Genomic DNA, 138,695 nt, shown 5'->3' on the forward strand with positions numbered 1-138,695 from the left:
CTCCAACAGCTTTTGCAGCAGGCTTCCTCTCAAGGGACCGCCCTGTTTCTATAGCTCTGTGACCCGTGTGGGTGGTATTATCCTTCCTTCATTGCTCAAGTGTCTCCAAATTGAGGAAAGGGATGGGGTGAACTTGAGAGGCTTTGTATGGGGAATAACTGGTTTGTCCCAACCAAGCAACCATAGTTACTTGGGAACTTCTAGCCATCACGAGAGTCAATTCAAGATCACACACCAACTAGTGAGATAGCACAAACCTGTAATTCCAGTAATCTGAAGCCAGAGGCAGGGGGTTCACTGTAAATTTGAGGCCATTCTGGTCTATAGAAGTGAATTCCAGGCAACCAGGAATACATGACGAGAAACTGTATCAAAAAACAAGAAAGCAAACAAAATTGCTGCCACCACAGCAAAAAAGAATAACATATCCACCCCACCCAAGACCAGGGGTCTAACGGCCCCATAGGTTGAATAATCCTAGCATCATAGTCTTAGGCCCCTATCAATGGTCCTAGCTAACACAGACATCATAGATGAAGCTACAGCAATTCGACTGTTAGACCCACAGTCCCTTCTAAGGAAAGTTTGTTCATTGTCCCTGCTGGGGCAGCTGACAACAGTCTTATTTCTAACATGTGACCCTAGATCTCTTTGGGCACAAAGACTAGGAAGGTGGAAATGGAAACCTAAATCCAAATGTCACAGGCCTTGTAGAAGCAGAGAAAGAGCTGGGATGGTTTTCACTTGAGAACTCAAAGAGAAACACCAAGCAGATGAAGTCTTTCATAGCAAAGTATGTAGAAGGAAGGAGAGAAGCCATGAAGAACTATAGGCAAATGATAAGGAGACAGAAGCTACAGGAGCGGGAAACAGAGCTAGTGTTGACAACACAGAGCAGATGTATGGAGGGGCAGACTAAACAACCGAGTCACGCCAGCAGCTGTGTGTGGAGGGCCACAGAACTCCTGCAGAGGGGGCTCCTGAGTTTCTCTGGAGCCAGCACAGACTTCCAGAACACATAGCCCAGTCCTTATTAGAGTAGGAGAAAAGTCTGTCTGTCTGTCCATGCTAGGTGCTGTCTCCACTCATTACTGGGGTAAAAGGACTAATTCTCTCTCTCTCTCTCTCTCTCTCTCTAAATTTAAGATTTGTTTTATTTTTAACTCATGTGTGTGTGTGTGTGTGTGTGTGTGTGTGTGCATATGCACATGAATGTGAGTGCCAGTGGAGACCAGAGGAGTTAGAACCCTCTGGAGTTGGGGTTGCAGGTGGTTGTGAACTGCCTAGTGTGGGTACTAGGAACCAAACTCTGGTCCTCTGCAGAAGCAGTAAGTACTCTTCATTGCTGAGCCCTCTCTCCAGCTCTGATATTCTCTTAACAACTAATACAGTCAAATACTGCCCTATCTCAGATGCTTAAGAAATATGACTTTGTAGTGACGAAAGAATTGAAAGGGAAGGAAAAATGTGTTTCTTTTTTCAGGATGATGATGACAATGATGATGACGATGATGACAATGACGATGATAATGTTTGGTGTGTTTCAATAGCAGCTTGAGTCTGAACAGAACACACTAGGCCCAAGCAGTTCCACGTGTAAGAGGTTTATTGGGGGGGGGGGGGAGGGAGAGGTAGTGGCAGAAGAAGAAGGGGATTAATGGTTATCAAGCATCAATAATCCCTCTGAGTCTATAGGTTAGACGTTGTAAAGCTTCTACACTGAGCATGCACTGCCTTTCCCCCCCTTTTTGTCATCTTTCCCCCAAACAATACAGCATGATCGGCATACACACAGCATTTCCCTTGTGTTGGCTGCAGGAAGTACCCTAGAAACAACATAGCAGACAGGAGGATATATGTAGGTCCTACACAAATACTCAACCATTTTGTAAAGATGCTTTAAGTATCCCTAGATTTTGGGGTATCCTAGAGTCAATCCCCTGAGAGTTTTAAAGAGCTCATATTTCTATTTGTCCTGACATTTTACAAGATAAATTTGCATTCATCTTAGTTTGGGTTCCTATTGGCTTATTAGGGCCTCATGAGATAAGTTAGAGGGGTGTGCAGCTCAGTGACAGAGCTTTTGCCTGCCCTGTGGGGGCAGGGAGGGGACTGGATCCAGACCCTGGCATCAAACTCCAAAAGAATGAGGAAGTAATGTCAAGTAACATCTTCAGAGAAGACCACCATGTGTCCTGTGTGACATCATCGGGCTATGTCACCCAACATCACAGCCACTGGCTACACAGGGTCACTTAGGTTTGCATGTAACATACTTTCAATTAAATAAAGTTAAGGTTTCAGTTTCTAAGTGACTAGCCACATTTCCAGTGCCCTGTAAGCTACATGTGGCCAGTGACCATCATGATAGCATAGATACAAAGCATTGTTATTATTTCAAAAACTCCACTGGATGTTGCTGGAGAAAAGGTTTCAAACTTACTCTGTAAAGACTTTGGGTCTCAGGGTTGGAGAGATGACTCAGCAGTTTAGAATATTGGCTGTTCTTCTAGAGGGTCTGGGTTCAATTCTGAGTACCCATGTGGCAGCCCATACCTGTCTGTAGCTCCGGTTCCAGGGCTCTGACACAGTTACACATGCAGGCAAAACACCAATGAACACAAAGTAAAAATAAACTATGTACATTAAAAAAAAAAAAAAACCTGGGTGTGGTAGTACACACCTTAAAAGAACAACAACAAAATTTAAATCAAAACAAATGAAAGTAATTTTGGTTCTCTTTCACACGCTTCAAGTTTTCTTCTCTTGAGTATGAAGCAAGCACAGGTAAGACATTAACACACAAGCACATGTTTCAATAAAACTTTACAACACCAATAATAACAAAAAGGCAGTGGGGCAGATTTCACCCTCTCTCCTGTTTTGTATCTGGCTCATGCCTATATAGTTCCTGTCACATCTTTACCTTCCTTCCCTCTGTAGAGTCTGAGCTCTGTGAGAGCAGAGCCCTGGCCTACTGTTCCTCACAGAGACCCACACTGACAGGTAGGTAGTGTGAGATCTGTTCTGGATCTTCCTTCTCTGCCTCTTTCTCTTCTTCTTTCTCCCCCTCATTTACCTCCTTCTCCTCCTCTTCCTCCTCCTCCCCCTCTTCTTTCTCTTCTTCCTTCTATCCCTCCCACTCCCCTCCTCTTCCTCCTCCTCTTCCTCTTCTTCTTCCTCCTCGTCCTCAGCATGCTATATGGCTCAAGTTGGCCTTCTAAACTCCTGCCTCAGCCTCCCAGATGCTGGGATTATAGGCAGGTGCCAGAGGTGCTGCTCAGGAGTTGGTTCTGTGTGCCTGCTCTTTGAACCTGCTCTCCAGGAGGCTGAGGCTGGAGGCCTGACCATGGGAGAGTTCCCTGGATCACCAGCCAAGTGCCCGAGCTAAGGGAAAATTTACCCAAGTCTCTGCAATGTCAGCTTGGGTTCTGAGGACTATGATCTCTTTCCTGTGGAGTTTGGGCTTAGCTGAATTTAAAAGACCAAATCTGTGATCCAAGAAATTGTTTATTTCAAAATTCACCAAATTCCAGTCACTTATGTGTCCCTTTCATGTTTTATGGTTTGTTTTTGGTTTTTGTTTTGTTTTGTTTTTTTACTGCATTTCTGTATCACCTGCAATTGTTTGTGGATCACTCTAACCCTTTCCAAGTCTTTACATGGGTAACTAGGGTGTGGCTTGGACCTAAGGTCTGCCTAGCATATACACAAGTTGTAGGTTCTATCCCTAGCACTACATGATGCAGTCAGCGAGTGTCCCTCAAAACCTTTAAATATTTAGATCAGTTTGAGTCCCTCCTTGCTTACTCCTATGACTCTTCATCTCCAGGTGAGTCCCAGTGCCCTCCCCCCAACCCCCACTACTTCTCTGACCTCATTTCTGTCACCCATTTAGTCTACTCCAGCCACACTGACCTCTGCGTATTCTTGGAACATTCCTAGCAAGTTGCTACTTCAGAGCCCTGGCTCAGCTGCTGGAATGCTTCCCTCCTCCCATGCCAGTCCTCAGAAAGGGCCTTCCTCAGCAGCCTGTGCACAAGAGCAGCCTCTTTGCTCTTCCAAAAAAGTGTCATAGCATCCAGAAAATGTCCACGCCCACCGCCAGAATATTGTTTAACATTGCGTTATAGTTCTAGAAAAACATGGGAAAATAGATAATATATAACATGATATAAAAATATAGCATATATATTTTCAATCAAGCATAGTGACACATGCCTGTAACCCTAACATTAGAGAGGATGAGGCAGGAGGACTGCTGTGAGTTCAAAGCCAGCCTGGGTAGGCTACACAGTACCTGGGCTACTCAACAAGACCCTTTCTCAAAATAAAATCATATTATTTCTTACCTTTCTCCTTTCTCTCATTTCTTCTGTCTATCTTACTATGTAGCCTGGTATAGCCTCCTTCACTCCCCATGTCTATTTTGCTATGTAGCATGGGATAGCCTCCTCTGGCTTGTCATCTTCTTCTGGTGCTGGGATGAACGGCACCACCCTTGGCTGACCCTTTTATAACATTGTCTTCTTTCAGTTCGTGCTGCATCGCTTTCTTTGTTTAAGTTTCTATTTTATGTTGTTTATTAAAGCGTTACTATTTTCTTCATAAAGATAAAGCATGTATCTTTTATTGAATTTCTTTCTAGATATATGAAATTGTGTTGTTTTTGTGAAGGATCTCTTCTTAAAATTACATTACAGTAGAAAATGTTTATGAGCCCGTTTTTATCTCTAATATTATTTATTACCACTCTCCTACCCCCAGAGTCTTACAGGCATCAGGGAGTGGACAAAGGCCGGCGGTACTGAATGGTGATGTTATTTTTGAAATAATGAAAAGTACTGAAGAGGGATCATAAGGGAGCAGTAAAGCATTCTTTAGTGTTGGTGTTGCAGTAGAAACCTTAAATCCACTTTACAATCGTCCTAGACTCCGTGGCTTCCACTCTAGGGAACACTGGTCTGTTCAATTTCACCACCACATTGACATGCCTTTTGGATTATCAGTTGTTTTGGCTAACCCTTGGGCCTGTCTTTAGTTTGGGAGGTGAAGGACAAATGATAAACTAGGAATGGATAAGGAAGAGGTGGAGGATCCCAGCGCCTGGGTTTGCTGAGCCTCCCCCCAACCCACGCACTCAGAGCTGCCCTTCCTGCTCCTGTGAGTATCTGAGGCACACCTGTAGGAGTCCCCAGGGCCAAGCCCTGTCCTGGAGAGGGCACCGCACTGAGAGGGGGGTGGGGTGGGGTGGGGTAAAAGCCTCCTGCTTTCCTCCACAGAGGACCAGGCTGTGGGTGTGAAGCAGGAAATGGGGGCTTCTGAGAACTGCTGAGCGTTCCTGGAAGCCTGTAAGAGCTGAGACATCTGGCCTCTGAAGCTCATTCTCTGGTGGCATTTGGGGCCTGGAGGACAGAGGCCCCTCTGGGAGCACATGCTCACTAGCTGCAAACTCTCAGGCCTCACAGGATGTTGATGGTGAATGGGAGAAGGAGACTTTTAGCCCTTCCAGTCTCCCTCCACTGTGGCCTGGTCCTTGCAGGCAGTCTTTGTAGCCTTTGCCTGTCAAACCGAGGTATGTCTTCTGGGAAGGTCGAAACATTTTCAAGGCTCCTCCTTGTCTGAGAAACCCTTGAACTGAAAAGGACAGGAAGCCACAGGCTACTGGATGTGCGGAGCCTACCTAGGGTTACCCCACCTCAGAGGGGAATGCAGCAGGTCTGAGTCATCCGAGATGCCTAACAAATAACACATTCTTCCATGCTCGCCCATCAAAGAGAGGTGGAGGGCAGCTTAATACCCAGAAGAGGGGTGTGTGCCTCTGCCATGTTTCTAAGATAGCCTCTCAGACTGTGAAACCCACACTACTGTGTCACATAATCCCTCCCTTTTTTCTTGAGTGCGTACATGATGAGTATAATATATAATCCAGTATGGACTTAAATATTTTATTATTCTGTGTGTGCATTATGGGTGTGTACAGCGTGCATGTGTGCGAATGAGCACACATGCCATGGCTTATGTTTGAAGGACAGAGAACTTGGTAGAGAGACTCAACTCTCTCCTTCCATCTTTATACAAATTCTGGGGGTCAGACTCAGGTCACCAGGTTTGTGTGTCAGTCAACAAGGGCCTTTGCCTGCTGAGCCATTTAGCCAGCCCCATAATAATTATAATATTTTCTTCTTGTTGTGATCTTTTGTTTGTTTGTGTTTCAGACAGGGTTTCTCTACAGCCCTATCTGTCCTAGAACTCAGTTTATAGACCAGACTGACTGAATTCACAGAGATCCCTCTGCCTCTGCCTTCCAAGTACTGAGATTAAAGTCAGGCACCATCCTGTCCAGCATAATATATATTTTATATGCTGAATTGAGTGTGGCATTGCCCATTACAGTAACAAATTCCCAAACAGATAGACTCAACTGGATTCTCTCTGTCACATTCAGCTGAGTTGCTTGACAGTTGGCTCTTTCTTTCCTCAGTGATTCATAGATCCCGAGTCCTTTCATCCTGTGGTTCTATTGTCCCCTAGGGCTTCAGCAGGCAGAAGGAGAAAGACACTGTAGAGCAGTCATGCTCAGTTCCTGAAAGCTCTGACCCAGAAACGATACACATTTCTGCTTACACTCCACAGGCAGAACTATATACACCATCACACCTGGATGTAAGAGAGCTGATAATGTCAATCATGCTGAGTAGCTACTTCCTGGAAGTAGCCTGTATCACAGCAGGAGTGGGCGCGGGTTGTCAAGCCATATATGCAGTGTAAGGTCTGTCTATGGTGCTTGTGTTCTGAGCACGGGTGGAGAAAAATCACAAGCAATTTTCACTTGAAACTCATAATACTGTGTAGATTCCAATTTGCTTTGTAAGTCGGAGAGGGCCAATAGGGATGGTTCATGATAAAAAATAGGACAAGAACATTGTTGTCATTTGTTGTTTGTCTCTTTATAGACCCCGCTGTCCTGGAACTCACTCTGTAGACCAGGCTGGCCTCAAACTCACAGAAATCCACCTTCCTCTGCCTCCTGAGAGCTGGGATTAGAGGTGTGTGCCACCAGGCCCCACTGTCCTCATTTTCATCATTAGTGATTTATTACTATTGTGACATCAGGTATTAAGTGCAGGGCCTTTAGCTAAGCATGAGCATTATCCCAGAGCATCACTCTAGCCCTTTATCAATCATAGGCTCAGAAAACCTGCAGATCCTTCACTAAAGGCAGAGAGGTTTTAGGGCAGGGATGATATGGGAAGAAGCAGAGAGGGTTTTTTTTTTCCCCTTTAAGAAAACTATATACTATGCCTACCAAGGAAGACTTACAGGTAGGTACAACTTCTTAAAGCCTTGAATGGTGAGCTTAGAAATGCCCACAGCAAACACTCCATATGCATTTCTCAGAGACACAAGCACCAATGAAGATCTCAAGAAAATGAGATGCCACGGGGGAAGTACCAAATACGTAGGTTTTATCTTTGTTTTGAGACACAATTTTTCTGGTTCTGGTCAGAATCATGTTCACTTAACAAACTATTGATTGTGTCTTTACTGTGTGAGCCAGGACTCTTTTAGGTCCTTGTATCAATTAACCTTTCTGTTGCTGTGATAAAAGATCATGACCAAAGGCAGCTAAAGAAGAAATAATTTATTTGGGCTTATGGTTTCAGAGAGGGAATCCATAATGACAGGGGAGGCTTGGCAGTAGACAGTTGCATCAGGAAACAAAGAGATCACATACATCTTCAATGTAAACAAGAAGCAGAAATTGTGAACTAGAAGTTGGGTGAGCTCTCCTCTAGTGATGTTCCTCCTCCACTGGCACCTTCTCAAACAACACCGCTATAGAGGGGACAGTGTTAAACATTTGAGCCTATGGGGCTACCTCTCAGTAAACTACTGTAGTCTTAGACGTGCAGCGCTGAATGTCTTCCAAAAGATTCCAAAACTTCTGTCCTCGTGGACTTTATGTTGTCTGGGAAGGAGACATGATCAACAAGGCAGATGAATCTCTGAGTTCAAGGCCAGCCTGGTGTACAGAGAGAGTTTCAGGACAGCCAAGGCTACATAGAGAAACCCTTTCTCAAAAACAAACCAACAACAAACCAAGCTAAAAGTAGATGTCATGTTAGGTATTGGATGAACTGAGCACAGAGCAAGAGAGCAAAAAAGTACAAAGGAGAAGGTGGGAAGAGATGGGGGAGCTTGTGTGTTATTTCCTGTAACTGGTCACATGGCCAAGAAATACCTCTCTGGTTAGAAACTATTCGAGCCAAGGTCATGAGAAGCACACACACACACACACACACACACACACACACACACACACACAAGGCTCCTGGTTGTCTCCCCACAGTCCACTTAACACTTTCTTCTGAGTAACAGAATCCTTCCCCCTGGCCAGGATGTAATGAATGATTAGGTGAAAGCGGACCCTATCTCTTACCCTAGAGTGGTTTCCAATTGGATCCCAATCCCTGTATCACAATCCTGGAAACCCATTCTCACTTGCCAGAGACAAGTTCAAAAAGTCGGGCCAATGCCAGGCAACATAGGAGCCCTCTGGCCATGGTCTCTGGTCCAGGAGCAGGTACACAACCTAAGCTAGCCTAAGAAGATTAAAAGAAGAGATTTATTCTTCTGTTTGGGAGGAGGAGAAGTTTTTCTCTGAAATGTACAAGGAAGCATGCTGTTACGGGAGCCGCTCAGAACATGGTGGCACGGCCATCTCTGGACAATGCAGGAGGCCAGTCTGCAGACAGAGCCAGTACAAAGACTAGGATGGAGTGGGGAGAACTCCAGAGCAATGGAGTCAGAGCCCTGATTATTCCATGCCTGAAGCTGCTGCACTTCAGGCCTCCCCATTATGTGCCACGAACAAGCTCTTCACTGTTTGTGCCGCTCCAGTTAGGTCTTCTGTTTCGTGATATTGGAAGACCTTAACTGAGACAATAAAGTTTTAGCAGCTAGCAGTTCTCAAGAACGAGCTCATGCCAGACACACTTTTTATATCTGCAATTTTATTTACTGCTTTTGATGACCTTAGGAGACAAATACAGCTATTGTCCTTATTTGTAAGTGGGTTTTACTCGAAGTCTTCTGGGTAGTAAATGGCAGAACCAAATCGCTGGTGCTCAGAGCCCCTGTTCTTTACGATACTGTTGGATTCATTTCTTTGTGAAGCAGAGGGAGAACACAAGGAGAAGCCAGGAAGCCAGAGGAGAAAGAGGAGACATCATATTCTTATTGATTTTGTTTGCTTGTGTTGGCTTGCAGTTGTTGGGAATCCAGGGCCTTGGACATGCTAGTCAAGTTCCCTATCATTGAGCTCTACCCACAGCTCCCTGCTTTTTGCATTTTTCATTTTGAGATAGCGTCTCACTAAGACGTCCAGGCAGGCCTTGAACTCATGGATCTTCCTGCCGTAGCCTTCTGAGTAGCTGCAAGTATAGGTCTACACCACCAGCTCTGACTGGTTTTGAGGTCGAGCTTCAGGAAACTGGTCTTGAACTTGGCCTTTCTACATAGAAGGAGGTTTCTGTTCCTCCTGCCTCCACCTTCCCACGTAGCGAGCACAAGACCAGCCTTAACTGTGTAGTGAGACCTTTTCCCCCCAGAAAAGTCCCAGTAAGTCAGTCACGATGACACACTCACATAGTGCAAACACTCAGGAGTCAGAGGTAGGAGGATCTGGATTTCAAGGTTAGGCCTGGCCACATACAAAGTTTGAGGCCAACAAATTATTACATGTAGTCCAGGCTGGACTTAAACTTAGGGTCCCCCTGCTTCTGTCTCCTAAATGCTGCGACTACAGTGAGTCCCAGTAAATCCACTCTGCTTCTGTTTTAACTTGTGTCTCCTGAAAGAATAAAAATGATGACCAACAAAAAAAAGAAAACGTTGAAGAAAAGTTTGAGGCCAGCCTGGGCTAAATGAGACTCTGTCTCCTCACTACCACCAACCCTCAACCCCCTCAAAAACAAACAAACAAACAAACAAAAAACAAAACAAACAAACAAACAAACAAAACCCTGTCCTGTGAATATTCTAATTAGATGAGATCAAAGTTGAGATTTATTAAGATAGGACAGTAGTGTAGTATACAGGAGTGTGCCACCTCACCCACCTACTTGTTAATCTTACAGTCCTTCTGTCTGAAACACCTATCCCTGGGGCATCTATTCCTCACCTGTGTTTCTCTGCCCAGGGATCCTCTTCATTCTTTAAGAACCTGAGTCATACGCCACACTTCTGTGAGTCCTTCCTATGTCTCATTGTCTCAAACCTTCAACTCTGGGCACTTATCAAAGTTTGTTCAGATTTCTACTATAGCTCAAATACTATTACAATGATCTTGTTTTCAACCCACTACCTCACAAAGCTGGGGGTGGAGGGCTCTGGGGACAAGACCACTCTTGGATATCCCTCCCCCATGTTGCCACTGCTTGGTTTAGCTAAGTATCAGCAAGACACTAGAACAAGTGAGACTGGACAAAGCATACCCTTATCTGTCAGTCACCACATCTCCTTTCGAGTTTTCTGCCTTACCCGGTGCTAGACTGAAGCCCCATAGAGGCATAAAGTTAAAAAGAGTAGGCCCCCTTATCTGGCATCAATGGGAGGGGAGGCCCTCCATCCTGTGAAGGCTTGATGTCCCAGTGTAGAGGAATGCTAGGGCAGTGAGGCAGGAGTGGGTAGGTGGCTGGGGGAGGACCCTCATAGAAGCAGGGTAAGGGGGGATGGGATAGGGAGTTTGCAGAGGGGAAATTGGGAAAGGGGCAAACATTTGCAATGTAAATTAAATAAATAAATAAATAAATAAATAAATAAATAAATAAGAGAAAAAGAAATGCAAGTTAGTAGTCAATCAAACTTGTTGTCATCATGAATACTAGTTTATTTAATTACAGAAATAATTTTTTAGTCTCCTATAGATATTTTCAAAGTTACACAGATAGTAAATAGCTAGAAACAAGCAATGTTTGCCTATTCAGATATACCCTAGATAGTTGGTATTTAAACACTTTAGAAATCTGTAGAATGTGGCATTTATGATGTTTTATTAATAAAAGGCTTTTTGTGACAATGAAAAAAAAAGAGTAGGCCCTTTCTCTTGATGTTCATGAATAAATTGAGGGTGCATTCATATCTCCTTATTACACATCACAGAAACACAATATAAAGTAGTTTAAGAGAAGCAAACATGGCTAGGACATACCATTTATGTATCCCAGGCAGAATCTACCTCACTATAGAAGTAGCTGCAGCTGAGATCTGAGGGCTTCCAGCAATTCTATTCACAAGATTAGTTCTCCTCCTGTAACTTACTCTTGGTAACTGGTCCTTGGGAATCCTTTGTCCCTATGAACACTCCTAACAACAGCAAACTCTGTGTTTACATCTAATCACAACCAAAATAGAGTTTCTAATTCCAATGTTTCCAGTCGGGAGGGGTTGTGCACATCTGTAATCCCAGCACTTGAGAGACTAAGGCAAGAAGATTGTGACTTCAAGACTGGCTTGGGCTACATAGGAAGTTAGAGACCAGCCTAACCTATGTAGTAAGACCCTATTTAAAAAATAAAAGGTCTCAGACATACTCTCATTAAGATATTTTATTATGTTTATTTATCTGTGTGTGTATGTGTGTGAAGGTCAGAGGACAACTTGGCAGAGCTGTGTTTATCCTTTGACTATGTGGTCTGAGGGGCTGAATGCACTCTATCCTCTGAGCCATCTCACCAGCCCCTCAATTGTGAAAGTTATTGATTTATTAATTTAATTTATTTATCTTTGTTTTCTGAGTAGGAATATTTTGCTTTGCATGTAGGTATTTACACCATCTGTGTGCAGTACCTTCAGAGGATCCCCTGGTATTGGAGTTATACCCAATTGTGAGCCACTGTGTATGCTGAGAGCAAACCCAGTTCCTTGGGAAGAACAGCTTAGTTCTCTTAACCTCTGAGCCATCTCTAGAGTCCCCTCAGAGGGTTTTGTTGTTTGTTTGTTTGCTTGTTTAAGTGAAGCAAAGTTGAGATTTAGTTAGAAAAGCATAGTAGTATACACCCAAGGGTGGGTGCTGCATTTTGAAGACAATCTCCTCTCAATGGTTTTGATTAAGTGACTCGATCGACTGAGCTAATCACAATGATTTCATTGAAAAGGCAGGCCTCAACCATATGGCTACCTCTAGACTTCTGAGTTAGAGTCAGCCCCATCCAATTCTTACTGACTAAAAGGAAAGGAAAATCACTAGAGCAAAATGAAGATGTTTTTAACAAATGGGAGAGAGGAAAACTAATACATCATCTGCAGAAGAGATGCTCTATTTATGAGTCATATGCAGGACTGGAGCCATACCGTCTTAGAAGCTAACAAACAAATCCAGGTAGGAGAAATGGACCACTTCAAGGCCGGTGATCCATGAACACAGAAAGGCATGGCCAAAGGCAGGTGACAGAGAGCCTTTGGAAATTTTCCATTTTGGGGAATCAAGGCCAGGACTTTGTTTGGGAAAATGACTTAAAGACCAATGATGTCCTGGGTTGGGGGAGGGGGAAGGCTATTGATTTGACAGTTACCAAGAATAGAATTATTTTCCGTGTAGGTTACTGATAAAGCAAGTACAAGTACAAGGCCAAGTACAAGCACTCTTCCTGAGGTACCCTCCCTTAACCCCACTTCCAACAAGATAGAAACACATGAGCCCAATGTTCTGCCTTGATGCCCAGGACTGGGCCTGCCTTCCCTCACCCAAGGAACTCTGGGCTTAGAGATCACCAGGATGGCACCTGTGACTTAATACAGGACCACTCTGTAGAGAGGGCAACTGTGGAAACAACCATCTTCGTGGAGAGAAGCAGAAGCTACCATGATGGTTGATCCTGAAGACTCAGAGAAAGTAAGACTGCTCATGTCTGCAAGCCCAGCATTCATGAGGCTGAAGCAGAGCTACTACAAGCTTAGGCCAACTATACAACATAATATGCATGTAACTTGACTCTTTCTGAACTCCTACCATGGAGGAGTGGAGATACTGGTGTTAGATGGGCCTGCTTTGAGTCTCATGTTGATGAATTCTGACATTACCTTGGACATTTTATAACTACCCTGAGCCTTGGTTTCTTCAAAGTAATAAAATCATATTCCCACTTAGCAGATAGGTGATGAGGTCGAAAAAGATAGAAGGCATTAAGAACCTAGCCTGTTTCTATTTCACAGAATTGGTCAATAAGCATGACTTCTCAGGCACAAAGTCTTCCAGAGCCCACATTCTGGCTCCAGAACAATTACTATTTCATTAATTTTGAAGTACACTCTCCTGACTGCCTACCTCCATACTTCAAATATCTTTGCCATTGGGACTCACTCTGTGTTGCAATGTAGTTTAGCTTCTGGTGTCTCCTAACAATCCATGAGGTGACAGAATATCTTTACAATCAGTGTGTCGCACTGGGCTCAGTCCTTCATATTCTGGTAACTCAATTTCTTCAGTTGTAAAATGGGAAATATTAATAAAGTTGTAAAAAAATAAAAGGTTGTATTTGTTTTTGCAGGTTTCTGACATATTATGAAGGCTTAGCAAATCCCATTCTTATTTTTGTTGTTATGTCAGACCAGATGAGGAGTGATAAGAGCGTTATGATGTGAGCATCTGCTGGCAGCAGAAACCTGGGGAGCTGTATAGAGGTGACAGCAGGTCAGTAGGGCAATGGTAGTTCCCATGATCTAAGGGGGCATGTCGACTGAGCGTGATGCTGCATGTTAGCACTTAGGAGTTGAGGTGAGAAGACTGCTAGTTCAAAGCTAGGTGAGATACAAAGACTTCCATCTAGAAAAACAAAATACCAGGGCTGAGGATGGAGGGATGGCTGAACCATTAAGAACAGTCATTGCTCTTCCAGAGGACCTGAGTTCAAGCTCCTAACACCCAGGTCATGTGACTGACAACTATCAGTAACTACAGCTCTATGTTAGTTTGTCTTCTTCCTTGTCAGTAACTCCGAGATATCACTTGCCAGGTTCTGTCTGGGCCACTCTTACTCCAACAGGCCAGCCCTCATGCCCGTGAGTTCATGATTCACCTATCTCCACCTCTGTCTCCTTCCCATCCTTTGTGGTCTCTGCCTCAGATCCCAAGACCTCAATTCATGCCCTGCCATCATGTCTACCTCTTTTCTGCCAGCTGCAGGCTGTAGGCATTTTTTTTTTTTTTTTTTTTTTTGAGACAGGGTTTCTCTGTGTAGCCCTGGCTGTCCTGGAACTCACTCTGTAGACTAGGCTGGCCTTGAACTCAGAAATCCGCCTGCCTCTGCCTCCCAAGTGCTGGGATTAAAGGTGTGCACCACTACTGCCTGGCTGTAGGCATCTTTATTAACCAATAGTTTAAAACTAAGGAACAAGGTTTGCATTGGCTTAAGTGAGAATTCACACGTCTTGAGGCAACTAGATCTTGGGATACAGAATTTAGCATTATAATACATAGCAACAGGCCAAACCTCAATATACACTGGCACTTACACTCATGGATACATACCCACACACAGACACCTACACATAATTTAAAAATAATAAAAATAAATCCTAAGGCAGGTGTGGTGGCGCACGCCTTTAATCCCAGCACTTGGGAGGCAGAGGCAGGCGGATTTCTGAGTTTGAGGTCAGCCTGGTTTATAGAGTGAGTTCCAGGACAGCCAGGTGATACAGAGAAACCCTGTCTCGGAAAAAAAAATCCTAAAATTAGGAAAAAAAAACCTCTTAAGGAGGAGCAGAAGGAAGGAGCAGTAGTTTGAAAGCTGACAAGCAGTTGGTGGAATACAAAAAGGCAGAGGGAACAGGTTTATAAATGAAGATCAGTCTTGAGAGGATGCCAAGGCTGCTGCCCTGTGAGATGGGATGTTGGGTTAGAAGGGCTTATCAGGCTGTGCTAGTATGTATCCTTATTGGACTTGGATATCCCCTACTTATAATAGCTACTAGTGTAGTCATTGTTATATGCCTCTGTGGTAATTTATAATTATTATATTACAATAATTAAAAGAAATCAAACCTGTGAGTCAGATCATAGTATTAGGTCATTTTTGTAGAAGATATCAAGGTTCAAAGAGATAAGCTGTCATGCTCGAAGTCATGTGGCTTTTAAGTGGCAGAGCTGGAATTTGAATCAGGGTTCTGCCACACTGCTTTTTGAGTTCAGCCCACTAGCATCTCTCAGTCTATCTAGAAGTGATTTCTTCCCTCTATACAGACCCCTTCTCTGTCTTCTTCAGGGTCTCTGACTCCTGAGCACACAAATGCCAAGCTCACGAGTCATCTGTTTTGCCAAAATTCTGTTCCGATTTGATAAACTCTAGCCAGGCCAGCTCACTCAGCATGATTCAGCCAGAGAGAATAGCAAGGCCACATGCCCGGCATGCCGACCAGCTGAGCTCAGGCAGGATGGGTGGTGTTCAGGAACCTCAGCCTGACAGATGGCTCCACTCGGCTGTCTTCATGGGCCTGGTGCCAGGTGCTGCAATCACTCTCTGCAGGAGGGAGTTGTGGGAGCCTAGTTCTGTGAGTATCACATGTATGGGTTTATGGGTATGCGTGTGTACTTAGGAGCGAGGGTGTTTGTGATTCACATGCTCACTTGGGTGTTTGTGTATGTTTATCTATGTGTGCATGCCTGGTTGTGTGTCTCTTGTGTGTACATTCAGAGGTCTGTGTATGTTCAAGTTTCAAATCTGCATTCATTCTGGTTGTGTGTGCTCACACAATGAAAGAGGAAGACAGAGATGTGGGGGAAGAGAGAAGAAGGGGTGGCTTTTGAGTATCCCCACTTGCAGGGAAAGCTGCTACATGCCCCTTCACTCATATCTGTCCTCATTAGCCAGCAGCAGCAGCAGCAGCAACAACAACAACAGGAACAGAAACAGTAGCAATAGCAACAACATAAACAGCAGCAGCAACAAGAGCATGCAGCAATAACAGGAGCAACAGCAACAACAATAGCAGCAGCAACCACAACATGCAGTAATAAGAGCAACAGCATGCAGCAATAACAGGAGCAGCAGCAAAAACAGAAAGCATGCAGCAACAGCATCAGCAACAACAGCATGCTGTAACAGCAGCAGCAGCAGCAACGTACAGCAATAACAGGAGCAGCAACAACAACTCCATGCAGCAACAGCAGCAAAAACAGCAGCAGCAGCAGCAGCCGCCGCTGCCGTAGCAGTAATCATCCCATCCCATTGTGAAATGTAGGCTGAAATGGATGAATTTCAGATTTCTAAACATAGCTTCTTGACAATGTTTACCCATAAGGTAGAGATCTTAACTGTCTATGAATTTAGGGTTCCTTTAAACCTCTGGTTCCTTTAATAACCTCAGACATATCATTTCACATACATTTTCATGGAACTCACAAGGTACTCTCCAAACCCTAGCTATGAGTTTTTGGTTAAGAAAACTAAACATTTGCACGGCATGTAGGGAGAGCCACCTAGAGACCTGCTTAGGGAGTCCACAGGAGAATTGGATGTAGATACATTGTAATAAATAGAGTGCTGCAGTGAGTTCAGGGACAGATTGATGGAGAAACTGCTAGAGGGGGTCCAGGAATGATCCACCAATCCACAGAAGAGGCAGACACTCAGGCAAGGCATAGAAATGTGAGAGGCAATTGCGAAATCACGAAGATGGGGAAGGACATAAAAAGCAGAAAGGATGCTCTGTGTGGTCTGAAAGAGAGTCTTGGAGCAGCCCTGGAGGGCCTGATGAATAACTAGACAAAAGGTTCTGGTGTTGTATGAGCAAGGAATAGTCCGACTTAATGAGTGATTTGCAGAAATCAAAATACACCTAGCATTTGCCCAGAGAGCAAATAGAAATCTGTTGCAATAGTCCCTTTGAGAAGCCGGGCATGGTGGTGCACGCCTTTAATCCCAGCACTCGGGAGGCAGAGACAGGCGGATTTCTGAGTTGGAGGCCAGCCTGATCTACAAAGTGAGTTCCAGGACAGCCAGGGATACACAGAGAAACCCTGTCTCGACATCCCCCCCCTCAAAAAAAAAAAAAAAAAAAGTCCCTTTGAGAGAAAATGAAGATGTGAGCAACACTATGTGGGGAAACTAGAGGAGAGCTTGCACTAAAGATATTTAGCAGATATATCAGTCAGGAATCAGGATCTGCGCCTGGGAAGCAGAAAGGAAGAGGGTTGGTTTTTGAATTTTAGCTTGACAGAAAGATATACGTTTGTGCCGTTTGCTGAGCCAGACCCACAGCACTATGGTGATAGCCTCTGGGAAGGACAGGGATTAGGGATACAATATGAGCCATCCAAGGAGAGATTTACACTAAGCAATTTGCTATGTAGATGTGGAATGCTGGGAAGAGAGATTCGGAAACAGATCTGTGAGTCACGAGAGATGGACGATAAATGAAGCCATGGGTGGTGGCTGAGATCAGTAAGGGAGAGAGAAGATGTCACAGAGCAGGGCAAGGAAAGAAGTCAGGATGTAAGGGTGAAGGAGCCAGTGAGAGGATCCTTGCGATTTGGAAGGACTAGAATAGATTCAGAAGAGAACTGATTCCTGGAAGCTAAAAGTGCACAGAATGTTAAGAATGAGGAAATGGTCATTAGTGTCAAAGGCTAAAGTAAGATCAAGTAGGCTGAGGAATGGTGCAAAGCAGAATGGGAGGGGCTTTTTTAATGCTCTTTATTGACACCGTGACCCCAGCATCCCTGAACCACTCCAGGGAGTCGGCACCAAATTTGAACAATGGGAGGGCATACCATAGGTGACCATAAGAGGCTGCTAGAATAAAGGCCTTCAACTTCTGGACAAGATGGGATAAGAAGCATTAAATTTAACATCCTGCTGAAAACAGTGATAAACAAAGCAAAATGCACGAAACAACAGCTTCGGAGCAGAGAACAGAAGCGCAGGATGCTAAGTGTTGAAGCAGGGGCCAAAAATAAGACGAGTCCTCACAGCTCATCTGTTTGCAATGTGGAGAGTTTGCAGGCTGCAGGGCACAGAGAGGCATCCAAAGTGGAGTCGGCACAGTCTCTGAGAGGAGCAGTCAGAACTGGTGGTTCAGGGACACTAAGATGGTTAGTGCTCACGAGGTACAGAGAGCTCTCCAGAGTTCCAGAGAGAAGGGCCTGTCAAGTCCCCACCATAGTGGGTTGTGACCACTTCGGGGGTTACATATCAGATATGCTGTACCCCAGCTGTTTACATTACAACTCACAATAGTAGCAACATTACAGTTATGAAGTTGCAGTGGAAATAATTTTATGGTTGGGATCACTGCAACATGGGGAATTGTATTAAAGGGTCAAAGCATTAAGAAGGTTGAGAACCTCTGCTCTCCCTGGATATAGTGACTAGCCACATAGAAGGAGGCAGCTGAAGGCCAAGGAAAGGATGCTGGGAGCAAACAGGTGCGGTGCCGCACAAGGTTGGAAGTAGTTCATATGCCCAACAACCAGAGTGGAGAAACCTTATATGAAGCCTGGGGAGAATGCAGGAAGGATGTTGCCTGATACTCAAGCCAACTTAGTCCTAGAATAGGCTTCACTCCCAAAGCTACAAAGTAATCTCAAAGGTACCAAAGTGTGTCCAAGTAACTTAACTACACCCTAGAACAAAGCTCCAAACAAGGAAATGAAGAAGCCCAGCGCAGATCATGTAAAGTTCATAAACATGAAAATAGGAAATTATGACTCACAATAAAGAGAGATATCAATTAATAGAAACAGACCTACATTGACAGAATGAGAGAATGAGAAGAACTATACATCAGATATTATAAAATATACTTCACTTCCTATAGTTAAAAGGACAAAACAAAGCATGAGTGTGTTGGGGAGTGGGATGGATGATGTAAAAAAGGCCAAACCAAACTTAAAGCAGCAAAAAGTGCAGTACTCAGATGAAAATATAGTAGACGATAGCAACAGATTACACCGCAGAAGAAACTATCAGCAAACTGGAAGTCATAGCAACAGAAGTGTTCAAGGATGAAGGATATTTTTTTAATGTCGTAAAAGAATTAGCTGGCACTAATTCTTTAGCTGGGCGTAGTGGCTCATGCTGGCAATCCTAGCACTCAGAAGGTTGGGGCAGAAGAATCACTGTCAGTTTGAGGCCTTCTTGGGCTGCATAGTGTGTTTGAGCACAGCCTAGGCTACAGTGAGACTCTGTTAAAGAAAAACAAACCAAACAACAAAAAGAAAATGAAATATCTGCAAGCTATGAGTTCCCAATATATGTCTAACTGGAAATCCCAGAATAGGGGCAAAGAAGTGTAGAACAAAGTAGTAACCCCAATTTTTCTCTTTTTCACAGACATCTGTCTGACTATGACTCCCAAAGGTTAGAACTAAATGTGTGCATCATCATACCTGACCCAAAATTTCCAAATGTAAGGAAAACTATAGAACCAAGACCTCTGGGAAGAGAGTGAACTCACAACTCACCCTATCACAAAACAGCCACCAGCTTGGTTTAAAAGCTCATACCAGAGTCTCCATTCAGAAGCCCCCAGCTCCAGCTGTGGGCCACACCCTACAGCATCGGGTGTTTACAGGAGAAAAAGTCAAGTAGATTCACCTCTTTACAAAAAACAAACAAACAAAAACAACAACAAAACCTAACAAATCATTATTCACCCAAGGAAAGTAAATAAACTGCTAATGAGAAGATGCTTTTGTCAATAATAAGATAAAAGCTAGAGTAAATATCACTATATACTCACCAGAAATTCAGAAATAAAACCATACAGAGTATTAATTGCTTATGAGCATAAAAAGCTAAGTATGACTGCTTTGGACAACAGTTTTCTGCTTCTTAGAAGGTTAAGCATGTTGGGTATGGTGGCACACACATCTAATTATCATGTCATTTAACACAGTAATGACACCCCAGATCGGGTACCAAAATGCACTGATGTTGCATTAAGAGATGAAGACAGAAAGTTCCTCTTGGATTAATTTAACCAGGGTGAGCCCAAATTTGAGTTATTCACTTTTTTTTTTTTTAAAGATTTATTTATTATATGTAAGTACACTGTAGCTGTCTTCAGACACACCAGAAGAGGGAGTCAGATCTTGTTACGGATGGTTGTGAGCCACCATGTGGTTGCTGGGATTTGAACTCTGGACCTTCAGAAGAGCAGTTGAGTGCTCTTACCCACTGAGCCATCTCACCAGCCCCCAAGTTCTTCACTTTTTAATCCCATCTTTCATCTCTCTGCAATTTGTGGTTACTGGGTTGTCTGTCATCTGTCTGTTGTGTGTGTCTGATCTGTCCCTGTTGCCTGTGCCTAAAGAAGGGATTTGCTACGTATTCATTGAACAACACAGAAAAGATAGTGGAATTCTTTTCTGAAAACTTTTGCAGTCTCATAAGGGAAGAAGGTATTTACTGGCCCCAAGTGACCCAGACTAGCACTTAAACCTCACACAGTTGTTATCTACCTACCTACCCACACACGTTGCTTCCAATTTTGTGGTGGATATTGGTTCCAAGGTTGCTTTCAATTTGTTGGCTGCTTTCAGTAAATGATTACTACAACATATATGCATTATTTTATATCGGTGATGTGAAAGACTTCATAATTTAAGATTAAAGCTCTGTATTTGGTTTAGGTTTTAAAAACAGATTGCTTAGGAAATTCAAGACGCATTTTGGTTACACTGTTCTTTTAAAGGCAGATTAAACCAAAACTGGCTTCTGTGTTAGTTACTTTTCTATTGCTGTGAAAGGCACCAGAACAAAGACAACTTATAAAAGGAAGTGTTTACACTGGGGGCTTACAGTTTCAGAGGGTTAGAGTCCAGGAGAGCAAAGACATGATGGTATGAATAGCTGCAAGCTTACATTTTGTCTGCAAGTTGGAATCAGAGAGAGAGGAAGACATGGAGAATGGTGTGAGTCTTTCTGAAACCTCCAAGTCCACCCCCAGGTGACACACCTCCTCCAACAAGGCCACACCTCCTAATCCTTTCCAAATAGTTCCACCAGTTGGAAACTAGGTTCAAACAGATGAGTCTATGGGGCCATCCTCAGCCAAACCACTACAAGAGCTCGATTGTATTGCTTTCTTGAATGCAAGTTAAACCTAAACAAGATGAGTACACAGTAGGACAGCAGGTTAGGTACTTGTTCTTAAATTATGAAGAATATAACTTCAAGGTGAGGGAAAATTAAGTTTCTTTGAAGGCAAGAGCTATTTCAGAAAGATATTCCACCCCAAACTCCAGCACTCGGGAGGCAGAGGCAGGTGGATCTCCCTGTTTTGAGGCCATTCTGGTCTACAGAGGGAGTTACAAGACAGCCAGGGCTGCAAAATGAGGCCCAGTTTCCAAAAAAAAAAAAGTTAAGCACACTTGGGAGATCACTGAGACAGGATGACTTTGAGTTTAAAGGCAGCCTAAGTGGCTTGGCAAGGTCCTACTGGAAAAAAAAAAAAAAAAAAGAAAGTAAAGAAAATATAAAAACGAAAAGAAAGGAGAAAGCTGGGGATGGATGTTGGCCCACAGTTGATCCCTCTGTAGCAAACAATTTTAAAAGTTAGGCACAAACTTACAAGAGTTTACTTGGTTTTGTTTGTCTGTTTATTTTTGTATTGTTAGGGATCAAACCCAAGGCTTTGTTCAGGGTAGGGAAAGACATTACCACTGAACTATATCTCTAGGTCCTGCTTTAACTACAACTTGTAATTTAACTTCCTGTCTCAGTTTGCTTATTATTGCTCTGATAAAACACCATGACCCAAAGCACCATGGGAAGAAAAGGGTTTATATAGCCTACATATTATCCAGATCAGAGTCCATCATAGGGGAGCCAAGGCAGAAACTCAAGCAGGAACTGAAACGGAGACCATGGAGCAATGCTAAGTATCAGTTTGTTTTCTCATGCCACTAGGACCATGGACCCAGGGGTGGCACCAACCATTGTGAGCTTCCCACATCAATCATTAATCAAGAAAATACCCCACAGACATCCTGACAGACGAATCTGATGGAGACATTTTTCACAAATTGAGGTTCTCTCTTCTCAAGTGACCTTAACATGTGTCAAACTGGCATAATGTCACACAGTATTGGGTGATTTGAGAACATATCATCCTCTACAGCAGAAGAGGGTACAGATTGGGCAGGATTGCCTACCACATTCAGCTTTTAGCCATATACTATGAATGTCAAAGTTAATTTCCAGGTATTTGCTTTGGATGGTCTAACCTTGACCAGTTACAGCTATGAAATGCTGATGCTCCAGACAATACCCATCCAAGGCCTAGGAAGGTAGTGGCAGCAGGAATAGGGTAGGAGCTGGAGAAGAGAATGTCACAAGAAAAAAACAGAGTGCACACACGCCACACTGGTAGACACTCAGGTGTGTCGCATAGTGGCTAACTCAGAGTCAAATTAGAGCTTCCTGTCCCTTGCAGGTGGCATAAAGACAGGAGCATGCTGAAAATGGAGAGGAGAAACCTTAGGGTGGCATCTACTGTCTGTAGTCAATAGTCTCTGCCGGAAGTCACTCAACCACTTTGTCAGGGAATTCCCAAGAAGGCACTAAGAAGGATCAGAACCTTTGTTCTGTTATTACAAAGTCAGTAACACTTGATTATTGGGGAAAAAAATAGCTTGCCAGGTAGTGGCACCTTTAATCTCAGCACTTGGGAGGCAGATCTCTAAGTTCAAGGCCATCCTGGTGGTCTACAGAGACCAAAAACAAAAGAGAAAAAAAGTAAATAAAAAAAGAAAGAAGAATACTGAAGCCATTCTGTTTCCTGACTGTGTGAGCGGTAAACTTCACTGTCCTGACAAGTACCAGAGACAAACAATGTAAAAGAAGGAAGAACTTATTTTTAGTTCATGTGCTGAGGTTGCAGACCATGGTTGGTTGGCTCTATTGTTTCTGAGCTATGGTGAGGCAGTGCATCATGGTGTACAGGAGCAAAGCAGCCTATGTCCTGGACACTGGGAAGCACATAGAGCCAGTGTTTATTGCACTAGAGAGAAGATATTGCCCCAAAGAACATGTCCCTGCTTTTTCCACCAAGGCCCCATCACCCTACCAACAATACCAGCTAATTGTGGATCTACTAATGGATTAGGCCATTGATCAGGTCAGAGACCTCATGTTCTATTTCTCAATGATTGGATCTAAGAGCTAAGACCAAACCCTAAACACATGAGCCTTTGGGACATAATTCATATCCAAATGATAACGATGGGTGTTTTGTGACACAGTTTCACTATGAAGTCCTGGACTCATTATATATCCCAGGCTGGTCTCAGACCTGTGGCAACCCCCCTTAGAAGTGCTGGGATCTCGGAAATGTGCTATTTAGCCCCAAACAAGTTTGCAAACTCTTGTGTATTTTTTTGCGGGAAGGGTAGGGTTAGAATCTTCTCTTTGTTCCTGATGCTTGAAAATTTCACAGTGGATGCTCTGAATTTCACCATCTGCTGAGATGTGGGTTAATTTTCATTTAGTGTACTCCGAGTTCTGTGGGTCCTTTCAGTGTGAAAACAAGACAAAAATCAGAGCAAGTCACTCTGGTGATGGGAAAGTTTTCATTCATCTGATTCCTTTTTTTTATTTTTATTTTTCCTGAATTTCCCTCCATTTGAATGCCAGCCCTGAAGGTAGCATCTTTTGTAAGGGTCCAAGGATCACTGAAAGTAAAGCCCAGACTCAAATAGTAAGCAAAGACAAAGAGCGTTTATTCTGCAGAAACAGCCAGCATGCCCAGGTCAACCATCCAAGCAACATGGCCACCACAGGGGATGCTCACAGGCCCCTTTTAAAACCAGTTAGGGGTTTACCAGTTGTGGTTAGGTCACCTTCATCAGGATTGGTTGAGCATATGGTATGGGATATTTGTACACTTCTGATTGGTTCATACCTTGAGGAAGAGCAGGTTACCTGATACAGACTTTTTTATATCTGTTGCAAGTCGCTGGCCAAATGTTGGGGCATTTGCTGATTGATAGTCCCTTTTCTGAGGTTTTTTTTTTTTTGAGAAGCCCGGGCTGTCTTGGGAAATTGTTCTAATACTGACAGATTTTTTTATATATTTTTTTTTTCAGAGGGAGCAAAATCGGATGTACACATTCAGCCTGCTGGCTTCATTTAGGGACATCTTTAGAACTTCCTGTATATTGAATCATGGCTGTGATGGGTATGGCTCTGAGGATTAGAATTGTCATTCCCATTCTCTTTGTTTTGTTTTGTTTTTTTGGGTTTTTTTGTTGTTTTGTTTTTTCAAGACGGGGTTTCTCTGTGTAGTCCTGGCTGTCCTGGAACTCACTCTGTAGACCAGGCTGGCTTTGAACTCAGAAATCCGCCTGCCTCTGCCTCCCAAGTGCTGGGATTAAAGGCGTGCGCCACCACGCCCAGCTTGTTGTTCCCATTCTTAAAGAGGAAAAATAATTTGCCCAAGACCATGGAACCAACACAAACTTGCCTCTGCCAAGACACTTTCTGTTTCTATACAAACATGCACATCAGAAGTTACAATCTGAAAACCACAGCAGATGCAGTCCACAGAGATTTTTATTTGGCCCCTTGAAGGTGTTTTAGACCCAAGAAACTTCCTATAAAAATAAGTAAAGAGTTTGGACTGCCAAGAAATCCAAAGACTTAGCTTCCGGTGCTTGCCTAGCAGACGCCAGGCTCAGGATTTGATATACAAAGAGAAAAAGGAACGGAAACCAAAAGTTCCAGTAGTATTAGGACTGCATTACTATAGGCACCATCACTGGAAGGGAGTTGTGTCTCTACCTTTAAATATGGAACCTTGGGGTCTGCTACCCTATAGGTGGAACGACAATATGAACTAACCAGTACCCCCAGAGCTCGTGTCTCTAGCTGCATATGTGGCAGAAGATGGCCTAGCCGGCCATCACTGAGAAGAGAGGCCTCTTGGTATTGCAAACTTTATATGCCTCAGTACAGCGGAACGCCAGGGCCAAGAAGCGGGAGTGGGTGGGTAGGGGAGCAGGGCGGAGGGAGGGTATAGGGAACTTTCCGGATACCATTTGAAATGTATATAAAGAAAATATCTAATAATAATAAATAAATAAATAAATAAATAAATAAATAAATAAATAAATAAATAAATAAATAAGGAGCCTTCCTCTGGTCTGCCACAGTGCCCAGGATGACCTGTCACCATCTGCCTGCTAGTAGGCATTCATTTCTTGCCCCCTATCTTGTCTCTGATTTCCTTTGCACATTAAATGAATTTTAATTGAATTTGAAATTTCATTGAACACTGAGTCTTACTCTACAGCCTGTTCCGGCCCTTACTTTTGCTTACACGTGATAAATCACCTTTGCTTTGCTAGCTGCTCCCTTTGCGTCTGTGCCAATGGATGGATCGGGCGAGGACCTCCTGAATTCTTTCCCATCTCATCAAGAGAAGAGAATGAATCCAGGAGTGGGAATGTGAAACATAGAACCAAGACTCTGAGGTAGAAGGAACCTGAGCTGAAACCCTTTAAAATGCTATTGCATTTTAAAGAGAGGTCCCATCAGCTCCTGCCACCCAAGTCCTACAGCTGTCCTGATGCCTCCTTCCCTTTAGTTACCACGTAATTTGGCGGATTCTATCAACTTTTCCAGTGTCTTTTCAGTAAATTTCTTACACATATACATTTTCTTTCCCTTCAGCTAAATTTGTATGTCATTTTTAAAAAAAAATTTTTTTTTCCTGTTTTCCAAGACAGGGTTTCTTCATGTCACCCTGGCTGTCCTGGGACTCTCTCTGTAGACCAGACTGGCTTCAAACTCACAGAGATCTACCTGCTTCTGCCTCTCAAGTGCTGGGATTAAAGATATGTGCCACCACTGCCCTGCTTCATTTGTTTTAATTTTTAAGAATAAAATTATTTATATGTGTGTGTGTGTGGCGGGGGACCGATATTCTTTTATGGGTATTTGTGCATACATGCAGGTACTTGTGGTGGCCAAAAGAGGACATTGGATCCCCTGGCACTGGAGTTACAGGTGGCTATGAGCTACCCGAGGAGTCACTGGGACCCACGCACAGGTCCTCTGCTAGAGCCATATGTGCTGTTAACACTGGATCCTCTCTCTGTAGCCAGCCCTGGTTTGCATGTTTTGATAAAGCCCACCCCCCACCTTTTTTTTTTTTTTTTTTTTTTTTTGGTTTTTCGAGACAGGGTTTCTCTGTGTAGTCCTGGCTGTCCTGGAACTCACTTTGTAGACCAGGCTGGCCTCGAACTCAGAAATCCACCTGCCTCTGCTCCCCAAGTGCTGGGATTAAAGGTGTGCACCACCATGCCCAGTGATAAAGCCCATATTATATGTTCCTTGTCACTAATATACTAGTATATTCCTCCAAATGGGTGTTTCATTTTTAAAAAAGATGATGTGGGGGCTGGAGAGTTGGCTCAGAAGTTAAGAACATAAGAACATGGCTGTTCTTCCAGAGAACCCAGGTTTGGTTCTCAGTACCCATGTGGTAGCTCACAACTTCCTGTAAATCCCGTCCCAGAGACTCAGACACTGTAGGGGCTTGGTCTGGTGCTGCTGTGTATTCACATGCTAAATACTCTATCCCAAGAATCGTTGCCCCAGCGATCTATCCTTACACCAGCTTCTGTTGTGTAAACCTTGCCACCCCCTAACACCTCCCACCCCCAGTTATTCCTGTTTGGTTAATAAAGATGCCTAAGACCTGGGCTGGGCAGAAGAGAGAGGGCAGAGTAGAGGTTTCCAGGCTTGGGGTCTGAGGTGGGAACAAGGAGAGAGAGAAAGAGAGGAAGAAGAGGTCACTGTGGAGGGCATAACCTGGGACCGTAGCAACCTCCAGAATAATAATTAATACAACACGACACTTTCTTCTGTCCTCTGTGGTCACCAGGCACACCTGTGGTGCAGCTACAAACATGCAGGCAAAACACCCCAAACATCCCCGCACATGAAAAGTTAAAAATTTTAAACAATTCCAAAGGAAGCTGATGTATATAGACCTTACCGCTTCATTGCCTTAATGGAGTGAATAATTCTAACACTGCACATTACACTATGTTTCATAGAAAACAGTGCATGAATTTACCACCAGTCACATAAGTGGACACCTGGAGACGCACTAAAGGCATTCACTACACGCTGCTATCATAAGCAATAGGTACAGTCTTGTTGTGTAGCCCAGATTGACTGAAACTCAGTGTTAAGCCCAAAGACCTGGAAGTCCTGCTTGACTGCTGGGATTGAAGGTGGTGTCATCACATCTGGTTACAAGCCAGGATGACAAAAGCAATTTTGCCTGTGTCTAAAGGATAAAGTGATTAAAAGCCAAATGGTGGCGACATCTTTACTCCCAACTCCCAGGAAACTGAGGCAGGTGTGGATCACTGTGGGTTCAAGATCAGCCTGGTCTACATGGCGAGTTCCAGGATAGCCAGGAACAAACAGCCTCTATAGAGAGACCTGTCTCAAACAACATCAAAAGAAACCAAATGGACAGACGCAAGAAGCAGAATGAGGAAGGCCTTTCCTTCTAGAACAGCCTTTTAAAATTAGCATACAGAGTAATGGGTTCATTATTACATCATCATGAATGCTTTGCATTTGTTGATTTTTCTACCCCTCCCCTTCCTCTCCTCCCAAATACTATAAAATACTATACATTCTGTGACTCTCCCCCTCTCCCTCCCGTTCTGCCTTCTAGTTCCCCTTTCAAGGTTCTCTTTCTAGTTTCATGACCCACATTCCCTTCAAACATATAAAGATTCAAAAGTAGGACCATATATGAGAGATGTGTTATTTATCATTCTGGGTCTTTCTGGTTTACTTAGAGTGTTATAATTTCCCATTCTATGCATTCCTAGGCAAATGGCATGATTTCATTTTTCTTTATGGCTATATAAACCTTTACAGTTTATGTGTATATTTTCTTTATCTATTGATGAACTTCTAGTTCTATTCCTAGTTCTGTGACAAAACACTAACATGGCTATATGAGTGTCCCTATGATAAGGGTCCTTTGGTGGGGGCTGGACAGATGGCTCAATGGTTAGGGGCACTTGTTGCTCTTACAGAGGACTCTGGTTTGATTCCCAGGTCTCACATTTACAACCAGCTATTACTCCGGTTTCTAGGGAACCCCATGCCCTCTTCTAACCTTTATGGCACTAAGCATACGAGTGGTGCCTGCCTCTGTGCGTGCATGCGAGGGGGGTGGGGGGTGTGCCCATGAGTGGTACAGCTGAGGCTATTTTTAGTATTTTGAGGAACCTCCATACTGATTTCTATAGTTGCTGCCCTGGTTTAAACTCCTACTAGCAATGAGTAAGAAGAATTCCTTTTTCCCCACAACTGAGCCAGCATTTGCAGTCATTTGCTTTCTTGAAAATCATTCCGATTGGTATGAGATGAAATCTCAAAGTAGTTTTAATCTCCATTCTAACCAGTATGGATGTCGAACACTTAAGAAAACATTGGGCCATTTGTGTTTCTTTTAAGAATTGTCTTTTCAGCCGGGCATGGTGGTGCATGCCTTTAATCCCAGCACTCGGGAGGCAGAGGCAGGCATATTTCTGAGTTTGAGGCCAGCCTGGTCTACAGAGTGAGTTCCAGGGCAGCCAGGGCTATACAGAGAAACCCTGTCTCGAAAAAAACAAAACAAAACAAAACAAAAAAGAATTGTCTTTTCAACAAAAACCCCCAGCATAGAGAAGGGGAAGTGGGCACAAAGTCCCACCCCTAACCAAAAAGCTGTTTGCCATTAATATCTGCAGGGAGAGGGAAAGTCAGTTTTCTCCAGTTGTGTGTCACTGGCTTTATCGGTCACATGCTAGAGCAGATCCCACACTCTAGAGGATTGACCAGCACAAAACACATCCCAGTGTGTGTGTGAGTGTGTGTGTGTGTGTGTGTGAGTGTGTGTGTGTGTGAGTGTGTGTGTGTGTGAGTGTGTGTGTGTGTGTGAGTGTGTGTGTGTGTGTGTGTGTGTGTGTGTGTGTGTGTGTGTGTGAATTTCCTGACAGAAAGAACATGATGAAGCTGGATGGGTAGAGAGGTAAGGAGGACTTGGGAGGAGTTGGGGGAGGGGAAAGAATGTGATAGAAATACATTATATAAAAAAGCCAATAAAGTAAATAATAATAAAAAGATTTGTGTGTTCAGTCTACTAACCCATTTATTGATCATTTATTTACTTGTTTTGGTGTTTCATGTTTGTGGCTCCTTATGTAGTCTAGATATTAACTTGAAGTCTGAAGTGGAACTACCAAAGATTTTCTTCCATCCTCATCTTTGCCGTCTTTTCATTACATTGATAGTTCCCTTGTGGGAAGGAAGCTTTTTAAGTTGATGCAGTGCCCTTGCTGGGTTATTTCTGTGCTGTTGGAGTCTTTTTCAGAAAGTTCTCTTACACCTACTTATGCTTTCTTCTAGAAGTTTCAGTGTTTAAGATTTTAAATCCAGGTTTTTAATTCATTTTGAATTAATGCTTTTGAAAAGGCAGGGTGAGAGATACGGATCTAATTTCATTCTGTTGAACGTTCAGGTTTCCCACCACCGCTCATGAAGAGCAGCCTGGGAACAATCCAAGGGAAGAAATCCTTCATCAAGCCTGTGCTAGGCACGAGGTGAGCCATGCAGAGAACGTGGTAAAATAGAAGGATGGAAAGATAGGTTCTGGAGGAAGGAGAAGAGCCAAGGTTGTCAGTTAGAAATGCTTAGATTGAGAAAGCCAAAGGAGTCTTTAAAAACAGAGCGCAAGGGCTGGAGAGATGGCTCAGCAATTAAAAACATGCACTGCTCTTGCAAAGGGCCTGAGTTCAATTCCCAGCATCCGTGTCAGGAAGTTCATAACTGCTTATATCTCCAGCTCCAGGGTATCTGACATCTCTGGCCTCCAAGAATACCTGTACTCATGTACAGACACCATACACACACACACACAGAGTAAAAAGAAATCTTTAAATAACAAGGCACAAATTGAAAGAGTCGTGATTCCTCACTAATAAAAAAACCAATCCTGTTTACCCACAAATCCCATGTTCCAGAAAAACAAAAAAGAAAACCAAGACATGACAATGTCACATCAGGCAGAGGAGGAGGAAGCTTTAGCAGATAGTGGTCTTGGTCAAATCTTTGAATCATTGACTTATAAGTAAAAGAATTGGGGGCTGGAGAGATGGCTTATTGGTTAAGAACACTGTTTCTCCATAGGTCATAAGTTCAATTCCCAGCAACCGCATGGTGGCTCACAATCATCTATAATGTGATCTAATACCTTCTTCTGGCATGCAGATAAAGCACTCATATACATAAAAACTAAATAACTAAATAGAATTGTGGTAGCATTTATATGAGTAATGACAACAGAGAGGAAGAAGGTTAAAAATTATGTCTGGGAGGTAGAGAGATAAATGGCTCAGCAGTTAAGAGCATTGACTGCTCTTCCAGAGATCCTGAGTTCAAATCCCAGCAACCACATGGCGGCTCACAACCATCTGTAATGGGATCTGATGCCCTCTTCTGGTGCATCTGAAGACAGCAACAGTGTATTCACATACATGAAATAAATAAATACATCTTTAAAAAAATCATGTCTGGAGTGATATTATTCTTTTAAATTTTAAAGTGCTAGGCTAGGGAGGCAGAGGCAGGTAGACCTTTGTGAGTTTGAGCCTAGCCTGTTCTACAAAATGAGTTGCAGGATAGCCAAGGCTATTACACAGAGAAATTCTGCCTTGATAAACCGAAAAACCAAAAAAACCACCCCTTCCAAAACAGAAAGAAAGAAAGAAAAAGAAAACCCAAAACCTAACTAAATAAAGTATAAAGCTATGTTAGAATAAAAAGAACCTTGAAATTTCAGTGATAATGGCACAAAACTGCTTTTATTTGCTTCTTTTCTTAATTTTGAAACAAGATTTCATGGATCCCAGGCTAGCTTCTAACTCACTCTATAACCAGAGAAGCCCTAAAATGCCTGATCCTTCTACTTCAACCTCCTGAGAGCCAGGATTACAGCCAAGAACGACCATACACAGTTTATAAAGCTTTTTTTTTTCTTATATCTATAGTCAGTGGGTAGGATGGGACCAGACAGTTCTACAGTCACTGATGAGCTCAGGGTGGTAGAAATTCCTTTTTTCCCCCTTTTCTTTTACTTTGCCAAGACAGAACCCAAAGGGTCTCGTACATGTAAGGAGAGTGCTCTACCATGTAGCCATGCCCCAAGCCTAGTTCCAATATCTTAAGTTGGAATTCCAACTTCTTCTACAAGTGATTCATAAAACTGTAAAGCAAAGGGATCGTGGGGTGGAGGGGAGGGTAGAGAGTGGGTGGGGGACTGGGAGGGCTGTAGAGAGGTGAGGGTAGAGGAGGGTGGGTGGGGGTGGGTGGGGGAGTGGGGAATGGAGGGTAGAGAATGGGTAGGGTCATGTGGGGGGCTGGGTGAAGGGTGGGGGTAGGGTAGAGGGTGAGTGGGTGGGGTTGGGGAAGTGGGGTGAGGTAGAGGATGAGTGGGTGGGGTTGGGGAAGTGGGGTGGGGTAGAGGATGGGGGGGCTCTCAGGCCAGCCACTCTGTGCTTTGGTCTAGAGTGCTATACAAGCCACCTAATTAGCCCCAAAGCTGCAGAAATACAGAGAGTAGATGCAATACTTGGTGGACACCTCTATTTTCATTATTGGAAGCATAGACTATAAAATTTGTTATAAAGGAAAGAGGAGAGGTAAAAGAGTAGTTAGGCTGAGGGATACAAGGAAATTTGTATAACTGTAAGGCCTGTCTATGCTCATCCTAGCTTTGAATAATGGCAAGGAGATTTATATTTATTTAAAGTAGCTTTAGGCCTTTGGTTCTCTAGTTCCCAATTAACTAGCACCTACTACTTGTATTAATCCATTTATATTATTCTATGTCTGGCCTGTGGCTTGTTGCGTCTCAGTCTCTAGTACCAGGGCTTGCTGCTGGCGAATTCTCTTACCACTGAGCCTCTCCCAGAGTTCTCTCTCTGCCTGGAAGTCCCAGCCTTCCTTTCCTGCCTTTGCTATAGGCCATCAGCTTTTTATTATAATAAATCAGAAGGTGAGAGAGGGGGTGTTTACAGAATATGATGCAGCCATATGGATAACAATACCAAAGTCGGGCCTGTAATCAGATCTCTTGTATACACATCAGCCTTTGAATATAATAGAGAGACAATGTTTATAAATTTGTGTTTAATTGTTGTAAACAGAAAAGAGCTGTGTTTTGAGGAGTGGCAGAGCAGCATGGTATTTGGTCTTGGAGAAGGTGGATGGGACAATGACAGGCCTCAGAAAAGAGACTTGACTCTCTTTGATTTTGTCAGGAAGGAAATGAGGGAAATTCAGTAGCTAAATATGTGGGTGTGGAGGCAGGAAATTGAGGAAGTTCACACCTGAAACTTTAAATTTCCTATGAAGTAGGAAGCAGTCAATTGCCAAGAGTAGTTTTATGGGGGGAAGGGGACAAGGAATGTGCTATAATAGATTCTAAGGCCTCTAAAGTAGAGCACAATTTCAACTAAGGAAGGTCCATGGTCTAACCCTTGAAATAAATGGCTGAAGTGGCTCTGAATGGGTGGTTACTGTGGCCAACAGTTCAGAACAAGAGATGGAGACTGGAGAGAAGGCCCAACAGTTAAGAGCACTGGCTATTCTTCAAATTGACCCGAGTTCTGTTCCCAGTATCTACATGGCTCACAACCACCAGTGACTTCAGTCCCAGGGGATCCGACACCCTCTTCTGCCTTCTTTCAGCACTGCCTTCCTGTGGTATACATACATACATGCATGTAGGCAAAACATACAGATATATACAAATTAAAAAAATAGTTTGAGCCTCAAGCACAAGACTTCCTATCAGTCCACTTCTTCTTGGACCAGCCATACAAACCAAAGCCCCAGGCGAAGGCTCTGACTGGCTGAGCTTGACAGCGTGAACCTTTAAGAATCAGCAAAATCAAGCTTGTGGAGGTTAGTGCCAATGGGGACTGAAGGACAACACTGCCAGCTCAGGTGCCCATGGTGTATGGAACAGGCAGCTAACCAGAGACGGGGAGAGTGGACAGGAAGATGTGACCTTGACAGTTAGCCAAGCAGGAGACGTCCATGAAACTAAATTTGTAGATATTTTGACAATTTGTTTTTCTTTTTCCATTTTTTTTTTTTTTTTTGGCTTTTCAGGACAGAATTTCTCTCTGTATCCCTGGCTATCCTAGAATTCACTGTGTAGACCAGGCTGGCCTCAAACTTGAGTCCACCTACCTCAACCTTCAAAGAGCTGGGACTAAAGGCCTGCACTGCTAGCAGCTAGCTTAATTTGTTTGTTTTTCAATAGTTTCAAGGATTGAGTCAGCAGTAAAAGTGACATATAGTCAAAAGGGGAGAGGCTCTGGTCAAAGTTCAGCATCTGTCATTTATTTGCTAAGCAATCTAGCCCATGACGTCAATCTTTGAGCTCAGTTTTCCTACTGTGAAATAATGAACACTATCAGGATTATCATGTGGATCCAATAGGTGATCGGGAGCTGAAAACTGCGGTGATCTACATACACATATAGGTTGCTGTTACTATTATTGCATAATGACTTCATGGCAGCATTTGCAGCCAAGTTCTTGATTCCTTACTCTAAATTTAGAATAGGCTTGGGAAGAAGGCTGGGTAAATACTAAAACATTTACTGAGTGCTACTCTTTGTCAGTAACTGAGATAGGCAGGGTGACTGTGAGATGAAACAGCCCAGATCCATACTTTTGAAGTTCCCAGCCTGAGAGACAAACACAGTTTCCTACTCCATTATGCCATATGGTATAGTTGATGTGTTTATAAAAAGATAAGGGGAAAGGGGATGTTTTGGTGGATGTGTAGTCAGGTATGGGGGAAGGAGGTGCCTTGGTGGGCTCATACTGAAGGGGTAGTAGAGGAGAGAGAGAGAGAGAGAGAGAGAGAGAGAGAGAGGAGAGGAGAGGAGAGGAGAGGAGAGGAGAGGAGAGGAGAGGAGAGGAGAGGAGAGGAGAGGAGAGGAGAGGAGAGGAGAGGAGAGACATAGAGGCCAGCCATGAATAAGTGGAGAGAGTGGGGAAGGGAATAGGAAGAAAGGGAGGAAGGGGCAAGGGGACAGAGTGGGAGCAAGAAGGCAAGAACAAGAGAAATCAGAGGGGGCAAGCAGCCCCTTTTATAGTGAGTCAGGCATACCTGGCTGTTGCCAGGTAACTGTGGGGTGGAGCTTAGACAAAATGCTAACAATAGTGGTGCAGCCCTGCATGAGCCCTGCATGAGCCTGGAAGAGGGACACCTGAGCCGAAATGTGCTGCATTTATTGAAGAAGCATCAGTTGAGCTGACCCTTTATCATGCCAGAGAAGAGCTATTATGCTCTCTGACATTAAGGGTGGAGTCCCAACTGGAATCCAGGGTATGGACCTACAGTTACAAGTTTGCCTTCACATCATTCTTTGGCCAAAAAGAAAAAGATAATTCCTGATCCCATGTGGGAGCATACTCCATGAGTTTGCTAAAGGCCTGGCTGCCATGGGAACACCACATTCATATTCTTGCTTAATCTCTTTGCAATTTACTGTCAACCACAGGCTGTCATAGTGTGAAAGCGCAGCTCTCATTTCCTAGCTAGGAGGTGTCATGCCCCCAACTGCATGATGAAGCCTGCTGCTGGCTGACTGTCACACTTCATCCAGAAAAGGAAAGGCCAGTGGGTCACCATGTGGATGGACAGCTCTCCCAGGAAAGTTGTACCTTTTAAGGATCATTTGACACATGAGTACACATGCACGCACACACACACACACACACACACACACACACACAGAGTGATTGTTCTATGAGCTGTAATTCTTCGGTTCCACAGGTGGAGACAGCTATTCCTTCTGGAGTAGATGGATAGCTAGACTAGCCATGTCAGCCAGCTCTGGGGTTAACTGAGAGATCCTGTCTTGAAGAATAAAGTAGAGAACAAACAAGCAAGACTCCTGATAGCAAGTTCATGTGTTCATATGGATGTGGCATATATATTTATATGAATCCATACACATATGCACCCTGCACACACATCCATTCATATGTGAACATGCATACATGTATGCTCACTATACTCACATACATATGAAAAATAAATCTTAGCCGTTCTGTAAACTGAAAGGAATAAAAATATTCTAAAGAGATATTTTTAGAATTGATTTTCTTTTTTTTTTTTTAAAGATTTATTTATTATATGTAAGTACACTGTAGCTGTCTTCAGACACTCCAGAAGAGGGGAGTCAGATCTCGTTATGGATGGTTGTGAGCCACCATGTGGTTGCTGGGATTTGAACTCGGGACCTTTGGAAGAGCAGTCGGGTGCTCTTACCCACTGAGCCATCTCACCAGCCCAAATTGATTTTCTCTTTGGCATGTTTAAAAGGTAATTGAAAAATTTCCAAAGAGATATTTAGACTCTTCCCTTTGGCTACCAGATGACTGAAACAAGGGACCTCAAGGAATTAACATTTCCCCAGGGATCTTAGTCTGAGAGAAGAGAACACTAAAGCTGTAGGAGGAGCTTGTCTCCCCCAGAGAGAGTCCACACAGCGCTAGCAATTTCTCAGACTCCCTTGTAACCACCTTGTAGGATAGATTTAAATACAGACAGTGGTGGTCAGTGATGGGTGGGGCCATGCCTTGACCCCTGACTGGGACTACATAGACTTTATACCTGAGTCAAGACCCTGGAAGATGGACTTGGAGGTGGTACTTGGTCTCTTTGTCTCCCTTCCCAGTGTGGCCACATTGACTAAATGCCCTTTTCTGGTCTCCATCAGTGGCTCCTAACTGGCTGGCTGAGGGGGGTCCTCAAGGCTAAGTTGTCAGGATTGCCAGGGTAAGGCTCTGACAGTACCCAACTCATCTCCACCTCAGGTTCCTCTTAGTGCCTGTCTTCGTTAGGGTTTTACTGCTGTGAACAGACACCACGACCAAGGCCACTCCTATAAAGGACAACATTTAATTGGGGCTGGCTTACAGGTTCAGAAGTTCAGTCCATTATTTTCACAGCAGAAGCATGGCAGCATCCAGGCACACATGGGGCTGGAAGAGCTGAGAGTTCCACCTCTTGTTCCAAAGGCAGCTAGAAGATTGGCTTCCAGGCAGCTAGGACAAGGGTCTTAAAGCCCATGTCCACAGTGACACACCTACTCTAACATGGACACACCCACTCCAACAAGGTCACACTTCCTAGTAGTCCCTGGGCCAAGCATATACAAACCATTACAGTGCCCCACTACCCTGGCTCCCTCCCTCTTATCTACCAGCCACTCTCTATTCCATGACTCTATTTCTTTCTTTCCAGCCCTCTCGTATTCACTCTGAAAATTCCTTACTTGGTGACTGTCTCAGAATAAAGGGTTGCATATTGTTCTTGATCTACAAGCTCTGACAGGAATAGTGCCTGCACAAAAGGGGTGTGTGTGCAATGGAGACAGAACCTGAATCAATGTGTAATGCGAATGAATGCCTTATTACCCAACAAAAATGCTAAGCAAGGAAGGGGCTTAGGGTGGGAACCTGCCTAGCATGCACAAGGTCCTAGGTTTGATCTACATCACTTAAAAGGAAGCTGGACCCTGTGAGTGTAAAGGGCTAGTAACTGTGACTTCACGTTGGGGGTTGGACTGAGGCAGAAGTAGATGATAAAAACAATTCTACTTTTTTTCTCCTTCCAAAAAAAAGCAGTTATCTGATTTTAAAGAGGAGGGGCAGTAATTCTTACATTAAGGGGGGGCGGGGGGAGCTGTTGACATTTCCAGGGAGGGAGCACAGTATGTTCCAGGGAGCATGACACACTCTATATGAGCTGACTGGAACTTCAGGCTTATTCTGAGTAACTACCCAAATGATGTGAGAGCGATAAGGCTGTAGCATTCTGGAAAAACTTGACACAGATGCTATGCTAAGCCAACTCCGTGGAATATTTTGATAGTGCTAATGGTCACTCAGTCTAAAAGACTATGGCTTGAAGTCAAGACAGCTGGACGCGTCCTGTGCATACTAAGCACCTGTCATAACTGGGCTTTTCTTGGACACAAGCAGACAATTCTGAGTTCTTTGCCAAGTAGGGACAGTGAAGGTGAGAGGAGACTTGGAACAGCTGAGACAAAGCTGTTTTATCTTTGGGGTTTTGGTTTTTAGCCAGCTTTTCACTGTGTAACCCAGAAAGTCCCAGAACTCACTATGTAATTCAACTGGCCTTTCACTAGCAGCAATCCTCCTGTCTCAGCCTCCCAAGTACCAGGGCTACAGGCATAAGCCACCATGCTTGATGCTGAGTCCAAGTATGATCAGATAAGTTTTATGCACAACATACTAACAAGCCATGCATAGTCTCACTTATGGGTATGGTGTTTGTTGTGAGACAGGGTCTTGCTGTGTAGCTTAGGCTGGCTTTAAATCCACAACCCCTCTGCTCCTGAGGGCTGGGATGTATCTATAACCAAGCCTGGTGGCAGTCACTGTTTATTTCCATTTTCTAGGGTGTGTGTTGGGGGAGGGGAGCAGAGAAAGGCCGAAACAAATATTCTTGCTCAAGATCATAGTTAATAAATTACAAGGGAAAACTTAACGCCAGGTTTACTCGGCCCCAAAGCCTGCATACTTTCTTTCTGCCACATTTGCCTCCCTAACATTCCTGGAAATCCTCACTGATGAAATGCATCGGTCATCTTTAAAAAAAAAATTTTTTTTAAGGTAATGATATGATCTAAACGAAAGGAAGCAGGAAGCAATAAAAACAAGCAATCCATATGAAATTGCTTTTGACTCTTTAACCCATGATCAGGAACCCTTCAAGGCAGGAAGGGCAGGACACAGACAGCCCCATGTTACAGAAGGGAAGGTGGGGCTGAGCTTCCCCCTCCTTCATTAAAGTAGCACTGCCGAAAACCCCTGCAGCCTGGCCCCACTTCCCATCCCATCACAGCCCACTCCACACCACGCTCTGTTGAACTTACTCAACAAGAACTTGCTCTTTACCTGCCTAGAATCCTGAGCTCTGTGTTCCTGGTGAGATGAAGTTAGTATGTTTCACCCTATCTTGCTTCGCTTCTCCCTCCCTCGTTCCCTCCCTTCCTCCCTCCCCTGTCCCTCTCTCCCTCCCTCCTCTTTTCCATTCCCCTTTCTTTGTTTTCCTGCACTCCCCCCCCTTCCCCTTTCTTTTCCCTTTCTTACAGGGTCTTGCAATGTAGTCCAGGCTTACCTCCAACTCAAGATTCTCTTGCCTCAGCTTCCTGTGTGTTATGATTACAGGTATGTGTGGCCATGCCTAGCTTGAGTCGCCTTTCTTATTTTTTCCAGCCCAGTGCTGGTTGGGCACTCCAATCTTCAGTAAGGATCTGCCGGGTGGGTACAGATGGGACCTGAACACCTTTCAGACCAGTGTGCCACCTCCGTCAGCCTGCCATTGTTGACCAGTCCCTTGCCTCTCAGATCTAGTCTCTTATCTGCCACTGCCTCTCTCTCACAAAACCCTAAGTTGAGCAGAATGCACCTCTCTGTGCTACATACCTCTATGACTTTATACAAAGTGTTCTTGGCTAGAACAACTTTGTCTCCCTCTTTTCCTATTCCTTATCCGACGCTCAGTGTGCTGGCTAGTTTTATGTCAACTTGACACAACCTAGAGTCATCTGAGAGGAGGGAACCTCAGTTAAGAAAATGTCTCCACAAGATCAGGCTACAGGCAAACCTGGAAGACATTTTCTTTTTTTTTCTTTTTTTTTTTTTTTTAATATGCTTCCTTTTTTTAAAGATTTATTTATTTATTAATTATATATAAGTACACTGTAGCTGTCTTCAGATATTCCAGAAGAAGGCATCAGATCTCATTATGGATGGTTGTGAGCCACCATGTGGTTGCTGGGATTTGAACTCAGGACCTTCAGAAGAGCAGTCGGTGCTCTTAACCACTGAGCCATCTCGCCAGCCCGGAAGACATTTTCTTAGTGATTGATGGGGGAGGGCTCAGTCTATTGTGGGTGGTTGCCATCTCTGGGCTGATGGTCCTGGGTTCTATAAAAAACGCAGGCTGAGCAAGCCATGAGGAACAAGCCAGTAAGCAGTAATCCATGGCCTCTGCTTCAGCTCCTGCCCCCAGGTTCTGCCCTGTTTGCGTTCCTGTCCTGATTTCTTATAGAGATGAATAGTGATATGGAACTGCAAACCAAATATATCTTTTCTTCTGTTGCTTCTGGTCATGGTGTTTCATTGCAGCAATAATAATCCTACTAAGACACTCAAGCATATTTATGCTTTGATGGTTTAGTTCAAAATCATTTCTTTATGAAGCCACACCTGACTCCCTGTGACAGCCATCTGCGTTCCCACAGCAGTATGTACACTTCCCTATGATTCAAGTAGTTAGACAGTGCTGTGGCTCACCGTTCGGACCCTGAAGTGCTCACTAGACTCTATGTCACCACCTAACTTCAAGACACAGCTCTAGATGTGCAGGAGATTATCAGCCAGAACCTGGGGTCCTGATGTGTCTCCAGACTGTTCCTTTCTACTGACAAGAGAGGAGGGAATCTTACAGCACTGCAAAGCCAGGGCACTCTCTCTTGGGGCTTTTCCAGAGTTGTTAAAGTTAAAGGTATAAACTGAGACTTGTGCTTGTATGTCATTACCTAATCTTATTTTATAACAGTACCCATGGGCATGCATTCTGTACAAAGTGCTTGAGTGCCTGGATCTTACAGGTTGTATTTGGGGCTGGTGAGATGGCTCAGCAGTTAAGAGCACTGGCTGTCAGCCGGGCAGTGGTGGTGCACACCTTTAATTCCAGCACTGGGGAGGCAGAGGCAGGTTTCTGAGTTCAAGGCCAGCCTGGTCTACAGAGTGAGTTCCAGGACAGCCTGGGCTACACAGAGAAACCCTGTCTCAGAGTACTGGCTGTCCTTCTTCCAGAGGTCCTGAGTTCAATTCCCAGCAACCACATGGTGGCTCGCAACCATCTATAAAGAGATTGATGCTCTCTCTGGCATGCATGTGTACATGCAGACAGAGCACTCATATGTCAAAAAAAAAAAACATAAGTTATATTTCATAGATGCCTGGGCCAGGGGTGGGGCACCCAGAAGCTAAACTGTCATTTGTTGCCACCACAAAAATGTTGATGCATTTAATTCAATTTGATGACCAGGGAATGACAGTACATGATACAAAAGCACCAGGAGCATACACAGCCACAGGACAAGCCACCAGACTGCAGTCTGCCAGCTGACTGTCTCCATGACACTGCTTTAGTTCTTTAAAAATTCAATAGTAGGTATTAAAGTGCTAGGAATAACTGTGAGAAAAAGCACAAAATCTACAAAATTCTATCAGTTTGTGTTATCTTGGGAGAAGGACCATCATTATCTGCTTCCAGCTTCGAGAACACACGAGCCTGGCCTGTGGAATTCTAGTATTCTGGCATAGGTAGTCGGGAACCCACGCTCTTAGCAGAGAAAACAGTCAGACCTTGACTCATGGTGAGGGGCCACTGGGGGCATGGTGGTGGTGGATGAATGACTTTGTTGATTCATTCAATTCACCACCGTGTGCGTGCGTGCGTGCGTGTGTGTGTGTGTGTGTGTGTGTGTGTGTGTGTGTATGTATGTAAGTATGTGTTGTCCCTCAGGGGAATATATATATATATTGTTGGGTTTTAAGAAATAAGTTGGGGCTGAAGAGATGGCTCAGCGGTTAAGAGCACTGATTGCTCTTCCGAAGGTACTGAGTTCAAATCCCAGCAACCATATGGTGGCTCAAAACCATTTGTAATGGGATCTGATGCCCTCTTCTGCGTCTGAAGACAGCTACAGTGTATTTAGATATAATAATAATTAAACCTTTAAAAAAAAAAAAGAAAGAAGTTTGCATAGCTTAGTACTTCAGTGACTTTCCCAGACTCATCTAGTCAGATGGCATTTTCTTGACAGCCTGGCTGTGGAATCCTCAGGGTCCCCACCCTCCTGGGAGAATGCAGGGCTTTCTCAGGGAGGAATGCCAGCTCTCTGGGTGGGCCCAAGTAGGCTGAGGCTTCAGCTATTTTGAAGCCCAAGAGATCAAGATCACAGATCTAAAAAATCACAAGAGCTGGAATGGTGGTGGTGGTGGTGGGTTTGGTAGGATATCAAACATTTACTTTTTCATTTTTTAAAGTCATTAGTTATCATTCTTTATTGGCAAGATTTGATACTCTGGCCTTTTTTCTGTCATATACAGGGTGAGCTTACTTGGTCCTACTGGTACTTGCTGGTTGCTGTTGAGTCTTCTAACATCTATTTTCAAGCTGTACTAGGTATATAATTAATATATTTCCATTTGACTCTCCTGGATAGATTGGCAGTGTAACTGGCATGCTTATCTTAATATTAAGCACATAGATTCTTATTCAATCATCTTTTTCTGTTATTTTACATCCACCGTGTAATTCACAGACTTAAAAATAAACTGTTGTATGTGTGTGTTGGGGGCTGCACATGCCATGGCATACACCTTACACGGGTTCTGTGAGGCTAGAACTTAGGTCATCAGGGTTACACTGTGCTGTGTGTAAGTAAACGTCTACTCACCCCAGGCAGGGTGACCTGGTGGCAGACCAAAGTAAGGAGACCACCAAAGTCCAGCTTGGTAAACCAATGAGTTTTATGAGGCTTACCTACAAGTTTATGGGTGAGGGGTTTTTACCGGAGTAGAAATGACTCAAAGACAACTGCAAAGTCATAACATACCCCAACATGTGACAGCTCACGCAAGCTCTGAAGAGCACTGCACAGCCTGCCGGTAGGAGATTCTTTCCCGGTTGCTCTGTTGCTCTGAGCCTCATCTAAGCAGCTCACCTGGTGGTTTTCGTCTCTTTCAGGTGGCTTAGCTCTTCTGAGAGTGACTCTAAGCAAGCCATATATATGTATATATGGAAGGGCCTAGTGAGTCTGGTCCTGAGGCTATTAAGTTCTTTACTACTTGAGCCTAAGTTTGGTCAACTTCCCTGTAGGATGCAATGTTTCCTTTCCCCTAAGAACATCCAGGTGTTTCACCTCCTCTTTAGCATACTATGTCTTAAGGGGCTTCCCTCTAAAATGAAAGGTTTAAGCTTAAAGGAAATTGTGATATTGCACATCATCGGCCTTCAAACACCTTTACCCATGTTTACCATCTTACTGGCCCCATTTTGGTAAGTCATGATTCTATAAAATTTATGTTTAAAAGATGATTAAAATCTTTGGACTCCTCTTTTTTTACAGTGTCTCTCAAAATAGTATTATCAAGGAAGAGTTTGAGAAGTCAGGGAACTGTATAGCTACTTTTTTTTTTTCATAGGTATATAAACGATTTATTAACAGCAAGGCCGGGAGACTCATTTCTTCTTGGATATACCCACAGTATGGCCCCTGCAGCCAGTGATCTTGGTGTGCTGACCGCAGACACGAAGGTCCCAAAAGTGGCGCAGCCCTCTATGGGCTCGAATTTTCTTCAGCCGCTCCAGGTCCTCACGCAGCTTGTTGTCTAGACCGTTGGCCAGAACCTGGCTGTACTTCCCATTCTTCACATCCTTCTATCTGTCCAGGAACCAATCCGGAATCTTGTACTGTCGTGGGTTCTGCATGATGGTGATCACTCGCTCCATCTCATACTCCATGTGAGTTCTCCAGCCCTCTTGGTGAGGTCAGTATCTGCTTTCCTCAACACCACATGAGCATAGCTCCGCCCCATGCCCTTAATGGCAGTGATGGTGAAGGCTATTTCCCCCGCCCATCGATGTTGGTGTTGAGCCTCGAAAATGTGCTGGGACTTCTCAGGGATCACTAGAGACACGGCGGTGGCACAGACAGCGGCGGCATGTAGGCCTCCTGTGCTACTTTTTATTTTTTTATTTTTTTTAATACAGGAGGGCTTCTCTAGATTGTCATGGATGTCCTCACAATGTACAGCAGGCTGGTCTCAAATTTAGAGATCCACCTGCCTCTGCCTCCTGAGTGCTAGGATTAAAAGCATGGCCACCATGCCTGGCTCACTCCTCTTTTTTTAAAAAGCATAATTTTAAAAGTTATACATAAAATTTATGTTTAGGCTACTGTAGTGTGTGTTAAAGAAGACAAGAAACTACGTTAGGGTAATGACACTGTCTTTGGGATAAAAACAAAAAACAAAACAAAAACCCTCAAAACAAACAACAAAACAAACTACAAGAATACTGAAGAAGGAAACATAGAATTTAGAATTTGATGAATGGGAAAGCAGAATTAAGGTTTCTAGCAAAGTGACACAGAACACAGCAGAAGATTTAGGGTGTGACATATATTTCTTCAGTGCTGGGACTGAGCCCATACCTGTCACATGTTAGGCAAGAGGTCTCCCACTGAGCTGCACCCCTCCCCCCCATTTCATGTTAAGGAGATAATGGTAAAATACAAGGCTTTTGGTGGGGGGTATGGATTTTTTTTTTAAGCTAGACACTCCAGAAGTGAATTAGCTAAACTGTTTCATTTTATAGATAACAAGACAGGTCCAGGCATTATTTTCAGAAAGCTACTTAGAGAGTTGGGATTAGCCTTGTTCACGACTGTCAGTCCACCAAGCTGCTATCTACTGTACATCCTACTGGCCTTACTTTTATTTCAGATACAAGCACTGGAGTGTTCTTAGAACCCTACATAGCATGTAGAACCTCAGGTAAAACACATGAATCCTGCCTGCACTCTTGTCACTCACTGCATGGCACAAGTCCCAATCAAAGATGCGCTGCTACTGCTAGATGGAGAACACAGGGAGGATGTGGTCAGATGATCAGAAATCCCTAGACAGCACTCTGCTACTGTAACTGATACATGTTTTTAAAGGACCAGTCATGTGACTGTCATTCTCCAAGTAATCAAGCCTACCTATTAGAGACCATCCTTAGGAATATGGGTAGATAGCCACAACTGAGACAACTTGATAAGTGAAGGGTCAAGAACTTTATGAAAACAACACAAGACAGTTGAGGCGCAGTGATATCTCAAAAACGTCTCAAGAAAAGAAAACTTCTTCTAAGTAAAAAACACCAAAAAGCACACAAGTAGAATATAAAACAAGGAACTAAATTCTGAGGGAGGCAAAATAATTGGATTGGTTTTCCTCTTTTTGTAAGAAGGGTGAATGGGGACGAAAGGAATGCACATTTACTGGTGAATGTTTACTATAATACCAAGTGTGGTACTATAAATGTATTATATCACGGCATCAACTCTGGAAAGTAGATACAAGAACCCTCACATACAAGGCGAGGGATAAGGCACAAGAACAGGTAGAAGTGATAATGAGATTAACTACAAGATACCCTGGTTTTATATCTGGGCTCATCTCTTTTAAGCCTTAAGTAACTTAACCTCTTCTAAGACTGTAGCCATAATCTGCAAATGATGACAGCAGTTTCCCCTCACAGGGTCATTATGAGGACTATAGATGTCATGGGAAAAAGCACTCAGCGTTGCACCTGGCACAGATAAAATACTTAGTAGCTGGAGTTTATTTTACTTACTTTGTGCTGGAGATCAAAGGTCCCGGCATGGCATGCTAGGCAGGTGCTCTACCACTTAGCTATATGCCAAGCCACAAGGTTAGTACTTCAGGATTGTTTAAGATCATACAGCAAGTGCGTGGCAGACAAGGTTTTTTATGTAGCAGCAAACTCACTGAACCACACTGCTGTACCACATTGTTCTTTTTAGCTCCTGAGATCTGGAGGAAGACAGAGCTTTGAGAGAACGCAAACACTAGTGATGTACTGCCATTCTAGAGAGGGCCAGAAGGTGATCAGTTAGTTTGACCAGCCATACTATAACTTTAGTGCAACCCTTTACTTGGTGGGTGGTACTAGGAATTAAACCCAGGACCTTCACATATACTACTATCATTGAGTTACATCTCTAGCCCTTTTAACCAATTTCCCTTTAACCCTTTTTATCCTTTGTATCACCTGTTTATAAAGTACATTTCTATTATAACCTCCTCTTCTAATTACCATCTTATCTCTATTTCTCCTCAGTGGGTACATGACTAAGACAATAATTGTCTCTTCTCTAGAATCCATCAATAGCCAAAAACTCAGAAAGGAGGGGTAGTGTCCTATTAACACCTCTCTGACTCATTGTTTGCTGATACGTCCAGTCTTGTGTGGGTTCACTACAGGTGGCTATAGCTGCTGTGATGTCATGACTTGTGGGGAATTGCAGGCTGGTCTCCAGTCGAGCTGAGGTCTGAACCCCGATGGTCATAATTCACCTTCATGACACGGTAGGCGTTCCCTCATGCTCCTGGAACTCTGGCCCCTGCCTAAGTTACCAGCTCCCACAGCCCCCACAAGAGAAGCATGGTCAGTAGTCACATAGACAATGGCCCAAGCTTCTGACCTTCAGGCTAAACTCCTCTCCAGTTACCTAGCAACAGTGAAGACCATAAAAAGGGGTGTTCAGCCCCCACCTCGCTCTCTTACTCTTATGCTCTCTCTCGCTCCTTTGTCCCCTTACCTCCCACTTCTCTCCTCTTCCCTTTCTCTGTCTTCTTCTTTCCTCTCCTTTCTTCCTCTTTCTCTGTAGCCTTCTCTATTTCCACCTCTTTCTCCCTGCATTTCTATAATAAAGCTCTTAAACCATAGAGTCTCTGCTCCATCTAGATTCACTATACCACTCTTGCCAGTGTTGGGAACCTCTTCACTATTCCCTCTCTCCTATAGCCCTGGGGCGACAGGGTGTCGCCTCGGGGGCTGCCCCTTTTCCAATCCCCCTGCCAGATGGGTCAGAGGCTTGCGTGCCCACCTGGGGCCAAGTGGAAAGCATCCCGGCAGCCCCTCAATGTTTGTCTCTGCCTGCCCAGAGCACAGGAACGTTTGGTCCCTTTTCCCTTCCCCTTCTTCCCCAGGGCCTCCCCTGCCCCAACTTTTTTTGTTCCCAACAATGACTGGCTATGTTGTGTTCAGATATAGCATTTCACAGCCCTTCTCCTGATTTCCAGGCTCTTAGTCTTTCTATCATTCTCCAAGATGTTCCCTTAGCCTTAGAGGAAGTGGTAAGATTTTTCTGTTTAGGATCGGAATTAACCATCACTAAATTAAATCTTGTGTGTGTGTGTCTGTGTGTCTGTGTGTGTCTGTACTCATTCGTAGATATGCATGTAGAAACTAGAGGCCAATGATGAGATTCCTCCTCTAGCCTTTTCTTTATTCTTTATTGAGACTGTCTCTGTATGTAAGACATGAATATGTCTATGTTGGTTATGTAGACCAGGCTGGCCTCGAACTTAAAGAGATCCTCCTGCCTCTGCCTCCTGAATACTAGGATCAAAGGCATGTGCCTCCAAGGCCAGTTCTACCTTATTTTTTGGGACATGGGGCTCTCACTGAACTTAGAGCTTGCCAGTTCAGCTGGATTGGCTAGCCAGAGAGTCCATTGGCTCTGCCCATCTTCATTGACCACACTGGGGGCACAGATGTTTGCTGCTGAGCAACTCCCTTCTTGACATGGGTTTCTGAGATCTGGTCTCAGATCTTTATGGTTGCATAAGAAGCAGTTTACTCACTAAGCTATATTTCTAGCCTTCAATCTTGATTTAAGAGAAAAGTTATACATACTGATTAGAATACTTATTAATGTGGAAAAACCAAGTAACCAATAAAACTTACTTTACCACAATTTATATCTAATACTGAGGGTTTTTAAAAAAAAGATTATACACACACACATATATAGGAATATATGATGAGCACATTGTAGCTATCTTCAGACATACTAGAAAAGGGCATTGGATCCCATTAGAGATGGTGATGAGCCACCATATGGTTGTTGGGAATTGAACTAAGGACCTATGGAAGAACAGTCAGTGCTCTTAACTGCTGAGCCATCTTTGTATGTATGTGGGACTAGCTTGTGGGAATAGGCCTTCAACCTTCTACAATATGGGTCCCAGGGGTCAAAATCAGGTTGTCAGGCTTGGCAACAGGCATCTGCACCCTTAAGCCATCTCATTATCTCTTATTTGAATTTTTAAACATATTTTTTACTTGTGGACTTTTCACATGTTCTGTATGAGTTTTTGTCTCTCACATTATTTCTAAATCATATGGAAATGTTTGACAGGTAGCAAAACATTTCTATTAATTTTAGCATCTAAGCTTCTTGGCTTATATTTTCAGATTGTCTTATTATATAGCTCAAAGTAATCTCAAACCCACAATCCTTCTGCCTTCCAAGTGCAGGTATAACACTGGGGTAGTATTTTTAGTAGTAAGGTGCAGTAGTTATTTTAATAACAAGGTAATTTTTCTATTACCAATGTGAACAATCTGCTTATTTTGACAGCTATAGTAACTTTCTTTGTTCTTTTTATGAAGTAACTAGATAATAAAGTCACCTTGCCTTTTCCTCTTTTAGATAACTTTTAACTTTTTAGATCTTATCTAATCCCCAAATGAAAATAACTGCACAGAGCTCCCTCTAGTGTCAAGACATTATGAAACAGAACACGGTCCTATTTATAGGTCTATATAGTAGGATCTTAAGCCTTTGCTGTAGGTAGTGTTTATGTTCTTATGAGATACTGTAATTGTAATTATACTTTATTATCTACTGTGACCTTTGAATGAAAACTACATTTCAACCTGAATGGTGAAACCGTAAACAGCTTCATCAAACAAGTACTGCTCTGCAATTTGGTCCCTAATCATTACCTGTACAAAGATGGTGAACAGTTAATGAGGTTACCTGCACCCCAGTTGTCACTAGCTTCTGGTGACTCGACTGCATACTTTCCTTCTTTCTCTCCTTAAAGGGTTATACAGAAGACAATGTGAGCTGGGACTGCTGGCATGGCCTGTAGTACTACCTCTCAGGATGCTAGTACTAGATTTCTGATTCCAGCAAAGCTGGCCTGAAACCTGTGAAATGAACTGGGTATAAAGTTAAATTCTACTTGTGGCTTGCTCCCTCTACATTAGTAAGCATTCTAGGACACCCTAATGCACGCTTCTTCAGATTTCAAGCTGGCTGTAAATTTGAGACTATGGCTGTGCAGGCTATGTCAACAGATGTCCCATGGTGAAGGAGTCCCTGCCAAAGGAAGATTAAGATATTCCACTTTCTCCACTGAAGGATCTCTCAGAATCTTTAGTATGCTAATGTGTACTATATGACTCTCTAGTAAGGACTATATGCAGCATTCCCTGAATTACTAGCTGTGTCATCGTCTTCTTTCAGAATATCCAATGTCACTTAATGAAATCCATGTTCAAAAGAACAGTGTGGGAACTGATCTAATGCAATCATTCCTCAACTCTCATCAAGTTATCTCCACTCTTTTGACTCATCAAAATGACTCCTTTCCCACAGTCCTTGTATCTCTCCCAGTTGGCAGCTATGACTGAGTTTATTAAAGATCTCAGTGCTTTAGGATTGCAAATGTCCTGTAATTCTCTGGTTTGCTGACTAACACAGCAAGTGGCTTCAAAATTTATGACATCATACAAAGTATTAATCTTCTTACAGGCCCAATAAGTCATTCTGTTCTCACTGACAACAGAAGATGTTATTTCCACTCTGCCCCAGTTCTTATCTATGGACTCTTGGGGAACGAAGGATGAAATCCTGAAGGAAAGACAAAGAAATAGCTTAAGTTGAAATTTAGCAAAACTCAGGCTATCTCAATCATTCCTAGTATAGAGCCCAAAGTACGGCATAGGCTGGGAAATTATTCACAAACACAAGTGGAATCATAACGAGGTGTGTGTGTTGCCTAGCCCGATGAAAAGTTATAAACAGGAGAGAAGGAATAAAAAACAGAGGCCATTTGGAAATGGAACAGCTTGTTGAATCCCCCAAGCTAATCCTAGTGCAGTCAGTAACTGGCTAGAACCACTGTAACTACTAACAAGTACACCCAATGCTAAGTGTGCATGATTTTTAAACTGATTTTAGATGACCTAATTTCCGTAATAATTTGGGATCATCAAGAACAGTATGCTGATGTCAGTCAGTTTGTAATAGCTCCTTTAAGCCAAAGATGGACCTTTTCTCAAGTAATTTGGATACTTTCTCCCTGAAGCAATGTTTGAGAAAAGACCCTAGGAGTTTTAGAGACACTGATGTCATTACAGAAAATGAGGAAACAATAATGCACTGAATTAGTACCTGTTCCATTTTACATCACTCAATTTGTAAGCTTTCTTCATAAATGAAGATACAGTTCACTCAATTTGTAAGCTTTCTTCATAAATGTAGGCAGCAAGGTAAAAAAAAAAATCCCACAGATACAAATCTAAAATTAAGTAATTTATTTATAAAATAACAAAAATGTATGAACAGATCTGTTTATTGTGAAAATGGTCTTGGTACATATGAGAAACATTATATACTTTGAGGACAGCATTCAGAACTGTTAAGATAAAAGACAGACTATAATTTTAAACTCATTCTTGATTTAGGGGAAAGGCTATAAATTACTGGCTGGAATGCATTCAGCATGAACTCAAATTCTACATAACATAAAGCATGAAAAGAGTACAAAAGATGTTGGAGTCCAATCAGCCCACACCTAAATTTTAAGCATAAACTTTCAAAGACCTTTTGTTCATCCTTATAGACTAGTCTTCTTTTGAGACAGGTTGATTTTATCTCCAAGGCTCAAGGCCATTCCCTGTAAAGAAGAATGAAGATGTTCATATTTTGATCTATTTTTTGTGATGTTGAGGATTAACTCATGGTCTACCATGCTAGAAGAGCATTCCCAAGACTGAGTTATATCCCCACACTCAACAAAGAAGTAATTACTGAAACAATGCCCAAATAGCTTATACCAGCCTCCATTGGATGACATCACATTCAACAACAAAGCAAAGGATATATAAAACAGACTCTAAAAACTTATACTGGGTTGATTTTAGTTATGTTGGTTAGTGCTTGACTTATGCCATATCTTCAAAAAACTCTACAAAATCTGTTTCACAAATATCACACAGGAATCAATGTTTTAGGCAGTATTGTAGAATAAGCCATTTTAAATGAATTAAAGTTCAGAAAATACCATGCATATGTATGTATGTATGTCTTATGCACAAAACATAATTATGACAGAAGAAATTATACCACAGAAATAAGACAGACATGAATTCTTCTTCCCTTTATTTGGTGCAGAGATGCTCTCAAAAAAGGATGTTATTACCTGACTTTTTGCACGAATTCTTATATGGCCAGTAACGGCAGCATCTGGTCCCTGGTGAACTGGCTTCTCAATGCTGACATTTGCAAGTGCATCCTCTCCAAATATAGAACGTGCATAAAGATTGGCTGCCATAAAGCCACAGTATCCAGAAAGGGCCTGGGGGGAAAAATGTGTGATAAATTAAATACTTTGCTAAAGAATTATACCTTGGCAAACTCAAATATACATGCAAACTATTATTTAAAGCTTTACTTATGTGGTACTGGGTATAGGAGCTAATGAGTTTTCCAAAACTCAAAATAAATGTATGTGTAAAAATTTAAGAATTCCCTGTGCATATTATACTTAATAAACATAACTTTGAAGAGAGTATCTCTTCAAATTTATATTTATATATTCTTGTTCTTATTTCTCTCCTGTACCAGGCTTTTAACTTCCATAAAGAAAGACTTCTTTTGTTGGACTTAGAAATTGTTGAAGAAACTAATATACAAAATCTACTTGTTTGGCAGTAAACACATCTGCCCTCCACGCCCCCTGCTCCCTGTGTGTGTGTGTGTGTGTGTGTGTGTGTGTGTGTGTGTGTGTGTGTGTGTGTGTGTGTGTTGGATACTAAGCAAACATTTTATCTCTGAGCTACACACCCAGATGACAGTTGACATTCTCTTATTAGGGAGATGCACATTATGGCACTAACAGAAATTTTCTAAAGAAAGATACTTAGAGATTCAATTTCATTTTGTCTTTGTTCTAGTCTTTTTGCATGTAGATAGCAGAAAGCCACTGCATTAGAGATTTATTCTGATGTACAATTAGCCCACGAAGGAGGGCATTTGCTAATCTAGTATCACAAATAAATAATGGTTATAGAATAAAGTCTCTTATCTGAAAGATGGAGAAGACAAAAAACTAAAAGCAAGAAACCCAAGTAACTTGACTGTCCCAGTTAAGGCATAGCCATGAACGAGTGGGAAGACACAGTTCAGAAGAGAGGTGAGCAGCTCAAATATCTGTGGGTAGTTATTACTCTCATATTCCAGAGCAACTCAGTTTTCCCATGCTGAATTATTATAAAAAAATGGCAGAGGAAACCGGAAAAGACAACCAACTACTGTCCTAGTCTTTTTAGGGACTTTAGCCTTTTCTAGTCTCCTCCTACCTTCTCTGGAGTCAGGCACTTCATGTTGGTCGACTTGAGGATGTGCTGTAAGTAGTCATTCAGGTCAGTCATGTTGGTGTTAACTGTCACCTGCAGAGGAGAAGACTCCGTGAGCCTTACAGTGAAACTGCATTGTCTTTTCATCCTACACTTTCCTTCAACTATGGAGGGGAAGAGTGGAGTGTGGGCAATAAAAAAGTAAACGACTGCTACGAAACCAACTGGTATCGGCAGCGGCTTCAGACACAGACATCTCACTAGACCATCAAGGAAATACAGAGTTCAAGTAAAACTCAAGGGACAAAGCTTCCCACTGGGCCACAGACTTTGCACAGCCTCAAAGGTACAAGAGCCAATGGTAGATTATCACCTGGTCACAGAAGAAGAGGAATCTTGTCTATACTGTCTCAACCAAAGTAGTTACAGAGTTATGACTAGGTAGGCATGGTGATGAACACTCATAGTGCCAGTGCCAAGATGACATGGGTGGAGGGTCAGGCACTGGAGACTTGACTAGGCTAGAGAGCAAGATACTATCACAAGATCCCAGAAATAACTGCCATTCTACTTAATTCACCAATGGAATTATTAAAGGGCTTGCATGGTTTCTAGTTAAGGTAATACACAGAAATAGATAATGAAAAGCTGTTTGCTTTTTAGAGGGAATTACTTAAAAAAAAAAAAGCCCTAAGATCAAAAATTCAGGTGACAGCAGATGCTGGCGAAGATGTGGAGAAAGAGGAATACTCCTCCATTGTTGGTGGGATTGCAAGCTTGTACAACCACTCTGGAAATCAGTCTGGCAGTTCCTCAGAAAATTGGACATAGTACTACCGGAGGATCCCGCAATACCTCTCCTGGGCATATATCCAGAAGATGTCCCAACCGGTAAGAAGGACACATGCTCCACTATGTTCATAGCAGCCTTATTTATAATAGCCAGAAGCTGGAAAGAACCCAGATGCCCCTAAACAGAGGAATGGATACAAAAAATGTGGTACATTTACACAATGGAGTACTACTCAGCTATTAAAACGAATGAATTTATGAAATTCCTAGGCAAATGGTTGGACCTGGAGGGCATCATCCTGAGTGAGGTAACACAATCACAAAAGAACTCAAATGATATGTACTCACTGATAAGTGGATATTAGCCCAGAAACTTAGTATACCTGAGATATACAATTTGCAAAACACATGAAACTGAAGAAGAACGAAGACCAAAGTGTGGACACTTTGCCCCTTCTTAGAATTGGGAACAATCACCCATGGAAGTAGTTACAGAGACAAAGTTTGGAGCTGACACAAAAGGATGAACTATCTAGAGACTGCCATATCCAGGGATCCATCCCATAATCAGCCTCCAAACGATGACACCATTGCATACACTAGCAAGAGTTTGCTGAAAGGACCCTGATATAGCTGTCTCTTGTGAGACTAGGCCGGGGCCTAGCAAACACATAAGTGGATGCTCACAGTCAGCTATTGGATGGATCACAGGGTCCCCAATGGAGGAGCTAGAGAAAGTATCCAAGGAGCTAAAGAGATCTGCAACCCTGTAGGTGCAACAACATTATGAACTAACCAGTACCCCGGAGCTCTTGTCTTTAGCTGCATATGTATCAAAAGATGACCTAGTCGGCCATCACTGGAAAGAGGCCCACTGGACTTGCAAACTTTATATGCCCCAGTACAGGGGAACGCCAGGGCCAAAAAGTGGGAATGGGTGGGTAGGGGAGTGGGGGGGGGAGGGTATGGGGGACTTTTGGGATAGCATTGGAAATGTAATTGAGGAAAATATGTAATAAAAAAATATTTAAACAAACAAACAAACAAACAAACAAAAAAAGCCCTCAGCACTAGTCATCAGGAAGATATGCATAGGAAACCTCTCAATGACTAACTTTATTTTCCCATTCAAATTCGGCCCACATCTGACGGAACTCAGCATCAGTGCAAGTTGCAGGCTGGATATAGTCCATGATGTCAATGTGGATGTCACTGAGGACCACACAGTTTCTGTCACTTGCTGCTCCAGAAACATCATAAACTGTAATAAACATACAGAAAGATCCCCAAAGGGTGGAAGTTAGTTCAAAATAGCAAATATTTATGATATTAGCAAATATTTATATATACTAGATTCTCAGTGCTTTATAAATATTACCAACTGAATAGTGCCATCAATTGTACCTTACGATTTTCCATCTCGCAGACTAGGAAAGCAGGGAAGTCAAGTAAGTTACCTCAGGTTACAGAACTGATAGGCAATAGGACTTAAGACTCAGGACTTGGGCTCAGGTACACTTTGTCTGTTGTTGTTACGCTTAAGTTGGTGAATATTTATATAGCCGCTATAATGGGCCAGGTACTACGCCAGATACACAAATAGTTCAGTATTCTCATAGTTGAGATCTAGTTATAAATCTAAACTTTTCCTCCTAATATTTGGTTATATGTTGATGCAATTTTGTAATATAAGATTATCTGTCTCCAAGACTGTTTCTTCCCTAGAAAGACATAATCTGGGATGGCTGTGATGGATGGTACATGCCTATAATCTCAGAAGTTGGAGCTAAAGTAGAAGCATTACTTTATTTGAGTCTAGTCTGGGTTACCCAGTGGGACCCTGTCTCAGGAAAAACAAACAAACAAACAAACCAACTAACCAAAGTTAGGTGGTGGTGTACACCTTTAATCCCAACACTTGGGAGGCAGAGGCAAACCAGTCTCTAAATTCGAGGCCAGCCTGGCCTGGTCTTCAAAATGAGTTTCAGGATAGCCAGGATACACAGAGAAACCATGTCTCAAGAAAACAACCAACTAACAACAAGCACCGTCCATCACCATTCCCTTGTCTCCCCTAAAACTAAAACCTAAATTTAAAGTTCTACTCTGATAGGGGTCTAAGTTCTCTTTTTACTTTTAGGGAAACGGAGGGTTATCAAAACTGTCTTCGTCAGTTTACAGTCCTGTATCTAAAGACACACCCCTAAAGAGCTCTACTTCCCCCTCCTTTCTATCTAAGCACTGCTCTGTCAGGTTAGGCAGTGCTCTCCCCTTTCACTTGGTGTCTTCAATAACCTACTCAGGCAATCTTCCGTGTCCTCTACAGAGTTCTCATCTGTACTGCTGTCACAGAAATATTTAACCATACATCTCATTGTCATCCTCCAGTGTCTTCCTGTTCCATGCTTAAGTACTCAATTCTTTTGCAGGGCAAGCAGGGTCAGCCTTCCTGACTTCCTAATTTGCTTTTCACTCTAACTGCTCAGCCCATCGTTCCATGTGCATTTGCTCTGCCTGCAGTCAATCCTCTGTGGATTACTTCCTGATTAAAATCCAACTCAACGAGAGCTGTGAAGCCCTTCCTAACTTTTCAATCCTTACAACACTTTGAGAACTGATCAAATCCCTTCATGGACTCACTCACTGCTCATATACGTATCTTTCATTACATTTAGCTTTATGTATGGAACTTATTTTGTATATCCTGTTTTCCCTTACTTGACCTTAACCATCTTAAGACCTATCTGTTGTTCCTTACTATGGTAGTTTATGCCTATAACAGAAATTGCTAGTAAATACTGACTGAATTCTTCTGTACAAGCCTATCTCAACGTTTGAAATATTCCTGTGTGCTTGGCCACAAGGACCTCTATGAATTTTTATGATTAGTACATGTTGTTCCTTAATAACAAATCTTCCTTTACACAGCTTCCCACACTACACTGCTTTCTATCTGACCCCGAAGTATGCCGTGTATCAAACTCATTCTAATCACACTGTTGTTACATCTGTCCTTTCATCCTGCCTAGTGGCTTCCTGAGGACTATGACGCCTCCACCCAGCTCAATCTGGTATTACCTAGAACATAATACAATGCTTGGTTACCATATAAAGTACCCTATAAATCAGCAGATTCATGTTCTGCCCTCAAGCACGACCATAAGTACATAATACCACATTCTTTAAAGAAACAAAACACTCAACTATCACATGCCATAAAACAGAACCATACCTATATTGCCAAAAATTATTCCGTTTTCTGTTGATGCTACCTTGACATTAGCTTTAATATTTGCAAAGTCATGAGGAGCAAGAGTCAAAGGAGATGGTTTTTCCACAAGTTTCAGATCCCCTAAGAGAAAATAAACAAGAATTTGGATATAGCTAAAAGCACATTTATTAATCATGAAACAGTATTAAAATGTATACAAGTTAATAGTTTCTAGAAAAATAAGAAAAATGAGAAGTATATGTTTCAAACATTATAATGAAATCATCTAATATTCTTGGCAATCATATTAATCCACACAAATGTTTTAAAAAGGTAATAGGCATAATTCTATATTCTACACAGAACAACTATACTCACGAGTGGAAGGAGTAATCATTTTTATTTCAATGAATGATTGTGAGCCTTTCAGAAGGCTTACCCTGTATACACCATTATCCTGTATACACCATTGCCCTGTATACACCATTGCCCTGTGTACACCATTGCCCTGTGTACACCATTGCCCTGTATACACCATTGCCCTGTATACACCATTGCCCTGTATACACCATTACCCTGTATACACCATTACCCTGTATACACCATTACAAAGGGGTAAGATACCCTTCAACATACCTCTACACTCATTGACTCATTGAAAATATGGTAAAGCATAATTTCTCTAAAATCCTAATGTCTCTTAACTATTGCATAAACCATACCTGGAGGTACTATACTGTTCTACACATATATTTTCAAAACTAGATGTACACATGGTTACAGAATCTAATCTATGTCTTTATCAAGAAAAAAAAAACATGTTGAAAAATGTTAATAATGATGCATTGCTTTGACCTCATGTGGCAGGGAACAGAAAATACTTAATTCTCTACCAAGGCAATTTAAATTTTAACTAAGTGAACTACTTAGTAAATGTGTTTTTAATTATTTGAGACAGGGTATCGTATAGACTAGAATGGTTTGGAACTGGTTGTGTGGCTGAGAATAGCTGTCAACTCCTGAAATCCCTGTCTCTTTGAAGTGATAGAAGCACAAACAGAGGCCACCACGCTGGGTGAATGAGGTACTGGAGATTGAACCTGAAGTCTTAAGCATACTAGGTAAGCACTCTACAAATTCAAACAACTACTGTGTCAAACTCAGAACTGAACCCATGTGAGTCACACAAAAAGCCTAAGTCAGTCAGTATGATAATGGTTCAGAAAACTGGTAGTTTAGAGAGACAAACATTTAAACTGTAAACTAAACCTTGATTATAAGCAATGTTAAAAAGTTCTCAAAAGGCAGGCGTGGTGGCGCACACCTTTAATCCCAGCACTTGGGAGGCAGAGGCAGGTGGATTTCTGAGTTCGAGGTCAGCCTGGTCTACAGAGTGAGTTCCAAGACAGCCAGAGCTATACAGAGGAAACCCTGTCTCGAAAAACAAAAAAAACAAAACAAAACAAAACAAAACAAAAAGTTCTCAAAAGGATCTTTATACTGAAAGCTATGACCTTTTCTTAGTAATTCATCCTGAAGATTTACTACATAAAAACTTTTCTTTAGGATAAGTTTTCTTACCTAGAGTGGCTAACTCTAATGTGCAGTTCTGCAAAGTATCACTGGTTTGGTTTACAACCAGAACATCCAGGACGATGTCGTACTGATTGACATGAACATAGGCTTCTGCATACACTGGATCCGAGAAGCCTGTCAACTGAGTGACCTGCCAAAACAAAAGCAGACACAGTCAAAGCACGGAACAACTTAGCCTGATGAGTTCAGTACCAGGATCCACCAGGCCGGAGAACCCAACCCTGTGAAGCTGTGTCTGACCTCAAACACATGTGAGTTCACGTACTTGCTGCCAAGATGGACAATCTGAGCCCCACCCATAGCGTACACTCCCCAACCCACCAAACAAACACATCAATGTTAAGAATAATTTTTTTTTTTTACTATTTTGAAGGAAATGTATCTTTATTGTATATTAAATTGTATCCATTATTTATTTAATACTAATGATTAATAAAATTAACATCAAAATACCAAAGGTAGCAAATAATCCCTGTCTTTTAAGGTAAAGTGAATCGCACTAGTTTATGTCTTTTTTTTTTTCCATTTTTTATTAGGTATTTAGCTCATTTACATTTCCAATGCTATACCAAAAGTCCCCCATACCCACCCACCCCCACTCCCCTACCCACCCACTCCCCCTTTTTGGCCCTGGCGTTCCCCTGTACTGGGGCATATAAAGTTTGCGTGTCCAATGGGCCTTTCTTTCCAGTGATGGCCGACTAGGCCATCTTTTGATACATATGCAGCTAGAGTCAAGAGCTCCGGGGTACTGGTTAGTTCATAATGTTGTTCCACCTATAGGGTTGCAGATCCCTTTAGCTCCTTGGCTACTTTCTCTAGCTCCTCCATTGGGAGCCCTGTGATCCATCCATTAGCTGACTGTGAGCATCCACTTCTGTGTTTGCTAGGCCCCGGCATAGTCTCACAAGAGACAGCTACATCTGGGTCCTTTCGATAAAATCTTGCTAGAATCGATCCATACTTATCTCCTTGTACTAAGGTCAAATCTAAGTGGATCAAGGAACTTCACATAAAACCAGAGACACTGAAACTTATAGAGGAGAAAGTGGGGAAAAGCCTTGAAGATATGGGCACAGGGGAAAAATTCCTGAACAGAACAGCAATGGCTTGTACTGTAAGATCGAGAATTGACAAATGGGACCTAATGAAACTCCAAAGTTTCTGCAAGGCAAAAGACACCGTCAATAAGACAAAAAGACCACCAACAGATTGGGAAAGGATCTTTACCTATCCTAAATCAGATAGGGGACTAATATCCAACATATATAAAGAACTCAAGAAGGTGGACTTCAGAAAATCAAATAACCCCATTAAAAAATGGGGCTCAGAACTGAACAAAGAATTCTCACCTGAGGAATACCGAATGGCAGAGAAGCACCTGAAAAAATGTTCAACATCCTTAATCATCAGGGAAATGCAAATCAAAACAACCCTGAGATTCCACCTCACACCAGTCAGAATGGCTAAGATCAAAAATTCAGGTGACAGCAGATGCTGGCGTGGATGTGGAGAAAGAGGAACACTCCTCCATTGTTGGTGGGATTGCAGGCTTGTACGACCACTCTGGAAATCAGTCTGGCGGTTCCTCAGAAAATTGGACATAGTACTACCGGAGGATCCAGCAATACCTCTCCTGGGCATATATCCAGAAGATGTTCCAACTGGTAAGAAGAGCACATGCTCCACTATGTTCATAGCAGCCTTATTTATAATAGCCAGAAGCTGGAAAGAACCCAGATGCCCCTCAACAGAGGAATGGATACAGAAAATGTGGTACATCTACACAATGGAGTACTACTCAGCTATTAAAAAGAATGAATTTATGAAATTCCTAGGCAAATGGATGGCCCTGGAGGGCATCATCCTGAGTGAGGTAACCCAAACACAAAGGAACTCACACAATATGTACTCACTGATAAGTGGATATTAGCCCCAAACCTAGGATATCCAAGATATAAGATACAATTTGCTAAACACATGAAACTCAAGAAGAATGAAGACTGAAGTGTGGACACTATGCCCCTCCTTAGAATTGGGAACAAAACACCCATGGAAGGAGTTACAAAGACAAAGTTTGGAGCTGAGATGAAAGGATGGACCATGTAGAGACTGCCATATCCAGGGATCCACCCCATAATCAGCATCCAAACGCTGACACCATTGCATATACTAGCAAGAATAATTTTTTTAAGTAAATTGTTTACACACTGTAAACATGCTGAATAATGAAAACATTATTTTATAAGCAGTGAAAAATTCCAGTCAAAAAGAACAAAAACACAGTGATTGTACTTATATGAGCAGTAGAAGTAGTCAAAATCAGGAAGGGAAAATGGTCTGGTAGTTGCCAGAAGCAGCAGGAAATGGGAATGGCCTTTACTGTTTAATGGGTATAAAATTCAGTTTCATGAGACAGAGAAGTTCTGGCGATGGCTGCAGTTATGAGACACAAGTGAGACAAGGGAGCTGACACAGGGAGCTCAGCAGCAGAGTACAGTTCCTAGCGAGTCCTGGGTTCAACCCTCAGCAGTGGAATGAAGCAAAACAAGACCAGATTAAAACAGTACATTTTATGTTCTGTAATTTTTACCACAATTAAAAGGGAAAGCTAAAAAATTTTAAGTGTAAGGTCATTGCTAACAGGTTTTAATTTGTTGGTTTTTGAAGCAAGGTTATAGAGCCTCAGCAGGCCTCAAACTTGTGGTCTTGCTGTCTTGGCTTCCCAAATGCCAAGTCTCAGTTTTGGAAAAAAAAAAAAAAAGCTATAGTAGTTCTGATTCTGTTACTGACTTTTATCTGTAATGGTCAGGTCAACTTGAGACTGTTCACTCATCTCACAGGTGATGGGTAACCAGCTGATAAGTCTTCCTTTTAACTAGGTAGCCCAGACTGCCCCTAGCTTTGTAATCTTTCTGTAAGTGCCGAGATTATAGATGTGTCTACCATGTGTGATTCAAATGAAGTTTCACAGACCTAAATATCACAAGGACTTGGTAGAAACAGATGCTAGGACTGGAGGTATAGTTCCGTGGTATAGTGTTTGCCTGCTATCATCAATAGCATAGACATACATACATGCACACATAAGCTCCCATGTACTCAATTCTATGTAACTAGTTATTTAATTAAAATAACAAAAAAAAATCACACATGCATAGCAGGACCAGTTACTTATTAGTAAGTAGCCAATTTAAATAAATTTTCAACTGGTCATGGTGGCACAAGCCTTTAATCTCAGCTCTTGGGAGAGAGGTCAGCAGATCTCTCTGAGTTTGAGGCAAGCTTGGTCTTAGCAGTTAGTTCCAGGTCAGCAAGGGCTACACAGTGAGACCCCACCTAAAAGGAACAACCAACCAACAAGTCATCTATCTGCTACTGTTACCTTGTTAAGTTTGGATGCTAGGGGATCAGCTGCCTCTTTCCTCTGAGTATTACCCATTGCTGCCAACAAACTCAGCTGGAACTGATCTTCCTTGCAGTTCATTTCATTCTTCGCAGTTAGTTGCATGAAGGAAATGGGGTCATCAGGCTGTACTGTCACATTTCTCTTTTCAGATTCTTTCTGTGTTGAAAAAGCAATGCACATGTCTTTTGTATGGGAAGAACAATAGCTTCTCATAAGTCTTTCACAGGGACAGACTTAAACAGAGACTGAAAAACCAAGATTGAAAAGGAAAAAAACCCCAACTTATGAAGCACTCTATAGACTTTTCGTATATACCTTACCTTCTGGGATAGTTTCTCTTCTTCGAGTTTGGCAGATAACATTTGGGAAAGAGACTGTCTGCACTCCTTATTAAAGATGTCATTCATTAAAGGTGAGCATTCAGATAAGACCTTGAGGCACAGGGAAATTCGATCTACATCATCATCAGTAATTGGCTTCTTAGGAAGAGAGGATTTTCCCAAATGAAGGATAGTTGCCATAAGCAACATAGCCTCAGCAACAAAAGACTGCGAAGGTAGAGAAATTGGTTATTGCTATGATTCTCCTATGTCACTCAAATATAACTAACAGACAATTCCAGAATGCACCTGAACTAAACAAACTGTTCAGCTTTTATTTCCCTAGATATTCCCACACCCTTCCACCTGTTTTGTTTTGTCAGTCATGCCAAGGCTTCACTGACCCTGGTTGAGAAGTAGCAAGGACTTTTAATGGTTTTCTCTTTAAACCCACCAAAAAAGCTGAAAGAACAATGCTCTTCAGCAACTGGAGACCTCTTAGCCATATCTGCTTTCTGTGTGTTCACTTTCCTGTGGGAGCATGCATGTGGAGGCAGGGGTCAACCTTGCTTTTTGAGACAGGACCTTACTCTGGGACTTGAGGCTCAATGAGATTGGGCAACAAGCCCCAGTAATACTTCTGTCTTTGCCTCTACTCAGACTTCAAGCTTGTCACTGTACTTGACTTTCTGTATGGGTGCTGGGGACAGGATTCAGGTTCTCAAAATTATAAGATTTCAGTCTCAAGACTGTACACTTTACTGACTAAACTAGCTCCCCAGACCTTCCTATTTGCTTTCTTATGAACTCATATACTTTGGCTGGTCATATAAAAACAAGAATTCTCTCTCATAAATATATTAGCAACTATTTACTAAGAATGAGTACAATTTCCTATAAAACCAAAAGTATTGATTTCTTATTTGAGATACTGAACAATCCCTAAATATATGTGCTATACCCTGAATTCAAATAAAGCTTCCTAAATCACCTCAAAATGTTTATTTTACTTTAAAACCCAGGATCAGCTTCACACATTTTATCAGCTACTGTTCTCTTCAGTGTCTTTTAAACTAGACCAGTTTCCTGTTTTTGCCTGTTTTGTTTCTTTGGTTTTTCAAAACAGTTTCACTGTGTAACCCTCTGGCTGTCCCTGAACTCCCCCTATAGATCAGGCAGCCTAGAACTTAAAGAGATCCATCTGCCTCTGGCTCCTGAGGGCTGGGATAAAGGATGTGACCCACCACCTCCTGGCTTTGCTGTCTGTTTTTAATCACACAAGATTTTATTTTTTTTAAGAGACAAGATAAAGAAATGGCTCAGTGGTTAAGAGCACTTGCTGTTCTCACACAGAACCCTGGTTAGATTCACAGGTTCATGACCACTTGAAACTCTTGTTTCAGGGCATCTGATGCCTCTTCTGGCCCCTGTAAGCATTATTTGCATGTAGTACAAATAAGATAAGCAGGCATTCACACACACACACACACACACACACACACACACACACACACACACACACACACACACACACACACACACTGGCCCCTGTAAGCATTATTTGCATGTAGTACAAATAAGATAAGCAGGCATTCACACACACACACACACACACACACACACACACACACAATTTGGAGCAGGTGCTGTTTAATGTTCCTAACTGTACTGCATTAGGAGGCTATGCTACATAATGTGAGGCTATGCTGTTCATGGCCAGGGTGAGTACAGCCACCTATTAGGCTAGTTTCATTTTTACACTGCAACCTTAGACTTCAGACTTTTCCTCAGACTTCATAATGAAATCTCTATTATCAGGCCTACAATTAAAAAACACAATCGAATTCCATTTATATTTTGAATCTCATGTATATTATTGTGACATTATACATAGATGCTCTATGCCCTTGACCATCTTTAGCTGAGGACTGACTTAGGTCCGCATATGAAAAACTACTGGAAGCGGGGGGGGGGGGAACGACGACACACACTTGCAGAGAAGTAGGTGTAAGTCCCCAAGGTTGTACCCTGCCTGCAGAAGAAGAGGAAAGAGAGATAGGAGTGTAAAAAACAATGTCTGAAAAAACTATGACCAGAAATTTCCTAGATCTATAAGAACTGCAAATCTTCGACCCCCAAAGCTCAATGAAGCACAGAAGAAACATGAGGAAACCCACATTGAGCCACGGACAAATCAAACTGCTAAAACCCACGATAAGAATAATCTAAAACCAGCCATGGACTGGCAGGAGTAACGGAGGATTTCTCACGAGGAAGGCAGAAGACAATGGGAGCTACACCTTTATAGCGCTGGGAGAAAGCAATGCCAACTGGGAACTCAGTTTTTACAAAAACATCTTTCAAAATTGTAAGTGGAAGAGGGAGATGGTACAACTGGTAGAACTCTTGCAACACAAGTGTGAGGACCTGTGTTCAGACCTACATCACAATTCAAGTAAATGCACATTCTTTAGGCCGTGATACAAGGACACTCCTAACCACACAGGGAATGAAGAGAGGGAAATGGCACAAATAGAGGCATGCTGATGAGAAAAAAACAAGCATCCACTTTTGTATGAAGCACAGCTAAGTGTATTAACTAGACTCCACAAGAAATCTGGTTCTTTAAACTGATAGCAACCAACATTCTCCTATCATTTAAAAGTGATACAACCAATCCTGAGGAAATCAATTTGGAGTCTTAAGATAAAAACAGTTGGATGCTTAAATTACAAAGCAATTAAATATTATGAATACAACTAGGAAGAGTTTATAAAAACATGGAGAAGTGTTTGTTACACGCTGAGTGAAAATGTACTTTATAAAGTACAAAATTATTGTTTTCAATCAGTAAAAGTGTTAAGACAGATACTAGCGAATTCAAACTCTAGAGGGTTTCCACAACCCCATCTTTCAATTTTCTATCGTCCCTACAACATTAACAAAATTCGTAGTTAAGTGTTGCAATCCTAAGTGACTCTATTCAAGTTTATTTATTTACTTTTAGTGGTGCTGAGGATTAAAACCAGGACATTATATAATGTTAAATAGTTTTTCTACCACCAAGCTGCATTCTCTTATAACATTCCTTGCTTATCTTTATCATATCAGGAAGATAATTTTTTCCAAGTAAAAGAAAAATAGTTTAAGTAAGTACTGGGTGCTCTTTTTTTTTTTCTTACACACACACACACACACACACACACACACACACACACACTTTTTTTTCCCAGACAAGGTCTTGCTGTGTGACTGACTCATCAATCTAGCTTCCTTCAATCTTGCACTCCTGTCTCCTAAGTGCTTGGGTTACAGGCACATTGGTTCTTATTTGCTTACCAAGTGATATATATGTATAATCAAATTACTTAGACAAAAAGAAAATATCAGGTTATAAATGCATAGAAAAATTAAAAATAACCAACTTTTTGGTTGGAGACAGGGCCTCTTGTAGCTCAGGCTGATCTCAAACTCCCTCTCTATCTGAAAATGATCTGGAATTCCTGATTCTCTTGACTCTATCTCCTCTCAGGTAGCTGGGATTAAAGGCAGCTGCCACCATGCTCAACTCAGATAATTAACTGTTATTTACGACAAAATGTAAAGAAAGTGTTATACACACACACACACACACACACACACACACAAAATGTACTTTTACTCAGCCTTAAAAAAGGAATTCTGGTATCATATGTATGAAGCTATTATGGCACATGAAACACTCTGAAGAATAGGGCCTGCATGATTCCATTTAAACACAGCACCTAGAATAAGACAGCTGAGATGGTTTTGTAGCAACCTCAGTGTGGATCTTCAGACCCCACGTGAAAAGCCTGACACAATGGTATATGTCTAATCCTAGCACTCCTTCAGGGAGATGCCAGATAGAGATAGAAGAACTTCTTTGAAGGCTGTGGGCTGCTAACCTGCAATGCAATTGTAAACAACAAGAAAGGTCCTATCTCATTCTTCAGGTTGTCCTTTGACCTCCACATTTATGCCAGGGTACACACAGGTGCATCCTTTCAAACACCACATACAAGCACACACATAAACACTCTATTTTAAAAAATAAAGTATAATTAAATGTTAGGAGGAACTGAGGACAGGAAGGCAGGCAGAGAAGCTACTATTACTGTGTACAAATTTCCTTTTAGGATGATAATAAAAGCACTGGGAGGAATGGCAGCCATGTTGCTTAACATGTGAATATTTTTAGTACCACTTAACTGAACAATTAAAAATTGTTAAAATAGTAAATTTCAGACTATGTATTCTTTTTACCACAATTTTTAAATTCAGGAAAAAGTATTCTGGAAGGTGCTTCAACTTTGTCTTGTTTCTAACTCTCAATATCTGGTCAATTTTTGTCTTGATCCAGACACCAGAAAGAATATTGAAAAAGGGATACTTATATTTTCTTTTCTCCTGAGACAGTCTCATTATGTAATTCAGGCAGGCTGCAAACACAGATTTTCCTGACAAAGCCCTATAAGTGCTAGGATTTACAGGTATGGGCTGATGAGGCTTGAAAGAATGGAAGCACACTATTGTAGAAGCACACTATTGTAAATAAGAGTATAATCTGAACTGCCAGAAGTTGTAAATAGGTTCCAACTATAGACAGAAACTATTTCAGAGATGTTTTTCTTTTTTAAAGAGAGGTCAGAAAGACGGGTGTGTGCCCCAAGGTGCCTTTCTGGCCTTCCATGGATTCGTTTTTTTTTTGTTTTTTTTTTTTTAAAGATTTATTTATTATATGTAAGTACATTGTAGCTGTCCTCAGACACTCCAGAAGAGGGCATCAGATTTCTTTATGGATGGTTGTGAGCCACCATGTGGTTGCTGGGATTTGAACTCGGGACCTTTGGAAGAGCAGTCGGCGTTCTTAACCACTGAGCCATCTCGCCAGCCCCCATCAGAGACATTTTAAGATAAAATAGACAACAACAAAAATGCTAATGAGAAAAGGCCATGGCTTTCAGTGGCTGATGACTAATCCTAGCCTACAGAAGTGACTTCATAACCCCTCCTCATTCTTCAGACTAATCATATCATTTCTGTATTTCTCTGTCAATTTTTTAGTCATGCTATACTACTGTGTCTGTTTCCCTTACTAAGCTCTTTTATGACATGACCTTTAGCATTAACTTTGAAGTTTCTCATTGTTCAACAGAGTAGACATTTAGTAATCAATGACTGGGCAAATAGAGAATAAGTAAACATACATTTTGCTTTTTCTTCTCCTGAACCAACGCTACATAGCGCAATGCAATCTTGGTTAGAGTTGTGGCGAGGGAAGCAGCAACAAAGAAATCTCCATCCAGGAGGAACCCTCTCAAGGGTGGTCTGCAAAGGAATTAACAAACATAAAACTCCACGAATCCTGACGCAGCTTTTGTATAAATGGTTCAGGTTCGTTACTTATTTCCTGTTTGGTGATAAGGACCTCAAGTTAAATTCCTCATTAGTTCTCAAAATGAAAAAGAATATATAACTAATATTTTTCTTAAATAACTTAGCAGTCCAAGGAACAGAAAGAAAAGGCTGTTTAATTAAGGGTAGATGTACTGGAGCTAACATGCTACTCCCAAGTGCCAGCTTATGTACTCTCACAGAGTTGCTTACAGGGTTCTCTAAGTCTGAAACTCCTTTTCTTGAAAATGGAGACAGTACACACTCGCTCAAAGGGCTGCTGTCAAGACCGTGAGGCCAGCTATTTAGTGTGGCCTCTAGTACATAAGAAGTGCTCAGTGACACTGTACCATCATTTTCTCATCTTCTTATAGACACAGAAAGCAAAATAAATTGAAATGTTACTTTATCAATTAGAACTGGACAATTTGTACTGAGACTATAGTTCCAGTGGCAGAGCACTAACCCAGCATGGAGTAGCCCCGAGTTCTAGTCCAAGAGAGAAATGTATAAATAAAGGAAAGAAAGAAAAAAGAAAAGACAAAGGGAAAACATCAAAATATCTTTCTGACACTAACAAGCAATCAGACTTAAATATAAACACAGCATTTCCTATGTGAGTAAAGTAGGTTTTATAAGAATATTTACTTCAACGGGAACAGTAGGAACAAAAGACATAAATTACAGAGCCCATTCAGAGGGAAACCTTACACACAACCTTATTTCAAGACCTTAAATGGCAAATACTTTCACTTAAGCATCAAAAACTATTACGAGAAAGAAACCACAGAGGAACAGTACAGCAGTTCAGCCAGCAGGGCGCAGAGGCTGTTACCTGTCTTCTTCTTTCTTGGTAGGTCTGGAACTGCTGAGCGCACTCTGAGTAGCATAGGTGCCCATCTCCGTAACCAATTTCTGAACGGGCCCAACAGTTATTTCTTCTTCTGGTTTTAACTCGCCAGCTTCTTTCTTTATTTCTGATTCTACAATTGGTATCTAAAAGCCAAATGGAAACAATGATTTAATAATATCAACAATAAAGTTACATTGGAATAATCAATCAACTTTATACAAAAGGCATTTTGACTGTAGACTCTGTGGGAAGAACAGAAGGTTTATAGTCAATGATTCTGATGTGAATTCCCACACCACCACTTACTACAAGTATGATGTTGAATCATACAATAATTTTGAGCCTCATTTCTGAATCTATTAAGGGGGAATTTTAATTCTTTTTGAACAATTCCTTAACAGAAAAATGGGCAGGGCGGTGTTTAGCAAAGTAGATGCTTTCTGGGCCTCATTCTTTATCTCTTCCTCTGAAAATATGAACTAAAACAGCACTCATCCCTGTAAAATGAAATGTATAAATAACTTCCCCAACCACACTATTAGTTGATCGCAGGGCTGCTACAGCTTGTTTGTCAACACGTTGCCTTAAATTTCTCATGTATGAAGAACTCTAAGAGTCTTTAATTAAACCTATGTTATGTCCTTTATTTTAGAGATGAAAAAAAGTTTAGGTAGTTAAGGAACTTACAAGTGAAGGTCTCAGAGCTAATGCCTAATTAGAAAAGAACCCAGGTCTCCTGACAAAGCAGTCCATTGTTCTCTGCATTCTACCACGAAGTTGTCTTGATGAAAGACTATTCCAATATTAGTACATTAACAGTCTCAAGTTGGCCTTGCTCTCAGATTGGCTGTCAAGGCAGATCAGCAATAGCATAGTTTGCAGCTATTGGCAGGCACCGTGGTTCACATCCTTAACGTCAACACGCAGAGCTACAGGCAGGTGATGCCCCAGTGTAGGGAAATCTGAGGGCTGGGAGGTAGGAGTGGGTGGTTTGGTGGGGGAACGCCCTCATAGAAGCAACCGGATGGGGGACAGGATAGAGGGCTTAGGGGGAGGGGATAACATTTGAAATGTAAATAAAGAAAATTAAAAAAAAAAAAAAGAGCTAGAGGCAAGTACATCAGTAGATTCTTGAGTTCAAAGCCAGTCAAGTCTATATATCGAGTTTCAGGCCAATCAGGGCTACATAGTGAGATCTTATCTTAAAAAAGAAAAAAAAAATGCCAACAGTAGTGGTGCACACCTCTCTTTAATCCCACCCAGCACTTGGGAGGGGGAGGGAGGCAGATTTCTGAGTGTGAGGCCAGTCTATAAATTGAGTTCCAGAATAGCCAAGGCTACACAGAGAAACCTGGTCTTGAAAAACAAAAACAAAACAAAAAAATTTTACTAGCTGCACAGACATTCTGCTCAAACAAAATCTTACCCAAAGATAAACAAATAATTATTTGAACAGGTGTTAATAGTTCTCATGGAAGCAGGGGGAGGGGGAACACTTTTAATTTTCTATAACCCCTGAGGTTTATTTATCTGGGTAATTAAAATATAATTTTCAGTGTTCTTTAGCTCAAACACTACATAACAAAAACACCAAAGTGAATGATTACATAAGTTCAATTGCTGTTTTTCTTTGTATTAGGACTGACTAGGGCTGCATGCACGCCACCCATGGATTCTACCACTGAGCTGCTCTGCCAGCACAGAAGAGCAGCATACAAACGTACCTCCCCAAGGGACCTGCGGACCTCAGTCATCACACTCTGAATGTCTTCCTTTGTACTGCAGTACTCTCCCAGGATCCACAATGCTCCTCGGTAAATCCTAGGACAAGAATGTAAGCTCTGAAATACAAACCTGGGAACAAACTTTGAAGCACAAACACTTCTCTGTGAATTTAAGGTAAAACAAGAAAGCAGGATTTTGTATTCTGGAAGAGGAACATTTCAGAAAGACTGTAACAAATGGAAAGCTAAGAAAATAGCTATTTGCATTCACTGTTCTTAGGCACATTCTAAAACAAGTGAGTGGAGCAATAAAAGTTAAAATAGCAAAATGTTTCCCACAGGCATTCATTTAGGGGATAGTTAAAAAAAATTTGGTTTTATTACTTTCTACTATGAGAAATATATTACTTGAATATAATTTTTAAATTCATTTCACTTTCTATCTGCAATCACTGCAAGATGCAAAGTGTTGAGTAGGATGACATATATAGAAGAACATCTGTTGGGGCTGGGTACATTTCACTGGCTGGGTACAGTGTTTACCTAGGGACCACACAAAGTGCTGGGTTTGAAACCCAGCACAGAAAACATTAAAGTAAGCAAAGACAGTCAGCTGTAGTAGGAACATATCTATAATAAAGGCACGCAGGCTAGGTTACACAGTAGTGTCCTGTCACAAGAACAAAGCAATTCCCAACCTAAAACGTTACTGGGAAAATTTGAATAGGATGTCCCCACAGACACATGTGTTTGAATGCTTAGCCATCTGGAGTGGCACTATTATGAGGGGCCTGGATGGAGTACGTGTGACCTTGTTGGAGTCAGTATGGCCTTGCTGTTAGGAAGTATGTCACTACGGAGGCAGGCTTTGAGGTCATATATGTTCAAGCTATGCCCAATAGTCACTTCCTGCTGCCTGTGGATCCAGATGTAGAACTCTCAGCTACCTCTCCAGCACCATGTTGGCCTGCATGCCATCATGCTTCCCACCATGACAATAATGGACTAAACCTCTGAACTTAAGACATTTTTCTGTTATAAGAGTTGCTGTGGTCATGGTCTCTATATAGCAATAGAAACCCTGAGACAGTTGACAAAGATAGCAGCAATTTTCTGTTTTAAAATGTTAAAATGGATAAAATTTTTAGCTATCCCTTTTCATAGATTTTAACTGAATTTATTTAGAAAAATAAAATCAACCATAGAAATTAAATCCCTAGAAGATTTCAGCTATCAAAAGGAAAGCTTTCATAGGATTTTTTTCCTCATAACAGGCATACACACATTATACAAAATATGTGCATGATATATGCTATGTATGTATGTATGTATGTATGTATGTATGTATGTATGTATACCTCTCAGTCACCTTCACATTACTGAACCAACCTTGTTCTGGTCTCATCCTATTTAAGTAGACATATTATAAATCTCTTGTAGTTTATCCAGTAAATGCAATAAGTAAAGCAAAATTTGTACTCAACAACCCTTTCTGATAAACAAAGGCTAGTGGAATCGAACATATTGTCGTATTCAGGTTGTTTTTTCAAACCTTTCCAATAAATGCTAAGGGTGACATAAATAATAGGTATTCAAATGATGATTTTAAGTACAATGCTTAAAAAAAATGTTTCTTGGTCATCCTGTGATTCACAATGTTTTAGAAGTAATTAGAATACAGAGACCTAACTAAAACAATTCTATGCACTACAAACTGAGAATGATGGTGGATGATTTTGTGTATTGTATATCTTATTTCTTCTCTATTTTATTTTCTACTAGTTGACTCTTTTAAAATAGAAACTGACAAAAATGCTCAACTTTACATTAAGTGTAGTTTAAACTTACTTGACAGACTTAATAGCATGGAAGACTTCCAGCATCTTCTCAACAATCAGCATTCTCAGGTTGTCAAAGCGCTGAATGGCTTCACGAACAAACTCTAAGACATCAGCAGCTGCTGCTTCATTACTGTCACTGAGAAATTCCATTAACTAACAGAAAGAGAGAAATGGGGCAAACAGTTATATAGTTTCCAGAAAGAAAATTATATAAAGTCAGAAATAAATTAATGAACAAAGAATGGAAGTTAGTGATTTTCAAAATACAGAACAAAACATAAGCTGAGACAGACACTAGTACATAAACAGAAGTGTCAATAGTCTTGTGTGCAGCAAAATTTTTGATGAGGATTAAGAGAAAGAAATCTGAGTTCTTACTCTAGTCAGCATAGGAATACACATAAAGATCAAAAATGTACAGGAAGACTTTTATTATTTCAGATGGTTGCAATTTCAGTAGAAGAAAAACAAAAACATCTAGAATGTTACAAGTAAAATAGTAAGAGTTACACACCACAGGAATAACATTTGCAGCCATATCTGGAAATCGGACAGAGCAGGAATGCAGTGTTCGCACGAGAAGCTGTCGGTATTTGTCAGTGTCTTCATGCTCAGACACATTATTTGTTTTAATTACTTCCTTCTTTAAGACAATAACCAACTAGGGGGGAAAAAAAGTAAAAACAAGTGAGAATTACATTCTATCTGGACAACTTACAAATAATGTCATCAATGTTCTGTTTTTACCTCTTCAACATTCCTAGATGAGACAAGATCCAGTGCTAACTGCAGCGTTTTCTTACGCACTTCTAAGTCTGGCGTACTCAGTACTCTTAGGATGTCCATGACCAGATCCTGAAAAAAACCCAAAACTACAGAGTGATGCCAGTGTTTCTCTTCATAAGAAAAATATCCTAATTGCACCACAGTGCTTTTTGCCTTCCATCACCTCAGTCCTCTGATTAGTAATGGAATTAGTAGTGTAGGAAGAAGCAGATACTCGGGGTCGCTAGTATAATGAGACATGAAGTGATGACATCACATATGACACAGCTGAGCTGACAATGTTTACAAGTTTTAGATCCAACTTATTTCATGGAAAATACAAAAGTCAGAGGAACAAGCTAAGTGACATTACAGCAAAGTAACCAGCCATATCCAGGAGGAAGGACACTGTAGAGGAAACGCAGTTCAGTTAACCTTCAACAAGTCAACGTCATGTAGAAAGACCTAAAAGGAGATGGTGATTTAAGAGTTATTCCCCAGGTGGGGGGTGGGGGTGGGGGTGAGGGTGGGGGGCAGGACTGGAGAGATGGCTCAGAGGTACTGACTGCTCTTCTGAAGGTTCTGAGTTCAAATTCCAGCAACGACATGGTGGCTCACTACCATTGGTAATGAGATCTGATGCCCTCTTCTGGTGTGTCTGAAGACTGCTACAGTGTACTCATATATATAAAGTGTTACCCTCAGTTGCCCAAAATTTACAGTGTCAGGCTTCAGGTTCCAGGTTACATTATCTACAGTGGCAAGGCTTGGGGATGATCTACGCATAAAGGACACCAGAGCTTACCTGCAGGACTCGTTCATGAGCAGGATGCTCTTTTAATTCCACCAAGCGGTCCAGGACGATGAGCTTTACATTGTTATCACTCTCCTTAATAATTAAATCAATGTAACACTGAGCAGCAGCCTATTAAAAAAAAAAGAAAGAAAGAAATGCATTCTGGAAAAACAACTAGTGTGAAAATAACAACTGGTCCTCCCTGCCAGGCCACGAGGAAGCTAAAACAAACTCATTCGCCTCTGCCCTAGCATTTATGCACTTCATTTAGAGAGACGTGATGTCTGGCCCCTAACTGTAAGCAGCCTCAGTGCTACTCTAGACTACGAGGCATGGCAAGGATCACCAAGTCAACGATGGAAAGGAGCTGCCACAGATGCAAATACTTATGGACTCAAACTAAGGAAACAGAGCAGAAGAGGGCAGAGAATCTGAGTATGGCTATTAAACACATTTCACATCAGGGATAAAGTTTAATTCATCTTTATATATTTATTACAGTGCTAAGCCAGAATGTAAAGATAATCTGTTATGAAATATTTTAGCATCTATTTAAACTTTTTAGAAGGTAGTACTGGTGACTGAAACCCTTGCACTTCCCAATTAAGTACTTTAGCAAACGATCTACATCCCTAGTGCCCTGTTATTGTTTTTACATAAGATTTTTAAAAGTATAATGGTTTGTAGAATGCTCAAGTTTAAAAATCAAAAGAAAAAGTAGCCTATCTAGAAAAGTTCTCAGTAGTCAAAGCTGGAACAACCTGAACAAAATAATTTTAACAGTGGGTTATGATACATAGACTATATTCATACTAATATAAATGAAAAAGAGTAGGAAAGTGAAAATCAGTGCTTTCTTATGTCGGAATGCCACAGTAACTGTCAATGAGGTACTATAAAGTTACCCTTAGAATATCTAGTAATAACTATTGCTAAGAAAAATCCATTTATCAGTGCCAAAATTAGTGGAAACAAATCTGAGGAGTGACAAGAAATCTACAGTCTCAAAGTACCTCGAATATATTCTGAATATATAATGAGGAAAATCAGAACAGTAAACAAATCAGGGAGACAGTCTTGACCTAACTGGTCATGAAGAGGGTGTACAGTCACCCTGTTCTGAGGACGTGTGACAACAGGTTTTGTGCTCTTGCCCAAATGCCTAATCTCAGTGGTTATGAGAAAACATGAGACAAACTCATGTTCCAGAATCTCCTAGAAACAAACGCAGATTCTTTATGAAGGCATGAAAATAACATTTAAAAGATAGAGGAGACTAAGACAGCAATGTAAACTGTGGATCCTAGAGTGGATCACAGAACAGAAAAGGGCATTAACCGAAAACCGAAGGGAAATCTGAACAAAATTAGTTTATTTGACAATACAATTTCAACGTTAATTTAGTTTTGACAATTATATGATTACACAAGGTATGAACATTACAGGACGCTAGAGGAGGAATGTAACGGAACTCTGTCCTATTTCTGTGACTTCCCTTTAAGTTTAAAATTATTTCTAAATAAAGTGTTTTAGTATTAGCAGGTAAAACAGTAAATTCAACAATTTATGCCAGCTGGCTTTCTAAAATAATTGTTCTCTGAACATATTAGTTTATTTGACAAAGTCTTGATAGACTAAACAAAAGAAAAGAAATGCAATAATCTATTATTGAAGATCCCCAAAATATTTTGTTTTGTTTTGTTTTGTTTTTTCAAGACAGGGTTTCTCTGTACAGCCCTGGCTGTTGTGGAACTCACTCTGTAGACCAGGCTGGCCTCAAACTCATAAATCCTCCTGCCTCTGCCTCCCAAGTGCTAGGATTAAAGGCATGCACCACCACGCGCAGCTATAAAGAGAGATCTTAAAACATCAGTAAAAAGTTTTAAGTTTGTGAAAGCAGAAAGAAAAGGCTTAATTATTTAAGAAGGTAAATCATCTTATAGAATCTGTAGTCCTCTCTACCACGTGCCTAGCCTGTAGCTTGGTAGCTAAGGGTAGATATGAACGCTGCCAGCACAAAATTGTACTTACTTAAAGCTCTGTGTGGGTGTGGGTGTGGGTGGGTGGGGGCACACATCCCCATACCCACACCCAAGTTGAGGGGTATTGATATTCCCCCCTTCTAACTCAGTTGTGTGGTTCTCAAGTGGGGACGTTATAGATGTCCTGTTAATGATGTCAAAGGTTGGACTGTGTTAAGTATAGCAAGTAACCATATAAATAACTTCAATGTCACTGGAGCATGAGGGTAAGACAGGATGTCCATCATAAGTCATCAAAGTACCTTTATTGCAGTTGGTGCACTTGACAGTGTTACCAGTGTCCCAGCAGCCTCATATTTTACAGCAGGACTAGATGACTGCAGTAAGTTATAGATACAGCGAATGAAGCGGGCCCTTTCTGATGGATTAGCATGACAGACCTGAAAAAGAGAACATTTAGGCTTCAGCTGATTTCAAGGACATTATACACACATAAAAGGGCACATTCCCAGCCTTTATAATTACTTTCAGATGTTGGTTTTTTTTTTTTTTTTTTGTCCTGGAACTCACTTTGTAGATCAGGCTGGCCTCAAACTCACAGAGATCCACCTGCCTCTGTCTCCTGACTGCTGGGATCAAAGGTCTGTGCTGTCACCACCAGATGAAATTTTTTAATGCATAATGACTCTCACCTTTAATCTCAGCCTTCAGGAAGAGGCAGACAGATCTCTGTCAAGTTCCAGACCAATTAGGGTTACATACATAATGAGACATTGCCTCAATAAATAAGTAAACTACAATATAAAAGCTAAGAATAATATTTCAAAGATTAAAAAAATACCAGCCAATACTGAGTGAAATGTAACAAACACTGATAGTTTTAGAAAGAAATGTGTTTCAAGTAATGGTCACAGGAGCTGGCTAGATGGCTCAAGAAGAGCGAGCTGGCAACCCTGTTTGTGCCCTGGAACCCATACAAAACTAAAGGTAAGCCATCTATTCCACAAAGTTCTCTAACCGCCATGGTCATGCCATGACACATGCATGCACACTGCAAAATTAAAAAGCAAGTTCAAGTAACTGTCATAGTACAGGGAAGAGATTGTGACTATGAGAACACACTGGATAATATTTACAGTTTGTTTTATCAGGACATTGTGACAGTGAGCTCTTTCAAAAGATACTGCAAACTAAAGTGTAGTCGATATAGGAGGAGAGCTGAGTCCAGGAGTTCCAGGCTCATCTGAGTTGCATAGCCAAGACCCTGCTCTCTAACCTCCACAAAACCCCACAGCAGAAGTGCTGACAATAAAGTGCTGCCCGTCCCTCCCCCAGCTTTAACAGCACCAAGGGCAAACCCAGGGCCTGTGTGTACCAAATAGTGTCCTACTAGTGAACTCAGGCCCCAGTGTCCTCTGACAATTACCTTAGGGTTTTAAGGTGCTCACTTATCTTTTGAGGGCAGTGTACCCCAATAACTTCCTACTAGGCTTTACCTCTTATGTTCCAACACCTGCACAGTGACACACACTGAGATCCAAGACCTTTGAGAACATACTCAAACTGTATCCAAACCACAGCACCAAGTTTAATGTTTAATTTTTTATAGTACTCGATTTATAGTGAAAGAGGCATGTCTCTTTTCTTCCACTTAACTCAGGAGCCACTCAGGGGTTATTAGCTAGCCAATATTGTTGTAAAACACTGACACTATCATTAGAAAAGTAGTCCTGACAAATCTGCTCACCATGAGGCTGCCACAAACCTTAAACTGCAACACTCATTGATGTTTCTGAAGCACAATGAGTTATTTTCCATCTTGCTTCATTTTAAATTATAGTGTATCTGTGTCTATGACATGGGGGGAGCAAAGGGTTGTATACAAATGTGCGGTGGTTGGATGGTATCTTAGCTTTCTTCTCCCACCTTTATGTGGGTTCTGGGGATGAAACTCAGGATACCAGGCTTATGCCCCAAGCACCTTTGCCCACTGATCCACCTTACTGGCCCCATCTAATCACTCTTCAAAAATTAAACATTAATAAAGTTTATTAATTTCTAGTTTTTCAAAACAGTTTGATATATAATAAAAAATTTGCATTTTATTCTAAAGCCTTATTCATAATCCACTTAATGACTGGGCAGTACACAATTATTTGTTTGAGATATACTGATAAAAAAGAAAACATAATAAAGGTATTAAAGAAAAAAAGGGTTTAAGAAGACCTAAATTGCTGGGCAGTGGTGGCGCATGCCTTTAATCCCAGCACTTGGGAGGCAGAGGCAGGCAGATCTCTGAGTTCGAGGCCAGCCTGGTCTACAAAGTGAGCTCCAGGACAACCAGGGCTACACAGAGAAACCCTGTCTCGAAAAAACAAAAAACAAAACAAACAACAACAACAAAAAAAGAAGGCCTAAATTAAGATATTTAGTAATATCTCTATTATTAAAACATTATTATTGGGGTTAGTGAGATGACTAAGTAGATTAAGACACTTGACACTAAACCTGATAATCTGAGTTCTATCTATCCCTGGGACCCACACAGTGGAAGGAGAGAAGTGACCCTCAAAAGTTCTGAAGCATGCCACCAGCTCACAATAAATATATAAAATATCAAGTTAAAATATTATCTTAGAAATTGGGGAATATTCCAGAATAAGACTATTTACTTTTGTCTTAAATTGCTGATTTTACATATCATAATTACCATTCATTTTAAGAAATGTTCGTTCTTCTCTCATGTTACATCCTGACTGTACTTTCCCTCCCTCCCTCCCCTCCCCATACTCTCTCTCCCCCAGATCCACCCTCCTCCACCTCCCCTTAGAAAACAGCATGCCTTCCACGGACATCAAACAAGCATGGTATAACAAGCTGCAGTAAGACCCAGCACATACATCAAATAAAGGCTGGACAACAAAACCCAGTAGGAGAGAAAGGGTCCCAGAAAGAGGCAACAGTCAGAAATAGGCCCCACTCCTACTATTCAGAGTCTCCCCACAACACCAAGCTACCCAGCCATAGCATATATACAAAGGACCTAGGTCAGACCCCTACAGGCTCCCTGATCTCTGCCAGTCCCCATGAGTCACAGTCAGTTGATTCTGTGTTCTTGTACTGTCCCTGACCCCTCTGATTCCACCTCCCAGAGCTCCCTCTAATAGTCTGGCTGTGGGACCCAGCATCTGCTCCCATCAGTTGCTAGATAAAGTCTCTCTGATGATGATTATGGTAGGGTTACAGAACACTCTGCAAGCAGGACACACTGTAGGTCAAAGGTTTTGTGGTTGGAGTGGAAGCCCAATCTATCCATTTGAGGCTTTTCTTGGTTATAGAACCAAGATGGCTGGTTCAGGCTCTCTGTCCACCATTACTAGGAGTTTTTGCTAGTTAATCTGATAAGATTCCATGTTGCACTAGGTTCCTACCTTTCCTACCTGAAATGTCACCCAAATCCAGTAGTTTCCTCTCAGTATTTTTACCCCACCTCCCACCTGATCCATCCTGTTCTCAACCCCACCTGCCCCTAGTACATCAGAGAAATCTATTCTATTTCCCCTTCCCAAAGAGATCCCTGCAACCTCCCTAAAGTCCTCCTTGTTACTTAGCCTCTCTCTTGGTTTATGGATTGTAGCATGGTTAACCTTTACTTTACAGTTAATATCCACTTATAAGTTAGTACACACCATGCTCATGTTTTTGGGTCTGGGTAACCTCACTCAGGATGATTTTTTTTTTCTAGTTTCATACATTTGCTTGGAAATTTCATGATATAATTGTTTCTTTTCCTTTTTTTTTTTTAAGAAAAAAAGATTTATTTATTTTATTTATATGAGTACACTGTAGCTGTCTTCAGACACACCAGATATTGGATCCCATTATAGATGGTTGTGAGCCACCATGTGGCTGCTGGGATTTGAACTCAGGACCTTTGGAAGAACAGTCAGTACTCCTAACCATTGAACCATTTCTCTAGCCCAATGTAATGGTTTCTAACAGTTGAGTAGTAGTCCACTGAATTAATGTTCTTTTTGTTTTTTATCCATTCTTTAGTTAAGGGACATGTAGGTTGTTTCCAGTTTCTAGCTATTATGAAAAAGGCTGATATGAACATAGTCGGGTAAGTGCCCTTGTGGTAGAATGGAGTGATCTTTAGGTGTATGCCCAGGAGTGTGATATAGCTGGGTCTCGAGGTAGAACAATTTCCAATTTTCTGAGAAACTGCCATACTGATTTCCAAAGTGGCTGTACAAGTTTACAGTCCCACTAGCAGTGGATGACTGTTCCTTGCTCCACATCCTCCCAGCATAAGCTTTTATTTTTGATCTTAGTCATTTTGACAGGTGTAAGAATCTTGTAGTTGCTTTGATTTGCATTTCCCTAATGGCTACAGATGTTGAACATTTCTTTAAGGACTTCTCGGCCATTTGAGATTCCTCTGCTGAGAATTCTGTTTAGATTTGTATCCCCATCCCCTTTTAATTGGATTATTTGGTTTGTTTATGTCTATTCGAGGTCTTTATATATTTTGGATATTAGTCCTCTGTCAGATATGGAATTGGTGAAGTTTCTGATATTCCTTTGCCTTATAGAAACTTTTCAGTTTCATGAGGTCCCATTTATTAATTACTGATCTTAGTGCCTGAACTATTGGTGTTCTGTTTAGGAAGTAGTCTCTTTGCCAACGCATTTAAGGCTATTCTCCACTTTCTCTTCTATCAGGATCTGTATATGAGGTTTTGTGTTGAGGTCTTTGATACACATGGACTTGAGTTTTGTGCAGGGTGAAAGATATGGATGGATCTATTTGCAGACATCCTGTTAGACCAGCACCATTTGTTGAAGATGCTTCCTTTTTTCATTGTATATTTCTGGTTTCTTTATCAAAAATCAGGTATCCATAGGTATGTGGGTTTATGTACTGGGTCTTTGATTCACTGATCAACATGTCTGTTTTTATGCCAAAACCGCTTGGTATTTATTACTACAGCTCTGTAATACAGCTTGAAATTAGGGATGGTGATACCTTCAGAAGTTCTTTTATTGTATAGGATTGGTTTAGCTATCCTGATTTTTTTGTATAAATTATCATTCTTACCTTATAAATTAGTTCAACAATAACCAACTGTAGAATGTCTCCAAATGTCTGAACTTGATCAATACATGTACTTAAATAATCCAAAGCTCGATCCTAAAAAAAAAAAAAAAGAGTATATTTATATTCATTTGGTGTAATGAATTAATACGACACACACACACACACACACACTTTTCCCCAGATATAAAACTAATGAAGAAACTGAGGCAAAAAAGAATTAACTGAGGGAAAAAAGTGAAAGAAATGGGGCTGGAGAGATGGCTCAGCAGTTAAGAGCACGGACTGTTCTTCAGAGGCTCTGAGTTCAATTCCCAGCAACCACATGGGCTCATGACCATCCGTAATGGGATCTGACACCTTCTTCTGGTGTATCTAAAGACAGCTACAGTGTACTTACATATAATAATAAATAAATATTAAAACAAACAAACAAAAAAGTGAAAGAAATTAAGGAAGAAGCTAAACAAATATATGTCAGGAAATCAGAACACTTCCTAGAATTGGGCATGTATGTGTGATCTGAGTCTTTTTAAACTGGTAAGCCAAGGGAAAAAGTCCTAAGTCCTAAATGATTCAGAATATTCATGTAATTGAAATAAAGCAGCTGTTGAAGCATGTTCTTTCTAATCAGGTGTGATGGCCTATGCCTGTAGCCCCAGCACCAGAGACGCAGAGGCACAAGGATCACTGCAAATCTGAGGCCAACCTGATCTACATAGCAAGTTTTAAGCCAGCAGAGCTACAAAGGGAGATTCTTTCTCAAAACTCCAAATGAATAGAGTATAGCTGTGTTTCTATTACTGAGACCTGTGAATAGAGTATAGCTGTGTTTCTATTACTGAGACCTGGAAGAAAAATCTCCCAGGCACTCTCATGATCAGGCAATGTACACAGAGAACCATGACCTTAATATCTCTTCCGTAAGAACATCAATACTTTGTTTTTCAAGACAGGGTTTCTCTGTGTAGCCCTGGCTAACTAGACATTACTCTATTGACCTCAAACCGTAGGTTCGCCAAATCAACCTACTAATTAAAAACATGCTGTCTGCTGAGGTGAGGCTTCATGGCACACACCTTTTACCCTAGCACGTGGGAAGTGGAGGTAAGTAGATTTCTGTGAGCTCAATGCCAGCCTGCTCTACAGAGTGAGTTCTAGGACAGCCAGAGCTACATAGTGAAATCCTGTCCCAAAATAAAACAAAACAAAAAACCAAAACAAAATAAACAATACAGAAAACATGCCGAGGACTTAGTTTTCATTTTTGTTTAACTATAGTAAGGAAGTATTTTTAGGTACTTTACCTGATCTGCGTGAATTAGCATCATAAATGCATTTCTTTTGCAGCTTGCATCCTTCTCATTCACAAGAAAATCATGTATCAGTTCAGGAGCATCAGGTATAAGATGTTCAAAATTTCTTTAGACAAAATAGGTAACATTCATATTAAGTAAATGCCCACTTTCCTATTTCAGTTACTTTCCAGACATTACCAACATTAAAACTTAAACTCTAGAATGCAATACTTTCGTTTTTTTTTTTTTTTAATTCTATATCTATTAGAAGCAGGAGAAGAAACTATAGGTTAAAACTTCATCTATTAAGTTAACATAGTGTCAGTTTTACAATATTACAACCTTTCTTAAGAAGTATTGAGGGAACAGTCTGTTTTCATAATCTGTGCAACGTATTTACTAACAACATTATTTTAAAAACTATATAGTGCCTATGGTAACATTCAAGAATTCAATACATTATCAACAAAATATTACTTCTGTCAACATTATAGCATAACATTAAAATAAATAAAATTGTGTTTCAGCCAAGTAACATATTAAAGAACAAAGATGCTTATAAAAATATTTCAGGGGCTGAAGATATATATATATATATATATATATATATATATATATATATAAATAAAAGCTGGTAAAGTACTTGCAGACCTAAGTTCTAGAACTTAGGTTATAAAAGGGGAGTGGAGGGGACAAAGAGATGGCTCAGCAGTTAAGAGCACTGGATGCTCTTTCAGAGGTCCTGAGTGCAATTCCCAGTAACTACATAGTGGCTCACAACCATCTGTAATGGGATCTGTTCCATTTTCCTGGTATTCATGAAGACAGAGCACTCATATATAAGATATATAAATAAATCTTAATAATAATAAAAAAGCCAAGCTGGGTACCATGGTACATGCCTTTAATTCTATTACTTGGGAGGCAGAGGCATGTGGATCTCTGTGTGTTCGATGCCAGCCTGGTGTAATCCCAGTGCTGAGAAGGTGAAGACAAGATACCTGGGGCTCTCTGGTCAGCCAGCCTGAATACTTGGTGAGTTCCTCAACAATGAGAGTCCTCACATCAAAGTTAAAGGTTGATGGTGCCTGAGGAACAATATCTAATGTTCTCTGGCCTGAGCACACACACACACACACACACACACTCATATAAACATGTACATGCACACACAGACACAAAATAATATATATCCTAGTTAAAGTGGCAGTGCTAGGACTCCAACCTGAATCCATGCTCACACACTCTAGGCAAGGACTCTGCTACTGAGCTTTATCTACCACTGCCCCATAATCTACTTCTAAATGGACTGACAGCCATGATTTAGCAATTTAGTAATCTAGCCTCCTCTGAACTTCACAATTGTTTTAAATTTCCACATCTCCAGCTTTATTACTTTACTCTAATGACTGTCCCAAAGCCTTGTTCCTGCTAAACAAATACCCACTGAGCCACATCCCCAACCCTTTTCTACTTAGAGACTCATTAAGTTGCTCAGACTGGCCTCAAACCCATCATCCTCCTGACTTAGGTTTCCCTAGAAGCTGAACTTAGACGACACACCACTGGCCCAGCAAATTATCAACTGCTGTTAAGAATCAGTTAAGAATCACAGCTCTTTTCACTAAAAGCATACTTCTTTATAGCCTGTAAGACAAGACCCACACTGTTCAAAATGAGAATTTTAAACAAGGTAAAAAATTGTAATGCCTTTAGCAAGTGAATAAATGAACTGAGTGAACTGCAGCAATACAATTAGGAATAATGGTTATGGTCTTAAACTAGAAAGCATACAATAATCTTAAGTGGCACTGTGCCATTCAAGCTGACTGTTGTCATGCGGAAACTAGGGCTCACTGATGCCAGATCGTTTTTGACTTCTCCATGGTAACAATGTAATGACAGTAAGAGAAAAAATACTGTATTGATTAGTAAAACATATCTACAAGTGCATACATTCTGTAACCAACCACACTGGAACCTCTACTCTAAAGCACTGAAAACAGAAGTAAAGCAAAGGAGGATCCTCCCTTACCTGTAGATGGTATAGATCCTCCCTTACCTGTAGATGGTATAGATCCTCCCTTACCTGTAGATGGTATAGATGGCCAAAACAGCATTTCTCCTAACATAGCTGTGACGATGTTCCAAGCACGCACGGATAGCAGGCATTAAAGGTTCCAGCAATTCTGCTTCCTTCAATTTGCAAAGGAAACGAAGAGTAGATCCACGAATAAACTCATTGGGGTGCTGGAGATCCTGATATAAAAATTACAGCAAGAAATGTTGAGTTTCAACTTTAAAAAACCTTACATTTACTTATTCGTGTATGCATGTGTGTGTACACTCACACACACCGTGGAGGTCAAAGGACAACTTGCAGGAATCAGTGGATCCTGGGAGTCAAACTCTCTTTACCTGCTGAGCCATCTCACAGACTTAAGTTTCAACGTTTTATAAAAATCAAATTTTAAATGTAAAATTTCTAATTTGAAAAAAGTTAAAGTTAGATTTAGGAAAAAGACCTAGATTACTGATTTCCTTCTGATTCCTCTTGATTAAAACAATTTTTACTCATTTCACTACTATCTTTTAATAACATAAAATACACAGAAAATGTTGGAAAAGGCAACAAAATAATTTTTTTAAAGATTTACTTATTAATTTTTATGTATATGAGTACACTGTAGCTGTACAGTTAGTTGGTTGTGAGCCATCATGTGGTTGCTGGGGATTGAATTGAGGACCTCTGCTCGCCCTGGTTGGCCCCACTCACTCTGGCCCAAAGATTTATTTATTATTATATATAAGTACACTGTAGCTGTCTTCAGACACATCAGAAGAGGGTGTCAGATCTCATTGCTGATGGTTGTAAGCTACCATGTGGTTGCTGGGATTTGAACTCAGGGTCTTCGGAAAAGCAGTCTGTGTTCTTAACCACTGAGCCATCTCTCTAGCCCCAAAATAATTTTTTAAACAATAAATTTTACAAGCATGTCCAATCTTTTAATATTATGGTAAGATGTTGTCATCTACGAAGTTTACTCTGAGACTTATGCAATAGTTACAAAGAAAAACAAAACCAAATAAAAATCCGCCCCCAAATCCACCAAAAAGTATTTGATAATATATTAGGTTTTTATGTTGGGCAGCATTAACAGCTAGGCCCAGCTTCAGGCAGTCTAAGCTTTTGAGTTTACAACTTCAATAATAAGTATTGTAATTTTTTTCATTTCATCAAACATTTAATTTTGAAAACTAATAGTATCTATTACAGCAATTTTATAATTACAAATCAACAAAGCCAATAGTTATGGTTTGGTTTACCTTTCTGTATGCATCACACACAAGAATCATTTCATGTAAGAGCCTTCCATCTGGAGTTGTTTTAGGAACAATCTCCCAGAAGACCAGGAGCAACTTTTTGATGGTGTGATCCTGAAGAGGCAGCACGAAGCGAATGATTGTCATCAGGAGTCCGGGAAGCTTTTCCCCATTCAGAATCATAATGATCACTTTCTTCAAAGCTTCAGTCTTTGACTTCACATCGCCTTTCTCTGATTCAATAATTAAAAAACAAAACAAAACAAAACAAAACAAAAACAAACACAATTATTTCAAAACTAAGTTCCTCAGATAGTTTAAAATAAAACAAACTAAATTTACTATCAGCTGTGGTAACAAGGTTACAAATCCAAACAACATGTCTGTGACTCTATTTTGTCTCTGAATCTCAGATACCTTATATATGATCTGATAGTACTGGATTAGACTTCTGGTCTCTAACCAACTGAGTTAACGTAGAGCTCCTGAACCTAGAGCTATACCACAGGGAAGCAGACACTGAGTACCTTCTAGCTTAGCACATGAGAAGTTAGAACAGGTCAATCCTCAGCTCAAGGCCAGCTCTAGGCAGGGCTACACAGTACGCCCTGGCCTCAACCCCATCCTGTAAAATCACACAGCACACCGCTTTCCTTCTTAGTGCTGTGTACTGAATTCAGAGCCTCCTGAGTACTTGGCAAGTACTATATAGTTAACATGTCCATAGCCCCTAGCACTTCACCAGGACAGGGGCCTAAGCTGCCCAGACTAGTTTTAAAAATGTGACCCACTGTTTCAGCCCTCTGAACAGTTGGAATTCCAAGTACATAATGGCCCTTATATACTTTAAAGGAGCAGAGCATGAGTTTTCAAACTTCAAACATATATGTTTCTTTTGCAAAAATGTTTTCAAGATGAAAATATAAACATGTAGGGGATGTTCATGTTTACTTTTGTATTAACTTCATTTGTTTGCTTATACTGACTTATTACCTACAGAAAATTGCCAGATATATTTAAGTATCATACATTAAACTATGCAAGAAATTATAGTGTTTTGAAGAACAAGTAATTAAATGATTTTATTTCTTTAGCTTTATTAGGCTGGGCTATTATCCTATTTCTATAAACCAATTCTACAAGTCTAAAGGGAAAAAAAATTCCTTTTTCTTAAGATAAAAGGTCTACTAAAGACATTCTCAAAAATTCTAGAGGGGAGGCTGGAGATCAATGGCTTACAGGTTAAGGTACGTAAAAAAAAGTCCCGAGCTCTGTCCCTAACCCCCACATCGGGCAGCACACAACCACCAAGAACTCCAGTTCCAGGGGATTAGACATACCTTCTTCTTACCGAGAGGACCTGCACTAATGTACACATATTCACATACAAGCATACATAACTTATAAAAAATATTTAGCAAAACTCTAGAAAAATTAAGCACTTTTAACTATAAGCAAATGTGAAATATAAATGAGTCTCTTTTGATTTCTCAATTTTCACTACAACTATCAACATTTACTTGGATTCAAGCTGTCTTTTTAAAATTTAACTACCTTGTGTTTATATGTGTAAGTAAGCATGGGCACATATGTTACAGCATGGACACGGAGGTCAACTTTCAGGCTAAGTTTCTCTCCATCATGAGTTCCAGAGACCTAACTCAGGTTGTCATGCTTGGGTGGTAAAGGTTTCCACTTTCTGACTCATCTTCCTGGCCTAATCCCAGCTCCTTCTTTCTTTAAAATTATTTTATATTTTGTGTGTATTGGTGTCTCTCCCAGAATGTGTGTCTGTGGATCATATGCATGTAGTGCTCTTGGGAGACCAGAAGAGGGCATCATATCCACTGGAACCACAATTACAGTTTGTAAGCAATCACGTGGGTGCTAGGGACTAAACCCTGGTCCTCTGGAAGACAAGCTTGTGCTCTTAACTGCTATCCAGCCGCTAATCCTAGCTTCTTACACCGAGAGTCACTCATTTTGGGGTACCACAACTGAACATAGAATTTGGCATCAGCAAAAAGTTTCTAAGCACATACACACACACACACACACACACACACACACACACACACACCACACAATTCAAAATCCAGTATTTCTGGTAACATCTGCCTGTGTTGCACTGTATGACTTTGATGCAGTCTTGGTTTTGAGCACATGACATGTTTACATTACATTATATTATAACACATAACACCAAATAATGTTTGAAGCACCTCAGCTCAGATCTCAAACTGTATGGTATGAGCTGCAATGCTTTTACTATACTTACAAGGTTTTTTGTTTTCCTATGGTCATCAAATTAGTCTGTGATTGAATTGTACTATCATAATGTATGATTAAAAATGTATTCTTTGTATGGGGCGGGGCATAGTGGAGCACATCTTTAATCCCAGCACTTAGGAGGCTGGTAGATCTCTGAGTTCAAGGCCAGTCTGGTTTACAAGGTGAGTTCCAGGAGAGCCAGTGCTGTTACACAGAGAAACCCTGACTCAAAAAATAAGACAAATAAAAAAAAAATGTTGTCTGGAGAGATGGCTCAGTAAGTAAAGTGCTGGCCACATAAGCACTGAGGATCTGAGTTCAATTTCTACACCCATGTAAAAGTCAGGCATAGCACACGCCTATAACCTTAGTGCGTTAAGGGGAGGCGGAAACAAGAGGATCGCTAGGACTTGCTGGCCGGCTAGTCTAGTTAAGTCAGCAAGCTTCAGGGTCAGTGAGAGATCCCTTGTCTAAAAAGCATGTGAAGGGAGCCACTGAGCATGCTCAGCAGGTAAAAGGCACTTGTTGCCACGCTTGACCACCTGAGTTCAATGCCTAAAACCCACATGGTAGGAGAGAGCTGACACCTACACTGGTGCTATGCATGTTTGTCTCCCCACTTCCCACTAATAAATAGTAAAGAATAAGACTGAGAACTGGAAACGGCTCAGTGGCTAACAGCACATAATGCGCTTGCAGAGAACCCACATCGAGTGGCTCCCAGTTCCAGGAGGAGCCTACACAGCTGGCCTTCCTGAGCATTACACACACGGGCACCTCCCCATATACACAATTAAAAATAAATCTTATAAAAATCCAAAGTCTAAAAAAAAACAAGTAAGGTGGAGTATGATTGAGGGAGGCACCTAAGGTTTACCCCTGGCCTCACATATAAATTCACTTTATACATACATGACTAGCACATTTTTGTGCACATACACACATAATAAATAAGAAACTTCCTCAGGTGAAAGGAGGTTGAGAGTAGAAACATTTTATGAAGTATTAACTTACATCATCAGAGAAGTTGAAAGTAAAAGGTGAATAGTGGCCTGCACCTGTAACCCTTGGAGGCTGAACTAAGACCTGACATAAGTTGGAGGCTGCCCTGGCCTATTAGTGAGTTCCAGGCTGACCTAGGGAAAGAGTAAGGCTTTATTTAAGAAGGAAAAAGGAAAACAAAAAGAAAAAAAAAGGACCGTGGCTCACAGAGCCTAGGAGAGTAAGAAGGAAGGAAGGCTGGGAGAGGCGGATTGGTCAATGGCTGCTGAGTACAAGATAAAAAAGTTCAGGTATGACACTGTATACTACAATTAATAACTATATACTGTATATATATTTTTAAAATCTCAAAAAAATAAAAAAATCTCTATGAAAGAATGTGAAATGTTTTCACTATGAAGAAAAGATGAATGTTTGAGATAATTATATTTGACAGGATTTAAATATCAGACCATATAGATATGTATTAAAAAACACCATATTAATTTGTCCATCTTTTACGTTTTTAATCTATCAATTAAAATAATTCCTATTTGAGTTAAGAAACTATTTACCCAGGTCATTTTTTAAGCTGATTTCCGAAGGGGGTTCTGAATCCATTGGCACGTTAATTAACGTATAGCACACGTTCTCGGCTGCCGTCATGGTTTCTGTTTATAATCAACCCAATACAAGATGAAAAGGACGAAAGGTGCCAGGAAAATCTACAAAAATGAATACAAACATCATTAGAAAAAAAAAAAAAAAAGGGAGACAAATTCCGCAAATCAGTCGTGATCTTCTAAACTGCCTGAAGTTCTTCGCGTGTGACTTCGGACGACCTGTAGAGCTCTCCCCACCTTCTCCTTCCGTGAACTCTAGTGACAATCACTCAGTCCCCGTACCCGTCCACTCCCCGACCCAGGGTGTGCAAAGCTGTGGAGTCGAGGTCCACACCACAGTGACAACCCGGAGCACCACGTCACGGGGCCGTGATTGCCAACCTAACACAGTCGGATCTGCTCCAGGAGGGCGGCCCGCGAGCGAAGACGCTGCAGAACCTTGGGACTCCTCGGCTGTGGCGGGTCCCCCGTGGGAATCCCGGCCGCCCCTCACCGGCCTCTGTCTATGCAGGGTCAGGCCTCAGGCGGCGCAGACCCCTGTCCCACCGCCCAGGGGACCGCGGCCCAGCTCCCCGCCCCCACCGCCCGTCGCCGCGGCCTAGTCAAGCGCCCGGCATCTCCCCATCCGGTGGCTCGCTGACCCCGCGCGACCGCCGCAACCCCGCGGCTCGGGGGCCCAGGTCGCTACCTGGCTCCGAGGGGCGGAGGCCGGGAGGGAACCGTGGGACCGCCGACTACCGGTCCGGACAGCCGCTGCCGCGACGGCTCCACCAAGTCCTTGGCTGACGTGGAAGGGGGCGGGGAGACCAGCAAGGATGCAGCTACAGAGCCTGTACGGAGACCCAGAAAGGACAAGCCTCTTCCGCCCTGAGCTGCGCCCTGGAAGTGTGTTGTCTTCTTCCTCTCTCAGAGTTGGTTTCTGCAGCAGTGTAAACAAGTATTTTAGTTTTCCCAGCGAGTTGGGAGCTGACTTAAGCGCTGTGGTCAGTTAGCAGTTCCTTAGGAATTGTCTTCCCAGGAACTAAACTGTACAAAAGAGAAACAGAAAAGTCCTGCAGACTTTCTTCTTCCTTTCACTTATAAACTGGAAACAACCAATTCTTAGGCAGATGATTTCAGAGACCTTAATAAGATGACTAGGTTATATGAAAATACACTTGAGGGCTTAACACCTCTGGTGACCTGAATCTGACTTTATTCAGTTAACTGGAGTTATTGGAGTATCAGAAGTTGTCTGACAACTATCATTTCTACTCTTTATTTAAGAATGGTCTCGGCCAGTCAGTGGTGGCACATGCCTTTAATCCCAGCACTTAGGAGGCAGAGGCAGGCAGATTTCTGAGATGGAGGCCAGCCTGGTCTACGAGTGAGTTCCAAGACAGCCAGGGCTAAAACCAGAAAACAAAATAACAACAGAAGAACAAACAAAAAAAAGAATGGCCTCTTGCTATTCTTTCAAAGCATCCAATACATTAAAAAATTTAAGTATGATTGCCAGACTGGTCTTGAAAGGTGATCTTCAGTTTCTGAGGAGTTGGGATTACAACATGGATACACATACTGTGTATACAAAACCTGCTAACCTCACTTGCAGGATACAGAATACAAACTGTTTTCTCATTTACCTGGAATGCAGCTATTCTAACAATTCTCTTTTCTGGAAACATTGGGTTTAAAAAACAAATCCCCACCACTCAAAATATACCAGAGGCTACATATTTCCAGCACAGAGAACAGCTACCTCTCGGAATTTTGATTTTAGTCTTACTGCCCAGGCTGGCCAACTCCCAATCTACTCCTCTCCTGCCTTAGCCTCCCAAGTGCTGGGATTACAAACAAGCGCTATCATTTCTACTCTTTATTTAAGAATGGTCTCGGCCGGGCTGGTGAGATGGCTCAGTGGGTAAGAGCACCCGACTGCTCTTCCAAAGGTCCAGAGTTCAAATCCCAGCAACCACATGGTGGCTCACAACCATCCGTAATGAGATCTGACTCCCTCTTCTGGAGTGTGTGAAGACAGCTACAGTGTATTTACATAAAATAATAAATAAATCTTTAAAAAAAAAAAAAAAGAATGGTCTCGGCCAGTCAGCGGTGGTACAACATGCCTTTAATCCCAGCACTTAGGAGGGAGAGGCAGGCAGATTTCTGAGATGGAGGCCAGCCTGGTCTACAGAGTGAGTTCCAGGACAGCCAGGGCTAAAACCAGAAAACAAAATAACAACAAAAGAACAAACAAAAAAAAAAGAATGGCCTCTTGCTATTCTTTCAAAGCATCCAATACATTAAAAAATTACAAACAAGCGCTATCACGTCTGGCTTATGCTTAAAAGATGTTTTTAATCTAGGTAATTGTAAGACAACATGATTCTAACAGCCCTCTACTCTTCACCCAGTTCCTCTGTCTCGGGAAGTCTTGCAGGAAACTGACATGTCTCCTCACTGAGACTTCACCAGTTTATAGAATCTCACTTATGTACTTGCTTCTAAACAATATGTTTAGTTCAGTATGATGATCAACAGTCAGATAAAGAACTGTTCCACCAGAGATCGCTCCTACTGCCCACCAGCTGTCACAGCCAGGTGCCCACTTTAACCCGGGCAACTATCTATCCATCCTGACATTTAAATGGAATCATACAACAGAATTGTTGAGATTAGCTTTCTTTATTCAGCACAATTCTCTGAGAATGAGATGCATTCAAGCATGTTTCTTTTGTGTACTCAGCTTTTTTCACATGGAATCATCACAAACGCAGTTACTAGTTCTCCAAGATCACTTGACTTACTGAGAGGTGATAGAAAGAAATTACACCAAACAAGGTGTAGAGATTAGGTTTAGCAACAAGGAAGCTCAGCAGTTTAGGGCCACAGTGTTGTGGTCCTTACGTTAAACTTCCAGGTTCTTCATGACTGAGTCACTTACAGCTAGCATTTTAGGCCTGCACCTGAACATGCCACTGGCAACATGAATGGTTTTGCACTTTAAAGCATGGAGCTTAACTGATATCAAATTCTTCTGTTGCTTTGCCAATTCTTATAATTTTTAATAAGACTTTTTACACTTTTTAACTATATTATTTCAAATACTTTCCAAATCACAAATTACTTAAATGTAAAAAACTCTGTATATCAAGGATTATAAAAGTGTACAAGCTGAGGACTAAAGAGACTTGCTCCAATGGCTTAATGGTCAAACACTAAGAGCTTAGAGCATGAGTTCTGACGTCTAGTTTTCTTTTTCATTGTGCCAGCTCATAGATTTACATGTGAAGATGCTTAGATTCCAGATGATATCTTTGTTACAGGACTCGGGGAATCTTACTGTTCAGTTGTCCAGCAGACTAAATGGAGTAACTGAGTACAACAGACTAAACAGAAAGAGGATCACATCCAACTCTGTAAAGTCCTTTAAGCGAAAAACTTTTGTATGAGGTCCACATACTTGAACATATTAGTAGGTGGCCAGACCTTGGGCACTCTGCTCCATCGTCCTGACTTACTCGCTTGAGAAGGGGTCTCACTGAAACTGGACTTAGACCAGCAGCCGGTCAGCAGCAGCAAACCTTTATCCTGTAGCGCTAGAGTTCCTGGTTTAATTGCACAGTGATTGCCTTTTTTCTTCCTCCTGACTTTTGAGACAAGGTTTCTTTGTGTCAGTCAGCCTGGCTGGCCTCACACTAGAGACCCACTTGCCTCTCTCTGCCTTCCAAGTGCTGGGATTGAGGACGTGCGCCCCTACAAACAGGGTTAGCAAGGGGCTCTTACTGAAGTCATTTTTTTCCTAGTTCCAAAGTGGATTGAAATTTTAAAATCAGTGTCTTAAGACTAAAACCACATACATACTGGGTGAGAAAAAAAAAAAAAAAAACCAACAACCAACCCTACTAAAACTGTCCTTAGAACCAAGTTCACTCATTTTTTAATCCTTTGAGTTCTAGCTTGTACTTAGGAAACAGATAAAAAAGCACACAATTTTTATCTTTTAACAACAAAGAGAGAAAGGCATAGAAGAAGAGGTACAGGATACAAGTTATTAACTTTAGCCTCCCTCCCTACACAACACACTGTAAGTCCAGCAAATTAGGAAGTTTTAGTGTTTTGCATGTGTTTGATGCAACTCCACACACAGCCACATGGTACTGTCGCCTGTTCTAAGCTTTATAGACAGTGTTCTGAGGTTATTTCCAGTACATACTGACATCACAAATACTAATGATCAGAGACTGTTAATAAAGCAAACAGGGTTTTGCCTTTCATTCATTTTTCCCTTCAAGAAGTTATAAAAGGGTCTTAGCAATTGAGACTTTTTGAAAAATATTTTAAAGATCGTGAATTTTGAGCTTATAATGTGTCACAAATTCTTTTAACTATAGTATTTCTACAAAAGGGCTTCTTTTTTTAAAATATACTTTTTATTAGGTATTTATTTCATTTATATTTCCAATGCTATCCCAAAAGTCCTCCACACCCTCCCCCACCCACTCCTCCACCCACCAACACCCACTTCTTGGCCCTGGCGTTCCCCTCTACTGAGGCATATAAAGTTTGCACGACCAATGGGCCTCTCTTTCCACTGATGGCCGACTAGGCTATCTTTTGATACATATGCAGCTAGAGACACAAGCTCCAGGGGGTACTGGTTAGTTCATATTGTTATTCCACCTATAGGGATGCAGATCCCCCCAGCTCCTTGGGTACTTTCTCTAGCTCCTCCATTGGGTGCCCTGTGATCCATCCAATAGCTGACTGTGAGCATCCACTTCTGTGTTTGCTAGGCTCTGGCATAGTCTCACAAGAGACAGCTATATCAGGGCCCTTACAGCAAAATCTTGCTAGTGTATGCAATGGTGTCAGCTTTTGGAGGCTGATTATGGAATGGATCTCCGGGTATGGCAGTCTTTAGATGGTCCATCCTTTCGTCTCAGCTCCAAACTTTGTCTCTGAAACTCCTTCTATGGGTGGTTTGTTCCCAGTTCTAAGAAGGGGCAAACACTTTGGTCTTTGTTCTTCTTGAGTTTCATGTGTTTCACAATTTGTATCTTATATCTTGGGTATTCTAAGTTTCTGGGCTAATATTCACTTATCAGTGAGTACATATCATGTGAGTTCTTTGTGATTGGGTTACCTCACTCGGGATGATGCCCTCCAGGTCCATCCATTTTCCTAGGAATTTCATAAATTCATTCTTTTTAATAGCTGAGTAGTACTCCATTCTGTAAATGTACCATATTTTCTGTATCCATTCCTCTGTTGAGGGGCATCTGGGTTCTTTCCAGCTTCTGGCTATTATAAACAAGGCTACTATGAACATAGTGGAGCATGTGCTCTTCTTACCAGTTGGAACATCTTCTGGATATATGCCCAGGAGAGGTATTGCGGGATCCTCCGGTAGTACTATGTCCAATTTTCTGAGGAACCACCACACTTATTTCCAGAGTGGTTGTAAGCTTGCAATCCCATTAACAATGGAGGAGTGTTCCTCTTTCTCCACATCCTCGTCAGCATCTGCTGTCACCTGAATTTTTGATCTTAGCCATTCTGACTGGTGTGAGGTGGAATCTCAGGGTTGTTTTGATTTGCATTTCCCTGATGATTAAGGATGCTGAACATTTTTTCAGGTGCTTCTCAGCCATTCGGTATTCCTCAGGGGAGAATTCTTTGTTTAGTTCTGAGCCCCATTTTTTAATGGGGTTATTTGATTTTCTGAAGTCCACCTTCTTGAGTTCTTTATATATGTTGGATATTAGTCCCCTATCTGATTTAGGATAGGTAAAGATCCTTTCCCAAGCTGTTGGTGGACTTTTTGTCCCATTGACGGTGTCTTTTGCCTTACAGAAGCTTTGCAATTTTATGAGGTCCCATTTGTAGATTCTCGATCTTTTCTTTTTTCTTTTTTTAAAGATTCATTTATTTATTATATGTAAGTACACTGTAGCTGTCTTCAGACACTCCAGAAGAGGGAGCCAGATCTCACTACGGATGGTTGTGAGCCACCATGTGGTTGCTGGGATTTGAACTCTGGACCTTCGGAAGAGCAGTCGGGTGCTCTTACCCACTGAGCCATCTCACCAGCCCTAGATTCTCGATCTTACAGCACAAGCCATTGCTGTTCTATTCAGGAATTTTCCCCTTGTGCCCATATCTTTGAGGCTTTTCCCCACTTTCTCCTCTATAAGTTTCACTGTCTCTGGTTTTATGTGGAGTTCCTTAATCCACTTAGATTTGACCTTAGTACAAGGAGATAGGAATGGATCAATTCGCATTCTTCTACATGATAACCACCAGTTGTGCCAGCACCATTTGTTGAAAATGCTGTCTTTTTTCCACTGGATGGTTTTAGCTCCCTTGTCAAAGATCAAGTGACATTTCTGGGTCTTAATTCTATTCCATTGGTCTACTTGTCTGTCCCTATACCAATACCATGCAGTTTTTATCACAATTGCTCTGTAGTAAAGCTTTAGGTCAGGCATGGTGATTCCACCAGAGGTTCTTTTATCCTTGAGAAGAGTTTTTGCTATCCTAGGTTTTTTGTTATTCCAGATGAATTTGCAGATTGCCCTTTCTAATTCGTTGAAGAATTGAGTTGGAATTTTGATGGGGATTGCATTGAATCTGTAGATTGCTTTTGGCAAGATAGCCATTTTTTACAATGTTGATCCTGCCAATCCATGAGCATGGGAGATCTTTCCATCTTCTGAGATCTTCTTTAATTTCTTTCTTCAGAGACTTGAAGTTCTTATCATACAGATCTTTCACATCCTTAGTTAGAGTCACGTCAAGGTATTTTATGTGATTTGTGACTATTGAGAAGGGTGTTGTTTCCCTAATTTCTTTCTCAGCCTGTTTATCCTTTGTGTAGAGAAAGGCCATTGACTTGTTTGAGTTAATTTTATATCCAACTACTTCATTGAACCTGTTTATCAGGTTTAGGAGTTCTCTGGTGGAATTTTTTGGGTCCCTTATATATACTATCATATCATCTGCAAAAAGTGATATTTTGACTTCTTCCTTTCCAATTTGTATCCCCTTGATCTCCTTTTGTTGTCGAATTGCTCTGGCTAGGACTTCAAGTACAATGTTGAATAGGTAGGGAGAAAGTGGACAGCTTTGTCTAGTCCCTGATTTTAGTGGAATTGCTTCCAGCTTCTCACCATTTACTTTGATGTTGGCTACTGATTTGCTGTAGATTGCTTTTATCATGTTTAGGTATGGGCCTTGAATTCCTGATCTTTCCAAGACTATGAGTTTTCCTCTTAGAAATGCTTTCATTGTGTCCCATAAGTTTGGGTATGTTTTGGCTTCATTTTCATTAAACTCTAAAAAGTCTTTAATTTCTTTCTTTATTCCTTCCTTGACCAAGGTATCATTGAGAAGAATGTTCAGTTTCCACGTGAATGTTGGCTTTCTAGTATTTATGTTGTTATTGATGATCAGCCTTAGTCCCTGGTGATCTGATAGGATGCATGGGACAATTTCAATATTTTTGTATCTGTTGAGGCCTGTTTTGTGACCAATTATATGGTCAATTTTGGAGAAGGTACCATGAGGTGCTGAGAAGGTATATCCTTTTGTTTTAGGATAAAATGTTCCGTAGATATCTGTTAAATCCATTTGTTTCATAACTTGTTAGTTTCACTGTGTCCCTGTTTAGTTTCTGTTTCCATGATCTGTCCATTGATGAAAGTGGTATGTTGAAGTCTCCCACTATTATTGTGTGAGGTGATATGTGTGCTTTGAGCTTTACTAGTTTCTTTAATGAATGTGGCTGCCCTTGCATTTGGAGCATAGATATTCAGAATTGAGAGTTCCTCTTGGAAGATTTTACCTTTGATGAGTATGAAGTGCCCCTCCTTGTCTTTTTTGATAACTTTGGGTTGGAAGTCGATTTTATTAGATATTAGAATGGCTACTCCAGCTTGTTTCTTCAGACCATTTGCTTGGAAAATTGTTTTCCAGCCTTTCATTCTGAGGTAGTGTCTGTCTTTTTCCCTGAGATGGGTTTCCTGTAAGCTTCAAAATGTCGGGTCCTTTTTGTGTAGCCAGTCTGTTAGTCTATGTCTTTTTATTGGGGAATTGAGTCCATTGACATTAAGAGATATTAAGGAAATGTAATTGTTGCTTCCTATTATTTTTGTTGTTAGAGTTGGCATTCTGTTCTTGTGGCTGTCTTCTTTTAGGATTTTTGAAGGATTACTTTCTGGCTTTTTCTAGGGCGTGGTTTCTGTCCTTGTATTTTTTTTTTTTTTTTTTTTTTCTGTTAGTATCCTTTGAAAGTCTGGATTCGTGGAAAGATAATGTGTGAATTTGGTTTTGTCATGGAATGCTTTGGTTTTTCCATCTATGGTAATTGAATGTTTGGCTGGGTATAGTAGCCTGGGCTGGCTTTTGTGTTCTCTTAGTTTCTGTATAACATCTGTCCAGGCTCTTCTGGCTTTCACAGTCATGGTGAAAAGTCTGGTGTAATTCTGATAGGCCTGCCTTTATATGTTACTTGACCCTTTTCCCTTACTGCTTTTAATATTCTATCTTTATTTAGTGCATTTGTTGTTCTGATATTATGTGTCGGGAGGAATTTCTTTTCTGGTCCAGTCTATTTGGAGTTCTGCAGGCTTCTTGTATGTTCATGGGCATGTCTTTCTTTAGGTTTGGGAAGTTTTCTTCTATAATTTTGTTGAAGATATTTGCTGGTCCTTGAAGTTGAAAATCTTCATTCTCATCTACTCCTATTATCCGTAGGTTTGGTCTTCTCATTGTGTCCTGAATTTCCTGGATGTTTTGAGTTAGGATCTTTTTGCATTTTGTATTTTTTTGATTGTTGTGCTGATGTTCTCTATGGAATCTTCTGCACCTGAGATTCTCTCTTCCATCTCTTGTATTCTGTTGCTGATGCTCACATCTATGGTTCCAGATTTCTTTCCTAGGGCTTCTATCATCAGCGTTGCCTCACTTTGGGTTTTCTTTATTGTGTCTACTTCCCTTTTTAGGTCCTGGGTGGTTTTATTCAATTCTATCACCTGATTGGTTGTTTTTTCCTGCAATTCTTTAAGGGATTTTTGTGCTTCCTCTTTAAGGTCTTCTACCTGTTTAGCACTGTTCTCCTGTATTTCTTTAAGTGAGTTATTAAAGTCTTTCTCGATGTCCTCTACCATCATTATGAGATATGCTTTTAATCCGGGTCTAGCTTTTTGGGAGTGTTGGGGTGCCCAGGACTGGGCGAGGTGGGAGCGCTGCATTTTATTGATGGTGTGTGGTCTTGGTTTCTGTTAGTAAGATTCTTACATTTGCCTTTCGCCATCTGGCAATCTCTGGAGTTAGTTGTTATAGTTGTCTCTGGTTAGAGATTGTTCCTCTCGTGATTTTGTTAGCCTCTATCAGCAGACCTGGGAGACTAGCTCTCTCCTCTGAGTTTCAGTGGTTAGAGCACTCTCTGAAGGCAAGCTCTCCTCTTACAGGGAAGGTACACAGATATCTGGATTTCGGACCTCCCTCCTGGCAGAAGATGAAGGCCTGAAACAGGACCTGTCCCAGAAGCTGTGTTGCCTAGGCCTGTCACAGAAGCTGTTAGCTTCTGTAGTCCACACTCTCACCTGCAGACTAGTCTCGGAGGGATCTGGGAACCAAGATGGCTCCCCCAGGTGCTCTAGCAAAGCCCTCCCGGGCAGGGCGGACACCTCTCCTCTGGCAGGATGTCTGGAGCACAAAATGGGGTCTCAGAAGCTGTCCTCTAGGGACCTTGGGGATGTCTGCCAACTCCACGCCCAAGGTGCCCTGGTGCTGGCTCTGACCGGAAGGGGAAAGAGCTTCTTTAAAATAGGGCTAAATAAATTGCCTAAAACCAAAAGCAGCTGATTAGGAGAATTATGTCTAAAATCTGGGTTACCATCCATAAAGAAAGATCTGTTCTCTAGAACTGGGTGTTACACTGGGAAAAATTCCTCCATGCTTTAACACAGTAAAAAATTTGACTCTAAAAAGGACTTCCTTTAATTTCCTTTTTCATGGCTTAAGAACTGTTTTTGCTATACCCAAATACATGGCTCATGAGAACAGAAGGCAACCTCTAGACTTGGGGTAGGGTAAAAAGGTTTGAGATTAAGATGTCTCTTCTCTTAATTTTGACAAGTTTTTCATAGGCCAGGGTCATAATTGTTGCTATAACTGCTCATTTTAATAATATGCTTAGGTGTGGGAAGAAGAGTAGTAGGGTAACTGAACCTAAGCGTGAGCAGTGAATAAGCAGACTACAACTTCAGATACAGCTCCAGCTCTGTAGCACCACTCTGTTTGGAAGGGTTGACTTTTTACTAGTTACACAAGGTCTCATGTTCCTGGGCTGGCTTCAAACATCATCGGAAGCAGAGCATGGTCTAGAACTCCTGATTCTCCTGCCTCAGCACAGAACTGCTGGGATTAAGGCTGGCACTGCCAAGCCTGGCTTGTCATCTTCAGAATAAATCCCAGGTATGTATTGGGGAATTTGTATTCTGAGACCTTCTGCATGAATTTGCAATATAGCCAGTCTACATAAGCAAATTAAGTTGCTTAAAGTTTTATTGTTAAGAGGCATTTTTCTATATCACTAAAAAATGCCAAAACAATATAATCTGAGAGATATAGTAAGTGACCATTGTAATATTAGCTTCCATGTACAGTTGAAACTACTTAAAAACAAAAACTTGACACAATAGGTGGTGAAACAATTTTATTTCACAGTTGTCTTTAAAACTGCAAAGACACTTATTTTCTTCATATAAAAACATTGGTATAGATACCTATACTTCCTAGAAAATGATTATGTATACCCTTTCAAAGAAAATGCACCCCATTATATGGTTTCTGTGAAGTTGCTTAGAGAAAACTTACATCTGGACTGATTTCTAAAACATACCACCCAATACACTGCAGCTGTTGGTTTAAAATACAGATTATTGTCGCCAGTGTATGTCCCTGCATTCTTATGTCCTTGTAACCTTTATCACTTAATGTTCCATTGGTTCATCGGCTTTTTCTGCAGGTTCCTCAGCAGCCTGTGAAGGCTTTAAAAAAGAAGAATTGAAGATGTAAAGTGAGCACTTAATATACACCATTAAATCACAAGTATTATAATATAAAAATATCAGTAAGAGGATTATAAGATTTTGCAGATACTTGATTTTAGTACAAAAGCCTGTTAAACTTTTGAATAAAACTTTAAAAAATTATATATATATATGTAATTTCAGTTCTGTCAACTTAAAGACAATTCCACTGTTTATCATTTGTCTTCCTTAAGAGTTAAGCCTTTCTTATGTTTCACTGCTGTGTTTAGAACACAGCCAGCACCTTTTAGACTTCCTTCTGTTCAACCAACAAATAGAAAAAAGTTACAGCAGCTATGTGGAACTCCAAGCATTCTTTCTAAATGCTAGTTCTTGCTAACATCTAAAATGCAAATCTCGTTCTCCCAAACAGTACCAATAGTATCTTTGCCAATTTAAGATAAACTTAAAAACTCAAGCTGGAAAAAACTCTACCACCACCACCCCCTTTTTGGAGAATGCCGGTCATTGTGCTAGGATTGTAGCATGATCTTATAATCTGTAGAAAAGAATTCCTGTACCACTCTTTATGTTCCACAACCATAAAATCCACATCCATTAGCAGCAAACTTGAGCTGTATGTAGAGTGAATGTCTGTAATTCTACCTGCTTAGAGGTTAACAGGATTGAGGGGAAAAAAATCAAACGCATATTGTCAGGAAAGATTCATAACCCTAGACTTAACCACTTTTATTTTCAGGTTGTGTTTTGTCTGAGATCAATATTTCTTAGTGCTTTTTTGTCACCATTTATGGATAGCTAACTTAGTGTCCAATGTTAGCTTCCAACATGTATTCTCTTCTGGACTTTTCTCAGAAGAATCCAGGCTGGTCCTCTCATTCTCTTTAACCTAAAAATGTGCTAAACTGAAGTTGAATCAGTCCTGAGTTCTAGCCTCAAGAATGGCTGGCAACCTTCACTTTTCAGGTTTTGGAAGTTCTGACCTGCCACTTTGTAGAAGGGGCCTTTTGTAGACCGAAGCCTAGTCATTCTAGCAGTCTGCGGCCTCACAGCCTTCTACCTGGGTCACTGAGATTGCTAGTGAGTGGGTAGGTAAGGAATGAAGTCGTCTTGGTTGCTCTGCCCCTGCTTCAGTCAGATGGCAGCATTTGTGAGGTCCCAAGTAAGAGCAGCAGTCTACCATCCATGCCTCAGTCAACAACAGAACTCTAAGAAATGTGATCTAAATCTGTAAATTCTGGGGTGACCTTAGTTATGCAGTGATAGAGAACCAAACCCTTCTTCCTCTTTGTGTTTCTGGAGATCACTACTATAAAAATATTTTACTTGAGTCAGTGCTTTCTTAATTGTTATTTCAATTATGGACCTACCTCAATAATGAAAGACAAAAGCCAGAATTTACATGGTTGTGATAGGAACAGCAGTTTACAGTAAAGCTGAAACCTCATGTTATGATGCGTAACATGGAACATACCTGTGCTTTTCTCTGTGGTCTTTCTTCAAGACCATCCAGGAATGGAGATACATCATCATCATCGTAGATTGTAAATTCCAAGTCTTTACCAACGATTCCAATGGAAACATTCTGATGGGGGTGGGGGGGAAATTAACATATGGATAATAAAACGCTGGGCACAAAGTAGAAAAAATTATATAGCAATTAAGTTCAAAGTTTTAAAACCTATAGGTAGGAGTGAAAAGAGGCAGGAAACCATGGCTCTTTCAATTACAGATCCAATATTCACTGTCGGTTATTATGAGAAATCTCAAAGGTCCATGTCATTAGTAATGAAGTCTCCCCTCAACCAGTGGTTTTCATCTTCCTAATACTTTAATACAGCTCCTCACGCTGTTGTGACCCCCAACCAGGAAATTATTTTCATTGCTTCTTCATAACTGCACTTCTGAGACTGTTAGGAATCTAATGTAAATATCTGATAAAGGTACGAATACCTACTGTAGACAAAACAAAATAAAAACTGCAGACATTTTATTGCTGTATAACCTCCCACCCCAATTTAAACATGACATTTCAAAACCAGAGAATTTGGTGACTAGAAAGGAAATAACGAACAAAGCAATTAAAATGACTTAAGGACATGCTGTTTTATCCCTTGTGACTGAGGATTAAACTATACCTACAATTGGGACCTTGAGTTACCTTTGTGGTCAGGTCCTGCTCTGCAGGGAGTGTTTCTCTTAAGGCACGCAGACCATGTTTAACCAGTTCATCCAAATTGCCTGTATGCAATAAATTACAAAATAATTTCTTAATTTCACCATCATAATAAGGCTTCTTTTAATTATCAAGTCTGTAGTCTTTAATTGTGGCTTGAATGACATATTATATAGAATAAAACAGCCAAAAGTGTAATGTTAGCATCTAATCTAATCTAATATCAACCAACATCAATGACTACTTGATGCTTTTTAGTAATAAATATGATCTGTCTTTCACTAGATTAAATAAAAGTCCTGGTCACAAATGACATTTCAATTTTATAGAATGTGTTTTGTAGAATTCAGGTTTTTATATTCATAAATAATGAGCCTTCAATTCTTTGTGGTCAGTATTACCTGATATCAAAGTCATTACAGACAATTACAGACCAATCTTCCCTATGAATAAAGACACCCAAATAAGTGGTGCATATCTATTACCTTAGCACTTGGGAGGGTATGGGGCTGGGGTGGAGATTATGAGTAGTTTGAGCTACATAGAGAATTCTAGGTCAATCCCAATTACACAATGGGACCTCATCTTAACCAAAATAAAATTACTACCACCATTTCTACCACCACCACCAGAACCCAACAACAAAGGAGAAAAGATTATACATAATAACCAACTGTATTTTTTCTCAGGAATGTAGACATGGTTAACATTTGAAAAGCCAACTGATGTAACACAATACATTAATAGACTAAGAGGAAAAAAGGTACGACCATTTGAGTCAGCTATAACAAGCACGTGATAAACTCCCAACTCCTACCTAATAAAAACACTTACTCATCTCACAGCTCACATCATACCTAAGAGAATGACTGAACGCTTTCCCTCAGTCTCAGGAATAAAATAAGGACAAATGCCCTCATCACTTCCACTCATCACTATACTGACAGTTCTAGCCAAGGCATTCAATAAAAACAAAATGCACCTATCTGGGAAGCAAGAAAGAAACAGCACACATTAAGACTAGGAAGTAAGTAAAACCACCTCTACTGCAAATGATGTGACCTAGTGATATAATCTCAGATCTAAGGAATCCACTAGATTGGAATTAATGAAGTGTTCTTAGGGTTTCAAGACATGCAATCAATATGTAAATATCAAGTTCTTATAAGCAATCTGCAAATGATATTGAGAAAACGCTTAAAACAATATGAAAAGAATAAAGTATGAATAAGTTAAACAAAAGAAACACAAGACTTATAAAGTAAAAATTACAAAATACCACTGAAAGACTTAAGTAAATGTAACAAAAGTCTATGTCCAGATGTTGCCTAACTTACAATGGGAGTACCCACAGTAAATGGCCAATGTTAAGTAAAATGTGCATACAACACACCTTGCCTACCAAATGTTGCAGCGTAGCGTATGTGACTGTGTGGCTGGCTTAGGCTCATGACTCACTGCTGCTGCCCTGCATTAGATAGAGGATCTTAACGAAGTGGCTAACCCAGGAGGAGATAAAAATCTAAATTCAGGACTTCATTTCCTTTGCAGTGCATGTTGTTTTTGCATATTATAAAGTCAAGACATCCTGAGCTAAGCCATCATAAGGCAGTGTCATCTATATTACAACACTGAACTATTCCCTAAGTACCCGCCAGGTTGGAACGACTCTCTAGCAAAGCTCCTTAGACAGAAGCATCACTCAGCTGCCCTGACACTCAGGAGAAGGGTAGGAGCACAGGGAAGCCTGCAGGTTCCTGTTTCCTTCTGTGACCAAGCTAGGACCCTTATGCCACACACGTTAAGTCTTGGCTAGGATATGACAGCAAGCTGAGTTCTCAAAAATCTCCCAATATGTGGGTGATCTTGGGAACTCCTATTTCCTTCAAAAAATACTATACTGCCACAGGAAAATTTATGAAACCAAGACAAAAAAAATCTTGAGAAAAAAACCAAAACAAAACAAAAGCCCTGCTATTAACCCTTCTTCTAATGCAAAGCAAAGCGCTTGAAAACCACTTCATCATCTTACACCCTTCACCCTCTTTTCCCACAGTTATACTGCTTATGGGCCACTTAATGCAGAAATTCTATGTGTCCTAAAGTAGAAACAGACTTACAAACAATTAAGTTGTAAACAGAATTTACAAATAACAACTAGTATAATGGGTTTCAACCCTGACTGGGGCCTACTTCAGACTAAATGTCAAGACTTTTCAAGGTTGGAGACATATTTATTTTTGTTGTTGTTTTTGTTTTTTGTTTTTCGAGACAGGGTTTCTCTGTATAGCCCTGGCTGTCCTGGAACTCACTTTGTAGACGAGGCTGGCCTTGAACTCAGAAATCTGCCTGCCTCTGCCTCCCAAGTGCTGGGATTAAAGGTGTGCGCTACCACGCCCGGCAAACATATTTATATTTTGATAAAGTTCTCTTAGTAGCTAGAATTAAATAAAACAATAGACACTTTATGACCTTAAGATTTTTAAAAAACTAAAGACTATTAGTTTTCCTCACTTAGGGTAGATTTGCTAACTATATAGACTAGAAGAGGCAAAACAAAATAAAGTAAGCCAAACTACACTTACACTCCATAAATTCAGACATATGTCTCTCCAGGTAAGTACGAGCTGATTGAGAACGGGCTCCAATAGACATAGCTCTGCAGTCAAAATAGTTAGCAGATGGACAGGTTTGGAAAATATGAGGGCCCATATCCTATAAACAGAAAAACAGATTATATAATTCTTTACTTTCAATTGACTAGAAATCATAAAATTTCTAGGCTAAACCATTGTTAGGATATAACTGTGATAAGTGTGAAGGTTATTATTTTAATAAATCTGAAGTCAGAGATCCAATTGCATCTGACTCCCTAGTACTGAGATTAAAAGCATGCAAGCCCATGCCCGGCTCCAGACACATTTAAATGAACAGGGAAAACTCAGTCTGACATTGACTAGCACCATCTTATAGGCTCTGTCCTGGATTACCTACAGGAGCAAACAAGCTGAACATCAGTGCTCATCTCTCCTGCATTCTAACTGCAATGCAGCATGACTGGCCGGCCACCTCAGGTTCCCCATCACAGCACGCTCTCGGCTCCTCAACCCTACATCAGAATAAACCCTTCTTCCCCAGGTGGTTTGTGTAAGGTACTCTGTCACAGAAGCAGTAAAGTAGATAATACAAGAACTTACATCATAACCAGCAATGAGCAGCCCAACACCATACGGCCTCCGGCCATATCGCTGTGTTGGGATCTGGGTTTCTGAAGCTAGTTAAGGAGCCTGTTTCAACATGTAATAAATTAAAAAAACTTCTAGCTTCTTCTTCTTCTTTTTTTTTTTTTTTTTGGTTTTTGAGACAGGGTCTCATGTCTCATTGTAGCCCTGGCTGTCCTGGAACTCACTATGTAGATCAGGCTGGCCTTGAACTCAGAGATCCACCTGGTTATCTCCCAAGCGCTGGGACTAAAGGTACTACCACACCTGGGGACTTCTAGCTTGATTGTTTCATAATTTTCTACAAGAAAGTAACAGAAGAGTATGCCTTTGGCCTAATATACAAAGTTTGAATTTTCACCAAAGCCAATAATGAACACTAACAAAGTAATCTCTTCCTATAAAGGAACTTATTTTGAATATGAGGGGCAAGAACTGGGGGGGGGGGGGGGGGGAGCGGCTAACCAAAACCATTCAGAAACTTTATTGTCTAAAAATAACTGAATTGTTTCCTTAAATTGAGCTATTGTATTTTGGAAATATCAACTGTTTATAAAGGCTAGTGAAAGAGTAATCCAGTTCTTCAAACCTTTACAATCTGATTTATGTTTATACTATCACTTTCCAAGTAACTAAGCAAACACTAGGTAACCCAAACTTTACAGTTTACATTTAGAAATGCCAACATAAAGGATACTGCTTCCAATTAGAGACACAAGACGAGACACAGGAAGTGGTCTGTCAAACACAAATCTGGAATCCAAACACTCCTGGCGCATAAAGTTGCTAAAAAAGAAAACAAAAAAATTAATCAGTTCGGATTACAGAGAATAAATACAATATAACATTTAAACAAAGTAGTTTGATTCCATTTTGCTTTCCTGCAAGCATTTTCATGGAATACATCCATAAAAAAAATCAGAAAGGTAAGCTATGTTTAGATTCCTTTTTTTGTGTGTGAACTAAACTCTGGGACCATATGAAGTTTTAAAAATAAATGACGGGTGAGGCAAGGCATCACACCCCGACAATCAAGCATTTGCAAAGTGACAGCAAGAAGACCAGATGTTTGGAACCAGCTTCATAATGTAAAATGCTTAGTAACTTAGTAACTGAATAAATGATCTTACTATTACTCAGTACAAAATCCTGGACTCAGTACTTTATAGACTAGAGGAGAAGCCAAAAAAAGTACCTTCTCTTCTCTTGTCCTTCCTATTGTCAGCAATCACATGCCTTAATTTTAGGTTTCAAACCAGAAAAAGAGAAAAAGTTTTGTTTTTTTCTTGAAAGCAGGCTTAAGTGTCACCCTAGAGGAGATGTCAGCCATACTACGGCTGAATCTCACTGATAACTCTAACAAGATCCAAGCCAGGTAAGTAGCAAGGAGAGGAAAGCCGGTGCCCATGGAAGGGGACAGTTAGAAAAAGCTATGCTCCTGTCTCCACACTGGCTTCCTAAGACATCATGTCACATCTGATGACCAAGTTTTATTTTGGGGCTGTTTTTCTAGTGCAGAAGCCATACCCCAGGCCGCTAATAAGATAGGTAAACTCCTTGACCTCCTGGCCCTCATCAAATGTTGACTAGATGTCAAGCTGTTGACAACATCAAGCTGTCCAGTATATTAAAGCCAATTTTTTAAGGCTTTCTAAAATTATACTGCTGGGTGTGGTGTTGCACGCCTTTAATCCCAGCACTCGGGAGGCAGAAGCAGGTGGATTTCTGAGTTCGAGGCCAGCCTGGTCTACAAAGTGAGTTCCAGGACAGCCAGGACTATACGGAGAAACCCTGTCTCGAAAAACCAAAAAAAAAAAAAAAAAAAAAATATATATATATATATATATATATGTGTGTGTGTGTGTGTGTGTGTGTGTGTATACACTATTTAACATGGCAAGCACTAATTACATGTGGGTCTAAGGTCTTGAAAAGTAGCTAACTAAAATGTATTTTCTTGTTTTGTTTTGTTTTTCTGAAACAGGAGTTCTCTGTGTAGCCCTGGGTGTCCTGGAACTCACTCTGCAGACCAGGCTGGCCTGGAACGCATAGAGATCCATTCCTCTCTGCCTCCCAAGCACTGAGACTAAAGGCATGTGCCACCACCACCACCAGGCTAAAAAGTACTTTAAGCACAAAACATACATCAAACTTGAAAAGACAACACCGAAACCACACACAGCATCTTGCTGATGAAGTTTTCATACTGACTGAATGTTGGCATGACACTATTTCAGACACCTAGGTTAAACAGCAGGTTGACTACACTTTACACTCTGAGAGCAGAAGCACAGAGGATCTGCTACTGACTTAAGACACTGGCGGAATCATTTGAAAACGTTAACAAACAGCAACTTAGTCCTTACCCTTACCTTGCTTTTTCCTAATAAAACCATGCTGAACTAAAGAGATTAGCACTGGCCACTTTCAGTCCTGTCCCTCTTTCTGAAAGCTGTGTTAAGTGGTTTACATGTCAGGGGACTAGCTCAGTCTCAGATACTAAGCGATGAGTGAGAAGTTAACTAGTGTGACCCCAAAGTCCTGTCACTTCACTCATGTGCTATTTCCCAACAGGAAGTACCTGCCTCCTCAGACAGCTACGGAAATGTACCTGTTGCTCTGTTTCCCACCTTGTTTTACAAATAAAATATGGTTTAAGCTCTCTGCAGACAAGATCTATAACTGCATACAATTATATGCTCCTGAACTTTATGAACACAAATGTATACTAAATATTTTTTTGTTTTTGTTTTTGTTTTTCGAGGCAGGGTTTCTCTGTGTAGCCCTGGCTGTCCTGGAATTCACTCTGTAGACCAGGCTGGCCTCAAACTCAGAAATCCACCTGCCTCTGCTTCCCAAGTGTTGGAATTAAAGGCGTGAGCCACCACTACCCGGCTTATATATACTAAATATTGACATTATGAAGAAAACTAGAATGGTTTAGGTCATCCTTCAACAGAAGAGTGCCCAGCTCTTAGGCATGAAGGGCTTGAGACAATATACATGTCAGCAAGTATCACTTTAAGGGACTTTCAAAATCATTTTAATAGCACTATAAAAATTAAGAAATAGAAATACTTAGTTTCATACTCAAACCCACTAAGGTATTTACAATAGTACAAATTTTAATATTCTGGGGACTGGAGAGATAGATAGCTTAGCTGTTCTTCCAGAGAACCCAGTTTCAATTCCAGTATCCACATAGAACCTCACAATCTTCTGTTACCCCAATACTGGGGGAATCTAATGTCTTCTTCTGGCTTCTGAGGAAACCAGGCACACTCTAGTGCACAGACATACAGACAGGCAAAACATGCACACAAATAAAATAAACAATTAAAAATTACAATATTCTGGGAGATGACTTCCTATATCTTATTTAGGTATTTCTTTTTTTAGAAAAATAGTCTATTAAGAATCAAAATGGATGTTTCATTTTTCATCATCATACATACCATAACAGTCTGGCATCAGCAGTTAGACCCGCAATTGAGATACCAATATGGTTGTCAACATGGAGAATTTTCTTCTGGTGAGCGGCAAGCTCTGACTGTGCTCTCTAAATAGACACAATATGGTATTTTAGTTCAGAGGTTCACTGTTTATCAGTGGAATCTACATTTGATAGTTCTGTTCCTGAGGAAGAAGACAGGGTTATATTTCACTCACCTTCAGTGCAACCAGCACTGCGTGCGTTTTTGATTTTAGACCAACTGTTGCTGAACCTTGCTTAACAGCTTCCATTGCATATTCAATTTGATGAATCCTGCCCTAAAGACAAACATTTTTTTTCACGTTTTAAAACCAATAAACGAATTTTAATTCTAACTTGAAGGTCACAGCCTATAATCTCACAAGCTTTGTTTCCTTTTCTTTTAAGGAGTTCTACTAAGCTGCTCAAATTGCCCACTGACTCCATGATCCTATGGCTTCAGCCAACGGCAGACCAATGAAGATTAAGATGTGTACCACCAAGCCCAGTTTACAATCTCATAGGTCCCTGAACCTACTTCAGCCATGAAAAGTCACTTCATTGATATGGCATAAAACATTTTTTACCTGAGGGCTCCAAACAGTGACATCATTGTCATACTGGTTTCGAAACTGAAAGTGGAAGAAAGATTAAATGAGAACATTACAAAGTTCAAATTTTAACATTAAGACATGTGTTTCAATTGTTACAGCCTCTCTCCTAGTGCAGCTTTCTTGAGACATTATTACAGCACTCAGTTTGCAATGCAATTCTACCTTAACAAGGTCCCTTAACCATGCTGGAGCTGTTGGGATGAATGGACTAGGTTCTCCCTAACTCTATATCCTGCCATTCTCCACAGCACTCCCCTTGGGTAGTCAAGTGCTAAAGAATGCACACACCAACTTTCCCTCCACTTTGCTCATACTGTTCTCTACACAGGGCTCTAATAATCTGGCAAAGGCCTTTTCTGTACATTGACTCAAATGTCTATCTTTGAAGGTTTCTTCTTTTCTCCGAAAATTCTCAGCACAATATTCCAACAGAGCTTGAAGGTTTCTTCTTTTCTCTGAAAATTCTCAGCACAATATTCCAGCAGAGCTTTGAGATACAGGTTTCATGAAGCCCAGTCTGGCTTTTTCCTATATACCTGGGAAAATGATCTTGAAGTCCTGTCTCAACCTACCAAGTGCTCAGATTACAGGTGTCTGCTATCATGACCAACTATACATATTTTTTTCTTCTTTTCTTCCTTCCTTTTTTTTTTTTTTTTTTTTTTTTTTGGTGTCGGTCTCTACACTATGGATGTCCTGGAACTTTGACTTAGGCTTGCCTCAAACTCACAGAATTCTGCCTCTCTGCTTCCTAAGTGCTGGGATTAAACTCGTGTACCATAACACCTTCCAACATACCTTTTTTATCTTTATAGTATGAATAAAGTTATGTTTGGTTTAACTTTGAGCTCTCTACCTGCACCCTGTCACTGGATGAATTAACATATACACAAATCCTCAGTAAAGAGGTGGGCACAAATTGCTACCGTGGCAGACCCACTACAGCCATAATGTCATTACTAAAGCAAGTGTATCGGCTCTTAGGAGAATACTCATAATGGCAAAAAAGGCAAGAGTTCGCATGGCAGACTCCACAGAAGCAGCTCAGGGCCCTGTGCTGTAAACCTGAATCCATTACTTCCCCTTTTAGAACAAAGTGACTGTATGGAGTCTTTCCCGACGGCATTCTAATGAGACAGATTAAGACAGACCCACAAGGAAGATGAATTTGGTCTAAAGACCTGACTGCAGGCTCAGGTCTGCGCAGGCGATGCCAGGTGCACCCCTCCATTCCTATAGCCTTCCTCCTATGCAGATGACAAAGGACCATAGGGCATCTTGAAATCGGCCACCTAAGTAAATTGAGAGGGGAGGGCCTCTGGCTGGGCGAGGGAGAGCGCCTGGACCCCACGTAAGGTGGAGAAGCTGAGCGAAAGGCCGCCCAGGTTACTGATCGTTTCCCGCCGGCCAGGCCGCAGATGCTGAATCACTGTAGGAGACTGTCCGTGAGGTAAGCTCCCTCTCCCACCGCCCCACGCCCCAGGGAACAGAGGCCGATCCCCGACCACGTCAGTGTACCTCAGCCCCAAACCCTTCGAGGACTCGGGGCTCAACACACCATAGCTCCGGCGCAGCGACAACCTGACCCAGCAGCGGACACAGGAACACGGCCCCAACTACGGTTCGGTGATCGTCAAAGAAGCCTGCGGAGTCTTGACGGCGGCGACGCAGGAAGTGCAATCTATCCCAGAGCCACGGATCGGCGTCTAACGCTGCCCCGCCCTCCAGCCTTAAGTGGGCGGGGCCTGCGAAAGCTGAGAACGTGGGATTGGCAGGAAGCTCCGGGGTGGGAAAGCCAATGCGCAGAGAAAGCGGGGGGCGTGGCTTCACGTCACGCCCAGAGTTTCCTTGCTTTTTTTTTTTTTAATCCCCAAGTGGATTGCAGATTCCCGCCAACTCTCGGTCCTCTCAGTTGAACGTCGCCACCTAGCTCGGGATGGTGCGGTGGTCCCTCATAGATCTGTCACAGTGCACAGAGAGGTTTGGGAAACAGCGTGTCTGAAAGAGGCTGCAGAAAAAAAAAAAAAAAAAACAAGTGTGTGTGTGTGTGTGTGTGTGTGTGTGTGTGTTCATATTCCTGGCCTGAGATGCTTGAGTACTTGGAGAGCCCATCCTTAAAGGCTCCATGGTCTCGCATGATCGTGATACTTATGATCATTAGTTGCTATTGTAGGACCTGGTTTCTGTCCTGGCACTTGATCTTCTGCTGTCCACAACCAAATACCGTATCTGGTAGATTAGGCCACTAGGGGGAAGGTGCGAGTTTTCTTACGAGTTTTAAAAGAGTATGTTTTGGTTTAATCCCCAAATGAAATCAAGACTGCTAATTCTGTTGAATAACGTGTACCCAGAGTCAGGTAAGGATCTTTAAGGATCTGAACTTTGATGGCGGAGTAACACATCATTTAAATGTCTATGTTCACAGTAATTAGTATCACATTCTAAATATTTTCATGTCTGTATATATATGTACATTTTTTGTTTTTACATTTGTTTTGTGTGTGTGTCTGTGTCCCTGCATACCCTTTTTTGGGAGTCTGAAGACAACTTGAAGTTGGTGGTTCTCTCCTTGCGCCACGTGGATTCTGGGATTGAACTCAGGTTCACAGCTTGGCAGCTAATATAGCAATCCTCTGAACCATCATGCTTTTTGCTTTTCTTTTTCTCATCTCTCTCTGGGTTTGCACCCTCCCTCCCTCGTTTATATGCTCTCAACAGTTAATTAGATTGCTTTGTTCTTTAAATTCACCAACACTGGCTCTTGTTATTTTTAAAAATTTCTGACTTTAAATTGATAGATAGTGCTGTTTTGTTTTCGCAGCACCAGCACGGTGCCTAGCACATATTAGGTACATAATTTGTATTGCTGAATGAACAATGGATTTGGAATGAATGGGAAAATTAAATGCTCATTTAAAAATGGTTGTGGAACTGCAGAGTGCTGTCTACAACCTTCTGCAACTCTAGGGAATCGGACCTCTTCCGGCTACCGTGACGCTTGTGCATACATGTTGTACTTCTTTTTTTTTTTTTAAATATTTTTTATTAGGTATTTTCCTCATTTACATTTCCAATGCTATCCCAAAAGGCCCCCATACCCTCCCCCCCCCCCCCACTCCCCTACTCACCCACTCCCACTTTTTGGCCCTGGCGTTCCCCTGTACTGGGGCATATAAAGTTTGCGTGTCCAATGGGCCTCTCTTTCCAGTGATGGCCGACTAGGCCATCTTTTGATACATGTTGTACTTCTATACAGAGAAAATACTCATAGACATAAAATAGTTTAAAGCACCCAAATTAGCCCATCTACTTTTGAGATTTCTTTTAGAAGATGTTATAAAAATCTTCACAATTCTTTTCTATAGTCATGTGCCTCACACAAATACATGTTTTAAGATAAGATTATACTAAACTGTCTCTTACTAATACACTTAAAAAGTTTTAGCCAATTTACCATGCCTGTAGGTAATGACCTATATTAATTTTAGTAGTTGCATGGAAGTCTATCATGTGGAAATATAATAATCTAGTATCGGTGAGATCTTAGCAGGTTTTTGCTGTTATTAAAGTAATATGACTATTCTAGTGTACACCTTTTGTGTGTTTGATGAATTTATAACATGTGAGGTCAAAGGGAAGATAGTTATAATTACAATAAATATATGTTAGTTATAAGATGGAATATCAACTTATATTCAGTGGTGACTGACAGGCCACTTTGTATATACTTTCAGCAGCACCATGGGTATTGTGTATTCCTTCTAACTTGTCAAACTGATGAGCAGAAAAAGAAAAAAAAATCCTCTAATTTGAGTGTGCTTTGTCTTTTCATTACTAGTAATAATATTTTTGTGTTTCTTCACTGTTCCTCCAATGATTAAGGAAGTTACTTAATGATTTGCCCTTGATTTTGCTTTTGTTGTTTTCTCATTAGCTTGTAGTTATGATAATGATGCCACTGTGGTCCTACGAAGGAAAGATCTTTCTAGAAACAAAGAAAAGAAAATCCTCATTCTGGCTCACATAAAAGCTGGTGTGTATGTCTGTGTTTATTGTAAATGTACAACAGGAAACCATATAAACAGTCAAGGATAGGAATTTTGGTTTTGTGAGTTTTTTTGGATTTTTGGTTTTATTTTTTCTCTGTGTAATCCTGTCAGTCCTGGAATTTGCTCTGTAGACCAGGCTGGCTTCAAACTTAGAGATCTACCTGCCTCTGCCTCCTGAGTGCTGGGATTAATGGTATGCACAAAGGGGTGCACTACTATGCAGGGGAAGATCGGAAGTTTTAACTTAAAATCTTCTTTTGAGACAATATCCTACTATTTAGCTTTGTCTGGTCTGGTACTTACTGCATAGATTGGGCTAGCATCCAACTTAGAAATCCAGCTGTCTCCAGAGTGCTAGGACTAAAAGTATGTACCACCACAACTGGCTCACTTTAAAATTTTTTACTGAAGCATTCATCATATCTGGCAGAAAGCTTGGGGAGCTTGGGATACCGTATGGTATTCACTAAATCTTGATTAAATTAATGAAAAGTCTAATGAAGGGCTGGAGAGATGGTTCAGCAGTTAAGAGCACTGACTGCTCTTTCAGAGGTCCCGAGTTCAATTCCCAACAACCACATGGTGGCTCACAACCATGTGTAATGGGATCTGATGCCCTTTTCTGGTGTGTCTGAAGACAGCTGCAGTGTACTCATATAAATAAAAAATAATAAATCTTTTTAAAAAAGAAAAGTCTACTAAAAATGGACCTATCATTCCTAAAAATGCCCTTTTGATTTCTATCTTCTCAGAAAATAATATGATATTCTTTCTTTATTCACAAAGCTCCACTTACAGGCCAAGAGAAGAGGCAGGCCGTTCTGGCACTCTCTTTCTGTCTCTCTCTGTCTCTGTGTTTCTCCTTAAGGTCCTAAAGCACATGTTACATTTTTAGTTCTTCTATACCTGTTTTTGAAGATTTGGCTAATGATGCTGAAAAATTGATCAACAAAGACATCTTGTGGGAATGCCAGCTCAGCAAACCATGTTAGTAAGCTAGGTCAGGATTTTTAGTTTTATTTAAATAATTTTATTTTTATTTATTTTTCATGTGTGGGTCGTTTGCATGTATGTATGCATATGTGTACCATATGCATATAGTGTTGATGAAGGCCAGAGAGGGCTTCAGCTTCCTTTCTACTGGAGTTAACAGAGGTTTATAAGCTGCCATGTGGGTGTTGGGAGTACAGCCTGAGTTCTCTGGAAGAGCAGCCAATGTTCTTAACTGCTGAGCTGTCTTTCCAGCCCAATGGCAACCATATAAGAGTAACTTCTAAATAAAAGCAAAGTTGAATTTTTTTTTTTCGTGAGGACTTGCAAATGTCTGTGGTGATCTGTATATGCTGAAGAAATGAGACAGAGCTGGTGCCACATACAAGTGAGTTTGTTCCCTCTGCATGGTGGAAACAAACCCAGTGTGGACTTCTTCCCTGCTTTCGAATGAACTATCTTAGAAATCTCATGACATTTTTGGTCTATCAAGTTAAAAAAAAAAAAAGCCAACAAATTGACTGAGGCTAACTAGTCCATTACTAATGTGAGACCAGTAATTAACACATTCATCATGGTGATAAAATATTAAAGGAGATGCTTCTTGGCTTCCCTAGCTTGAACAAATGGGTGATTATGTCCCTACCTGCGTATTCCCCTGTGCACTCTGTCCAGGCCAACTAGGCTGTCTTCAAAGGTGAAACAGGAAGGGAGACGGTTTAATGTCAGCTGCTTCAGTTCTGTGACTAAAGGTTGATTCCTGAGCTAGTGATGTTAACTTAACCCTGGTTACCGCTCGGGTTTTACAGAGACCCCCTTTGCTTCAGTGAGAACACACTGGTAACCTTGCACACATGGGTAAACGTACCTTCAGGCTATCAGCTCATCGCTAGGGACTTCAGGTCCGTGGCCATCTTCTTTGTATGGAATATTTTTGTCCTTTGATGTGGTCCTGTTTTTTTTGAAACAGGGTTTCTCTGTGTAGCCCTGGCTGTCCTGGAACTCCCTCTGTAGACCAGGCTGGCCTCGAACTCAGAAATCCGCCTGCCTCTGCCTCCCGAGTGCTGGGATTAAAGGTGTGCGCCACCACGCCTGCCTGATGTGGTCCTTTTCAATAGCACATTATGATCCAAAGAAACACTCTCAGAGGAATACTTTGCCTCAGATCTCAGTAACCATGGACTTTGACCAAACCCCAGACTCATTTTTCAGTGTATCAGCAAAATCCCCCCTAGCTCTTTGGCTCTGTGAAGGCCCAGAGTTTTGTCCATTCTGTTCACCATTTTTTGTTTGTTTGTTTGTTTTTTGTTTTGCTGTGTTTTTGTTTTTGTATTCCTAGAGTAGTGACTGTACATGAGAAAAGTATGTGAGCACTGGGTATATAAATCCCTCAGTGTAAGCCTGGCACCAGTCCACTGTGGCCTCTGACCCAATGGTTATATAGCAAAATTACACTAAATCCTTGAAGTTTCTTTCCCTAGGAATAGCTGAGGAAAAAGCTGTTGACTCACAACAATCCAAAAAAATTGCTCTAAAACCCTTCTAAACTAAATTTCCTCCCTAGCTTAGGAGTGAGTAGAAGATAGTCAGGAATTGCAAAAGACTTCGTCTCCACCCATTCCCCCGTTACTGAGAATTTCTGCTTTTGGTGGTTTTCCATTTTATGGTGGAATAGTTGGCATTTGACTTCCTTGGATCCTCAGCCAAACTCGAGGCAGACTCCCATCTTACCACTCACATTCTTAACCTCACTTGTTTACAGATTGTCCCTTTCTATCAAACCTTCACCCCTGAGAGACAAGAACTAGACCGTGCATATGCATATACATGGCACGTGTCACACAAACTCGGTGCCCAGTGAAATGTAACTGGCAAGACAGGACAGCCAGGGCTACACAGAGAAACCCTGTTTCAGCACGTGAAGGGACAGCTTAAGTTTGCTCCTTAGGACTTACATGGTGGAAAGAGAACTGGCTCCTGCGGTGTCTATAAAGTCCACATGCATATATACATATGCACACAAATGATAAAGGAAGAAAGTCAGACAGACTTAGCTGGTATCCCCAGACAGGTCCTGTGGCTCCCTTTTGCTTCCCACAGCCCTAACAGTAAATACAGGTTTTGGCTGATGATGTCTTTAGCCAGGAGCTAAAAAATTGATCAACAAAAATGTTGTAGGGTAACCAATCCAGCAAAGCAGTATTCCTTTAAAGCCATTAGTAAGCGAGGCCAGACTTTTAGGGTAAAGGTAATTTCTAGGGCCTGAAGAGATGGCTAAGGTACTTGCTGCTCTTACAGAGGTCTTGCTTGGGTTTGTTCAGTTCCTAGTACCCAACAGCCTGTAAGTTAAGTTTCAGGGAATCCAGTGCCCTCTACTGGCCTCCACAGGCATCTCAACCAATGAGTATAACCCTGGATCCACATACAACAGTGTTTTAAATTTCCATCAGGGGGCAGGAGACATGATTCTCTTTCTCGTGTGAAAAAAAAAATCTGTCAAAATGGAGTTTATGTTATACTTCTAGAACTATTTTCACATTTGGAGTTTGGAATGTCAGACATCCGGGTGCACATATGAAATAAGTGGGGGCAGCTGTGTGGAGGTCTAAGCTGGTGCGTGAGTTAACTTTTCTGGTTCCTGCAACAAACTACCCGGCAAAAGCAACTTAAGGAAGGAAGGATTTCTTTTGGCTCACAGTTGGAGGGTGCAGTCCACTGTGGCTGGAAACTTGAGGCTGCTGGACACTGGGTACTCACAGCCAAGAAGCAAAGAAGGTGGGTATTTGTGTTCACCTATTAACCATCACAGCTGGGAACCCTAAAGTGGGGGGTAATTTTCATAGACTAGAGTGAGAATAGAAAAGAGTTATAAGACCTGTATGCTGGAGTTCTCCAAAATTATGGTTGATTATGGTAGATCTAAGTTTGTATTTGAGTTTAGCTACTTCTAAGCTTTGAGGCCTTTTATAACTTCTCTGGCCTCCCTGAGCCTTCAGTGTGTATTGCTGAATCCTGTTAAATGAAGATAGTCTGTGGAGATCGAAGCTCAGTGCTAGAATGTGTATCTAGCTTGAGCAAGTCTGAAAAGCTGACCCCCAACATTGCCTTTAAAAAAAGTAAGAAAACCACCTTAAGGCGCAGGCGCAGGCAAGGGCTCCGTTTTTCCGAGGATAGTAGCAACGCTTGACAACGGGCTCTCACAAAATTAAAAAGCTTCTGCATAGGAAAAAAACAATGAAATGAAGGGACAGCTTGCAGGATGGGAGGAAGTCTTTGCTAGCTATGCTTTTGACAGGATTAACATTTAGAACACACAAAGACGTCAAACGTAGTAAGATAATAAATGAGCTAATAAGATGAACAAATACCTCAGAGGTGAAGCACAAATGATAAACACAAGAAATAGATAGTCAATCTTACTCTAATCAGAAATGCAAATTCAAGTCACATTGAGATTTCCTGTCACCCCAATTGGGATACCAGTTGTTAAGACAATAAATAACAACATGGCTGGGTATTATTGTGGATGGCTCTGGTGCTGCCTCTTTTTTGATGTTATTTCTACTTTCCTGTGAGAGGTTGTCTGGAACGAGGTATGAGTCGTGTATTCAGGTGACTTCTTGTGAACCTCTCCCCTCCCCCTAATGAATAAAGGGACCAATCACCGAGCAAGTAGGCGGGACTTCCGGGTTGGACGGTGGAAGAGAGGAAGCAGGAGAGAGAGGGGCTTTTGGAAGGGGATAGCTAGAGAACAAGATGTAGCTATGAGTTTCAATGCTGGATCCACCAGGATTCGCCACCGGAGGATTTAGATTTAATATGGTTTACAAGATTAGGATTCTAGTTGTTGCACCCAGCGATTTGGGTTACCATTGATTCTGAACTAAGTTTGTGTGGTGTTTTCCTTCAATAGGGTTTAGTTGTGGTTCAATAGGGTTTCAGAGAGAATGGTACAGTGGCAAAGCATGGGTTTGCCAGATGTGCACCACAAAAGGCCGTGGGAGTTTTGAAGCATGGGGCTGGCGTGGTAGCGACCTGCCAGTGGGAATTTAGTGAGCTGGGTGGAGAGATTTTGGAGCTCTGAGTCAGAGTCTCCACAAGATAAGAACAGTATATGGCTGGCCAACCCTCCAGGGCAGAGAGTAGCTGGGAATAGCGCAGGAACTTGCCTTTCTTTTTCAATATTTCCTGCAACAGAGTATGGTGGTGCACACCTTTAGATCCAGCACTTGGAAGGAAGAGGCAGATGACCTTTGTGAGTTAGGGACCAGCCTCATCTACCAAGCAAGTCACAGGACCGTAGAGCTACTTAATAGAGAGGATCTGTCTCAAAAAATAAATGAACAAATGAATAGATATTAAGAACCATTCAAAGTATATGAACAAAAGAGAGCCCTTATATGCTGCTGGTAGCAATTTTAAAATTATTTGTTTGTTTGTTTGTTTATTTTGGAAACAGGGTCTCACTGGGTAGCTCTGGCTCTCCTGGAACTCACTATATGTGTAGACTAGGCTGGCCTCGAGCTCACAGAGATCACCTGCCTCTGCTTCCAGAGTGCTGGGATTAAAGGGGTGTGCCACGACACTCAGCAGAATGGTAGTTCTTTAAAAAAGTTGGCTCTGGTGAAACCAGCCCAGAAGCTGGCCAGGCCTGGAGCTTGCCAGACAGACTCAACCCCCACCCCTCCCCCAACATGCCACTGGGCCTGAATTCCCTGTCAAGAGCCCAAGAAGAAGAACAGTTCACTTTCTGGATTGGATCTCACTGAAGGACCACTGTAGTCTGTGGTGCCACTAAGGGCCATGTGTGAGTCAGTGGTTCTGATGTGGCCTGTGGACAGATTGATCTCTGTGACCCATGTTACCACCAAAGGCCATGCCCATGTCCTTAGACTGTGCTGTAGCCTGAAGCCCTGTTGATGTCCATGGACCATGCTGCTTCCCCCAACCTCAGAGGGGCATATTGGTATCAGTGGCCTGCACTGCCAATGGAGGCTATGGTGATGTCCAGGCTGTGCAGCCTCCAAGAGCCATGTCTGGATGTGTGATCCTACTGTGACAGGGGAGTATGGTGTGTGTGTGTGTGTGTGTGTGTGTGGGGGGGGTGTTTCTGTGCTGTGGCCAGGAATCATTCGGAAACCCATGGTCTGTAAAGAGTCAGGAAGCTACTTTGGGAGTGACATCGATGACTGCAGATGGCACAGTTGAGAGGGAGGGGCCTGGAAGACTTCTGTGATAACCCCCAACCCTTCAACAAAAGGAACAACCTAAAAGGAAGTCATCAAAGAGAACCCTTAAACCTTGTGATGCTGAAGTGCAGCTCTCCACAACGGATGGCTCCTGGGGGGGTGGGGGGGGCGACGACGACGACGACGACGACGACGACGGGACGGACTGGGGATGGACCACTCAGCTTTCTTTTGGGGACTGGCCACTGGGAGATTGACCATGCTCCAGTGAGCCTATGCACAACACAAATTGGACTTGTTTTATTTAATTATAATATTTATTTTGTTGGGGGATATCACAATAGTGGGGAGAGGCAGGCATGGAAGGACTAGGAAATGAGATGGGGGTGTATAATGTGAAATTCCCAAAGAATTGATAAAAAATATTATTTAAAACAAAACAAAACAAAAAAAATGATCATATATATGACCCAGCTTGACCATTCTTAGGTATTTACCTAAAGTATTCAAGTCAATATATAGATAAACCTGTATATTACTGTAACTCTATACACAGTGCCTAAATTATGGAAACAACCTGAGTGTCCAATAGTATAGGAATGATAAAATGTGGCATATACAAAGGAACTTTTTTAGCCTTAAAGAAGAATTGAAGTTATGTCATTTATAGGAAAATTGGTAGAACTGGAAATAATCACATTAGGCAAAGTTGGTTAAGTAATATCAGAGAGATAAGTATTGTGTGTTTTTTCTCATTTGTGGTTCCTGGATTTTTTTTTTTTTTTGACTTATTTATTTATTTATTTATTACTTGTAAGTACGCTGTAGTTTCAGATGCGCCAGAAGAGGGCATCAGATCTCATTACGGGTGGTTGTGAGCCACCATGTGGTTGCTGGGATTTGAACTTCGGACCTTCGGAAGAGCAGTCGGGTGCTCTTACCACTGAGCCATCTCACCAGCCCCGGTTCCTGAATTTTTACAGATAAAATCATATGAAGCTGGTCGAGGCTTACTTATAGAGCTAGCTGTGCAACGCTTGCTGGTCTCTCGATTCGCTGAGAGAGGCACAGCTGAGAGCTTTTCCTGATGTCTCTCCTGTTTCCTCCTGCTGACTCATGCATGATGAAGCCGAGGCCTGGCTGTGTCTGCTAGGTAGTGTCACCACTGCTTATTCGTGTTTGCTATCCCAACTCTACCAAACTGGACTCTTGGTGCATCCGTGAAGTGTTTGCGAGTGGATCAAGCTACTGCTGCTAACCTGTGAACTGAACTGCCAATTTCCAGACGACACAAACAGGAGTTGCTCCAACGAACCTTTCTAAACAGATCCACTTCTCCCTGTATCCTTTCTTTTCCAGTACCTCTGGTGGTACAAAGGAGGTTAAAGGATTTAACCTTTATCATTGGATACAATGATGCAACTTCACCCACTGTAATGGCTATTCCTGGATGTCAGCTTGACTATACCTGGAGAAGAGACCTTTGGGATTTTGGAGCGAAGCTCTACCATCATCTGCAGACAGCTATTCTCCCTTTGAAAAATAGCTCTTGGCCTGCTATTGGGCCTTAGTGGAAACTGAATGTTTGATAGTAGGACACAAAGTTACCATGTGACCTGAACTGCCCATCATGAGCTGGATGTTATCATATGCTCCAAGTCATAAAGTAGGATGTGCACAGCAGCAGTCTGTTATCAAATGGAAGTGGTATACACATGATCGGCCCCGAGCAGGTCCTGAAGGCACAAATAAGTTACATGAAGAAGTTGCCTAAATGCCTATGGTTTCTACTCCTGTTACAATGCCATCTGCTGCCAAGCATGCACCTATAACCTTATGGGGTGTTCTCTGTGATTGGCTGACTGCAGGAGAGAAGACTAGGACCTGGTTTACTGATGGCCATGGTTTCTCCCATAGCCAGAATCCATGGGTCTAGGAATCAAGGGGTGGAAAATGGAATCGTTCCACTCACTGTTATTCCTAGTGAAACCTCTAGGAACGTTCTTGGTTCCTGTCCCTACAACCCTAAGTTCTGCTGGCTTTGAAGTTTTAGTTCCAGAGTGGGGAGTGCTCCTACCAGGAGCTACAACAAACATTCCACTGAACTGGAAGCTCAGACTTCCCCCTGGCTATTCTGGGCTTCTAATGCCCTTAAACCAACAGGCTAAGGAAGGAATAAAAGTGTTAGGAGGGGTGATAGATCCAGATTACCGTGGGGAAATCTGGATCGCCTCTCCACAATGGAGGTAAGAAGGATCATGTCTGGAGTGTAGGAGACCCTTTAGGGCATCTCTTAGTACTACCATGTCCTGTGATAAAAGTCAATAGAAACTGCAACAGCCTAATCCAAGCAAGATGACAAAGGCACGGACCCATCAGGAAGGAAGGTATGGGCCTCTCCTCCAGGAAAAGAGCCAAGGAGCCAGGTGTGGTGGTGCACGCCTTTAATCCCAGCACTCGGGAGGCAGAAGCAGGTGGATTTCTGAGTTTGAGGCCAGCATGGTCTACAAAGTGAGTTCCAGGACAGCCAGAGCTATACAGAGAAACCCTGCCTCAAAAAAAAACAAACAAACAAAAACAAAACAAAACAAAGAAAAGAAAAGAAAAGAAAAGAAAAGAAAAGAAAAGAGCCAAGATCTCCTGAGGTGCTTGCAGAGGGTAGAGGAAATATAGAATGGGTAGTAGAAGAAGGTAATTATAAATACCATCTAAGGCCATGTGACCAATTGCAGAAACAGGGTTACAAAGTAATAGGAATGCTTCTATTTTATTTTGTTAGAAACACATTTGTATAGATATTTGTGCTTTCTTCCAATTTCTTTATCATTAATTAGTATTTAAATTATACTAAGAGTATATTTGCAAGGGACATTGACCTATTCTGAATATACAAAGGCATATTTATGACCTAGTTATTGTTTCATTTGGACATGAGAATGATTTGTGTCAAGTTGACAAGGGGTGGATCGTAATGGCTATTCCTGGTTGTCAACCTGACTATATCTGGAATGAACCACAATCCAGAATTGGAGGGCACACCTGTGATCCAGACCTTGAGGTTAGAAGACATAAGTTTCTGACCTGAATCTTAGCATAGAGATCTTGAGGCATAGTGGCTATGAAAAGCTTAGGTCCAGACAAGGTAGTACATGCCTTTAATCCCAGGAGAGTTCAAAGTCGGCCTGGGACAAAGCAAGTCCTAGATCCAGGTATGGTGGTGCACACCTTTAGTCTGGGACACCTTCTGCTGCAGGCCTACATAGGGACATTGGAAGAAGGATGATTCACTCTTTTTTGCCTGCTTGCACTTACTGGCCAGCATATCTGTTGGAACTTACTTCTACAGAAGACCAGCTCAAACAACCAGCCTTGTAGGACTGAGCAGCTACTAGATTCTTGGACTTCCTATCCACAACTTCCCATTGTTGGGTTAGTTGGACTACAGACTATAAGTCATCATAATAAATTACCTCAGTATAGAGAGACATTCAATAAGTTCTGTGACTCTAGAGAACCCTGACTAATACACCTCGCTTAGTGAAATAAGACACAGAGACAAGAGATTACTCTAGGTCCAGCTGACCTGATGTATGCAGTAATGTCAACAAAAACCAAGACTCAAGTGAAGGTGGTCTGTGAGGACCAACACTAATGTTGTCCTTGGACTTGAACTCACACATATGCCATGCATGCCACAAATGCAGAAATAGAAACAGATATTTTCTCCTCCTCCTCCTCCTCCTCCTCCTCTTCCTCCTCCTCCTCCTCTTCCTCCTCCTCCTTCCTCCTCCTCTTCATCTTCCTCCTCCTCCTCTTTGTCTTCCTCCTCCTCCTCCTCTTTTCTTCTTCCTCCTCCCCCTGCTCCTTCTTTTGGAAACAAGGTCTCTCTCTGTGTAACCCTGACTGTTCTGGAGCTTGCTATGTAGACTAGGCTAGCCTTGAACTCACAGAGATCTGCCTGCCTCTGCCCTAAACTGAGATTTATAAAGAAGAAATAAAGACACCTTTCTTTAATACATTTGAATAATAGTTTCATGTAGAAATTATTTTATCCCTTATAAGTGCTTTCAATTTTTTTCTCTAAATAAATGTTCATTACTGTCCTAACATTCTGTTCTAGTTTTTAAAAATAGTAATATATTCTGAGGTTTTTTGGGAAAGTGCTGTCTGTACTAAAACCAAGTATTTCTTTCCCTATGGACCACAGTTAGCATCTCTTATTGTTGGGGACGGCTCAACGGTTCTTTTCTTGTGGCTTGTTGCTGAGGTGATAAAGGTAACAGAAGAATGGACACTTCATGATGGAAGACTTTATAAATAATGCAGACATTTTCATTTACTCTGTTTTATTTTCTTTCCTCAAGGAGAGAGGAAAAGTCAACCTGAACTAGGCCAATGGTGTCTCAGGTATTGCTCACAATAAAGACCCCTTTGAAAGGTTTTCTAGACTTTCAGTCCCAAGCTAAGTGTGAAATTCCCTTAGATGTTGCTAGGTGGCAATTAATGCCTTGGAGAGGGGGGGGGGGAAATCATAGAAAACTACAACCTTGTCCCTCCCTTTATCCATTTTGCTCTGTGTTATTTCCTCCCTGGAATGTTTCTCTGAAGGATAATGTTCTGCTTCATGTTGTCCAGTTGAACTCGTGTTCACTTTTTCCTTTCATTGTTAAGAATTACACGTGCAAAACAAACAGTGCTATGGGGTGGGGGTGGGGGGATAGATGCTATCTTGAAGCAGGTGGTTTCTAGAGTGTGTTGGAAAGCGATAGAGAGAGGGAAATTGCTTTTTTTTTCATTTTGTTTTTCAATTTTAGTAAAAGAAACATTTCTATAAAAGGAATTTCAATTGACCCATTATGCCTAATATAATTAATTACAAATGTAAATAACAATTATTTTTCAAGTGGCCTATAAGAAAAATAAAACTTCAGAAGGATAGCACAAAATAGAAGAGCGATAGAAAATATAGATATAGAAAGATAAAAAGATATAGAAAAAGATAAAATAAAGATATAGAAAATAAAGAGCGATTTTCCTTCTAAATAATCGTTCCAGATTTCTAGCAAAAATGTTTTGAACTCACTAAGAGTCTTTCTATATTTTTAAATTTAGAAAATCTCTTTCATATATATGAATACACAAACACACACACAGTGGGAATCAAACTAAGGCTTTGGGTATGATAGTTAAGATGTCTTCCATGGAGCCTAAGCCCTATTTCTCTATATTTACTTGTGTATACATTCCCCCATGACCTTTTTGCCAAATAATATATGTCGTATATGTTTATTTTACAAAAAAATTCAAAATATCAAATCCCTACTGAAAGAAGAATCCCAATTTGCATCTTAAACCTAAGTCTCTCTAGGCCAGACTCAATGAAGCCTAACATTGAAAAGAAAAGTTGCTGCTGGCGTTCTGGGTCTTTCCAGCATCCAGATGGCCTGTCTGTAGCCTCGCCAGAACCAAACCCTTCCTGCTGCCTGTTCAGCTGGCCTTGGGTGGCAGCCCCAAACTACACCAGCTTCCATAACCATTAACTCTTGATTGCCCATGATTCTTAAGAAAAGGTAGGGCTTCCAATGTGAATTTGGTTGAAAGAGTACACCAAGTGTTAATCTAGAAGCCCGGCCTGGTGTATATAATATTGACCCCTGTCCACCGTGACAAGCTTCCTCTTACAGTAGCTCAGCCAACTATTGGCATGAGAGGAGCAGCATTTTGGAAGGGAGTGTGTGTGGGCAGCTTGCAGGTGAGGACAGGGCTGCCAAAGCAGGCCATGCGGTTTGTCCTGTGCCTACACACCCAGGACCTGACTTGGGCCTTTCCAGAGCATGTGTATACACAGGGCTGTTCTGCTGTTTGGGGTGTGGTTAATTTCAAAAAAACATAAAAAAAAAAGTCATTGGCAAGATTTCATGCAGCAAACAAGAATGCGCAGAGGCAGATATAAAATGACCATACTTGGATTTAAGTGGGGATTTCTCTGAAGCAGCTGAGCCAGGAAAACAAACCTGCTCCGTGTTTTTAAAGTACTCTCAGAAATCTTGCTGGTGGCAGCCATTGTTTTCATATGCATTTCACCGGGAGGTAATGTAATACCCAGCAGCAAGCTAAGCTTGAAGGTAAAGACTCCCTGTGGCTTTGCTCTTCTCCGTCGCCTAGCAAGGTTAGAAACTCATCTGCAAGGTTGCTTCTCCATTGGCTGGAAAATGCATTCTCAGATAAAAGCTGTGACCCATGTCACATTCTTCCTTATGCGTCTGTTTTCACTTATTTAAATGATGTGATGATGATGTTACCAAGAGATTATACTTTGCGCAGTTAATTAGATACCTGAGATAGTCCCAGCCCAATACAAAGTCCCAGTTTGGGACTGGAGATGTGGCTCAGTTGATATTGTCTACTTAGAATACACAAAGCCTTGGGTTTGATCTCCAGTATCACAAAAAGTGGCGTGATGGTACACACTGTCATCCCTGCACTTGAGAGGCAGAAGCAAGAGGATCCAGAGTTTAAAATCATTCTCAGCTACACAACCATTTCACGCCTTGGGATACATGAGACCCTCTCTCAAACAGTAAATAAACAATAAAAGAAAGACAAGAAACAACTTTCTGGTTTCTAGATCAGAGTCCATGAGCAAAGGGGAGCATTGCAAAGTGTTTGGTTTTATAGATCTCGAAGAGGAGAGTTCTCAGAAGAAAGGAAAGAGAAATAAAAAAGAAACATAAATTAGAGCTGTAAAGAACGGAGCTTAAAGACACTACTTAGGGAAGGAAGAATTTAAAAAGATCGTTGAGGTGAAAAGGAAGTATCTAAAAAAAATAAAAATAGCTCTCCCTTTGCTGATTTGCCGCATTCGGCCTGGAGTGATGGGCGGCTGCTCTAAGCGGAACCTCTCAGCAGTCAACATAAAAGGCCACTCTGACACAGGCTTCTTTTTGTGGCTTCACAACTTGGTCTCTTCCTTTGACCCTCTCCGCCCCTCAGCTCTTGTCTTCAGCCTCCCTACATGCTCCTCTGTATAAATGCACCGAGTTGCCTTCTGCACCGTGACCCTGTCTCCTTGTGGTGGACAAAGATCATGAACACGGGGCCTGTGCATCCAGCCATGTTGTCTCTGGCTAGCCTGGGTAACACTCCTCCCAGTTGGAACCAGTCCTCAGGGCTCTTTCCTCTGAAAGACACAGTGCACTACAGGCGCTTGGGAAAGAGTCTGTCCCCAGGAGAGGTGCACTATCACTGCCTCGATGTCATGGTTCAGAGGTTCAGTGCACCCTTCTAGAAAATAAGCCCAGACCACCCACATGCCAAGAGCAGAAAGCACACCAGTTCTGCGTGTCAATGTCTGTTTTTCAGTTCCATAATTGCTTTCTCACTAAAAATTGATGCTATTTGGCTTGCAATGGGACAATAAAATACTAGCACCATAGAGGAAATGTGAGAAAAAAATGTTACAAAAGCAAAAAGGGAACCAAGTGTGGCTAGACGTCAGCCTTTCCTCTTAGCACGTCTGAAGATAAGCCCAGCTAAAGAGGAAGACTGGTAAAAAGGAGAAAAAAAGATTAAGTTGTCTAGTGTTGGTTATTCTTTTTAAAGAATTTTTTTTAAAAGTACACTTTAGCTTTGTGAAAAGAAATTTACTTTCCTTTCGTGGGAGAAAGCCAAACTCAGGAGACCATTCCCAGGGTCTAGTGTCTAAGTTGGCATAAAACATACAAGTTGATACATAACAAGTTTCCTCCCTTAAATAAAATGCTCTATTTTCTCTACTTTCTCCATCGCCATGAAGGCTTTTTTTTTTTTTAAGAGCATCATTGCATAAAATCCTTTGACCAAATTTCACAATGCTCGTCTTATGCTAATAAGTCTTTATTTAGTTTCAGTCTTTCCAAACAAGCCTGCAAGTTTCTGACGCAGCACACAGCACGTACTCCTCTGGTCTTCACTGTCCTCTGTCCCTTGACCCGCTATGGAAATCTAGTTCAATCTTTTCACTTACAAAGGTGAAAACAGACCCTGTGTCCAGGGAGCTTTTTTTTTTTTTTTTGGTTTTCGTGCGGGGTGGGGGAGGGTCAGTGTTCACAGAACTGTGCGAGCCTCTCTGACCCAGGAAGGAGACTGGCCACCAGCCAGCCTAGCTGCCTCAGGAGCACTTCAGTTTCCTTGTGGCTCTCACTGACACAGTCCCTGCCCAGCCGGCCTGTGACTATTTAGCAGGGGTTTGTGAGCTCTGATACCGCTTCCTAACTGTCCACACTCGCCTTTCCCACATCGTGGTGCCTCTTGGAAAGCGGGAACTCCGAGTCCTGCTAAGGTGAAAAGAGTTGGAGTCCTGACCGTGGAGCCCCTTAGGATTTTCTCCTTTCCTTGAGAAGAGGGCTGTTCATTTAAAAGGATGCCAACATGTTCTATGGGGAGTACGCAGAGAATTTAGCATGATTTTTGGCATCAGGGTGGCTGGTTTCCGTTCGTCAGGAGAATATGCTATCTTCATTGTGTAAATATCTCATAAGTGCTGTCGTTTGTTGTGCGTGTATTTCTAAGAACTGAACCCACCACTCAGCCACACTCCCATGGCCCACAAAAGCGTTTTAACTTATTTTTTAGGCAGGACTTTGCCAAATTGCCCAGGCTATCCTTGAATTCTGATCATCCTGGGATTCCAGGCTTGTGCCACTTCACTTCATATATAATGGAGGGTGTGTGTGTGTGTGTGTGGGGCATAGCTTACCTTTATCAATATTTTTACCATGTGAAAATAGATTCCAGAAATAATTAAATGCATTAAATTGCTTTAGGACTTGCAGCTAAAGTTTTTGAAATTATAAATTATCTCTCATTTTAAAAGAGACTCAGCCTGTCCTCATTTTTAAATCTTCTATAATATTACCCCCACCTACCAACCCCAGAGAGAGGGACTTGCTCTGTTTGTAGACCAGCCTGACCTTGAACTCATAATTCTCTTTTCTTGGCCTCCCAAGTGCTGGGCCTACGTAAGTGTGCCACTATGCCCTGTGACATTTCCTTTCAAAAGGCAAAGGACAGGGAGTATACAGTTGTAGAAGTGCCTTTAAAGGACAAGGGTAGATCCCTTGTTGTGTTTTTCTCATTTTTGTTCCTTTTGATGACTTGGGTGATAATCACTCAGTTGCAAGCTTTCTTTTGTTGCTAACATTACCTTAACCGTCTCCTCTCCTCTCTCATTTGGGGTTGTCCAGAACCCAGCCATCTAGCCCACTTTATCTTCCAAAAGCTGGCAATCAGCCTTACCTGAAAACAAAACAAGACAAACTTGCCAGTTTGTTGGTAGCTTGTTGAAGGTAATTGACTACTTTTCAAGAGCTGGTTTCCTTCCCGTATTGTGTCACCTTTACCCCCGCTGTACTCCTCAGAGCTCTGGCTGAGTCTTCCCTCAAGTCCCAGAGGATGGCTTCCTCTGGGGAAAACAAAAAAACAAACAAACCAGAAGCAGCCGGTTTTACTGACTTGACATAAGTAAGGAAGCTGCAGGGCTCTCCACTCAACATCTGCACAGTAAATACCAGCACAAAAATGGGAGCGTCTTTGGACTCAACCTTTCTCACCCATTTTACAGGAGAGGAAAGTGAGGTTCGGAGAAACTGACAGTGTCCGCCTCTAGAGCAGGAGTTCTCCTTCTCTGTGTCAAAGATCACATGTGGTCCCTAGGAAGAATATTCTAAAATTTTATTTATTTTTCTTTTAACTTTTTATTGATTCTTTGTGAATTTCTTACCATGCACCCCAATCCCACTCATCTCCTGGTCCTTTCCTACCTACCCTTGCTACATTGTCCCCCAAAGGAAATAAAAAATAAAAATAAAAAGTAAAAACAAAACAAAACAAAAATGTCTCATTGTGGAAGCTGTAGTGTGTTATGGTGTGTTCCACACCATACTCCTTTGTCCACACATCTTCACTTGCAAATGTTCAGTGCAGTGAGCCATTGGTCTGGTTTGAGGCTTCTGCTACACTATCACTACTAGATCCTCATGAGAACTCCTTGGATAGTCTGTCATTGCCCTGTGTCATGGAGGTCCTGAAGCTTTGGTTCTGCAGAACCAGGGCCTTCGTGCTCTCCTGCAGTTTATAGATGGGGTAGATTCTGGGGCAGGCCAATTCAAAGCCCTGGACCTGGGTCTGGGTGGTAGCTGATCTGGTTAGCCTGCTTGCTCTTGGGCATCCACACCACTAGGGGGAGCTCTCCAGCACTGGCCCTGCTAGCTCACCCAACGCTGCAGCCATCAAGGGACTGGGCCAGCTGTCCTTCTCACATAACCTCCGGTCTGGCTCATCCTTGCCTTTGCCACCAGCGTTAGTTCAACTGTGCTGCCCAGGCGATGTGCAGGACCAGCTCTCCAGAGTGTTGTGGCAGTTGATGGGTGGGGCCAGCTCTCCTGCTAGCTACAGGTGGCAAGGGGTTGGGAGGCATCTCTTTAGGCCCATGATGTTGTGTGGCAGATGAGGGGTGGTGCCAGCTATCCTTCATCTATGCCACAGAAACAGCTTTCAGGCGAGGGGCAGGGACAGCTTTGCACAGTGCTCAGACCTCAGCCTGGCCCCTGGGGGCAGCCCGGACCATAATGGCCTTTGGTAGTAACATGGGCCTTGGCCATCAACACAGCCCTGACTGCAAGTGCCTTCGGTGACAGTCTGGGTCAGGATGTCACTAAGGCCTCAGTAGGCCACCCAGATCAGTTTGGCCCCCAGTGTCAGTTTGACCCCCAGATATCAACATGGTCTCAGGCAGCAGCCCAGACCACTGTCATCTGGAGGGACTGTGGTGGCACCATGGGCCACAGACATCAGCAGAGACCCGCAGCTACAGCAGCCAGACCCAGACATCAGCACAAGCTCTTCATGTCTACTTGTCCTTCACTGCAGTATCATCTCCAGTATCGCCTCTTTCCACAGTGTGTAATCCGCCCAGCTTTGCTTTCTCTTCCATCTCTCCATCCTGGCTTCCATCCCCCCCATCTCTCTATCACTTATTTGCTCATTATAGTGACACCTGCTTCAGGGTCTAGGTGGGTGCTTGGGTGTCTTTCTTCCAGTCACCCCAGGCCTCAGGACTGGGGGGCAGCTAAATTCAAGTACTCTTAAGCAAGTGCTCATACCCACTGAGCCATCTCCTCGGCCCACAAATTAATTTTTCTTTTGAGATAGGATCTCACTTTACCTTTGGACTAGAACTCACTATGGCACCCACTCACATTGGCTGGGCTCTCTCCCATCAACCACTGATTAAGACAATAGCCAACAGGCTGTCTGCATACAACCTAAGTCATTTCTCACTTGAGGTTCCCTTCTTTTGGATGATTATAGGTGGTGTCAAGTTGATATAAAACTAGCCAGCATACTATGTAAGCCAGGCTGGCCCAGTACTCAGAGAGATATGCCTTCCTCTGCCTCCCAAGTGCTGGGATTAAAGGTGTGTCCTTTATGATGATACCTGGCCCTATACTAGAACTTTTATGCTATAAGTAATAACATCATGGAAGTGAATGGACAGTTTGCAGAATGGGAGAAAACATTTGCAAATCATACATCGGATAAGGGCTTTGTATTTGAAACATATAAGGAGCTTTATAATTCAACAGTAGAGATAACTCAATTAAAGAATGGACAGCTTAGATAGTTCTTCATAGAAGATAGACACATGACTTTTAAGAACATGGAAAAATGTTAAACATTAAAGAAATGAAAACAAGACCCACAATGAGATGCTGAATTCATGCCTTCTATGCTAGTTATAATAAAAAGGACACAGGATAGCAAGTTTTGGAGAGGACACGGAGAAAGCAGAGTCTTTAAATACACGGCCAGTGATGAAGAGGGTATAACTGCTTTGAAGTACACTCCAGCTGTTTCCCGAAGGTTTAAACCTAGAGATACCACGTGACTGTGAAACTCTACTCCTAAGTATGAGCCCTAGGCAGATTAACAAGTACATATGACAACTTCCACACCAATGTTCTTAACAGTGTTGTTCATCAAGACCCAGAACAGATGCATCTACTTCACCCAGGGACACCCAGGCAGGAGTTAAACAGGCACTTATTGGCATTGTTAAAGACTTTATTATAAGCACATTTTGTGTGGGTATGGTGTGGACATATTTCTATCTGCATGTGAACAGGTACATGTACATATATGCATGTGGAGGTCAGAGCTTGAGCCAGGATCTCTCATTGGACCTGGAGTTCACTGACTCGGTTAGACTGGCTGCCCAGTGAGTACTAGGCATCTTCAGTGCTTAGAATTATAGGTGTGTGTCACTGTGCCAATGCTACAAGGATGCTGGGAATATGAACTAAGGCTCTCATGCTTGCACACCAAGTGCTTTAATGAGTGTAAGCTCCCTAGTCTTGTAAGCACCCACTTAATGTTTTATATGAATAATTAAAACCATCAAAAGATGATATTTGATGGTCCCTTCCCTTGCGCCTGACATTGTTCAGTGTGGAACTATTGACCAAGCACAGTCCTCGTGGCAGCCCAGCTATTTTAGACACTTTACAATTACTTGGAGTGTGCTCCAGCGTCAGGAAGACCCTACAGCCACAGCTGAGCACACACTCCAGTCATCACCCCACCACAAAGCCCACACCAGCTTCTGAAAGCTGCCTTCTAAGCAAAACAAGCCTTGGAGAACTTCTCCTGACCCTGTGGCACTTTTCACTGAAGCAAGTGCAGGATCGGTTCCCTTGGTGGTGATCTGTGACTGGTGCAAACAAGATCCTTCATTTGCATGAAAGACTATGCCATGGTTGGTGCGAATTCCCTAGCCACAGGCCCACCCCTTTCTCACTATATAAGCTGGGTCTGTGCTGATCCCCTGATGTAGCAGTATTAGGTCTACTAGAAACTCCTTTCCAGTAGTCTCTCTTGCCCACATTAGCTCTTTAGCACTGATGGGAAGGACTGAGTGGATGACACAGAGGAGGCAGTGGGGACCTAGCAGCACCTGTGATAAATGGCAGGAGGACAGCTGAATGCTTCCATACAGTGACAGGGTCTCTGTGGGGAGGGAGGGAATAGGTGGCAGAGTGACCAAGGCACTGAAGATGGGGCAGAAAACCACTGGGAGTTGGAGGGAGCTGGTGAGACTCACAGGACACAGGACGTGTTTCACCACACAGGACATGTATCTGAATAGCTAAAAAGTAGAAAGACTCAAACTGTCCGCTGACACATAGATTATAGATAGATTACCACATATAGATTATTACTTGGCAGTAAAGGGAACTAAAGTTTTAGTCTTCCAAATTAAGTATATAGTGATAATCACATAATTCTGTGAAAATCACAAAGCCAATGAATTGCACCCTCTGAGGGGACTGGACAGTGCGGACAGAGTGTCATTATGTATCCCTGGCTGGCCTAGAACTTGCCACATAGCTCAGGCTGGCTTCAACTTGTAATAATCAACTTGTCCTGTGACTCTGCATCTGGGGTGCTGGTGTTATTGGCATGTCCCATCAGGCTCAGCTAAGTTATACGCTTCAAGTGGACGGATCTTATTTATTTCAGTAAAAATATTAAAAAAATAAAATATCCAAGGGTCCAAAGGAAACAAATTCTATTGAAAGCTGATGCCTTGGAAGAGTAGTTCTTAACCTGTGGGTTGTGACCCCTTTGGAATTTGAAAGACCCGTTCACAGGGGTCGCCTAAGACCACAAGAAAACACAGATGTTTCCATACAATTCATAGCAATAGCATAATTACAGTTATGAAGTATCAATGGAAATAATTTTATGTAATTTTATGGGGGTCATCACCACAAGAGGAACTGTGTTAAAAGATTACAGCATTAGGGAGGCTGAGAACCACTTCGTTATAGGATTAAGAGTTTATTACTGGATTATGAGATGAGGCAGTGGATCTGTTAAAGTGTGATGTAAAGTTGTGACTAGGGAATGAAATGCTTGGAGATACCCATGAGCCACAGGAAGACAGCGCTGACTTCTCCTGGTGAAATCTGTAAGGTCTGCTGACATTCTGTATCTTCCTTAATAACTGAAGGGCATATGCCAGTGTCAACCGATAGATGAAGGGGTAAAAAGGGGGCAGAAGTAGTCAGCTCCTGGAGGAATACTGGGTTTCTGGCAGAGGTAATAAAGACATGAGGTAATTCTGTTTTCTGTTTATAGATTCTGTGGGAATCCTCAACTCCAGTTGAAAGACCTCCATAAGGAGTGAGATAGAGACAGAGTGAGGTAGAGAGACCTCTTGGTGTAGGGGATTGGGGCTCAGCTGATAGAGTGAGAAGCCTCTGTTGCATTTGGTCCTTAATACTAGGTAAAACCAGGCATGGTGATGCATGCTTGCAATCCCAGCACTTCAACCTTGGCTGCAGAGCAAGTTGAGGCCAGCCTGAGCTACATGTGACCCTGCCTCAAACAGCAACAGCAACAGCAACAACAACAACAACAACCACAACCACAACCAACAACAAATTGTCTCTTGATTCAGATGGAGAGAACTGGAAACATAAAAACGAGTTTTATTTTAACTACTAGACAGGGTCATCTTTCAAAAGGTAGGGCAGGTGGAATTGTAGCTAACAATTATTATAACATCTTGTATTCACAAGGTCCTGGGTTCAATAACGTGCAGGATACAAACAAACAAACAAACAAACAAAGACAACATTTAGATTGAAAAGAGGATGGGGGATTGCTTCTGAGGGGACTGCTTTGACCCTCCCCTTCCCCTCCAGCCTGATGCTGGCGCCATTCTGCACCCTCGGTGCAGCAATGTGAAGTGTCCCCTTTCAACAGGAGGTATTGCCTCAGAGGAATGATTGCTATTTAGAGTCTAGCAGAAAGAGAGATTTTGAAGTTTCTTTAGAAGAAGTGTTTTCTAAAATTTGCCTTTGAACATCTGGTGAGTCAAAAAAGCTGCCAGCAGATTTCGAGTTGGTGGTAGACAGGGTGAAACCTCACAAATAAACATGGAGGAAGGTAGAGGGACCTTCCTGTGGTAAAGGAAAATTCCGGGTAAGAAACTATGTCTACAAAGACCAAGTGACTGATTAAAACTGCAGTCATGTGGAGCTGTTAGAATGTTTCAAGTCTAGAGGCCAATTACCTATCTTGGGACAGCCTTGGGCAAGGAATATTTTATTCCTTGCCTGCTCGGAGTTTCACCTTGTGAGTCGTAGAGAAACTGGAATCTGTTTGCTTAGCAGACCACTAGCTTCCAGCAACTCAAAAGCTAAGAATGTCATCCAAAAGCATACGAAGAAGCATACGAGGCCTATAGGGACATTTCCCTTATCTTGCTCTAACTGCATGTGCATTCTGACATGCCAGCAGCATCTCACTGTGCTTTTGATTTGTGTTTTTCTCATGGCCAGCAGTGTGGGACACACTTCTTGCTTTTTTGTCTCCTTTGCAGAAATATTTCCCTTCCACCCCACCCCCATTTTCTAATTGGGTTGTTCATTACTATTTGAACGCTCTCTATGGTCTTTTGTCAGCTGTCTGGATAACAATGCTTCTTATAACACTGCCTCCTCCTTCTCCTCCTCAGGCCATACATTTTCATCTTTGATAGGATCTTTTGTAGAGCAAAGATTTTAAACTTAAGCAAGCACACTTTATCATTTTTTCCCATGTTTCATTTTTGGCCATCAAATATAAGAACTCCACAGAGCCCTAGACCTGGAAGAGTTTTTCTCCTCTCACTCACCGTTTTAGCCAAAGATTTTTATTTGTTTGTTTGTTTGCTTGCTTGCTTATACACCATGTCTCACACAACTCAGGGTGGCCATGAACTCACTCTGTAACAGAGGATGGCCTTGAATTTCTGATCCTTCTGCTTCCATCTCCTGAATGCTGGGATTATGGTGTTGGTCTCTGTGCCTGTTTGATGCAGTGTTGGGATTGCAGACAAGGGCTTCATGCATGCTAGTCAAACATTCTACCCACTGAGTAGCATCACCAGCCCCTAAATCATTTCTAATTTGGCATTTTCCTTCTACATCTCTTATGCATTTTGAGATAATCTTTCTTTGCCTATGGGAATCCCAACTGTTTTTTGAGAGACCATTTCCTCCTTTGAATTATGAAACCAGCATTTCTGTAGGGATTACATCTTTAATATTCTATTTCATTGATCTGAGTCTATCCTTCCACTAATATTATACTGTTTTCTATTTTCTTAAATAGATATGGTCTGTTAAAAGTCCGTGTCTGAGTTAGTGGAAATCTTTTCGATTCTTTTTGCTTGGTTTCCATTTGAGTCTCACTCCACTGCCCATGCAGATCTTAGACCCACAGGTTCACATGCTGCTCTTGAGTTCTACCCTTGTGTGCTTGGAAACAGGCATGGCCCAGGGCATCCACTTTGAGTGCCTTACTTAGGGTTTTACTGCTGTGAACAGACACCATGACCAAGGCAAATCTTATTAAAACATTTAATTGGGGCTGGCTTACAGGTTCAGAGGTGTCCAGTCTAGTATCATCAAGGTGGGAGCATGGCAGCATCCAGGCAGGCATGGTGCAGGTGGAGCTGAGAGTTCTACATCTTCATCTGAAGGCTGCTATGAGGCTGGATGAGGGTCTTAAAGCCCATGTCTATAGTGACATACCTATTTCAACAAGGCCACACCTCCAAATAGTGCTACTTCCTGGGCCAAGCATATTCAAATCATGATATTGAGTAATGGGTATCTTATTTAGATAATAGCACTGACTATAGACAAAGTGGTTAAATAATTTGTTGGAGAGAGATTTGGAGGCTTGGCCTGTCCTCTAACCACAGGCTTTACCATGAACATGTTTTTATCTCCTACCAGAACGCCTTTCAGTGGCCTTGGTGTTGGCATTTTGCCAGCAGCATACCCTGAGACTTAGGATCAGCAGTAGTTCTCTGTCACCGTTACATTTATTGTAGGCAGGTTGAGGATGTGGTTGACTGTGTCACATGGTGTCCTCTGAGGTGGACAGATGGGAAAACTGTCTCTCAGCCTCGGTACTACAAATAGATCTGTTTCTCCTGAGTAAGTGGTTTGTTTTTGTCTCCTGGACACTGTGAAACTATACAGATGATTACGTTTCCTGCTTTGTGCTGGCTGCTACAAACTCAGAACGGAAATTTAGCCTCCCAGTTGCAGTAATGTACCCTGGGCCTGGAATTACTCTTGACTTAGCTTAGTGTTTTCTCCTCTAATATTTTTATCTCTCTTATTTCCCATAACCTGAATTTTTAACTAACAAACTGCATATAAGTACATAATTAAAAGTCACATATGAGGTTTTAATACCAAGACAGTGGTTCACTGGCCATACTTCCCACCTCTGATTTTGTCCTGCATAGTCAACTGTTGCCACAACTTTAGCTACTTATTCTGTAGTTTGTCTATATCTGTCTCCAGACTTTGCATTGTTAGATAATCTCTTGATTTCTTAACCAGCTTAAGGTCTGGTTGTCATGTTACCATCAACAACACATCCTCCCAGAATTCCAGATTCCTCTGCTGGATTTCACACAACGATGATCTTCTTTATTTGCCTCTACTCTCTGCCCGCTCCCCAACATTCATCTCTGCTCCCAACCTCCATCCCGCAACCCTCCTGCATCGGTAATCACCTTATTTTTTTTTCTAACTCTATTAAACTAAATTTTCTTTTATTTATTTATTTATTTATTTTTAATTTGTCTCTTTTTTTTGAGACAGTATCTTATATGTAGCTTTGGTTATCTTAGACCAGGCTGACCACAAACTCACAGAGATCCTCCTGCCTCTGCCTACAAAGTGCTGGGATTAAAAGGATGTGACACCATGCCTGGCTATACTTTTATTTCCTAGCAGCCTTTTTCTGTCTCTCTGAATGTTCCCTGATGCCTCCTCGTCCTTTGTTTGCTTTAAAGGATGTTCTGTAATTTACTGTCTTTGGGTCTTTTATTCTTTATTCACAGCAGAGGCAATGGAAGTGGGGGAGAGAATTATGTGAATCTCAAAGAGACACAAAGGAAGTGAAATAATTGTAATAACCTACAATCCATTGGAAATCTAAACCTGCCACTTGGGAGTTTTGTATAGAAGACCCAAACACTGAAACTTTTGATCCAATTAAACGACAATTATTCAGTGTTTTCTCATGGTTTGCAACAGGAACTTTGTAATGAGATGACGTCAGCTGCCTCCTAGCTGTGCCTTATTTGGGGAAAATGGGAAGGTTTGAGAATTCCCACTTCCTGGACAACTTCCTCTGAGGCCAGTGCTTTTTAACATGAAAATTTCTAAGGGCAAAGAGGATGTGAGGTGACCTGGAACCTCCACTGTGGCCCACAACTGGGTTATACGTCTCATTCTCAGCTGTGGAGAGACAAGGTCTGCTGAGGCAGCAACTTTTATCTTCCACAGCAAGTTGGAGGCTACAGGCTGTTGTCACCGTGAAGGAGGCATCAGCTGTCATTATTTAAAAGGCTCTTCTGTTAGACAGGTCAGCTTTACCATCTGAGAAATCTTTTGCTTATGGATTTGTAACCTCAGTGTTTTAGTTAGGATTTTACTACTATGAACACATACAATGACCACGGCAACTCTTTTTTTTTTTTTTTTTTTTTTAGATTTATTTATTTATTATATGTAAGTACACTGTAGCTGTCTTCAGACACTCCAGAAGAGGGAGTCAGATCTTGTTACAGATGGTTGTGAGCCACCATGTGGTTGCTGGGATTTGAACTCCGGACCTTCGGAAGAGCAGTCGGGTGCTCTTACCCACTGAGCCATCTCACCAGCCCAACCACGGCAACTCTTATAAGGACATTTAATTGGGGCTGGCTTACAGGTTCAGAGGTACAGAACATTATCATCAAGGTAGGAGCATGGCAGCACCCAGGCAGGCATGGCACAGGAGGAGCTGAGAGTTCTACATCTTGTTCCAAAGGCAAAGAGGAGAAGACTGGCATCCTCCATGGTTAGAAGGAAGGTCTCATTGCCCCCCCCCCCCTCCACAGTGACACACTTCCTCCAATAAGACCACACCTCCTAATAGTGTCATTCCCTGGGTCAAACATATTCAAACCACCCCATAACACTCCCTGGCCCCCATAGGCTTGTTCAAACTCATGAGTCTGTGGGGGCCATACCTACCCATAGCATAATAAAAATTACAATTTCCAAAGTCCCCATAGTCTATAGCAGTCTCAACAATGTTAAAAGTCCAAAGTTCAAGGGCTTTTCTGAGATTCATCCAATTACTTAACTATAAAGACAGGAAACCAGCTGGGCAAACTCCAAACTCTGCATCTCCATGGCTGATGTCAAAGCAGTCTTCAGATCTCCAACTCCATTTTCATCTTTGTTGACTACAACAAACTTCTCCTTGGTCTTTCTCCTGCAACTCTCTTGAATCTTTTATACTCTCATTATTTCCCCCTCTTTCTTCCTGCCAGTGTCTCATCTCCTATTTCCTGCCTCAGCTCATTGGCCATCGGCTGTTTTATTGACAGGTAATGCTTATAAGAGATTCTCTTACAGCCTTCTATGTCTCTCATTCTCAACTGTGAGTTTGAAGTCATCAATACTACTGGAAAAGAAATTTCCTTGCCCTTTATAATCCGTGGCTGCATGGTCATGAACTTCCACATAATTTCTGGCTGTTGCACCGGGCACAAGCACCAACATGGCTACAGGTGGCAATAAAGACCACAGTTATTCCCATAACCTTCGGTGACAACATAGTCCATGCACAGCAACATGGCCCCTGGCCACAGCAGTCCCGTGATGGCAGCACAAGGCCTGCTGTGGTCACCAACTTGGCCCTTGGTGGCAGCACAGACCTACCACATACGTCACCAAGACACTGGGTGGTGACATGGACCATGGACATCAACATGGATTCAGGTGGCAGCATGATGCTATGAATATTGTCGTCATAAGGTCTGGCATCTTTTTTACTCCCCCCCCCCCCCCCTTTAAAAATTTTTTGCCTTGACATTTTCTTTTCTTTTCTTTTTTTCTTTTTTTTTCTCCTGGCTATTTTCTTTATTTACATTTCAAATTTTATCCCCTTTCCCAGTCCCCCGCCTCCTGGAAATCCCCTATCCCTTCCCCCCCTCCTGTTTCTATGAGTGTTTTCCCCACCCACCTACTCACTCCCTCTTCCCTGCCCTTGAATTCTCCTACACTGGGACATTGAGCCTTCACAGGACCAAGGGTCTCTCTTCCCTTTGATGCCTGACAAGGCCATCCTCTGCTACATATGCAGCTGGAG

At 41.7% G+C, this 138,695-nt stretch overlaps 2 protein-coding genes across 2 annotated transcripts; both read right to left on the reverse strand.

Moving 5' to 3' along the window:
- Positions 1-49,327: 49,327 nt before the first annotated feature.
- Positions 49,328-88,449, reverse strand: Copb1 (coatomer protein complex, subunit beta 1). Its single transcript, NM_033370.3, has 22 exons — positions 88,375-88,449; positions 87,639-87,788; positions 83,815-84,044; positions 82,577-82,746; positions 80,497-80,611; positions 79,193-79,285; positions 74,394-74,531; positions 72,119-72,238; positions 71,296-71,403; positions 71,063-71,209; positions 70,556-70,701; positions 68,708-68,804; positions 66,966-67,126; positions 65,944-66,064; positions 60,716-60,943; positions 60,372-60,551; positions 56,972-57,116; positions 55,412-55,531; positions 53,295-53,440; positions 51,391-51,480; positions 50,232-50,387; positions 49,328-49,706 (listed from the first exon to the last, which is right to left on the reverse strand). The coding sequence occupies exons 2-22, from the start codon at positions 87,727-87,729 to the stop codon at positions 49,647-49,649; spliced, it is 2,862 nt and encodes a 953-aa protein (NP_203534.1). The 5' UTR covers positions 87,730-87,788; positions 88,375-88,449; the 3' UTR covers positions 49,328-49,646.
- A 9,869-nt stretch (positions 88,450-98,318) lies between these two features.
- Positions 98,319-109,885, reverse strand: Psma1 (proteasome subunit alpha 1). Its single transcript, NM_011965.2, has 10 exons — positions 109,770-109,885; positions 108,185-108,229; positions 107,795-107,896; positions 107,581-107,684; positions 104,823-104,911; positions 104,102-104,172; positions 103,490-103,619; positions 100,890-100,969; positions 100,203-100,313; positions 98,319-98,725 (listed from the first exon to the last, which is right to left on the reverse strand). Exons 1-10 carry the CDS (start codon positions 109,770-109,772, stop codon positions 98,669-98,671), a joined length of 792 nt encoding a protein of 263 aa, NP_036095.1. The 5' UTR covers positions 109,773-109,885; the 3' UTR covers positions 98,319-98,668.
- Positions 109,886-138,695: the final 28,810 nt, after the last annotated feature.

Source organism: Mus musculus, chromosome 7, assembly GCF_000001635.26.
Source record: "Mus musculus strain C57BL/6J chromosome 7, GRCm38.p6 C57BL/6J".
Classification (NCBI taxonomy): Eukaryota; Metazoa; Chordata; class Mammalia; order Rodentia; family Muridae; genus Mus; species Mus musculus.

What these genes read in the sequence shown, in the direction of transcription:
- Psma1 (NM_011965.2), bottom strand. An exon ending in CAGTGCTGGTTGCACTGAAG is followed by an intron (nt 107,685 to 107,794) that starts GTGAGTGAAATA and finishes GTGTCTATTTAG; the next exon opens with AGAGCACAGTCAGAGCTTGC. An exon ending in TGCTCATTGCTGGTTATGAT is followed by an intron (nt 103,620 to 104,101) that starts GTAAGTTCTTGT and finishes TTCTGTTTATAG; the next exon opens with GATATGGGCCCTCATATTTT.
- Copb1 (NM_033370.3), bottom strand. Translation starts at nt 87,729, where the DNA reads ATGACGGCAGCCGAGAACGTGTGCTATACGTTAATTAACGTGCCAATG. An exon ending in AGGAGAAGAAAAAGCAAAAT is followed by an intron (nt 60,944 to 65,943) that starts GTATGTTTACTT and finishes CTACCTTCGCAG; the next exon opens with TCTTTTGTTGCTGAGGCTAT. An exon ending in AGTGCCTGACTCCAGAGAAG is followed by an intron (nt 50,388 to 51,390) that starts GTAGGAGGAGAC and finishes TTTTCCCCCCAG; the next exon opens with GCCCTTTCTGGATACTGTGG.